The sequence below is a fragment of the Temnothorax americanus genome, unplaced genomic scaffold (genome assembly GCF_048541705.1).
Source record: "Temnothorax americanus isolate GAGA-0224 unplaced genomic scaffold, ASM4854170v1 Scaffold101, whole genome shotgun sequence".
NCBI classification, from domain to species: Eukaryota; Metazoa; Arthropoda; class Insecta; order Hymenoptera; family Formicidae; genus Temnothorax; species Temnothorax americanus.
In genome coordinates this window covers 282,116-423,453 of record NW_027509233.1, presented here as the reverse complement: position 1 = coordinate 423,453, position 141,338 = coordinate 282,116, and the positions used below count along the sequence as shown (strand labels likewise).

Below are 141,338 nucleotides of genomic sequence, written 5' to 3'. Positions count from 1 at the left end.
GAAGAAGAATTTGTAAAACCTGGGCGCTCTTTTTAGCAAAAAAAAGTGGAATTTGCGGGTTTTAAAAAAGCATACTGGAAAAAGTTTTTTTTCCCGTGTGAACGGGGCCCTTGTAGAACCGTACGTAAATACCCCGCGTAGTTTAAAAAGAGATAAAACAACAAAACTGAAATGAAAAGAAAAAAAAAAATCAAAAATTATGAAAAACGTCGTATATTAGCTTAATTTTGGTATATTAATTAAAAAACATTTTTTTACCAAATTTTGCTTTTATCAGTTATTTTTTTAAATTTTAAAGAGCGCGCATAAAAGTCAACCTGAGGGGTAAGATCTCAGACTTCCGCCATTATGCGCAATGGTTTACCTTTCTTCTTAAGGCCTTCACACATAAAATGCCGTAAGGACGTAAAACGTAAGCGTAAGAAAATCGATCAATCCTAATCGAGTATTTTCCCCTACTCGGATTACGGACAGTACAATACTCGATTGGGATTGGTCGATTTTCTTACGCTTACGTTTTACGTCCTTACGCGATTTTATGTGTGAAGGCCTTTACACCATGTACGCACCTATGTGCACCCGTACGCACCCACTGGCACCCATCCGACGCAGTCACAGTCCACCACGCAACGGCGTACTTTGGACGTGTAAAATGGCGGACCCTCAATTGGGTACATCGCCAAAAGCATATCGGCAATCCATTTATAAATATCAGTGGCTTAAACCAAAACTTGGACCAAGTTCTTGCATCGTATTGTATTGTATTATATCTCCGAGCGCTTCGTGCATTGTGTCTCGATCGTGTCCTTTAGCATCTTTAGTGCTTTATCATATATTATTACTACCTAACCGCGTGATTCACTTTGATTCTTAATTGATTAGTGAATCCTCAGTTCGTGCCTCGTAGCCGCGTCCAACGCAACGATTCCACTCGTTTTCGGCACGCATCGACCCTTCATTTTCTTTCGCTGACCGGCTATACATCTCACTTATTCCTGAAGATAACGATCTATAATGCAGGAGGCTTCGGCCTCTTGCGCGGACACCAAGGGGGGATTGCTCGGATTCCCCTCCTATCCTAACCCTAATCAATCCCCATTCAATCAAACTACCTTTCCTTTAGAACAATTCGAAAATTTTCTCTCCCAACATTCAAACGAAGGACACTACAACGCATGCCACCATCCCTCACTCTCATACAATATCCACATCCAATATCGTCGGAATCGGCGAAAAATATAAGAACAGCATAATCAGTAACCCATGCAACGATCCCCTGTCGATGGATGAGGACTCTATCCTTCCACTGGCAGCGGTTGTCACAAAACCTACGATATACACTTTCCTCATCTCTAGCATCAGGAAAGGATCGCAAAAGACCGCTATCTACCATAACAGGTAACACCCCCAAAATGTCAAAAAAAGGAATGGAAAATAATGAGGTATTGGATGATACACGTGCCGTACCGCCCGGTGAGTTCAAATATTCTCAATTAGATAAAGCGCCATTCGCGGTATTCGTACAATCCTCCAAAGAAGATGGCAACTCTACCCTACATTCTCTCATTGTCAGCAAACTAATCTCACAATTTGCATACAAGGATGTCATAGAGGTCCGCAAATCCGGCCGCGGCAGGGTAATAGTAGATTTTCGCAATCGTGAGGCAGCAAATAACCTAGTTAACAACCCAAAACTTACCGCTGCTAACCTCAAAGCGTACATTCCTTCATTCAAAGTGATGCGCGTCGGCATAATCAAAGACGTGCCTAAAGAGTTTGCCACAGAATCTCTCATGGATTTTGTTGAATCTCCGGTCAAAATCTTGAACATTGACAGATTGAATCGCAGAGTTAAAGTTGGTGAGGAATTTTCAATTTCTCCCCTTTCGATCTCTCAGGATTAAATTCGCAGGGCAAACCTTGCCGAACTCAGTCAGTCTTTTCAAGGTTAAGCATAAAGTCTACCCATTCGTTCCCAAAATACGCATCTGCTACTCTTGTTTTAGACCAGGTCATATTAGCAGTCAATGCAAAGGGCAATCGCGCTGTCTGCATTGCGGAAACGACAAACACGCCAATGACAACGAAGAATGCACAAGCAGAGGAGAGCCCCCAAAATGTATCAATTGCAGCGGTGAACATCTAGCCACTTCACCCAACAGTCCCCTAATTATTCAGCATAAGCAAGTAAATGCGCTCGCCGCAGCGGAAAATCCATCATACATAGAAGCAAGAAAAAAAGTCAAAAGCAACCAGTCGATCACTGATCCGAGGCTCGACTTCGTTAACTTCCCCAATCTCTGATCCCCCCTCTCCCCTGGCTCCCATAATGGATTATCCGAGGTCAATGCTAACTCAACCCTCTTACAAAACAGATTCAATCCCCTCACTAAGGACATTTCAGCGTTTATTTCTCAAGATCTCCCAAAAAGATCTCCTTCTTTTGCAAAAGTGGCGGCCAAGCCCGCAAGCTCTTTTTCTTTCTCATCACCGCCTTCAAGTAGCTCACTTCCTTCCTCACAATGCACACCTGAAGGGCGCAAGCCCAGGCCCAACACCTCTTCTTACAATTCCTAGCTTTCCTCTCAGCACTACAACATACTAATCTCCCCTAACAGTCGAACGCCAGCCAGCGACCACCCCGACCCCCCCACCCTCTCCTCCCTTCTTTCCCCCCGTCTATTATAAACATCACGCACGGAATCGAAAAAGATAGGGCTACGTCCATGTCTCAGCCTCTTATGAACTATTCTCTCAACCTTGCGCACGCCTTATCCCCGCTAATCCAAGAAATCGAAGTTTACTTTATAAACCACCTAACTAATATTTTTCCAGCTTAACGGACACTTCCACCCAAAATGCGTATTTGCATCTTCCTTCACAAAACAGGAGTGATAATCCATACATTCACTCCACCAAGGCATGATTCTTCGACTGCAATCAAAGTCCTGCAATGGAATTGCAGAGGCATACATAACAAGCTGCCAGAATTGCAATATCTCGCCGACAAATATGATATCTTCTGTTTACAAGAAACACTTTTGACCGAGGTGAGTAGAGTCAATGTTAACGGTTTCTCTTTTATAAGAATGGACATCAAAAATCCGGGAATGAGCGGTATATGTTTTCTGGTTAAAAACAACATCAGAATTTCTCAGATACAACTCCCTTTTATCCCACACCATTCCATGGAAATCGCGGCTATTATTACTCCCTTTCAGAACGAAGAAATGCTCATACTTAATATCTACAGGCCTCCCAACAAAGACACCCCGAAAGCTGCGCTAGATAACATATTTAATCTTGCGTCCAGCTATAAATATGTACTCATTGTCGGCGACTTTAATGCACATCATCGTCTCTGGGGAAGCAACCGGAACGATGGCATTGGAATCCACTTGGCCTCACGTATTGAATCTTATAACTATTGGATATTGAATGACTCATCTAATACACGCTACAATCCAAATAATAATAATAGCTCTATTATCGACCTAGCACTGGCGTCTCCGGATCTTGCTTGTGTGTCTGGCTCGATTACGCTTGACGACACACTGGCCAGCGACCACTACCCCATAGAGACGATCATCAATGGCCAATCCTCCAAAGTTATGCGCTATGCTTACAAACTAAAACTCAGCGACATACAACTTTGCGAACTCAACACCAGACTGGAAAAGGTTTGTCGTGAATCCCCTCCGACATCCACAGGAGATGAACTTGCCGACTACGATCAGCTAATCAAATGTATAAAAGAAACCACCATAAATATTTTAAGCGAGAATGGCAAGAAAGGCAAAACAGGCCCCCAAAAAATTACTCTCAAAAAATCATCCGCACCGTGGTGGAATGAAAAATGCACCAGCGCTGTAAACAGCCGCAAAGAAGCGTTAGATATATTCAAGCGAGATCCATCAAGAGATAACTATCTAATCCTCAATCAACAAAACAGAGAATGTAGACGAATACTTTTCAAACAAAAAAGGCTGGGATGGCGCACGTTCTGCACGAGTTTTAATTTTAAAACCCCCACTGCCGAAATGTGGCGCCTAATTAAAGCATTTAAAAAGAAGGACAATAACCATCCCGCGGATTACAAAATACTTGAGACATCACAACAAGCTGCTATCGACAAGTTATGCCCACCCTCTTGTTCTCCGCCTCCAATCGCTTCGCTGCTTTCCATGCAGCGCGAGGACACTAACACTTCCAACGTCCAATTATGGATGGACAGGGCATTCTCAATAGAAGAGCTCAAGATAGCATTGACCTCAGCCAAAACATCTTCTGCCCCGGGTTTGGATCAGATAGGTTACGCAATCATCAAGGCTCTCCCTGACAGTCTCTTATCGCATCTGCTGGACATCTATAACAAAATTTATGCTAAAGGCACCTTCCCGAGCAGCTGGACGAAATCACTTGTGGCCCTGATACCCAAACCAAACTCAAATGGTGTCCGTCCCATTTCGCTCCTGTCCTGTTTTCTAAAAATGTTGGAAAAATGCATTTACAACAGGTTGAGATGGCATTTTGAAGCCAACGATATTCTCTCGGACACCCAATTCGGTTTTCGCAATTTCAGATCCTGCAATGACAACCTGGTCATTCTTACCAACGTTATAAAGCTCGGCTTCATCAACGGCGAATTTACAGTCTGCGTCTTCTTGGATATAGCGGGAGCCTTCGATAATGTGGATCCCCAAATTCTTTTGGATGACCTTCAAAAAGCAGAAGTACGGGCGCAAATGCGTCACTTCATAGCCAATCTCCTACACCATAGGAAGATATATTTTACTCGCAATGGCAACATACAGGGCCCATACGACTCTTACAAAGGAGCGCCACAAGGATCCATCCTTATAGCCCTCCGCTCTATAATCTCTATGCCAAAGACACAAAGCGACAATTATTACCAGGAGTTAGAATATGCGGATGACACCGTTGTATACACGACCCATAAATCCATCAAAGAAGCCTTCCGTCTAATAGAGAATTCACTGAAACGGCTAAACCAGTTCCTTTACTCTAGAGGATTAGAGCTAGCCCCGAACAAATCGCGCTGCATCGTCTTCACCCGCAAGAAAACCAACATACTACCGAAACCAAATATACAAATTAACGGCGAACCAATTCCAATGGTTTCTGAGCACAGATTCCTCGGTATTGTCATCGATCACAGACTCAGTGGCAGACCTCAGCTGGAATACCTCATAAACAAGGGTAGAAGAATCTCTAGCATCATTAAGATGCTGGCGGGAACTAAATGGGGCTCACATCCATATCAGCTGTTAACTATTTACAGAGCGGTCTTCAGAGGAGCAATTGAATACGGAGCTGCCGTTTTCCAATTCAAGGGCAACAAGCAACTCTTCCTAACTCTTCAACGTCTCCAATGGAAGCTGATCCGTAACGCCATGGGATATCGCACCTCCACTCCCATTAATGTAATATTGGATGAAGCGAAGGAATAACTTCCCCTTAGTCAACGATTTTCTTACCTCATCCATAATTATCTTGTTAAGTGTTTCTCTTGTAGATTTAACCCAGTCATCGAAAGCCTCGAAAATATCCAACTCAACACAATGGGAGATTCAAAACGTCTGAAGGCTCGCCGTCTCATCCCGATTTTTGGTTCATTCCTAGCGGTTAAAAACATTCGAGGTGTCATGCATCGGTCATTGGCGCTACCGTTCTTTTCATTCCCCTTCTTCTCGCTTACCACCCAGCCCGAGTTATTACACTTCTTCCTGCCTAACCGACATTCCGCATCCGCGGAAGAAGCGAACCAGCATTTCATTAATCATTTTAGTACAATATCATGACTGACTGGATTTCTTTCTACACGGATGGTTCCAAACTTGACTCTGGCGCGGTGGGGGCAAGCGTGTTCTCACCCGACTTACCTATCGAAATAGGATGCAAATTACCCCCTGATGTCACCACCTTTTCAGCGGAAGCCTGGGCGATCTACGAAGCCCTATTCATTATTCACCAGTTACAGATTCCCTCCGCAATAATCTTCTCCGATTGCAAAAGTGTGCTACAGGCAATTACCTCACATAATATCACTCACAATAATTACATTATCTCTCTCATCCGTAACATGTTTTACCAAGCAACCACCGTAGGTGTAAAAAAAGGTAAAAAAAGGCGCCAAGTACACGTATAGTAGTGTATATGTTGTTACCAAACAAAAAAGAAAGTGGTAGTATTATACCTTGAAAAAACCTAAGTAACAAGTGGTAGATCTTTATATCTCGAAAAATCTCGAAAAAATCTAAGCAGTAGTATCTTTATTTCCGAAAAATTATAACCCAAGTGATACACGTCACAAAATTATGTTACCTTATCAAAAAGAAGAGTCGCGCTTCAAGTGATCTATTACAATTACAAAAAAGAAATGATATCTCTTTAAGTTAGAGCGCCAATTACAGAGAGAACATGTATATTGCCTCAAAAAATAATTGTTGCACTACATTGAAAAATCTTTACATTGTGTCAATTAGAAAAGAATGTATAATAACAATTTTATAAGATTAAAAAATTTTATTTAAATTTAACAAAAGGGAATACAAGATATTTAAATACAAAGTTATTTACATGTGTATTTTTTAATGGCCACAAAGAATTACAGAAGTAACAGTACAAAATAAAAATATTTTATTAAAATACATAAATTTTTCTTGTAAAAAAACTTGGCGCTGCTAGACCTCGAAATTTTAAATAAATAAAAACAACAATAAATAAAATAATTCAGAGAAGAATACAATGAAAGTAATATTAAATGATTATCAGCGTGGATGTGGGAGTGAGTGATATGGATGTGCGTGACTACGCGGACGGCGGATAATGCGGCTTATAATTAAGTAAGAATAAGTTTATTTATTTATTTAAAATTTCGAGGTCTAGCAGCGCCAAGTTTTTTTACAAGAAAAATTTATGTATTTTAATAAAATATTTTTATTTTGTACTGTTTTCTGTAATTCTTTGTGGCCATTAAAAAAATACACATGTAAATAACTTTGTATTTAAATATCTTGTATTCCCTTTTGTTAAATTTAAATAAAATTTTTTAATCTTATAAAATTGTTATTATACATTCTTTTCTAATTGACACAATGTAAAGATTTTTCAATGTAGTGCAACAATTATTTTTTGAGGCAATATACATGTTCTCTCTGTAATTGGCGCTCTAACTTAAAGAGATATCATTTCTTTTTTGTAATTGTAATAGATCACTTGAAGCGCGACTCTTCTTTTTGATAAGGTAACATAATTTTGTGACGTGTATCACTTGGGTTATAATTTTTCGGAAATAAAGATACTACTGCTTAGATTTTTTCGAGATTTTTCGAGATATAAAGATCTACCACTTGTTACTTAGGTTTTTTCAAGGTATAATACTACCACTTTCTTTTTTGTTTGGTAACAACATATACACTACTATACGTGTACTTGGCGCCTTTTTTTACCTTTGCGGATATCACGCCTTTTTGTAGTGTTACGCATCTTAATCTTATAAACAATATATTCTATAATCTCATAAACCGTATATAATACAAGGTATGAAGCTAAAAGTGTTACGGACTATTATTTCTAAAGAAAACAACAATTTAATATTTTGCTTAGTTTTTTAAAAATAATAATCTGTAACCCTTTTAGTTGTACACATTGTATATATTTTTCAATTTCAACATAAAACATAATCGCAATAAAGCATGATTAATGTTAATAAGTCGTTAACTGTAAAATTCTTTATTTATTTTTATTTGCGTGTCTTACTGAATGTTGTTCGCAACTGTATATGTACCGATATCTTCCAGGTATCGATATTTTTGATAATTATTTTTACGTCAGACATAATTTTAATTCATCCAATTTTTATTATGTCTAACATAATTTTTGTCCAATTTTTATTATGTCTAGACATAATTTTAATTCAGCGATTTTTATTATGTCATGACATAATTTTTAATTCATTTTTATAATCAAGCTTGAATTCAATGTTTAGGTGTCCCAGGTTGCCGATGACGAGGTCCACATAGCGCGCTCTATAGTTTTCGGTGTCCAGGTGTATTAATACCTTGAATTTGATGGCCACGTGTTCCAAGTTGCCGATGACGAGGTCCACATAGTGCGCTTCGTAGTTTTCGGTGTCTACATGTATTAATACCTCGAATTTGATATCTACGTGTCCTACATTGGGTGCGTTCAGCCGATTCGCTCGTTTCCTCTTTTTTGACTTACTGGATTAAAAAGAGAAGAAACGAGCAAAAACGAGCAACTGCTCACGATTGCTAGGCTAGCGGAGTATCGGCTGAACGCACCCATTCAGATTTAAAGTTATTAATACACCTAGACACCAAAAACTACAAAGCGCACTATGTGGACCTCGTCATCGGCAACCTGGGACACTTAGACATCACATTCAACGTACGATTACACCTGGACACCGGAAACTATGAAGCGCACTATCTGGATCCCGTCATCGGCAACCTGGGATACGTGGACATCGAATTCAAAATATTAATACACGTAGACACCGAAAACTACGGAGCGCACTATGTGGACCTTGTCATCGGCAACCTGGGACACCTAGACATCGAATTCAACGTATACAATTACACCTGGACACCGAAAACTATGAAGCGCACTATCTGGATCTCGTCATCGGCAACCTGGGACACGTGAACATCAAATTCGAGGTATTATTACACCTAGACACCGAAAACTACGGAGCGCGATATCTGGACCTCGTCATCGGCAACCTGGGATACGTGGACACCGAAAACTACGGAGCGCACTATGTGGACCTTGTCATCGGCAACCTGGGACACCTAGACATCGAATTCAACGTACGATTACACCTGGACACTGAAAACTATGAAGCGCATTATCTGGATCTTGTCATCGGCAACCTGGGATACGTGAACATCGAATTCAAGGTATTAATACACGTAGACACCGAAAACTACGGAGCGCACTGTGTGGACCTCGTCATCGGCAACCTGGGACACGTAGACATCAAATTCGAGGTATTATTACACCTAGACACCGAAAACTACGGAGCGCGCTATCTGGACCTTGTCTTTATGAACCTGGGACACCTAGATATCAATTTCAAGGTATTAATACACGTAAACACCGAAAATTACGGAGCGCACTATGTGGACTCGTCATCGGCAACCTGGGACACCTAGACATCAAATTCAAGGTATTAATACACGTAAACACCGAAAACTACGGAGCTCACTATCTAGACATCGTCATCGGCAACCTGGGACACCTAGACATCGCATTCAACGTATTATTACACCTGGACACCGAAAACTATGAAGCGCACTATCTGGATCCCGTCATCGGCAACCTGGGACACGTGAACATCGAATTCAAGGTATTAATACACGTAGACACCGAAAACTACGGAGCGCACTATGTGGACCTTGTCATCGGCAACCTGGGACACCTAGACATCGAATTCAACGTATTATTACACCTGGACACCGAAAACTATGAAGCGCATTATCTGGATCCCGTCATCGGCAACTTGGGACACGTGGACATCGAATTCAAGATATTAATACACGTAAACACCAAAAACTACGGAGTGCACTATGTGGACCTCGTCATCGGCAACCTGGGATACATAGACATCAAATTCAAGCTTGATTCATAAGAATCGACTTAAAAATTCCCTAGCGGCACTTTCTGCCAAGCGTAGAGAACCTTCTTTTCCGTTGACTCAATATTTATTATATATATATCTAATTTACCTAAATAGAAATCTTCCTCCTGACCGATAAGTCTATCGACCTAATTTCGAAATACGCGCGCGATATCGAAACTGGCGATACCTGCGCCGCCAGCGTCGAAAAAGTGAAAGGGACATTTCTCTGATAATCATAATAATATTGAATGAGAGCGTTAGGAGTATCTTAAAAATAAATTTTCACATTTGGACTTTGCGTCGCAATATCTCCGCTCGTAAGGCACGTAGCGGAATATTATGAGAGAAACCCCCCCCCTAATTGGACCCCAAGCTATCGATCAAGCCTACTTAGAACTTGATCCGTTCACTCGTTATCGAGATCTCAACATCTCGGGTACTCGCAACCCGTCGCGTCGCGTAAAAGAGTCACGGTCGGTCTCGCTCCGCGTGTACTTGGCGCGAGACACTACCGTGTCTCTTGATATTAGAATAGCATGGATCCCTTCACATAAGGGAATTATCGGTTAACGAGCGTGCGGACTCCCTAGCCAAGAAAGCTGCCGTCAGCGGCAGGAAATCCAACTGTAGCGTTCCTTATTCCGATCTATATCACAGATCCAAATCCATTCTGAAAAACAGATATAAATCATACTTAGAAAACGCAGCCTTCACAAAAGGAAGCTTTTATTACAATCGCTATCACTCTGATAGTAACAGCTATAGGCCTTGGTTCTTCCGCCTACCTCTAAATAGAGCACAGATCGTTACCATCAACCGTCTCCGTAGTAACCATTACAATCTAAACTTAAGCCTTTTCCGCAAGAACATCATCAATTCTCCCAGTTGCCCGTGCGGCGATTCTCGCCAAGATGCTAATCATGCTATCTTTAGATGCAGCCTAACTAGAAGGTCTAGAAGCAAAACGCCTCCGCTCTATAATTATTTACGTGAAAAATTCCCATTTCATCCCATGGACATTTTCCCTTTACTCAAAAATCCGCTATCCAAATTATGCCGCTTGATCCTCGCTTACTTTAACTCTTGCAAGCTATACATCTGAACTTTCCCGCCACTGTTCATCACATATATATGCAATCATGGCTGGCGCCCCCTGCTACGCACACTACCAGCAGAATTGAATAATGGCCGTTGCTGACCGGAAAGGAAACAGCTGCGCCAATAACTAGAAGAAGAAGAAGAATACCGGCCTATGAATACCGGCCTATGAATACCGACCATAGCCTATTTTCGAAATTTTGTATTGCTTCTTTATTAATTAGCTCGAGAACAAGATAGTCAATCGATATCAACTTTTTTTAGAAACATTGTGCTCAGTATTTTATTTACTCATAAAAAAAGTTTCAGAATATTGGCAATATAGTGCTTCTTTATAATTTTTATATAAGTGGGAATATATATATATATATATGTTGCTATTCCATAAGAATTGCAAAATTAAAAGTTAAATAACTCGTGAACTGGTTAGAGAAGGTTTATTTGCACACATGTTCAGATAATATAAATAGTTAGAAACAAGTAGAAACAAAATATATTACATTTCTAGGATATTTTGTCAATGTTAGAAAGTTAGCGCCAGTGTAGGCTCTTACGTCTATCGTAGTCATAAACGTAATAAAGCAAGGCAGCTGGCAGAAAAAACCGTATACGTTAACTACGTTCGTATCGTCACGTATTGACACGATAGCTTTACGTTTACCTTTTATTTGGCTTTATAGAAATGCAAAATTCATGTCTAGAATTAAAATACGCATCAAAATCTAGGTCATGGTGGTCGAATTTATATCGAAAACGAGAAAAAATTAATATTTTTGTTAATTTTTGGTATACGTGACGACAATATTTGCTTTGTACAAAAATTCCACAATAAATATCCACAAACTTAGACCGGCATGACCTAGGGACAACATTCAAGAACAATATCGTGCAATTAGATCTAAGATTGAAAGCCTAGAAAAAAAGATTAGTTTAAATAAACTTTTATATGTGCAAAAGCACATTCAGGTTGACATTGCGTGTAGCGAGAGATGGCGCAGCAATCGAAACAAGGACAGATGCCTCTCGTTAGACAAGGACAGATATAGATATCCCACGCACAGCACATAATATTGCAGAAATATTGCAGCAATATTATTTTTCCATTGCAATATTACAATGAAATATATCAGAAATATTGCAGTAATATTACTGATATATATCAGTAATATTAAAATGTCCGCGAAAATGAATATCAGTAATATTACTGATATATATATCAGTAATATATCTAATATATCAGTAATATATCAGTAATATATCAATAATATTACGGTAATATTACTATAATATTTGCGTAATATTTGTATAATATTGCTAGGAATTAAACCATTTTAATAATTTTTATTAAATTTTATTGAATTATTTGTAATAGTATTGTTACATATAATATACAAGACTTTTTGACTTGATATGGTCTCAAGAATATGCTATTGCAATATAATACCCTAATTTCTTTAAATATTTGTGTATACATTTTTTTGAAGCTTTCATGTGTACACAATTATTTAAAGAAATTAGAATACTATTGCAACAGTATATTCTTGAAACCAAATCAAGTAAAAAAGTCCTGTACCACTTTTCACTCCGACGAACATTTATTGACAAACATCTATTGTAAGGTGGTCCTTTCGTGAGAACAAGTATTAGATAAGTACCTAAATTTGATATATGTTAAATATACAGTAATAAGGGACATGTGTACAAAAAATCAAGTAAGGTTACCAACACTTTACAAGAAGTAAGTCATTCTAAATGTGCGTTCGCGGAGCGTGCCATTGTCATTCTATCCTTGTTTACATCTAATGAACGAGAAAGATAGAATGATGCAAATCGCCACGGCCGAGGTTTTCAACGAATAATACATGATAATACATTATTCATGTCTTAAAATATTCCCTGAAGTTTTCGGATTTCGTACATACCTTGAAAATAAAGGCTTGCCGAATGTTTTGCTCTGATATATAAGGTTAAATAAGTAGTGGATCCAATCGCATATTGCTTTACTCGTACTGTCATGCCTGACCTAACCTAAATCGAGTCCAACCGCACTACTATTGTGATATTTTTTTAATTAGTAAATAATTAAATACAATTAAATCGTGCGTGTAAAATCATGTTATATTATTATAATTATTGGGATGTTGTGTAATGTTTGTCACTATGTTTGTTTTCAATTACTTCATGATGGACTGTTACTTGACTAGCTGGGTCCGCGAAAGAACCACCTTGTAAGCTAAATATTGAAAAAAATACCAAGTTTTTCTTGAATATCTAAAAAATTATAAGGCAAATAAAAAAATGTTTCAGATAAAAGTTGTTCATATTAATTAGTAGAAAAAGATGATACCATAAAAAGGGGGTTTCTATTTAAATAATTTGACTTGGATCCTATTAGGCTTAACACAGGTCCCGGATTCAAAATCTAATAAAATTGTCTATTGGTCCTCCTTGAACTCTCCAACTTTTATCTGAAACATTTTTCCAATAAATTAATACTTTCTGAGATAATTATAGCGGAAATGATTGGCACACGAAATAAAAATCACCCTGTTTATTTTATACATAATTACATATTAAAACATAAAAGTACGGGGTTAAGTATGACGTGTTCCGATATTCACTGTCTATACTAAAAATCTATGGTTAATGTTATACATACACTTTAGATTTTCAGTACTGGATATTAAAATATTGGAACGCAGTTTATACCAAGTTTAAATTTTTCTTACTTATGTATCTAATAAATAAAGCTGTCGCTCAGAAGAGTTTGATAGAAATCAAACTGCTTGGTGCTGCTCTGCGTGAACTTCCACTGATGGAAAGCAACGTAACACTGCAACATAATACAAAAACAGTAATACATCTAATTATATATTTTAAACATAAAAGTAGGTTAAGTATGAATCTGTATTGTCATATTCACTATCCATATACTGAAAATCTGTAGTTGATGTTACACGTATACTTTGGATTTTCAGTATTGACGATTAAAATTGGAAAGTATGGTTTATATCAAATTTAACTTTTTCTTACTTACATATTTAATAAATAAATCTTTTGCTTTTTTATCAAACTGCTTGGTGCTCCTCTGGACTGCATGAACATCCACTGATGGAAAGCAATACTGTAACATATATGTATATAGCATAAGAACAATAATTATTATTAAATCATGTAAATGGTTAAATAATTATGGTTAAATCATTTAATTAATGATTAAACTGCTTTTTAGGAGATTTGGGATCGGCATATTTCTGTTACGTATCTCCAAATAAGGGCTCCAGTTGGATTAAACTGTTAAAAATTTTGAGGTTAAGTTAGCTTCAAGATTTAAGTATGAATCCTTTAATAAATAATTTCATTAGAGACTCGTTCAATAAGGTTATAAAGGCAAATATATATATTTTAAGATGATCATTGAAATGGTTTTTATGATATTAACGTGGTTTTTGCAGACCATTATGCCACGTAATCCTTATTTTTGGATTTAAAGACAAATCGCCAAATATATATGTACAATGTACATATTAATAATAATTATACAAAAATACTTTTAAAAATATTTGTGTGAACAATATTTATTAAATAAAGAAAAATTACCTGAAATTAACACGATTGTTTCTGTGCGGTGTCGTACACGTGATTGCGTGATCCCACGAAGCCATGCAAGAGACAGCGAGAGAAGATCGGGAATGGTGGGGGTCGGTGCTGCGACCAAGCGCATAGCCACACACACTAGCGTTCTTCCCTCCACTTACGCACTCAGAAACGTTCTGTTTATCTGTGTGACAAACTCGTAATTTGAAAAGTTTAATATTGATTATATAAAAAATATAAATTTTAAATTTTATCCATTTATTTTATTATCAATTTACTTACTGGCTCTTAATTAAAAATTAATTGTATATATAATTACCTTTTATTATTACAAAACAAATAACAAGTTTATAAAATTAAATACCACCAATTATAAAATTTATCTTAATCACTTTTATTCCCCAAAAGTACAAGTCAGTCTCTTTTGATTTCATCACATTTTTTTATTTAGATTTTTCTTTCTGTCAGTCCAAAATTCTTTAACTGGTATATATTATCTGTGCAATACGTATGATTGTGTGATACCTTAATAACGTCTTAATGACGTCAATAATAAGATGTCATTAAAATGTCATTTGACATTATTTTGCTACTTAAAGTATTATATTTCAACAATATATTGCAGCAATATTACTGTAATATTTCAATATTATTTAAAAACGTGTAATACATCAGTAATATTTTTTGAAATATTTCATTGTAATACGTAATATTGCCACAATATTGCAATATTACTGCAATATTTCTGCAATATTATGTGCTGTGTGGGATATGACATATAGAATAGAAAACAGGATTAGAAATGTTGACATTACCGACGTCGAGGAAGTTCAGCCTTCACTTTAGAATCCCCTTAAAGAAGAAGAAATGCCTGGTCAACTGTTCGCTTTTATTTCCTAATAGTTATGGAGGCTCCGTTTTCTTTCTAGTAATATTTGATAAAAAGTAGGAGATACGACCATTTTCACGAATTACCCAATTCTAATTAACGATTCATTTATTGGTTCGCTTCTTCCGTTCATAACCGGGTCTAATGATTGCGATTTTTATTTCCAGGAATTAATAAAAGTACAGATGCTAGCATAAAAATATGAGTATTTTTGTGGTATATTAACAAAATACAGAGAGAGTTTATAAGTACAAACGCCGAGATAGTTCTTACATCTAATCCCATTCTCCAATATACATAGCACGCGAGGTCGGAGGTATTACGCCTCTCGTCGGGATCGGTAACCTCCCATATATGTGATTATATGGCGACTCATTCCTATTGTCCGAATCTGGAAACATAGCACTAATTATTTACTAATAAACGTGATTATAAAGCAGCTTAATATGAAGCCGTCTACGGACCATCCCAATAATTACTTTTCTAATAACTTCTCTACATTAAAAAATCGCTTTCTATTTGCTTAAAAATAGGTGAAAAAATAGATGAAAAAGATTAATCTATAGTAATAAAAAGTAATAATAAATTAAATAAAAATGTGCAGAGAAACTTGCACATTGCTTCCTCATTATTACAGATCGCTACCATTGCTCCTATTTTATTTTACTCACAAAGCTCCTCTATGAGGAAGCTTGTATTTTATTTGACGCATAATTATTATATGTATTTATTAGTTTGGCTTTCTCACATAGAGGAAGCTTTATGAGCAAAATAAAATAGTAGCAATGGTATATAGCGATCTGTAATGATGAGGAAGCAAGGTGCAAGTTTCTAATTTGCATACTTTTTTTAATTTTAAATTTAACCTTTTTATGAATTAAAAGAGGGTCAGCTTTAGCTAGTAGCACAAGTGGAGTTTTACAATTGACGTAATGTCAAATCGATGTTGACTTTGGGAGTTCAGGCTACATGCTCCATATATGGACCTTTGATCGCGTATAAAGCTGGATCTAATCAACCAAATCTTAAAGAATTATATATAAAATAGGGGTAGAAAAGACTGAAGAATATAATAGAATTATAAATAGTCCGATATCTCAAAATTGGCGAAAGTTAGAGCAACCACGAACGTTTCTCAAAAAATTCAAAATTTTATAAAGAAAGAACCTTTTCACCGATTATCGCCAAATTCAATACCAACCTACCTTTAATGATACTCTATTCATAAAAAAAAATAAGCTCGATATCTCAAAATTTGCGGAAATTAGAGTAATCATGTAGATTTTTTTAGATAGAAATCGGTAACCCCTTTATTATTAACAATTTTTATTGATTCTATTATATCCTTCAGTTTTTTCTACCTCTATTTCATATATGATTCTTTAAGATTTGATTAATCAATTCTTGAGTTATAAAAATTTCGGTAAATTTGGCACACACACACATACTTACATACACACATACGGATATTTTTTTTAATTACGATTTTCCGACGTTTAGAACATTCTGAACACATTGGCATCAAAAACTAAAAAAACAATTTTTTCTTTTGTCTTTTCTACCGGCCCCTATTTCATATAATAATTCTTTAAAATTTAGTTTATTAGACCTAGCTTTATATGCGATCAAAAGTCCATATACGAAGTTTATGAAAACAAAGCTTCCTCTATGCGGAAGCAAAAAGTAACAAAAAATATTGATCTAAAATAATAAGTCACAGTTTACAAGTCATTTTACGTGGTAAAACTACTGCGCTGAACTAATACTGATACACATAATAGCGATTGTTTTTTAAGATAAATAAAAAATAATAATTACTCAAAATTGCTTCTTACCAAGTCCACTTTCGAAGCTTCTGGCGTGATACATAATGGGTGGTCGATGGGTCGGCAGATGCCCATATATTTGAGAAGATTGACTACTAGCGTAAGCGGCGCCCGCGTAAGACGGCGCCGGCTGTGTCCTGGGGTGTCCTCGAGGCGGGGGTGGGCCCACCTTGCCATGACCGTTTCTCGCCATTTTGACGAAATTAGGCACGCGTGCCCGTAAACCGCAGTAATAAGGATCGTCTAAAGCACGTAGTCACGAATTATGAGATGTAAAAATATATAACTCATAATATAAAAAAATATAAAAATAATATAAAATAAATATAAAAAATATGTAACTTAATAAACGAAATAAAACAATGTACAATAAATAAAACGTAATCATTATTTTTACAAACATAATACGTAAATATGGATGTCTTTCTTTGGAAAAAGCTCTAGATTCAACATATTTAATGTAATTAATATTGATACGCGCAATATTACAGAAATTTTAATATTGATCATGTATATTATATATTATAGAAACGGGACACGGATGACAAACGCGACTCACCGTATTTTTTCCTATCGTCATGTTTACTTCGCTTCTCTTCCATCATGGGGTGTTTCATCGCCCTGCCATAGTCGTCATCTATATCGTCGTAATCAGGCTGAAATAATAGACGTCAAGTAGCATAGTATTATATATTCAACTTAACAGCACAATAACTCTAAATCTAACGTGTCGTTTTTAATGTCTACCTTGGGGATGCCGTGGCCGTAGAGATTTTCTCTAGGCGGCAATTTCGGTGGTCTTTCTGCACGTCGATGCTGGTAACTTGTCGACTGCATGTAAATCTGTTCCCGTGAGTCCCTGTCCGTCATTATTTCGCTAGGACCTACGGACGACGACACGCCGGCCACGCTATAAGGATCCTCGTCAGGAATTGGTATTCTAGGTCTATTTTTTATATCCACCGGCCTCTGTAATGCTAAAACTAAAGAAAAAAATATATATATACACTTACTCACACGCACACACACACGCACGCACGCACGCACGCACGCACGCACGCACGCACGCACGCACGCACGCACGCACGCACGCACGCACGCACGCACGCACGCACGCACGCACGCACGCACGCACGCACGCACGCACGCACGCACGCACGCACGCACGCACGCACGCACGCACGCACGCACGCACGCACGCACGCACGCACGCACGCACGCACGCACGCACGCACGCACGCACGCACGCACGCACGCACGCACGCACGCACGCACGCACGCACGCACGCACGCACGCACGCACGCACGCACGCACGCACGCACGCACGCACGCACGCACGCACGCACGCACGCACGCACGCACGCACGCACGCACGCACGCACGCACGCACGCACGCACGCACGCACGCACGCACGCACGCACGCACGCACGCACGCACGCACGCACGCACGCACGCACGCACGCACGCACGCACGCACGCACGCACGCACGCACGCACGCACGCACGCACGCACGCACGCACGCACGCACGCACGCACGCACGCACGCACGCACGCACGCACGCACGCACGCACGCACGCACGCACGCACGCACGCACGCACGCACGCACGCACGCACGCACGCACGCACGCACGCACGCACGCACGCACGCACGCACGCACGCACGCACGCACGCACGCACGCACGCACGCACGCACGCACGCACACACACACACACACACACACATAATGAGAGATGATATAAATTACTCGAAGGCAGGGAACAGATATTATATCAAGACATAAATAAAAAACATCAATATTTAATTCTATCCAAAGATAGACCAAAAAATATGTCGATTGGATGTTTATTAGAATTGTTGGAAAATTAAAGAAATATATCTTGTCTCTTAACCCTAGGTATACACAGGGTGAGTCTCCGAGACTCCGGCCCAACTTTCTTAAGTTGACATTTTGAGAATTGGAAGGGTAAGGGTTCAGGATGTTGATGTAAAAAAAGGGTGCTTGGGATCCTCTCAGTAGGCAAACGCGTCGACCCGCGTCATTCGTCGCTAAACCACCGAGCAGTGAACATACGAAATGAGTTTGGGGTCTCCGAGATCCCACAGTGTATACAGTGTGTAACTTTTTCCAAGGTATTTTTTCTAATTTGCCTCGTTTTACGTTAATAATATTGTATATTCATTGAAAATAGTATTTATTTAATGTTTCTATGTTTTTTTTTCTAGCCGGAGATAGACTGGGAAAATAAAAATGTACGCAAATCAGTAACGTATTTTACAGTTGGAACATGGAGACGTATGCGAAAACAGTACAGAGAATAACAAACTTTCAAAAAGAGTTTGATTTTGTCCCCGGGATATGGGTTAAAAAACTCAATTAGCGTGTCCACGATGCCGAGTTCGAGATGCGAAGCGCACCGCTCTTTGTTATGCAGTCGCTGCACAGAGAAGATGTAAACATTTAAAATGTAATATTTTTGTATTTTTCATTAAAAAAATGAAGAATAAATAACTTACATTGCATATCGATTTTTGTAAGAATTTGTTTTATCTTTCTACCCGTATTTATATATATTATGATATAGTTTTTAAATGTTTTTATGTATCTACTACGTGTTACTACACATGTCAACGAACTAATAATATACATTAAAAGTCAAACAACATTAACTAAATTTTTAGGAGCAAAAATTAAATATTTCATACTATCTCGAAAAAAGCCTGAAAAATAAAAAATAGAAAATTCGTCATTTGTACCTCTTGTAATTTTGTTGAAAAAATTGGAATATTGGGACGCCAATTTTTTTTATAGTTTTAAGGAGGTCCTACAGATAATAGATGTATCTAAAAATTGGAAAAAAACTTCATGGACGTATAAATTGAGATGCGAGAAAAGTGCTTGAAAAATTTTAGCATCGGTTATCGTGTAAAAATTTGCAAAAATAAATTTTGAAATCACAGTTTTTAACATGAGCTAAATATGGCAGAGGGGCTCTTGGAGAGACAGGAAACGAGATATTAATTATATAAAGGCGACCTACCAGAGATTCAAAAAACGGAGAGATCTTAATCTAAGCTTTTCAGAAATATCGAGAAAAACAAGGGTTATCGCGTAAAATTTTGTGATATTGGCTATTGAAACAGGCCATATCACAGTTCACGTAGCGTGCTTCGAATAACAAGGGAGATTTGGCAATGTCGCAGCGACTGCACCCGCGCGAAAAGTGTACAGCCAGTACAGCACCACAGTATGACAGCACCTCAAACTTAAGCACCTAACGTTTACGAGCGCTTACGGAGAAGTACTCGCTCTAGAATTATGTGAAATTGTGAAATAACCACGGTCATATGAGCAGAACTGTCAAGTTCGCGACGTTACCACATTTTCTTCCATGTATAATAAGCCGCCAGAGTCAAAGGAGCACTTACACGATATTTTTAATTATTCCTCGCTTCGACTAATATGAGTATGATATAAGCTCTAACGTCATCAAAATTCACGAAAATATTTTATGAATACTTAGAATCGATGAATTTGAAGATTTTCTCTTCATCTCTCGACCGACTAGAGAGTACCTGTATATAGAACCTCCTTAAATAACGCCCTTTCACAGAATTTGCAAGAATTTTTTAAACCGGTCTATATATATATAAACAAAAGAGACTTTTTCGCGTTTCTAGAATTTTGTTTCTTTTTTTACCTGTAAAAATCTCGGAACTCTTTAATAGGATTGAAAACAAATTTTTTTTAACGGAATTTTAATCTATGTATATATGACTTTATGATACAAATTTTTTCCCCAATTTTTTTCTCAATTATTTAACGAGTTATGGCTTGTTAAATAATCGGACCCGCGAAGCTCTATTTAAATAACGCTCCAGAATGAACCGAAGCGGTTCGTGACGTAACGATGTGAGAGCCGAACATGGTCGAACCTCGTTATTGTAATCAGTATCATTTAATTAAAGCGTCAGTGTTTATAAGACAGCGGTTGCGAAAACATCGTGCACGAATGCGGGTCACATTAACCCGTAGCGTGACTAGCACTCGGACTAACACGTAATTTTAGTTTTAAAAAATCGGATTTTTTTATTGTGTTTAAAACAAGTGTCTGAACCGTAAGTGTGACTGTGGCACCTGCGACATATTTTTTTTTTCATTGTTTTTATAATAATAACGGTGTTATTATTATAAAACGGTTAAAACGGTTGCACTGACTAAATGACTTTTTTGTCGTTTTATAACGAAAAAACAATAATACTTGTGTTTTTGTGTGCTCAGGATATCCATAATAATAATAAAACACATTATTTTCTGATAAATTCACATTTTTTTCACTCCAAAATACCTTTTTTGAAACGCGCACCAGAGGACTATTTTCTTTCTTAAAGTGTCGTATCTTAGGAGTATAACTTGCAAATTTTATTTTAAAAAATTAAAAAATTAACAAGTTATGAGATTTTTTAAGTGAAAAAGCTACTTTTTTACGCATTTACTCGTTCACAATTTTTTTTTAACATATTGCATGTTGCCATTTGATCTCTCATAAAATCGCAGTTGTTTTATATTCTAGAATGTTCAAGGTATGTTCCAGAATTATTTGAACTCGATCGGACCGATATCATTAAAATGGCAACCATTCAAAATCGACTGGGTCCATATGACCCAGTATGACTAACACAGGATTCTACAGAAGTGTGACTACGAAGGGTTAAAAGTTAACCGACACTTGTGAAACTGGGCCTTAATCGTGCAGATCTGTCCGTCTCTTTGGCGACATACACATAACCTATCGCCTGATTCCCATAAATCCAATATCATGAACATATCAACTCATGGCAGATTACGTGCATCAGCTTTTACAAAGCCAGATTCAAGTTTATTTGCCATTTTTATGCTGATAATTATTCAAGAATCGGTTGTTGATCTGTTCATAAAGGGCACGTCTGAACGGACTCTCACATTATGACGTCACACCGATAGCGTGGCGTTTCAGATCACGTGACTATATTTGAAATTTTTATTGAACTTTGAAGCTCATTTTACAGGAAAAAATAGCATAAACAATTTTTTTCTTTTTGCAATAATTATTATTTATATCATGGTTGATAAAAATGACAATTTTTTTTAGAAATTTACTTTATAACCCTATTCTATCGACTTTTATACATTATGGGCTTGTTCCTTGATTGATTCTCTCGATCAATTGGAAAAAAAATAAACTGAAATATATCCATTTTACTGAAGTTACGATGACAAATGTGGACCCGAGACCCTACGGTGTATAATACGTAGACAAAATAAGATTGTGCAGTATACCTAGGGTTAAATTACTTTAACACGACTTCTAATCTAGGCCTCAATTAGACAAATGTCGAATATTGTTCATAAACATATATGAAAATTCTATATGGCGTTTAATGTATGTCACATGCTTTCCTCACAGCATACCTGGTGGCAGCTTCGACTTGAGCATGTCCAATCCTACCACGTTGACGATAAGCACCCACACGGGGCACTGAAGCAAGTCGGCTTCCGTTCTCACGAATATGATAGCGCTTAGACACTGCATCTCCAATCGCCGTCTGTCTGGGTAGGCCCTTCGCGTCTCTCGCGATAAATTCGTTTGGAATTTATTCATGTCGAACAACTGAAACGAGAAGCCGGTAATGTTCAACATCGCGTTCCACAATATTAAAGAGAAAGTTGGCGGTTGCGTCACCAACTATGGCATCAATCGGCTTCTCGACAGGGCGGGATACGTGTAACAAAAACGTATAAGGATATATATCTATCGACAAAGGAGCAAACTAATAAATGCGAACGAGAATCCTTAGTTTTAGATACAGGAAGAACGACCACCTCGGATTGCATTATGCGGCGGAACTATTCGCTCTCCTTTCGTACCGAGTGTGTGGCGTATGATTTCCTGACGATAAAGAGATTTAAACGCCTCTTATTATACGGCTCGCTTGCTCGTAGTTTTAATTAGAAAGCCGATGCGCGGTTTCTCTATCAACATGCATTCATATATAAGCATTGTGATAAAACCAACACGTGATCCCCTCGCGCGCGCAGCAAAGAAACTAAAGTCCCTGGAATACAGAGTCTGGCCAAAAACATAAAATGGCCGTGTGTCTGTATACGAGGGGTTTGTGCATAGTATGTATTACTGTGTTAGTGTCTAGCAATGTAGTTGTGTGTCTATGTACACTGTGATTGGTTACGCCATTGTGTGTTCTGACCAATGAAAAAAGGTCTAGGAGATTGCCAGACTCTGTATTCTAATAAAGGCCTCTAATGAAAACCAACACGTACATACGTGCCACGGCGCTTATTATTATTATTATTATTATTATTGTTGTTGTTGTTGTTGTTGTTGTTGTTGTTGTTGTTGTTGTTGTTGTTGTTGTTGTTGTTGTTGTTATTATTATTAATTGGAAGTAGGCGAGAGTAGTTGAAAACCCCACCCCTCACGCGATTAACCCATTTTGATGTTTTCGCCGATAAATATTTCACGAAAGAAATCCAACGTAGACAGTTTAGAAACTGCGAAACATTAATGTCGACCTACCTTTCCAGGTTTCTCGTGCTCGAGTGCACCCTGCGAATTACGTATAATCTCCGGACCGATCGCGTTGTCCTCCTGATTCGTCGATTTCACATATACGTTATTTTTACATAATCTCTTGATGAGAATGTTGCCCTGCTCGTCCATCTTTATTTTAACTCCCTGGTTTATGTGACGCTTGGCCTCCTCCGTTTTCGGGTCTCGCATAGGATTATCGAATCCGCAAAGTCCTATCCTGTAAATCAACCCGTGCAATGCTAAATGTTAACTTATGTAATATATTTATAACGTACATTATTTCAAAAAGTATTAGTATTTATTTTATTTTCGCCCTCTTTCGGTTAATAGATAATTAAATAAAGAGATTAAGAGAGTTGGATTATATACATCTTTTGATATGAAAAATCGTCAGCACTCTTATTAGAATAATTATATTATCGAGTATATTTCAACAAAAGATAATGTAAAATCAGTAAAATTTAATTAAACAAACTGTATTTTTATAGCACTTTTTTCTCATCTCAGACTTTATATTCATATTGGTATTGATATATATAATTAAAAAAAGCGCTCTGTATATTAAATTAATTAAATTACGAAAATCTTAGAAGACGCTGGCTAAGTAATTTGTATCTTAAAGTCGTTTGTACCTGAATCCGTCAAATCCGTCATTCGAACCATTTATCGTGAGGACAGGCGCTCTGGCATATGCTTTCGCAACCCGTCTATTTCTCTCAAAGACGATAACTTTCGCCCAAATTTCGTCGTCTATCTGATTCCATTTATCTAAGACCTCTTGTATGTGATCCTACAAATGTAAGATGAGCAAAAGACGAGTTAGTGCAGTAACAAGAAATTTGTACATGATGTGAACTATATTATATACGGAGTATTCTCGCTAAAATTTTCACATTTTTACTCTCATCTACTGCAATTTTTACAATTTTTTTCCGAGAAATATTCTGAAAAAGAAAAGACACGTATTTTTCAGTTTGGGTCTACGATCAATATTTCCGCCAGTGTAATTTTTGTAAAAATTGAATTTTTCGATATAACATATATATAATCTATTTTTGCTTCTTCATAAAAAAAGCTTTGTTTTCGTTAAAAAAAATTTTTTTTATTTTTGAAATTTCTATAACTCCAGAACTAATCAACCAAATCTTAACGAATTATACATGAAATAGGGGTAGAAAAAACTGAAGAATATAATAGAATTAATAAAAATTGCTAATAATCAAGGGGTTCTTTTTAAATAAAATTTTGAATTTTTGCAGAAATGTTTGTTTATACTTTAATTTCCGCAAATTTGGAGATATCGATCTATTTCTAATTTTATTATATTTTTCAGTCTTTTCTACCCCTATTTCATATATAATTCTTTAAGATTTGGTTGATTAGACTCAGCTTTATACGCGATCAAAAGTCCCTAATTTTTAGAACAATGTCTGTAATAGCTTTAACTTCTGTAAATTTTAAGATATCGGTCTATTTTTAATTTTGTTATCTTCTTCAATCTTCTCTATTTCTATTTTATATAATTCATTAAGGCCGGTATTCATAGTCGGGTCTTATATTCAAGATCGTCTTAAGTATAGTCTTAAAGCGTCATTAGCCAATCAGATGGCTGTATTACATCTTAAGACGTCACTTCCTCTATGAGGAAGTCAAGTGCAAATTTCTAATTTGCACCATTTTAATCTTGCTTCTCATTTGCCTCTTCCGCCTCTGTTTTTTAAAGAAGCGTAAGCCGCATAAGCTTCAACTCTGCTTTCCGGAACTCAGTTTCCATTTACGTGAAACAAAACTTGTGGCTTTTGCAGATTACGATCTTATCGTCTTTATTTAAATTTTGTATAAACTGTATATTTAAAACGTTAATATCATTGGAAATGTGTTCAATCCTATTGAAAAACGGCTCGGTTGAAATTTGTTCAGTTTAAAATAAATTACATGATGTATATATTCTTTTTAATTTTTGGACAGTCTAAAATTGTTATACGATATTAAAGAGGAAAAAATTATTTTTCAAAAAATTCGCCTTTTTTTTAAATTAAAATTAAAATTAAAAATGTATAAAAATTTTATTAGAAATTACAAATTTTTTAGACCTCTTGGAGCATGGCAAAATTTTTTTTCAAAAAGTGTTTCTACCTATATTGAAATTTTTGAATAACCTGAATTCGGCATTACTCGGACTAAAATAGTTAAAATGTATCCGTTAGTAGCAGATTAAAAACTTCAATTAGGTAGAACTTCTTGAAAACAAATCTTGCCATACTCTAAGACGTCTCAAAAATTTCGTAATTTACAATAAAATTTTTATAAATTTTGTTTTTAATGTAAAAAAATGGCGAACTTTTTACGAACAACAATTTTTTCCTCTAACATCGTATAACACAACATGTAATTCGTTTTAAACTGCACTTCATTGGAGTCATTTTTTGACAGGATTGAACATTTCCAAGATATTAAAGTAGTTTTAAAAAGTTTTAAAAAGTAGTCACCAAAATATTTAATTTTTACAAAAATCACATTGTTGTAAATATTGATCGTAGACGAAAAATAAAAAAATACGTAATTTCTCTCTTTCAGAATACTTCTCGGAAAAAAATTGTCAAAATTATTGCAGTAGGGTAAAAATGCAAAAATTTCAGCAAAAATGCTCCACGCGCGTACACACACACACACACACACACACACACACACACACACACACACACACACACACACACACTTGTTTGTTTGTTTGTTTGTTTGTTTGTTTGTTTGTTTGTTTGTTTGTTTGTTTGTTTGTTTGTTTGTTTGTTTGTTTGTTTGTTTGTTTGTTTGTTTGTTTGTTTGTTTGTTTATTTGTTTATTTATTTATTTATTTATTATATAACGTACAATGTGTACATATTAATGTCAAATTTTATTTTAGTATTGTTATTTTATAGGTTTGATAGAAATGCTTTGGGGAAAAAAATAAAGAACTTAATAATTTACTTGCGTTTTCTATATATTTAACCTGTATATTTACACATTTATTATATAATATATATATATATATATATATATATATATAATTTTTTTAATTTTTAATATATATAATCAAAAAATAAGACAAATAAAGATTACCTTGTACAATTTATCCAAGTTATACCATATGTCTTCTTCATCTTGCTCCTCGTACTGCGACTCCACGAGATTATCTCGCGAACGCGAAAGTATCTTCCGCCTCGATACCATTTTGCGTCCCGATAGTCAATCTGAAAACAGAGAAAGAAAAAAACGATTCTTACCGTATAATCTCTCTTAATTTCTCTTCCTATCGAACATTCGAGCATCACGGAATTTTCTCATTGGCAAAAGAAAGAAAGAAAACTTTTATTGTAATATTGAAGAACCTGAAGAGAAATTTGTTGGCAGATTTAAAGTCGTCAATTATACGCTCATCGGAGTTCTTGTCACTTCTCGCTTCTCTAAATACGCATAAAGAAATAATTTTCTCATTTGGAGAAAAAAATATATTATCGATCTTGTACGTTTTATTTCTCGTTGCATTAATTTAATAAGTCGTTTACAGTTCAAAAGTCGAAAGGGATGATCGGGAACTTTTGCATCAGCATTTCCAAAGTGCGCGATCAGACGCGAAAAGAGGAGAGACTATTCGATAAGTATATACAAATCTCTCTTTTTCCTTCCCCCTTTTTCTCTTTCTTTCTCTTGTTATTCACATCGTCTTCTTATTTTTTCACGAACAAACGCAACGGACTTTAGCGCAAAGGTACATTCGCGGCTGCCGTATATGGGCGTCGATATCAGGTGCTATCAGCCATGTTCCTTGCAGTGCGATGCGGATGACGCTTCAGTTGTGACAAAAAAAAAGAAAAGAAAAGGAATCATCGCCGCGATTTACGGGGCACGTGTGCGTGAGTGCCCGCACGACGGAACCTGTATCCGGCTTCGTGACGTGAGTCATTTCAGCTGATCCCCGCACTCGACATCGCGTCGCGTTTTGTTGTTCACCGCTCCGGCATTAAATCTCCTCAGTCTCTGAATAACAGACATTTTTTTACCCGCAGTTTATATGTGGCACGTTTTGAAAAAAGGGAGATACAACGCTCAAAGACACGCGAAAGGGTTACATTGTCCCACGTTGATCTCATCGTAAACTAGGGATACGACATAAGATTAATTTATTTAAGTACTTGTTGTAAATTGCGACCGTGATTTGCTAACCGATTGTTCTCACGAGAAGAACTTTCATTGAAATTTTTTAGTCGCGAGAGCCGTTTCTAGATCGCAAAAGAGAGTAAAAAAAAAATTCTTTTTGAATTCCCGAATTATGAAATAAATTCTTTTTCCGTACCATTTCTGCTCTGAAAAGAGTTCAAAAGGAATTTATTTCTTTGTTCAATTCTGAGTCCTTGTTCAGATATCAAAAGAATTCTTTTTTTACTCCATAAAAGTTCGCAATAAATGCGTAATTATGCTTAGATATTATTCCAATGGAGCTTTATCTAAGCGCTATTTTTATCTGAAGAAGAATAAGAAAGAATCCTTCACAATTTATCCAAAAAGGATTTAGCAAAAATCTTCTGATCCAGTTTCTGCATCAGAAAGAACATAAAATGTACTAGTCATCATGTATTTTACTAGTTAATGCATTTTGCTGTGTGATATCAGAGGTATTACTTAAGTTGATCTGCAGCGAAGAATATTAGAGTTAACTGTTTCACAGGCTCGCCTTTTATATCCTAGCGCGTCGCGCGTAAAAATTTTTGCTTACGAAAAGATACTGATGCATGATAGTCGCGTTGCGTTTATTAGCATTCGCAGTATTTTTGAAATATCAAAAAGGAATTCTTTTTGAGTTTATTTCGAGCAAATTACACGAGAATTCATATAAAGAATTTGAAAAGATAAATCCTCTTTTTGAGTTTATAACAATTACCCATGCTGAGTTGCGAAATTAAAAATAGTTGTACACACGCACACACACACGATTTTTTTTATAACAAAGTGACATTACTCTTTAACTTGCAATTTAACCGGGATATTCAATACTAGAAATATAACGAGTTGAAAGGAGAGGAAAAAATGGGACGCAATCAAGATGCCTCTGATAAAAAAAAGAACTCGTCGAGAGTCGAGAGATCGCGTGCGACTCACGAAGTACCGCGTGTACATTCGATTTGACCTAATTAATTTTGAAGATTATATCGCTGTAGAATCTCCTACTAGGAGGAAAAAGAAGAAAAGAATGTAAAAGTCAGGAAATGGGTTAAGGAAATCGCCCCGCCCTAGAATGCAAAAAGTTATACGAAAGTGGACGAATCAGATTCGACGGAGCGATAGCGCAGGTGGAATACGGTTGATTTACGATGAGCTCCGAGCATCGTGAAAGTGCTGTTATTAAACGTATCGCTTGGCTACGACTGGTGTCCGAATTGGCTTTCACGGCTACTCTTTCGAGCAAGATCTTTTATTTATAGCCATGCATTAATGAGGAAAAAATAGGCGGCGATTCTCTCTCGAGAAATTGGCCAGCGTAACACTTACGCGCGAAAACGTTCTGTGATTTACTTTTACATTTTATTTTACGCAAGATACATCTTTAATAAATATATATATATATATATATATATATATATATATATATATATATATATATATATATATATATATATATATACATATATATATGTATGTATATGTATGTACGCATGTATATGTGTTTATATATGTATACATACATATATAAAATACAAATTAAAATATTAACCTTCATATAGACTGTTCATGGTCATCATAATTTCTAATTAAAAATGAAATTATCTTATCCTCAATATTTTTTGACTTTCTATAACGTAATATAGTTTATTTTTAAAATTTAGATTTTTTTAAATGCTAAAATGTTCTTGCGATAAACTGCAGTCAAATTTAGATCCAAACAGCTTTAGCGTAAAGTTAATTTCATCAATAGCTTATAAGGGTCAATGTATTATTCAAATTCGATGTTAATATCTTACTTTATTATTTTATTTATACATATTAATATTTTAATATTAATATGTTATAAATATGTATATATATTACCGATTTAATATATAATACCGAAATTAATATTAATAAGCAATATAATTCTGCAATGCGTGCGTTTTCGTTAGGTATTAAAATCCATATTAAAATAAGAAGCTCATTGGCGAGCGCAGAGATTTTACGTAATTATTTAGTTTTGTGACTAACAATCTCCGTTTTTTAAGACTAAGGATTTAAGATATTCTTCTTTATAAAAAAAACTTGTTCCGCTTAAGATATTCGCTCTCTCTTCGCAGTAAATAATAATGATAAATTTAATTGTATACGCCTAAATACCACGGATGATTGTTCTGCAGATACTTGCGCGTCTAACTTGTCTCGCCCTGCTTGAAACTTATGTGAAGTTAGCACCCCATTTTTGAAATTTTAAAATTCGAAAAGTTGTTCCGTGTTGTTCTAGACTTGTTCTAAATTGTTCCAGAAGATCAAATTTTTAAAATAAAAGTGTTCGCGGAAAATTAATAAAAACAATTTTTTGACCTAGCACCCCATTTTCCGAAAATCGAACTTTTCAAGGTTGTTCCAGATTGTTCTAGTTGTTCTAAACATTATTCCAAAGTATTAGTTTTATTGGTCAAAAAAACTTTAAGAGATATTGAAAAAAGAAAAATTTTGGAAATAACAGTTTTTGGCCATTTATTCGTAAACAAAAAGACTTACAAAACTGTCAATTTAGAACACCATTTATAACCGCGTAGAACAACGCAGAACAAAATTTTTAAGACAGAACAAGAACCTAAAGGGCACTTTATTCTTCATCGGAAAAATTTATTTTTCAAATTTCTTGGTTAAAAAATTTGTCCTGAGTTGTTCTAGTGGAGAACACGATAGTTTTAAAACGGGGAGCCTGGGACAAGATTTTTAACCAAGAAAATCGAAAAATAATACTTGTTCTACGCTTCCTATATTAAAATTATCGTGTTCTCTACTAGAACAACTCAGAACAAAATTTTTAAGATCAAAACAAGAAACTAAAGAATACTTTACTCTTTATAGAAAATATTATTTTTCGATTTTCTTGGTTAAAAATCTTGTTCCAGGCTTCCTGTTTTAAAACTACCGTGTTCTTTACTAGACCAACTCAGGACAAACTTTTTAACCAAGAAATTCGAAAAATAAATTTTTCCGATGAAGAGTAAAGTGTCCTTCAGGTTCTTGTTCTGGTCTTACAAATTTTGTTCTACGCGGTTATAAATATGTCGAAATTGACAGTTTTGTAAGTGTTTTTGTTTACGAATAAATGGCCAAAAACTGTTATTTCCAAAATTTTTCTTTTTTCAATATCTCTTAAAGTTTTTTTGACCAATGAAACTAATACTTTGGAACAATGTTTAAAACAATTAGAACAACCTGGAATAATCTTGAAAAGTTCGATTTTCGAAAAATGGGGTGCTAGGTCAGAAAATTGTTTTTATTAATTTTCCGCTAACATTTTTATTTTAAAAATTTGATCTTCTGGAACAATTTAAAACAAGTCTAGAACAACCCGTAACAACTTTTAGAATTTCAAAATTTCAAAAATGGAATGCTAACTTCACACAGGTCTGCTCGAAGCTACTTTCCAATGTATAACATAAAGTCAATACTACTGCCACTTAATCGCAGCATTCGACGCGTAACGAAACGGAGCCTCATATGGCCTGAGGTACCGTAATGTCGATTAGGTAGTTACGCCACGCAGCGCGCCCGGGTCGATTCCCAGATTAAATCCCCGAAAGTGTCGCCACCGCCGTTGACGTCGCTTCGCGTCGCGTCGCGCCGGAGATTCGAATTCCGATCACCTGGCTCAAACCTGTGGAATTTCGCGCGCCAAGGCGACGATTGGTCGATGTCTCATCGGGAAGACGCGTGACGGAAATCGACGAAAAAAAAAGGAAAAGGAAAGAAAGCATGAAACCCCATACGATGCGACTCCGCGACTCGTGATGTCGCGATGAAATGGCAAGACTCGCTGGAAAGAAGTGATTTTGTGACGACGGAGATTTTCGCGTACCCCGAACGTATTTCGGATGTTAATTCAATGCGTTACTGCTTAAATGCAGAAGGAAACAATTTCTGCCGATAATTTTGAATTTAAGAATCATACTAATAAGCTAAACGATCCGACACCAGAGTTTTAAAGACGTCCTAGACAGCACGCATGTCCAAAATCGAAGCATAATGTTTTAAAAATATCTTTAAAACGTCTTACGATATGATATCTAAAAGACGTTTTAATGTTACAATAGCGTTCAAATGTTGACGCCAACTAGACTTTTAACGCAAGTTGTCAATTAAAAATTTCCTATCGCATTTAATGTGAATTATTTCCCCGTTACATCTTCAAATTATGACCTGTTCAGCTGTTTCTGATGGACCACCGTGTACACTGTGGTACATGCATATACGCCCTAATTACGGATAGATAATCATTTTCCGCGAGAGAGTGGCCGACTTCTAAAAACGCTTCTTGCGGCAATATCGAAGATAAGACAAAATAATTGATGTAATGATGCAACATTTACGTAACGAAATCGAACGGTCTTCGCGGTGACGATGGTGGGACCTTTGATTTATTACGAAAGAGTGTATTCTCCCTTATTCAAAGTGAGAATCCGGGACATTCCTAGACAGAGCAGAACCCACGAAATCTGACTCACGAGTGACACTCTTCTATTCCCCTTCGATGACGATTTTGCAACGTTCTCCACGTAGTAGGTTCTTCATGGCGTTTGTCCATTATCTCACCGCAAGGCACGGGATTGCGTCCGAGCTCGCCATCTGTTTCGCGCGTATGCACATACGTGCGCAAGTTTCCCTAGGGCGAAATCACAATGACGATTTCGTAATGAGCCCGATCTCGTGCGCCGATAATGAGGAAAAAGGGATCCCGGCCTGGATCTCGCGAGTCGTGAATTGCGCGGATCTCCGCTGCGCCGCGGAGGTGAAAGAAAAAGTCACACGGCCGACTCTGTCTTCGACGAACGAACCAACCTCGGAACCAACGAGCAAACGAGCGAGCGAACGCCCGGCCGCCACCAGAATTTCCCTGAAACTGCTTTCACTTCTTCGAAGAATGCGAAGGCTGTTGTATACGACCAGCGGCAGCGTCTAGCACGGCCTGGCTGGAGTACGCAGCGCACACACCGGCGCGGATCCCCACCTTCCTAGCTCGAGAGATTGGCGGTGTGGCAGCTACACTGTGGCTCACTATCCGTTCGCCGTGGTGTGCACTGTGAAGACACACGTACAACATAAATGCACGAACCACTATGCACACATACAGACCACGTATGCACACCCGCACACCCGTGCGAGGCGTACACGACCGTTCGCACGCTCTTTCTCTTCTTTTTGCCTCTCTCCACCTCTTTTTTTGACGGGTATTTCACCATGTCCTTCTCGTTTTTTCGCGATTTTCTTCACTCTTCAGCTTCTGTCGTCTCGTGCTTCTCCGTCTTTGTTACAGACTGAGTATATCTTCTCTCTCTCTCTCTCTCTCTCTCTCTCTCTCTCTCTCTCTCTCTCTCTCTCTCTCTCTCTCTCTCTCTCTCTCTCTCTCTCTCTCTCTCTTTCTCTCTCTCTCTCCTCGATTCTCTTCGTACTTCAGCTGCCCCCTTCGTAAATCTCTTCATCTCTACTATACATATTTCCACGAATTTGTGTTCTCTCCTTATCAATTTCGCTATCTTTCCCTTTTACTTATCGGTTCTCTTCGCTCAGCGCTATCTTTGTACATCTCCTTGTCTTTGTCAAAGTATCTTTTTTCTTCTCTGCTTTCGTACCTCTCTCGTTTCTTCAACTTTGAGAGACCGGCAGTCTGTCTCTGCTGTTTAATACCCAACTGTATCAAAATCCAGTTTTCTTAAATTGTTTCTTTCATATAGCTTCGCCATTATTCATATTCTCTCTGTAACTTTTCTTCGTCATCGCTAATTCACCGCGTCTCCTGTCATTTCTTCCAATTATTCCTGTCCACATTTCTTCTTCTTCCCGCCTGCCCCTCAGGCCTCTCTTTCTACCTTTTATCCGCCATTATACCACGCACCACCCACTCCTCACTCTTCTTCGCGCACATTCGCTCACTCTCTTTCTCGCTCGCAGACCCCTTCTTCTCTCTCTTTTTCTATCTTTCTCTCCCACCTTATTTCGCCAAGTCCCAGTCAACTCGCCAAGTGACTTCGATGAGTGCAACAGCGAGATTTCGAAGCAGTGGAAGGAAACTGGTTATACTCGGCCGCGCGGCAGCAGCCCAGATATTTTACGCACACACTTTTTCGCGGGGACAACCCCGGCGGGTCCGGTGCGAAATACTCCTATAAGCGATTGCAATGCAACGAAAGTAAATCGCGGGGCTGCAATTAAACGAAAGCGAGAATTAAAGCGAAGACGCGGGGACGCGTAAATCGCATGATTACTACGATCCGTGCAACGCGACGCAAACTCGCAACGATTATCCCTCTTTACGATATCGCCATAAGTAAATCTGCACGACTTACGACCGTAACATCGATAAGGCGCCGATATATCGCCATTTTAATTTGCGTGAGGCGATAAACTCGACGAAATTACCGACGAGGAGGATCGGCTCTTCTTCCTCGTGCGGTGAAAAGTAGTATGTATGTACAACGACCGACCGTCCGTGACTATACTTTCTTGCGAGGCACTCTCGAGGAAAATCGATGAATCGCTCGCAGCGAGCTCATATTTATGCCTATATTAATAAACAACAAGCGATGACATGAACCACCTCTAATATTTCACATTCATTCGACTACAGATTTTTTTTAATTCTCCGACTTTTCTCTCGATTATCACCAACTCCTATGAAACGAGATTTAGCCTTTCATAAAATCCAATCCGATTTAACCGTATTAAAAAAAATCCCGAACTAAAACTTTATAAAAACTGCCTCTATGGTGTTTTTTTGAAACAATGCGCCGCTTTCATCGAGGTAAGGTAAAAAATTGAAATTAAAAACTGTAAATATAATCATGTGTATCAATACTGGTCAATATCGATACTGGAAAATAGTTCTTAATACCACATGTATATGCACATACCAAATTTGAATAAAATATTTTTAAAACGTTTTCCAAATTTTTTCGAAATTTTCATTTTTTTTTAATAACTTTAACACTCTGTATTTTGAAAACAAAGCAGTTTAGAGCATATCACGGTCTTATACATGGGGCATATGTTTATAGAATTTTTTCTTCCTAAAATAAGCCACGGAAGCCCCTTCATTTTTTTGTACCTACTTGAGGAACACCCTGTATATAAAGCGTATCTGAGTATTTCTATCAATATTATTAAGAAAAAAAATTAAGGCTGTCTGCCTTAATAGAGGGCACTAGATTGATTATAGTGTTTTCGACCGGAAGTACGAGAGCTGAAATCCCGAGTGCAGAAAAAAGACGTGTCATTAGCCAGATTTCGGTTCCTGCTTCTAGCCGAAAACATCAATAAATCAACCTTCTAACGCGCATTTACGTCTGAATTCGATGGAGGCGAGCGGCCGTTCCGAATTGGCGTCGAACGCGCTCTTTTCCTTGGCCTATATAGTCAGCCGGAGCTGTGCGAGCAAAGAAATTGTGAGTACGATATCCGCCGTGTGCCACGGACAGGATAAACGTCCAGCGGCCGCGGAATACGTCAAGCGTGAAACGCGTTTCCATCGCGTTTAGAACAGACGTATCTCTTGGCGTTCGGCCGCTCGTTTCGTAGAAAGCGAGGAATTTGCTCGCCGCGGAAGCAAGCGAGCGCAGCTTGCGAGCTGCTTGCGGCTTTCACGATTATACTTGCCGCTTGCGCGAAAGTCAATCTCGCAATCATCGACTCGCGCGCGGCGCAATCGCGAGTCTCGTGTCTCGAAACGTGGTATGACGCCGCGGCGCCGACAAGATTAATTTCCGACAATTCCGATGAGTTTCCGACCTCGATTCGATTTCCGCGTGATGCGTCTTTCGGCGCGGGAACAAGATGACTTCGCGCTGACGATTCCCACGAACGAACGCGAGATATAATTATTGATATCGGTTGATATCCAAACTTGGCGTGAACTCAGCGAAATTATACCGGTTTTGTTCCGCTGCCGATACCTGTGGAACGCCCGCCGCGGAATTCCCCGGGGAGCGAATCCTTCACGTAGACGCGCCTTACCGAAACGTTAAACACGCATTTCTCGATCTCATTGACTCCCCGTCTGTTTTTGGAGGAGAAAGTTGGAGGTAGAGATTGGGGAATTAGTTGCGCATCAACTAATTGACTTTAATTACGTGTTTACGGACACGCATCGTATGAGCTAAACAAGCTATCACATTTCGTCATCTGTAGAAAAGATGCGTTTCCAACGTCTATTGTTATTTGGGAGACGGGGGCCACTTTGATCGCAATTTCAAGCCAGGTTTCAAACTTCCCTCGGGAACGTTGCCTCGCGCAGAGCGGTTGCCAAAGTGGAAAAGCGGAGCGTTATAGCGCGAGGGGGAGAGACATTGCGACATCGCGCTATCGGTCACGGGCCACGAAACGCCACGCTCTCGTATGATACGACGCGATACATGTGAGCAGCAGAATATCCGACTCGCATTCGCGAAAAACCTGCACGGGATGTGACTTTCCCGAGCGTTCGACGCTTGTAACGAATTGCATGTTGCATGACGGGACCTCCCGCGCTCTCACAACAGAGCGACGTCCGGCTGAACGTTCGCGTAGAACGCACGCGTAGAAAGAACCTAGATAGCACGCATGTCCAAAATTGGAACATAAGACGTCTTAAAGATGTCTTAATGACGTCTTTAAGACATCTTATGTCCCGATTTTGGACATGGTGCTCTTTGGGAAGAAAAAAAAGAAATCCCTGTTGATGTTGGAAACCACCTTGGAATCCACGACGAAGTCATGAAAAGGCTCGCGACTCGTTTACAGTTGACTTCGCGAATTGTATCGTCGTTCAGACGACGTAGCGTGCGAGCAGAACTCACTTTCACGTCGCTCCCTCGCCTGATCGTACTCCTTCCTCGTGCCTTCCAAGCCGAGAATGTATCGCACACTTCGCACATAAGTAAATGTCGCGCTTGCTTAATTCAACGACTACGATGACGATAATGATGATGATGATGATGAGAATGACGACGATGGCCATCTCGTTCACTCGGAACGGCATTTTTATCACCGTGGATCACGCATCGCGTATATGTTTTAAACGCACGTGCTTTGTGCACCCATATATGTATACTCCTATTTGTTATATATATGTATTTTAAATCTCAGGAAACCCCCCCCCCCGTATATTCCGCTGCTCCACTCTTCGATCTAGCCGCAGGATCCCCGCGAGGACCTCTTTTCCCGCCGTGACCGTTGTCCATATGTCGCGCTATCCCGCGGGTTCCTCTACGTACCTCTCGAGTAACAGCGCCTGGCGAGCACGTCGCCCCGCATACGCGGCCTCCGCCGTTCTCCACCGCCTACAATATGGTTCACAGACTAGTTCGAGATAGGCATTCGCGCTGCTCGTCGCCGCGCTCTCACCTATCCATAATCGGCGAAAGTCGCGCTGGATCGCGACGCGATGACGCGTCTTATCGCGATTATCGGGCGCCAATTATTCGCGAAATCTGAAAGTCCGAAGTTCGTGCGAAAATCCCCGGCGGGCACTATCGTCGACGGAAAGGACAAGCGCAGAGAAGATCCTCGCGACGGCCACGGCTGCCGACTACTCTTACGCGGCGGTCGCGCGAGCGAACGAGCAGACATATACTAAAAAGCAAGCGAGCGCGCGCGAAATAAACGCGCGAGGTAGCAGAAGGAGAAAGGGGAGAACGCGCGGGGTGCCTTGTTAAATAAAGCGCGCGCCTTTATTCGGCCGTGCCCGCGCGCCCAAGAACCTCCTTCGCGATCGCGGTGTACTGCCGTTCACTGCTCCGCTCACCGCTGCTGGTGGACCGCAGCAGGCCTTGCGCCTCCTCGGCACTCTTGGGCACCGCCGCGAGTGAGAGTCACCCAAGACGTTCACCATGTTGGTGAACAGTCACTCGCGCATGCGCGCGCACCACCCCCTTGCTCGCTGTCTACCTTCACCGTCGATGACGTCAAAAATAGGACAAGGAGCTGGTGGCCTTTGCTACAAGGTGCGGTGCGAGGAGGGTAGGGGGTCGGGGGAGGGGGAAGAGGGCCACTGAACTGTCCCTCGATGTCTTTTGTCTCGACCTCGCCTCTCTATCTCTTTGCCTCCCTCTTCTTCCCGCCGCCCCCATCGTCGGCATAGGTGCTCTAGGCCACAGTTCTGAGCCCCGCGGCAGGGCCGGAGATGGCTGGCGATTTACCGATGAGGGAGGAAAAGGGTACGCGTGGATTGTAGGAAGGATCGTAGGGACGCGTACGTAATAAAAATAGCCCAACACAATGCGAAAGACGTCTTATATTCTAATTTTGGACATTGTATTGTTTTGGAGGTGATTGGAGCAAACGAGTAGTGCGTAAACTTGCTTTATCTTTTTAAAAAAAGTTTCGAGGAAGATATCCTTGAAATTATATTCGGATGAAATCTACTATTTTGCACGCGTAACATATCGGACGTAACATATGGGACTCAATATCTCACGAGGGGACGGAGGGGATCAACGACGACGCTAGTCCTCGTGAGAGCTCGCCACCAGTTTCTTACCCTCTCCTACCTTTCTCTTTTTCTCTCTCACGGGACCTCGCTCCTTGTCTTGTTGGCCTACCACCTCGTGTCACGTATGTAGATGCTTGCATGTGCACGTACGCGTCGTCCGTCCGCATTACAAATTTTTGGTACTGTGCCGCGTATGGTGCGCGCGTATCCGCATCCGCGGCAGCGAGCAGTACCAAGTTAAAGGCCACTTCGACCAAACTCCGATTAACTTAATCGTTGAATAGTCCATTGGAAATGACCAATCGCATTTGCTCATTAAGCAGATTGACAAATGCGATTGGTCATTTCCAGTGGACTATTCAACGATTAATCGTTGTTTAGGAGTTCGGTCGAAGTGGCCTTAAATAAATTTGACTCCTTGCTTCCAGATCAAAGTCGCGAGGAGCGTCAGATCGTTAAAGCAAACCTGAGGAAGAGTGATTACTCTTGTTCTCTTTGTCAAACGATTCCTATGCCCTGCGATCTCTGGAATGCGAGGGACAACGTACCATGCGTTCGTTTCTCGATTAGACATGCGTCTACTTTTAGGCAGCTTCGCCAAGTGGAATGTCCGGTGGCATCGAATGAATATTAATTCAAAATTCGACATTCTTGCCGCGCGTAATATTTAGACAGAATGGATGGAAAAAAATTAAGATTCATCTGTTATGCATATAGCCCGGGAGGTAGCGACACAAAAGTGTCAGCGATTTGATTAGTCTTGGAACAAAGTAATTTCTCTTGTTTTAATAGTGTTGTTGATGAAATGCAGAGTCTGGCTGCGCTGTCTCGCTGGAATGGGCGTTGCGGCGCCTTTGATCTTGTCGAAAAAACACTTATGTTAGAAGAATTTGATTAGTGCTGAGCTTTTATATATTTATTGTTTTTTGTATAAAGAAATGTTTTAGAAGAGTCTGGCATGCAACTGACACTGGAAAATGAGTCTGGCATCCTCCCAAAGTCGTTGTAAAAAGTCAATTTGTAGAATCATTTGATTAAAGCTGTAACTTGTCAAGATGGTCGTTTAAATATATAAACTTAGAAAAAAATAAGTCTGGCTACTTGTACTGGCTGGAAAATTGGTCTGGCACTCCCTTTAAAGTCGTCTGCACGAGCGCGCCGGTAGCTCGTTGCCCGCCGTATCTCTAAATATTATTAACGCATTACTCATTGAAAAAGATTTTACTTGTCCAAAGGAAAAACGTAAACGATTTTGTGCTTATTAGTAGTGGAATGATGTGTAATTAATTATGTAATAATAAAAAATAAAGTAATTAAAAAAAACTATTTTAAAGTAGACAACATTATGCAACGCTTATAAAAAATTAATTAATTTTATTTATAAAAAATATTAATTTATTCATCTGGATAATCTGTAAATCAAACTTTCAATTTCTGATGAACTTTCATTTTCATCATCGGGGAGCTCGGTATTGTCGGTATATGTGACGCTCTCAAAAGTTGTATTTGATGCGTCATCTATACCTCCATGTCAATCCGAATTAAAGCAACAACTTTTTAAAGCAACAACTTTTGAGAGCGTCATGCATCGCAACCATTTGGAGAAACGCTTGTTTGCAGCAAATGACAAATTTGTCTCCGATTGAGAATGGCTAGAAAGAAGTTGACGAAAAGTATGAGTTTACTTGGTTCGAAGGAGTGCAACTGCCCCCGTTCGTGAGCGATATATATTACTTGAATCGAATGAGCAAGAAAATGAAGGTATAAAATTAATTTTGAATAAATAAACTAGTAATAAAGTTATAATAATGATGCAACTAATAATTTGAAATTAATAAAAATACTTATCATTATAATAACTAATTATTCATTTATAATATTATAATAGTTTATAAAAATATAAAGAATTTTGGTTTAAATAAATGTTAATAAATCTTTAATCATGACTTTAGAAATATGATTTTAAGATAATAATTATTTTTTTGCAAATAAAACGAGTTAATTAGTTTAGTTCGTAAGTTTTTGTTTTTATCGCAGCTTATTAAAATCGTGTAATTTTAATAATAAATTCAATTTTGAATTATTTTCAGATCATGGACGTACTCAATCAAAGGAAATCGAAGAAGAATCCGATGACGATACCGACAATACCGAGCTCCCCGATGATGAAAATGAAAGTTCATCAGAAATTGAAAGTTTGATTACAGATTATCCAGATGAATAAATTAATATTTTTTATAAATAAAATTAATTGATTTTTTATAAGCGTTGCATAATGTTGTCTACTTTAAAATAGTTTTTTTTAATTACTTTATTTTTTATTATTACATAATTAATTACACATCATTCCACTACTAATAAGCACAAAATCGTTTACGTTTTTCCTTTGGACAAGTAAAATCTTTTTCAATGAGTAATGCGTTAATAATATTTAGAGATACGGCGGGCAACGAGCTACCGGCGCGCTCGTGCAGACGACTTTAAAGGGAGTGCCAGACCAATTTTCCAGCCAGTACAAGTAGCCAGACTTATTTTTTTCTAATTTTATATATTTAAACTACCATCTTGACAAGTTACAGCTTTAATCAAATGATTCTACAAATCGACTTTTTACAACGACTTTGGGAGGATGCCAGACTCATTTTCCAGTGTCAGTTGCATGCCAGACTTCTAAAACATTTCTTTATACAAAAAACAATAAATATATAAAAGCTCAGCACTAATAAAATTCTTCCAACATAAGTGTTTTTTCGACAAGATCAAAGGCGCCGCAACGCCCATTCCAGCGAGACAGCGCAGCCAGACTCTGCATTTCATCAACAACACTATTAAAACAAAAGAAATTACTTTATTCCAAGACTAATCAAATCGCCGACACTTTTGTGTCGCTACCTCCCGGGCTAATACAAAAATAGAAGAAAGTATAAATTTAAGGCTCCTGGATGGTCAGCCGAGAACTCTGCGTTGACGGTGGCGACTGGCGACGTACCGTCGCGGCAGAAATCAGAACTCTCTCCTCTCACTCTCTCCAATGGAGAATTCTGTCTTGTGACATGTTGACAACCTATTTGTTGTGTGCGTGCTATTTCTTTATTATTCGCTCTGTGCTTGTGCTCTAACGTTTAACGTATTCGTGAAAGTCGTAAAATTGGCTGAAAAGTAAGATTTGCATGCGAAAGGAATGTTTTCACCTCCTTTCGATAGTCGTTAAACGGCTGTTTTACTTGTATGTTTAGGCTTCGTTTTATGGCTGTTTGTTTATTGTCAAGAGAAAAGGGTTTGTTTTCGGCCAATTTCGGAAGTGTTCTGAAACGATCTACAGTGATGTTTTATTGAAATGTCTTTTTATTTGAAAATGGCATGCACAACAAAATTGGGTGTTTTCCTCGCCTCGATAGTAAGAATCCAATATGGCCGCGATGACCATCCAGGAGCCTTAAAGTCAACCCCAAACATCGAAGAATTTTTGGCTTGGCAAGATTTCTATTAATTTTTTTTCTAATTTGCATACATTTTGCAAGGCTATTATGTTAATAAAACGCGATTTTAAATTATTTTCGAGTATCCGATAAGAAAAAAATGCGCGCTTATTCATAGATCCTTGATTAATTTTTAATTAATTATTGTGAAAGTCACAAAATGGTAGAGGACTTTTCTATTCAGTTTAATTTAATCTTCTCTACGAAAGGTATTATACCTATTATCAAACACGCTATATACGCATATATAACAGTGCTGTCCAAGGTTTGCAATTCTGGGCATTGATTCGATGTGTCGACATTTATGTCTATAGCCTATACCTTCCTTTTTCTATCTTTATTAAGAAAAAGGCAACATTCAAAAGCACATATCAAGCCAATGCCTAAAATTGCAAATTTTAGACAGCACTGATATATAACGTTAATAATTTGGTAGCATTAAAAAAACGGTAGTATTAGAAAAAAAATTATCATATTAGCGTATTCGTAGTATTAGAAAAAAATTAAATTAGTGTCTCCGGAGTTTATTAAAGCATAATATGTAAATACAATAAACAAAATCAGGCTACAAGAGCACTGGCTGTTGAACTCTCATATTTCCAATTAGGCGGCAGAGATCCCTTTGCTTTATAGTAACGTGCCAACCTGTGAATTCTCGACTCGACGAGAATCAAACGGAATTTGCTGTCTTTATCTTTGCGATTTCGCTCCAGATGCTTGCGCACGGCAACGGCCTTTTTGATCAAGTAGTACAGATCTTCTGGTAGATCGGGGGCCAGGCCCATACTCTTCACGATGCGCAGAATCTTGTTTCCTGTGCGGAATCGCACTTGCGCCACTCCGTGAGAGTCACGAAGGATGACACCTAAAAAAAATATATATATATACATACATACATAGATACATTATACACATATCTTTTTGCCACTTTAACAATTGTTAAATTTGATAATGTTCTACAAATGTCAGTGATGACCTATTGTGAAACGACGAGTTATCGTATTCACATCAAACACCGCTTTTTATCTTGCAAACGTGTTTGGTTAAGGAGATCAAATTAAAGATTCTAAGTTCTCCTGGACAGTTTGCTTTCAGATATACTAGTTCCTCTTAGCAAATTAACAGTTAAGGCTCTTGAGCTTTTTCCGCCATCATGTGAGATCGTGATGTTAGAGGCGAGAAATAACACACTGAGAATTCTTGCGTGCCATTTCTAAGTAAAAAGATATTTGCGTAAAATAACACTTCAGATCACTTAAAAAAATCACTTTAAATTACTTCAAAAATACTCCATAGACTATTATTTTCCCTTGACAGTTAACAAACAGCTGTAAAATGAATGTGATACAAAGCCTAGTCATGTGTCCGCACATAAGCCTGCATTCCTATTACATTCACTTTACGGCTGTTTATTAACTGTCAAGGAAAAGGGATAGATCTCGGAGTATTTTTGAAGTGTGTTGAAAGTGATCTAAGTTATTTTACGCAAATATCTTTTTATTTGGAAATTACACAAGAATTCTCAGCGTCTCATTTCTCGTCTATGACGTCACGATCTCACATGATAGCGAAAAACTCAGAAACCTTAATGTGACTTTTATCTTTTATCACAGTAAAAGCATAAATGGATTATTAAAATTACCAATTTGAGATGGTGTATGTCCTTTCTTGGCTAGTTTATAAATAAGTTCTTTGCAATCCTCCGGCGTCAACTTCAACCAAGTTGGTACGCTTCGTCGGTAGGGAAGTGCTGACTGGGATATACCCTTTCTAAAAGAGATAATCATTAAATAAATTATTTATAAATTTTTGAGTAATATATATCGTATACTCGCAACCCGTCGCGTCGCGTAAAAAAGTCACTGTGTACGCGTGTACTTGGCGCGAGACACTGCCGTGTCTCTTGATAATACTTAAATTCATATATATATATATATATATATATATATATATATATATATATTCTAAATGGTTTATTCTACATAAATTTATATAGAATAAACCATTTAATTATATTATTAGGTTAGGTTAGGTTAGAGGTTAGGTTTATATATAATTAAATTATATATATTATTATATATTATATTATTATTATTATTATTATATGTATATATTAAAAAATTAATATATACATATTATATATATAATTAAATGGTTTATTCTATATAAATTTATGTAGAATAAACCATTTTAGAATCGTGTTTTAAAAAATGATATAACATCTAAGAAATATTTAAAAAGTGGTTTCTCAAAAACACCATCTAGGCAGCAGAGTGACGTCAAATGACATATTAATAACGTCTCTAACGCCAATAAAACGTCATAAAGACGTCTTTAGACGTCATTCAGATACCTGGGCATAAATATTCTAGAAAAATGAATGATAATAAAAAATTAAGCTCTTTATTATCGAAGTGTTCCTCGGCATCTATGGGATGAATTTTTACGCCGTCATACAGTACTCCGCCGTCACAATTAAACCAAACATCTTTGGTGGAAGAGGGGAATATCTTCGCCTGGATGCGAGGAGTACAAGACATATTTAACTTTGGGGTTATCTAGCGCAATTTGCACCGCGTGCACGTGCTAGGTTATGTACTCGGAGAAGCGGTGTGCTCGACCGAGTTCAGACCGAGATCTACGGCGCATGTAAGATGCCAAATCATGAACAAAGTTTGACAGTTATACGCTATAAACTCGACAGATCGGAGGATAATTCATCATTCAAGCGGCAAGAACGGACAACGGAGCTGTAAACACATGGTTGCCGAACGGTCACGCCGTCGGAACATCTCGATTATTGAGAAATCTGGTATCGCGAAAATCGCGAGCATTGTTGCGAACGAAAGATCGCATCGATAATACTTTACAAATATTGTTACGTTACCCGTGCGAGTGCATACGGCCCATCTTGACGGATTTTCTTCAAACAGGAACGACGTGCGCGAAGAAAGGAAATGAAAGGAAACTGCGAGAGAGAGACAATGGCGTGGAATAGCGTCCCATGGAGCGGAATACGCGGAACGGAACGAGCGAACGAGTGTATCACCAATCACGGGATCATCTGATAGAACTCTGTCAAAGATTCCGTCGAAACGGTCCCGTGATTGGGGTGATACGCTCGTTCCGTTTCTGCGTTATCCGCTTCATGGGACGACAGCCTAAAGGCCATCGCACACAAAATTGCATAGGCTGCATGAGCATAGCATAAAACCGCTGGACCAATGAGCATCCAGCATAAAGTCGCCATATTGATTTACATAAGATGGTCATTGGTCCAGCGGTCTTATGCTACGCTTATGCTAAGCTATGCATTTTGTGTGCGATGGCCTTTAAGGGTGCATCCCGATGGAGAAGAAATAGCGGAACGGAACAGTAACGGAAAAGAGATATGGTGGGGGGTTAACCAATCAGAGTAGTTCCGTTTCAATTCCGTTCCGTTATTTAGTGAGTGGGTTCCCCATGGCACGGAGCTGTTACGGAACGGAAAAGAAACGGAAAAATTTCTAACCTATTCTGTCGAAAGTTCGCAAATAAGTGCAGTGGATCGATCGGTTTGCAACATTTTTATTTTTGCAAATAAAGAGCAATATGTCGTCATCGGTAGGTATTACATGTGAAAATAAAATATATATGTTAAAATCCTATGTTAATATGTTAATGCTAATTAATGTGATATATTTTATTAATTTCCAGAAATTCAAATGTGGATATTGTCGCTGGATTGTTTGGTTCGATGAAGACGGAAAACTTTCACATCCTTGCTTAGCAAATCATGCGAATTTAATAATGGATAAAGATCGAAATCTCTTTATAAATGGTACGTATATTTGTGTACAAGAGAGGCAATATATATTCAATATAACTAATGGTTAGAATATGTAAATGATATATAAATTTGTTGTAAAACTAAATCTGTTATTATTTAGATTCTTTAGAAACACACGTCGAGAGTGAGAATAACAGCAATAACGCCGGAGAGACTGGAGACAGTGACGTAGGATTGTCATTGATGATGGGAATAAGATCATCATCTACGTTGAGGTTGTCACTTGTTGATGTGGAAGGAATTAATGCTGTTGCTCTTTGAACAGGACGCTTTGAAAATATCCACATTTGAATTTCTGGAAATTAATGAAATATATCACATTCGGTTAATTAGCATTAACATATTAACATAGGATTTTAACATATATATTTTATTTTCACATGTAATACCTACCGATGACGACATATTGCTCTTTATTTGCAAAAATAAAAATGTTGCAAAGCAATCGATCCACTGCACTTATTTGCGAACTTTCGACAGAATAGGTTAGAAATTTTTCCGTTTCTTTTCCGTTCCGTAACAGCTCCGTGCCATGGGGAACCCACTCACTAAATAACAGAACAGAATTGAAACGGAACTACTCTGATTGGTTAACCCCCCACCATATCTCTTTTCCGTTACTGTTCCGTTCCGCTATTTCTTCTCCATCGGGATGCACCCTAAGGCCATCACACACAAAATTGCATAGGCTGCATAAGCATAGCATAAGACCACTGGACCAATGAGCATCTTATGTAAATCAATATGGCGACTTTATGCTGGATGCTCATTGGTCCAGCGGTCTTATGCTACGCTTATGCTAAGCTATGCATTTTGTGTGCGATGGCCTTAAAGCGGAGAACACACACTTCTACACAACGCATAATGCGTAAGCATAAGAAAACTGATTGGTCCATTTACATGTGCATAAGGAAATAGACCAATCAATTTTCGTATGCTTACGCATTATGCGTTGTGCAGAAGTGTGTGCTCCTCGCTTAAAGGCTGATTTATAGAGGCCGTAACCGTTCAATTAAACCGTAATTTTTAAGAAATTGACCAATCACAGTCGAATGTGAGAAGACTAATCGACTGTGATTGGTCAATTTCTTAAAAATTACGGTTTAAATGAACGGTTATGCTAAGACTCCATACATGCGGTGAGCTCCGGAAAATGCTGCGGTGACCAATCAGGAGCCAGGCGCAGGTCAAGTTCCGGCATGCCGCACCGTACTGCGTTGAGATCAAAATATTTTAATTTTTCCGCACTACCGCACGTCATTCGGCTAGAGTCGAGAACCGTCGGAGATTTTCGGAATTTGGTGAAAACCACTGAATGTTTATAGCTGACGTTGCAGGTTATGTCGTATGAAACCAGCTATCAACCATGGAATCGATCAACGATGAAAATTCGCCAAATGTGGAATATAATTCTGAGAACGTCAATGAACTTATTATTCATTACGTCAGAAGCCTCCCGCAGTTATGGGATTTAAAAAACAAAGAGTATAGAGACAACGTTTTAAAAAAAAAATTGTGGTGTCAGGTAGCTCAGGAACTTAATGTGACTGGTATGTATTGTTTAAAAACATTTCTAGTGTCCCTTAAAAAATGTATTATAAACTTCCTGATCCTTATCGAAGAACACTCATTTTAAAAATACAAATAGAATAAAGTTTTCTTGAGTTTTTATTATAAGTTAAGTCATATTCTTATGACCCAATGCCAGTATTTATCAAAAGAAAATAAAATTACTTCTAGAATTGAAATAATTTATAAATATGTTTTTAGGTATAAAAAAATTTATAATGTTAACAATAATAAAATTATGATAAATTTAAATAGATGAGTTTGTGAAGAACCGATGGAGACAGCTTCGAGATAGGTACCTAAAAGAGAAAAAGAAGTCCGTAACAAAAAGTGGGCAAGCAGCTCATCATTTTTTTCCATGGCCACTTATGGCAAGCTTAAGTTTTTTGTCGGATGTAGTGGAACCTCGCAAGTAAGTTTTACTTTTTTTAAATGTACCCTGGTAACACAATCTGATAGCTCAAATACGTCCCGAAGAAGTGCGCAAGAAAACAGTCCAAAATTGCGACAGAATCTGATGATATCTGTGATTGAACGAGTACTTACTGTACTATTACAGCAGACTGGTGCAATAGTACAGTAAGTACTCGTTCAATCACAGATATTATGCACTTCTGTCACAATTTTGGACTGTTTTCTTGCGCACTTCTTTGGGACGTATCTGAGCTATCAGATTGTGTTACCAGGGTAAAGTTATAATGATTTTGATGTGGTTGATAGCATAACAAAATTCATGACGTTAGTGTCATCCCAGTGAGCAAGAAACATTTCAACTATATTGCAGCAACTTACAACGTTACTGCAATGTAGTTGAAATGTTTCTTGATATTTCTTGCTTACTGGAATTATTATTTGAATGACGATTGTAATTGTCAATTCCTCATTTTCATAAATAGTATGCTTTTACATAAACTAATATAATTTTTGTTTTATAATTTCTTAATTAGAACTGTAACAAACTGCCAAAGTTTTGTCATTGAACGTCCATCATCCATTGATACGTCATCGTCAGCACCATTGGAGACATTTGAAACAGAAGGATATATGCAAAATGACACAGAAGAGTTTCAAGGTAAATTGAACAAAACATATTTGTGTAAATATATATATATATATAATTATAAAGTAATTGTGTATATATACACAATAAAATGTTAACTAAAGTATGTACTACATGAAAAAAAATTTTTTGTAGAAAGTATTTTATGCGTATTATAGTTTTAAACAAGACTTTTATACAACATTTTAAACATTATTTTACAGTGGACTATATGCAGGATACTAATACGAGGCAGGCAGGACAAACACAATTCTGTCCACCGCGTCCGTTAAGTATACTGTCTTGTCGTAATAGTGCCTCGCCTCGTCCTAATAGTGCCTTGTCTCGTCCTAATAGTGCCTTGTCTCGTCCTAATAGTATCTCGCCTAGTCCTAATAGTGCCTCGCCTCGTTCTAATAGTGCCTCGCCTCGTCCTAATAGTGCCTCGCCTCGTCCTAATAGTGCCTCGCCTCGTCCTAATAGTGCCTCGCCTTGTCCGTATAGTGTATCGCTTAATAGTGCTTTGACTCGTCCTCCAAGAGCTCAATCTCGACCTCCGAGCATGTCGCCTCATTCTGAGAGCTATTCTGATAGCCATTCTCAACAAAATCAGACCCAACCTGCAAAACGAGGTAAATTTATTGTATCTCTTTATTTGAAAATAAATCACATTTAAATTATTTAATTAAGTATTTTAAAAAACAGTTTGTGCAGTGCTTCTATCTTACAACTGATTTACTTGAATATCTTATTTATACAATGCATTAGTAAAAAGAGAATAGTTGATTAATGTGCCAAATTTTACTTCACTATGAAATAATAAAGATTATGTATCACATAATTGCGAAAATTTGATATAAATAATAGATATGATATTAATATTTAACTTTTTTTTTTTTAGGAAAAAGGCAATTGACTGAAACGCGTACAGATGCGGTCGATCAGGCAATTTTAAACTTTGTGGAAAAACGAACTTCAACCGACACCATGAATTCAGACGATCTTTTCTATTTGTCTATATCGCGGGATTCACAGCATCTAAACGTAAATGCGAAATTACGTTTAAAGACACTTGTATTACAAGCGCTTTCTCAAGTTGTGGCAGAGGAACAAAATATAACTTGATCGATTGCATTTTTTAAAAATTATGTGTTTTAATCAATTTACCTTATGCCTGTTGCATATACGCTTCCCGTTGAAAGTCAGGTAGCTTATTCCACTGCCAAAGTACGTGACCTTCCTTCATAAAATAGTCTGTGTAGATATTTCGAATTATTTTGGCGTCATTTGCAGAGTTTCTTGATACATTTGGTGCAAAACCTTGAAGTGCACCAAGTGGTTCTCCGTTTCGCCATTGACCAGCTTGTACATTTCCATAGTGATCTTCTACATCTATAAATCCTACTGGAACATATCTTCTCTGACCAGGCAAAACTTTCAGCTCCGCATCTCGAAGCCAATTGTGCAGCACCACACAACTTTTAACTATGCTATCTACAGTTGAAAGTGACGCAACAATTGGTCGTCGAAATATTCTCCACCTGGCTGACATTACCCCAAATGTATTTTCGATTACACGTCTTGCTCTGCTCAAGCGATAATTAAAAATAATTTTTTCTGGACTCAAGTTAGCACCAGGGTATGGTCGCATCAAATTCTTCAATAACGGGAACGCTGCATCACCAACAAATACTGCGGGAAGGCAAGTATTTGTACCCGGTAAGACTTTAGGTGGAGGTAATGGCAGTGTTTCTGTTTCGATGCATCTTCCAAAATCTAGACTTTGAAAAATACCTCCGTCGCTTTCTCTACCAGCAGAACCGATGCTAACATATGTAAAGCGAAGATCAGCATCACAAACTCCCATTAAAACAGTACTGTATGTGCCTTTGTAATTGTAAAAAGCTGATCCCGTATTTTTGAAACATTGTGCAGTAACATGTTTTCCATCAATTGCTCCGATACAATTTGGAAAATTCCATTTATTTTCAAAATCTTCTGCAATTTTAGCCCATGTTTGTACAGTTGGTGGAGGAAGTACTTGAGGCTGTAGTGTCAGCCAAAGCGCTTCCGTTGTTTCGACAATTATTTTTGGCACAGTAGATTTACCTATGCGGTACAGATAATGTAGACTCGCCATACTATCTCCAGATGCAAGGTATCGCAACGTTAATGATAATCGCAGTCCTGGATGCAACGGTTCTCTTGTGCAGTGTACTTTTGTAATAATAGGTTCTACCATTGCTAATAATTGATCAAATTGAAGAGGTGACATGCGATGAAAATTGAAAAAACGCTCTGTGTCAAGTCGAAGTTCAAGCACAAGGTTATTGTAAGCACCTTGAAAATATCGTTCCTCTATTATAGGATGAACCCACCATCGAGGTGTTCTCCGATTAATTTGTTGCCTTTCTTGTCGTCTTCGCCTTCTTCGTAGCAACAATAGCAAGACAAGTTTGTCATTGCAATTCATTTTGATTTTATTATTTATTTTGATTATATTTTTTTATTACTTATTCCAACTTTATTATTTTATTTCAACTATTGTCACTCAAAGTAAATGTTTATAAATAAGATCAATCGTTTATTTCAAAAAGGAAAAATATTGTGTATCCGTTTATTTTAGGTTATACAACTGTCGTTTTTATAGATGTATACACGCAGTATGGTTATTTTATCTGAAAACATCCGCATCTTCGATTTCCGTACGTGGCATGGCGCTAGGCTCTACCGCGTACATGGAGTCGCCTTCCGCATGCGTTTGCCGGAGCTCACCGCATGTATGGAGTCTTAGCATTACGGTCTCTATAAATCAGCCTTAAGACCGCTAAATCAATGAGCATCCAGCATAAAGTCGCCATCAAGAGACACGGTAGTGTCTCGCGCCAAGTACACGCGGAGCGAGACCGACCGTGACTCTTTTACGCGACGCGACGGGTTGCGAGTAGTCGAGATGTTGAGATCTCGATAACGAGTGAACGGATCAAGTTCTAAGTAGGCTTGATCGATAGCTTGGGGTCCAATTAGGGGGGGGGTTTCTCTCATAATATTCCGCTACGTGCCCTACGAGCGGAGGTATTGCGACGCAAAGTCCAAATGTGAAAATTTATTTTTAAGATACGTATACTCCTACTTCTAACGCCGACGTCTGATATGATGACGTCATAATCAGAAACGTTACTTTCACTTTTTCGACGCTGGCGGCGCAGGCATTAAAAAATACACATGTAAACTTTGTATTTAAATATCTTGTATTCCCTTGTTAAATTTAAATAAAATTTTTTAATCTTATAAAATTGTTATCATACATTCTTTTCTAATTGACACAATGTAAAGATTTTTCAAAGTAGTGCAACATTTATTTTTTGAGGCAATATACATGTTCTCTCTGTAATTGGCGCTCTAATTTAAAGAGATATCATTTCTTTTTTGTAATTGTAATAGATCACTTGAAGCGCTACTCTTCTTTTTGATAAGGTAACATAATTTTGTGACGTGTATCACTTGGGTTATAATTTTTCGGAAATAAAGTTACTACTGCTTAGATTTTTTCGAGATTTTTCGAGATATAAAGATCTACCACTTGTTACTTAGGTTTTTTCGAGGTATAATACTACCACTTTCTTTTTTTTAGGTAACAACATATACACTACTATACGTGTACTTGGCGCCTTTTTTTACCTTTTTTTAAAAATATTAATTTACATAAAGCCCCTTGCACAATATGCTAGGCAATAGGCAATAAGAACAGGAAATAGAATTCGGAAATCACCCTAAGGGCCAATTTCACCAACCACAGTTAGCTTAACCGATGGTTAAAGTAGGCAGAATTGACCAATAGAAATGAATTCACCCTGCTTTCTATTGGTCAATCCTGCTAACTTTAACCGTCGGTTAAGCTAACTGTAGTTGGTGAAATTGGCTCTAAAGAGCACAGTTGACGGAAAGTCGACTTCTAAATAGTCGACTTCTAAAAATGGCGGAAAGTCGACTAGTAAAAATCGACTTCTAAATAGTCGACTATAAAAAGACGGAAAATAGTCAAGCGGCGCGTCATGTATTATCAAAATATGGCGGCAAATCTCGAGGAGGCTGGAGGAGCAAATTAAAAGTTTACGCGAGTGCAAGGAATACATGCCGCGAGATAGGACACGATAAGACGTCGTAAAGCGCCGCGCTATCAACCACCGCCACGAAACGTCGTCGTCGTCGTCATCATTGTCTTCCCGTTGACTTCCTCGATTAGATCAGAATGAATTTGACTGTATGTATGTACATATGTTGCAATATGTTTGAAACGGTTGTCTACAACAAGAATTGTTACAGAATGCCGTTACTAACCGACATGGAAGCGAAATTGCTGCGCCAGATAGTTCCCCTGGTAACCATATCCGATAAAAAACGATTAAAAACGGCTATATCTGTATCGTTTTTAATCGTATCTTATCGGTTCTATCGTTGCATATTTAGAAGACAGATAAAACATTAATCGAATCGAATCGGTTTCTATCGTTTTAAGTCCGAATAAGAAAATAACTATACATAATTTTATAGTTATGAATCGTTTTCTATATGTACAATTATTGCCCATCTGAATCAATCGTATATACACGATATAATATGTATCGTTATTTATGGTAATAATTTTACCGTATGCATTAATATGGATATATAAGAATAAAATGATAGACATTTTATCGATATTTATATGACTTAACCGAACCGATACATCTATCGTTTCTTATCAGGATTTTCTGACATACAACTTATCATCTTCTTTATGGCAACAAATCGGTTCGTTTTCTATCGTATATTAATGATATAAATTGAATCGTTTGAAAACCTTCTACTTTGTATATGTTTGTATAAAGTTAAAACGATAGACATCTCGTCGATATTTATACGATTTAACCGAACCGATACATCTATCGTTTCTTATCAGGATTTTCCGACATACAACTTATCATTTTCTGTACGGCAGCAAATCGGTTCGTTTTCTATCGTATATTTATGATATAAATTGAATCGTTTGAAAACCTTCTACTTTGCATATGTTTTTATAAGGTTAAAACGATAGACATCTCGTCGATATATTTATACGACTTAACCGAACCGACACATCTATCGTTTCTTATCAGGATTTTCCGACATACAACTTATCATCTTCTGTACGGCAGCAAATCGGTTTGTTTTCTATCGTATATTAATGATATAGATTGAATCGTTTGAAAACCTTCTACTTTGCATATGTTTTTATAAGGTTAAAACGATAGACATCTCGTCGATATTTATACGACTTAACCGAACCGACACATCTATCGTTTCTTATCAGGATTTTCCGACATACAACTTATCATCTTCGAAAACAAAGTTCGTCAAAGTATTTTTATGTGTGTGTGTGTGTGTGTGTGTGTGAGATTTGTTATTAAGATTAAAATAATAAAATATTTTATTTGTATTTTAGTGCAATTTTAAATAAGACGTTTCTAATGTAAATGTTGTTTTTATTTCTCTAATAAACGTGAAAATTTTGGCCCTTGGCTTCCTGGTGCTGTTGTCGCAAAGGTGGAAGCTTAATTATTTCCCAAAAAAAATGCAGTTCTTTCTTTATCATAGAAAGATCTCTGATACGGTTTATTTTTCTTTTACACGGTTATAATCCGGTGGCATGCAGAGTAGCAAACATCTAAAGATGTTCTGACTGATTTGATATATAGCTGAGAAATTTCAAATTTTTCCAATTTTTTTCTGACAGGGCATCGTAAATAAACGGTTCACTATTAACCATATTAAAAAGACAATTATAGCTACTTTAATACCATTAAAAATTATAGAAACCGATGCACCACTAATAAGAAATTTAGGATGCAAGCCCATGTGTATTGTATCGAGAATTTCTTATAGAGTATCGTGAATAAACGAAACTTCAATTATGTTAAAAACTGATTAAGACCGATATAAAGGTAATAAGAAATTTCCGATAAAATCCCAAGTATTTTGCAACGTGAGTTTCTGATAAAATACCGTAAATAAATGATTCACTAATTATATTAAAAACAATAGAAACTGATATATAGCTGATAAGATATTTACAATAGGATTCCAAGTATTTTGTAACGTGAGTTTCTGATAGAGTACCGTAAATAAACGATTCACTGACCATATTAAAAACGATAGAAACTGATGTGCAGCTGAGAAGACATTTACGATAAGATTCCAAGTATTTTGTAACGTGAGTTTCTGATAGAATACCGTAAATAAACGATTCACTAACCATATTAAAAAAGATAAAAACTGATGTATAGCTGATAAGACATTTACGATAGGATCCCAAGTATTTTGTAACGTGAGTTTCTGATAGAGTACCGTAAATAAACGATTCACTAACCGTATTAAAAACGATAAGAAATTTTTTTATCGTTTTCTATCGGAGATGGTTACCAGGGTCTTGCAGGTATGGCGGATCTAAAAGAAGATCAGGATAAGGCCAAGTGGAAACATGCTTACAGGTTAGGTATGGTGTGTTATTAATTATCATCGATAATTAAGACCTATTGAATGCGACCTCTCCATTCTGAACCATCTTTCAGAACACCATCAGAAATGGAGGAACCTGTGTTCATGCATTCTTCGTGCGTTCTACGGAAAATAAGTTCGGAATAGGTGGTTTATAAAAAGGTGTACGAAACGAATAAGATATATGCGAGGTGTCATGGCGATAAAACCCAAATGATTGCCGAAATTCGCTTCCACGCTATGCCATCTTAGTGAACCATTGGTTGATCCACTGTGATCCACCGCCAAGGTATTTTTATCACATTTGTTGCTTTATAATGTTTTTCCTATTTATTTATAAAGATATTAATCTTCATTATGATAGAATATTATTGTCATTTGTAGATATAATCAAGGAACCGGGAAGATCATTTGCCGCGTGTCTGGTATACGTACATTTGGAAAGGCCGGATAGGCACTACCATCGATGGATATAGAGCATCTGTGGATGGTGTGAAGTGGTTCGCGTATTTCTTCTTGGAGGGTCAAGTGTACCCTAAGCTGAAACGATTTGTTCCATCGCTGCTGACGACACTTGGGAGCATCACCATGGGCTAGGTAAATCGTTATTCTATCTCCTTTCGATTTCACGTTGATTCATCGAATAGATTACATCAATTCAATACGATTTTTTCAAGTTGATACCACGCACTCAAGCAATAGTACAAACGCTGCAGTCGTAGGGAGTCGTGTCCAAATACAAACTGCTATAAATCTGGGGTTTGGATGAAAAATGTGAGATTTTAATTTATAAAATAATATTTAGATATTATCATAGAGTAGACTTCTATACAATACTAGACCGCTGACAGGCATCTCAGCCGTGATGCTTGCCGCCATGTTAGTTTTAGTCAAGATATGCTATACTACAGATTCTATACAAGTGGTTTTTGGAATGTGGCGGGGTTAACAAATAAAGATAAAGTTTTGGAAAAGGCTGGGGGATTGGGACGTAATGGTGTTATGCGAAACGTGGGTGAACGGTAAGGGGTGGGAAAGGATAAAAGAAAAGATGCCGAGAGGTTACGTATGGGAAGTGCAGAAAGCAGGGAGGAAGAGCCGGAAGGGAAAAGCGGTAGGAGGAATGATGGTAGGGGTGAGGGTAGGGATCAAAATGGAAAGAGAAAAGACAAAAAAAGATAAAGAAGGGATAGTATCGATAAAAGTGAAACTTGGAAAAGAGTGGTGGAGGGTAGTAGGAGTATATATAAATAAGGATATGGACGGGAAGTTGGAAGACCTGAAAGAATGGGTGGAGGAGATTGAGATGGGAGTGAGAGTGCTGATAGGGGGAGATTTTAACGCAAGGACCGGAAAGGAAGGGGGATTCGTGGAAGAAAGAGAAGAAGAGAGGGGGGAAGGAGAAAGGAGATCGAAGGATGGCAAGATAAATGGGGAGGGAAAAAAGTTGTGTAGATTTTTGGGGGAACATGGGTGGGCGATTTTTAACGGGGAATTAGAGGAGATGAGGAAGGAGAATGGACGTATACAGGGGGAAGAGAGAAGTCGGTGATTGACTACGTGTTAGGGGACAGGAGGACAAGGGAAAGGGTAGAACGGGTGGTGGTAGAAGAGAAGGTCGATTCAGACCATCAGCCAGTGACGGCGTGGGTGGAAGGGTGGGAGGAAGGTATGGGTAATGGAAAAGGGGGAAGGAGCGGAAGTGGAAGAGGAGACTGGTCAGAAGAGGGCAGGGAAAAATTTAGAGAGTTAATGGGGGACAGGCAAGCTCAGGGAGGGGGAGTGGAGGAGGAGTGGCAGGGGCTGAAGAAAAGGATAAGGGAGGGAAAAGGATAAGGGAAGTGAATGGGAGGGGCAAAAAAAGCGGAGGAAGGGGCTGGTGGAATGAAGAATGTAGGGAGGGGAAAAGGAAAGTTGGCAACATGTTAAGGAAATGGAGAAGGGAAGGGGGAGAGGGGGACAGTTACAAGGAGGAAAAACAGCGATACAAGAAGCTATGTTAAAAGAAGAAAAGAAGAGAAGTGGAGAAATAAGAAGCGGAAGTAAAAGAGATCAGGACGGAGGGGCAGGTATGGAAGGTGGTAAACAGGGAGAGAAAGAGGAGAAGGAGGGTGAATGAGAGAATTAGTATGCAAGAATGGGATAGGTACTTCAAAGAGCTGTTGGGAGGAGTGAAAGGGAGGGTGGTAATGGGAACAAAAAGAAGAGTAGGGAGGGAGGAGGAGGAGGAGGAGGAGGAGGAGGAGGAGAAGATAAGGAGAGAAGAGGTGTGGGAGGTAATGAAGAAGCTTAGAGAGAAAAAAGCGATGGGAAGTGATGGAATTCCAAATGAGGTTTGAAAGTTTGGAGGGAAGGTAGTGAAAGAATGGCTATGGGAAGTGTGCAATAGAGTGTGGAAAGGAGAGGGTTGGCCGGAAGATTGGAGGGAAGAAATTATAGTGCCTATAGGAAAAAAAGGGGAAGGGGAGAGAGTGGGGGACTACAGAGGGGTGACGTTAGCACAAACGGCATACAAGGTATATGCTGCAGTGTTGGCGGAAAGGTTGAGGAAGGAGGTTGAAGAGAAGGGCTTGCTGCCACCGAGTCAGACAGGGTTCAGAAGAGGGGTTGGGACCACGGACAACATTTACGTACTAAATTACCTGATAAACAGGCAAGTAAATGGGAAGAAAGAAAAAATGGTGGTAATGTTCGTGGACTTAAAAGCAGCTTTTAACTCGGTGGACAGGAGGATTCTGGTGGAAGCCATGAGGAAAAAAGGAGTAAGGGAGGGCTTGGTGGTGAGGTGTAAAGAACTGTTGGGGGAGACGATATGCAGAGTAAGGGTGGGAGAGGAGATGGGAGAGAGATTTTGGACAGGAAGGAGAGTCAGACAAGGGTGTCCGTTAAGTCCAATTCTGTTCACCTTGCTGCTGGCAGACATTGACGATGAACTGAAAAGAGGGGGCTGGGGTGGAATAAAGCTGGGAAGGAGAAAGATATATACACTGGCTTATGCGTATGATATAGCGATGTTGGCGGAGAGTGAGGAAGATATGAAAAGAATGATGGGAAAACTGGAGGGGTATTTGGACAGAAAGGAACTGGTATTGAACAGTGAAAAAACGAAAGTAATGAGATGCAAAAAAGGGGGAAGAAGATGGAAAAAGATGAGTTGGAGGTAGAAGGGTAGGATAATTGAAGAGGTCAGAAAATTCTGCTACTTGGGATATGTAGTAAAATGTAATGGGAGGCAGGACGAACATGTAAAAGAGAGGACGAAGAGAGGGGCGGCGTTGCTGGGACAAGTATGGGGGATCGGAAAGAGGAGATTTGGGGGGAATTGGGGTAGGAGAATATGGTTGTTTGATAAATTTATATGGACGGTGATAAGTTACGGAGTGGAAATATGGGGGTGGAGGAAAAGAGGAGAAATAGAGAGATTGCAGGAAAGATATTTAAGGTGGGTGTTGGGAGTGGAAAGATGTATACCGGGATATATGATTAGGGAAGAGTTACAAAGGGAGAAACTAAAAGGAAGGGCGGTTATGAGAGCATGGGGGTATGAGAAAAAATTGGAGAAGGGAAAAGGAGGGGAGCTGACAAGGGAGTGCTGGGAGGAGGTAAAGAGAAGGGCGAAAAGAGGAGAGAGCAGGGGGGGATGGAAGGAAGAAAGAAAAGAAACGGCGGAGATCAGGGGCTGGAGGATAGAGGAGGTGGAGGAGCTGAGGGAGGAGGGAATGTGGAGGGGAGAAGAAGCTTGGGAAAGAAAGAAGGAAGCAAAGAGAGGAGAGGTGGAAGGAGATAGGAAAGGCAAAATTTAACAAGTGGTATGGCATGATAAAAGGAGAGGGGATACCGGAGTACTTAAAAAAGAACTGGGAAGAAAGCAGGTGGCAAAGGGTAGCTAGATACAGGCTGGGGGGTGGTATGAAGGAGGTGAAATACTGGATGGCGGAGGAGAGAAAAGTGTGCAGGGTGTGTGGAGGGGGGGACGAGACGTGGGAACATGTGTGGGAAAATTGTGCAGATTGGGGGGGAGGGAGATCGTGGCAAGAAGCGGTAGGGGAGGTATTGGGAGAAGAGGGAGAGGGGGAGAGATGGCTGAGAAAATTAGAGAGAGTAAGGAAAGGAGGAGATGACGGAGAGGAGTGGGAAGTAGGGGAGGGTAGGGGTGAATGAGAAAGAGAGGAGGAGTGAGGAGTTTGTAAACGGAAACGGAAGTCCGCAGAGCAAGGGAACATATGAGAACGTGTGTGTGTGTGTGTAAAGATAGGCAGGGCAATTAGTATGTAAGGTTAAGTGTAAGATAGGCTAAGGTTGGTTAAGAGTAGGTTAAGAGAACGTATAAAATTGTAAAGGGTTGGGAACGTCCCTGCAAAACGCCTTGCAACCCTGAAAGGAGTCAATAAATATATCTATCTATCAATATGATTTTTTCAGATTAATACTACGCACTCAAGCAATAATACAAACGCTGCAGTCGCAGGGAGTCGTGTCCAAATACAAACTGCTAGAAATCTGGGGTTCGGATAAAAAATGTGAGATTTTAATTTATAAAATAATATTTAGATATTATCATAGACTTCTGTACAATACTAGACCGCTGACAGGCATCTCGGCCGTGATGCTTGCCGCCATGGTGATTTTAGTCAAGATATACTATACTACAGATTCTATACAAGTGGTTTTATACAAGATTTCTATACAATAGTCTGGCATATACAAAATGTCCAGAAAAAAGTGTTTAATACTACAGGAATAGTGGTTCGATTTCGGCATCCAAGTACGCTACACGTCGAAGGCATTACTTACAAACTTATTGATAACATGTACCAATATTTAACACAAAAACATTCGCCTGCTTCGTTATGTACTGTAATAACGAATGCAGATAAACGCATCATGAGCAACTGAACACCCGATAGTGACTTAATTCCATATGGCCGCATCCTTCATTACCACTTGCACCTCGCACTCGCATCAGTTTTTCGGCAGTGCGTCCATATAAGATGTTAGTGGTCTAGTATAAAAGTCTGTAGATGTTATATATTTATAATAATATTGTTATATATATATATATATATATATATATATATATATATAATAGAATGTCTGTGTATGTATACGTATGTATGTATGTTCTTTATACACTGTTAAACTATTCGACCGAATTTTTACCAAAAGTATAAAACAACCTGACTTCGAAGCGCGAATCTAGCTCGCGGTGAGCCTGGGTTCAAAGGAGGTGCGGAGAAGCAGACGGGTGGCGAGATTAGCGAAATGAAGGCGTGTCTCGGTTAACAGACAATAGTAACGTTTATTCTTTCACAATATACACTCGCGGCATTTGCAAAAGGTCGATACGCGTGTACCGCTTAGGCTGGGGTTCGCTTGCGTGTGTCCGCGCGGTTTTCGACGGTTGGGCGTGCGTGTGAGGCGTCGTTGGTTCGGCCGCGGGTGGCGCGGGAAAACCCGCGGTATGTGCGGGGCGGAGCCGGCGCTTTTCGTTCGTCGCGTGGGCCGGATCGCGTGGTGGTAGGTACCGGTCCGGGTGGTGCCGGTTTCCCGGTCGGCGTGGTCCGAAGCGCGAAAAAATGGCGCGAGGCGCGGCGGCGATATGGATCGCGAAGCGTGGGTAACGCGGTTGAAGCGGGTCGCCGGCCGAGACACACTCGGCGAAGACAGAGAATGCCGGAAGCGCTCTATCTTCTTGTCCGGACAGGCTTCGTGTGATTCGGATAACTGCGCAAAGCTGGTCGTTTAGCCGAGACACACTCGGCAAAGACAGAGAACGCCAGAGGCGCTTTACCTTACGTTCGGACTGGCTTAGTGCAGGAATCCAGGATGCTTTGGATAATAGAGAGAAGCTGGTCCTTTGCCGAGACACACTCGGCGAAGACAGAGAATGCCAGAGGCGCTCTACCTTACGTTCGGACTGACTTAGGGCAGGAATTCAGGATCGGTGTTGTCGGAAAGACGGCGGGTGATCGGAAATCGCGTTCTGTGCCAGCGATGCCGGGCTTATATACGCGTCGCGGCGGCGTCGCTGCGGCGTCGCGGCGTGGTGGGGGTAGCGACGGCGATCGCGAGCGCCGGGACGGTGCGGCGGAACGATCGGTGATTACGGCGTCCCGACGCTGCGATCGCGTTCGGCGGTGTTCGGCCGCTTTCGGCACCGCTCGGCGCGGTGAGGCGGTTGCCGCGTTAAGACCGTTCGCGAACTTCCTAACATTACATGTTCAAACGATTAAAAATATGGTCACACCGTGCCCGGTCTTCACCCCGCGGGTGGTCGGCGGGGTGAGTTCGGCGAGGTGTTTGCGCCGGAACGATGCATGTTCGGGGGTGCATCGTCACAGGTATATAAAAAATAGGGGTAAATTTTTTCGGGGAGTGCTATAGAGTGTATAGTTTTTTGTTACCGATCTTTTTGGGAACCGCGGTATCCAAAATTTCTCCAATTTTTCGGAAAATAATTGACCAAATTTTAAAGAATTGTATATAAAACAGGGGTAGAATTTCCCAGGGAGTGCTACAAACTGTATAGTTTTTCGTTACCGATTTTTTTTTAAACCGCTATCCGAAACTTTTCTAATTTTTCGGGAAATAATTGACTGAATCTTAAAGAATTGTATTTAAAACAGGAGTAGAATTTCTCGGGGAGTGCCATAAAATGTACAATTTTTTGTTATCGATTTTTTTAGAAACCGGCATCAGAAATTTTTCCAATTTTTCTGGAACTAATTGACCGAGTAGAAAAAGATTGGTTACGACATGTTTAATCCATGAACACTCCTTATGTTTGTTCACAATAAGGATATTGAAACATAAATAAAGTTGTTCAAATAATGTTGTCCTTTGATCCCTTTTCTCCTTCCCCCCTCTCTTCTCCCTTTTCCACGAACCCCCCTTCCTTTCCGGTCCTTGCGTTAAAATCCCCCTCTATCAGCACTCTCACTCCCATCTCAATTTTCTCTACCCATTCTTTCTGGTCTTCCAACTTTCCGTCCATATCCTTATTTATATATACTCCCACTACCCTTCACCACTTTTTTCCAAGTTTTACTTTTATCGATACTATCCCTTCTTTATCTTTTTTCGTCTTCTCTCTTTCCATTTTGATCCCTACCCTCACCCCTACTATCATTCCTCCTACCGCTTTTCCCTTCCGGCTCTTCCTCCCTGCTTTCTGCACTTCCCATACGTAACCTCTCGGCATCTTTTCTTTTATCCTTTCCCACCCCTTACCGTTCACCCACGTTTCGCATAACACCATTACGTCCCAATCCCCCAGCCTTTTCCAAAACTTTATCTTTATTTGTTAACCCCGCCACATTCCAAAAACCACTTGTATAGAATCTGTAGTATAGCATATCTTGACTAAAACTAACATGGCGGCAAGCATCACGGCTGAGATGCCTGTCAGCGGTCTAGTATTGTATAGAAGTCTACTCTATGATAATATCTAAATATTATTTTATAAATTAAAATCTCACATTTTTCATCCAAACCCCAGATTTATAGCAGTTTGTATTTGGACACGACTCCCTACGACTGCAGCGTTTGTACTATTGCTTGAGTGCGTGGTATCAACTTGAAAAAATCGTATTGAATTGATGTAATCTATTCGATGAATCAACGTGAAATCGAAAGGAGATAGAATAACGATTTACCTGGCCCATGACTTGGTGATGCTCCCAGGTGTCGTCAGCAGCGACGGAACAAATCGTTTCAGCTTAGGGTACACTTGACCCTCCAAGAAGAAATACGCGAACCACTTCACACCATCCACAGATGCTCTATATCCATCGATGGTAGTGCCTATCCGGCCTTTCCAAATGTACGTATACCAGACACGCGGCAAATGATCTTCCCGGTTCCTTGATTATATCTACAAATGACAATAATATTCTATCATAATGAAGATTAATATCTTTATAAATAAATAGGAAAAACATTATAAAGCAACAAATGTGATAAAAATACCTTGGCGGTGGATCACAGTGGATCAACCAATGGTTCACTAAGATGGCATAGCGTGGAAGCGAATTTCGGCAATCATTTGGGTTTTATCGCCATGACACCTCGCATATATCTTATTCGTTTCGTACACCTTTTTATAAACCACCTATTCCGAACTTATTTTCCGTAGAACGCACGAAGAATGCATGAACACTCCTTATGTTTGTTCACAATAATGATATTGAAACATAAATGAAGTTGTTTTAAGAAAAACGACTCCCGGGCGAAGCCCGGGTAACCAGCTAGTATATACAGTGTGCCCCAGAATTCTTGATACTTTTCTCATATTTAGAAAGAGCGAGCCAAACTGAGTCGAAAAGTCATGTACCATTTTGCAATTTTCGTAATAGTTGACGAGTTATTAATGATTAAAAATCGTCGTATTAGCCCGCCCTCCGCCAAATCCAAGCGCGCGGCGAGATGCGGCCGCCCCGCGGTCGGCGCGCGGGCAGTTGTTTACTACAAGCGGCGATGATTACCTCATTATTCCAAGATACACAATCGACCCTTTGCTGGAAGGCTAAAACTGATGCATTTCGATTTTTTTTTCATATATAAAATAATTTAATTATCTAAAAAACTGTATAATTACAATCCTAATGTTTTATTCTTAATTACAAAGGCGGCCACTGCGTGCCGTCATATCTGTGCCACTTCTGCGTGCGCGGATTCCGGCAGCCACTTCTTGTAAGCTGACAACAGAACTAAAATTATAAATATATAATATCCACAGACTTTTATACTAGACCATTAACATATATGGACGCACTGCCGAAAAGCTGATGCGAGTGCGAGGTGCAAGTGTTAGTGAAGGGTGCGGCCATATTGAATTAACAATAAGTCACTATCGGGTGTTCAGTTGCTCATGATGTGCGTTTATCTGCATTCGTTATTACAGTACATAACGAAGCAGGCGAATGTTTTTGTGTTAAATATTGGTACATGTTATCAATAAGTTTGTAAGTCATGCCTTCAACGTGTAGCGTACTTGAATGCCGAAATCGAACCACGACTCCTGTAGTATTAAACCCTTTCTTTTGGACATTCTGTATATGCCAGACTATTGTATAGAAATCTTGTATAAAACCACTTGTATAGAATCTGTAGTATAGCATATCTTGCTAAAATCAACATGGCGGCAAGCATCACGGCCGAGATGCCTGTCAGCGGTCTAGTATTGTATAGAAGTCTACTTTATGATAATATCTAAATATTATTTTATAAATTAAATTCTCACATTTTTCATCCAAACCCCAGATTTCTAGCAGTTTGTATTTGGACACGACTCCCTGCGACTGCAGCGTTTGTATTATTGCTTGAGTGCGTGGTATCAACCTGAAAAAATCGTATTGAATTGATGTAATCTATTCGATGAATCAACGTGAAATTGAAAAGAGATAGAATAACGATTTACCTGGCCCATGACTTGGTGATGCTCCCAGGTGTCGTCAGCAACGACGGAACAAATCGTTTCAGCTTAGGGCACACTTACTACTAGCTCTGACATGCTGATTCAAATGGCAAGAAGTACTTCTCAGCGGTAATGACATTTGAGTCGCTCAATTGGGTTGTGGCAGGGCGTTTGAGATAACCTCTTTACCCTGCACAGCTGGTACATCTTTGATCTCGTTACGGAGGTCCTCTGCAAGACAGAATATTAGTCACAAACTTAATTAGCAACTATCGCTTATAATTACAGGCTTATTAGTCTGTATATTTATTTATTTCACTATAAAATAATTTTTAAAACGTTTATATTAATTCTGATTGCAGACGGACCTTCGGGAACACTAGCGCTTTCTTCTTTTAACATAAATAACTAAAAATCTATATTTCGGCTAATTACCGAGTTTATAAATATTTAGTTAAAATTATCTGGGTGACTCTCACAAACCTTTTTAATCACACTTCATAACTCTTCATACAAAATACAAACGATTCCGTATAAAAACTTTTATTAATTTATCTATTTCGGCTAAATGCATGGTGTAAAAATAATTAATTAATTACAATTAAACGAATGACTCACAAACATTTTCAATTGCACTTCAAAAGTCTTCATACGAAATACAAACGATTTCATATGGTAGATTCTTTCCCGGATATTCATTTCCGGTCAAATACATACGAATTGATTACTTTTCTCCGACTGCGACAAAAATGCTTGGAAATCGTCTCTTAATTCTTCATAATTAGGCGGAACGGGGGACGGGGGATCGTCCCCTGCCGACATGTCGGCTAAGAGTGAGGTTAGCCGCCCCACTCACGAAGGAAAGATTTCTCACACGCAGTAAACAGGAAAAGCCCTGGAAATAATGACTCCCGGAAAACAGCGGATGCGCCTGTACACGCAGAGCGCACAAAATAAATCCAATAATCCACTATTCGAGCACACGCAACAATTATAATGCGAGCGAAAACTCGTCACCGTGCGCACGCCACGGTGGCGGAACCGGAAGTCCAGATAGGCTTTTATAAAAAGAAGGAACAGTCAAGCGGCGCGTAATGCATCATTAATATGGCGGCGAATCTCAAGGAGGTTGGAGGAGCAGAGCTTACGCAAGTACGAAGAATACGTGCCGCGAGACAGGACACGATAAAGGCCATTGCACGTAACAAAGTTTGTATGTACAAAGTATGGCGGATCCAGTCGCGAAAAAGGTTTCGCCCGACGAGGTAAAAGAGGATCAGGATAAGGCCAAGTGGAAACATGCTTACAGGTTAGGTATGGTGTGTTATTAATTGTCATCGATAATTAAAACCTATTGAATGCGACAGCTCTCCATTCTGAACTATCTTTCAGAATACCAGAAATGGAGGAACCTGTGTACATGCATTCTTCGTGCGTTCACGGAAAATCAGTCCAGAATAGGTGGTTTATAAAGGAGGTATACGAAACGAATAAAATGTACATGCGAGGTATCACGGCGATAGAACCCGAATGATTGTCGAAATTTGCTCCCATATGCTATATGCCATCTTAGTGAACCATTGGTTAATCCACCCCAAGGTATTTTATTATTTTTATCACAATTGTTGCTTTAATAATGTTTTTCCTACTTATTTATAAAGATATTAATCTTCATTATGATCGAATATTATTCTCATTTATAGATATAATCAAGGAACTGGGAAGATCATTTGCCGCATATCTGGTACATTCGGAAAGGCCGGATGGGCACTACCATCGATGGATATAAAACATCCGAGGACAGTGTCAAGTGGTTCGCGTATTTCTTTTTGGAGGGTCAACTACGGATTGTGGTGACACAGCACTGGACTGCCTGCAGAAGTTAATCGCATATAGCCATCTCACTGGCAATGTGCCTGATTCAACGGAGCCTAACAAGCTGCTGATTGTGCGCATTGTCGAGACAATCTGTGGTTGCTTCACCGGTCCACAGACCGATGAGGGTGTGCAGCTGCAGATTATTAAAGCTCTGCTGACTGTAATGACAAGCCAGCGGAGGTGTGGAGGTACACGAGAGTACGGTACTGTTAAACAATTCGTACTGTTTACAACGTTTACTTGGCGTCGCGCAACCTGGTGAATCAAACAACAGCCCGTGCGACTCTCACGCAGATGATCAACGTGATCTTCGCGCGAATGGAGACTCAGGCGGAGGAAGAGATCGTGAGGCTTGATGGGGAACATCAGCAGGAGGGTTCTGTCATAGCAAACGGCGAAACTGAAGCCAAGCTTAGTCCAGAGAATGCTCCTAGTAATGATAACATTGATTCTCAAACAATTGTCAAGAGTATTCTTGATGATGTAGTAAAATCCATGGTGCCATTGGAAGAGGAAGTCAGTTTGGAGAACGGTAGTCCGGAGAACAACGGTGACGAGGCAGCCGCTGAGAATGACAACATGGTAACTGCAAAATTCATCCATGTGCTGCAAAATGATGCAGTCCTGGTGTTTCGCGCTCTCTGCAAGCTCTCTATGAAACCGCTGCCGGACGGCACTCCCGATCCAATATCGCACGAGCTCCGTTCCAAGATCTTGTCGCTTCAGTTACTTCTGGGAATCTTGCAGAATGCCGGTCCAATATTGCGCTCTAACGAGATGTTTGTTATCGCCATTAAACAGCAGTACTTGTGTGTCGTGCTGTCGAAGAATGGCGTGTCTTTGGTGCCGGAAGTGTTCGAGCTGTCGTTAGCGCTGTTCCTGGCGCTGCTCGCCCGTTTCAAGATGCACCTCAAGATGCAGATTGAGGTGTTCTTTAAGGAGATCTTTATGAACATCCTCGAGACCTGTAGCAGCTCTTTTGAGCACAAGTGGATGGTCATACATGCGCTTACGAGGATCTGTGCGGATGCCCAGAGCGTCGTCGACATCTACGTTAACTACGATTGCGATCTCAGCAGCGAATCTCTTCGAGAAGCTCGTCAATGATCTCTCTAAGATTGCTCAAGGTTGTCAAGCTCTGGAGCTAGGTGCATCGCCAAATCAGGTGCGTTATAAGAAAGAGGATGACAGGATAGGTGTATTGTTTGGAACAGAGAATGTTCTTCGAAACAAGCAATATAAAGTTTTGTTTGTAATATTAGTGTCTTGCTCTTTCAGGAGAAATCCATGCGCATTCGTGGTCTCGAGTGCCTCGTGTCTATTCTGAAATGCATGGTGGAGTGGAGTCGGGATCTTTACGTAAATCCCAGCGTGCCAGCGGATCAGCAACCATTGTCACATCCACCGGATACGATGCCGGAGACCCCGCTACCGCGTTACGGCAGCGCTGGCAGCCTCTCGTCGGCCAACTCCAGTCTCCAGTCTGACTGGCAACAAGGAGGTGCCGGAATCGCCAGAGCAGTATGAAGTACAGAAACAAAGGGAGGTATGGGAGGCCGATATCAAGATCTTTAGTTGGAAGCCCGACAAGGGTGTGCAGTACTTGCAGGAGCAAGGACTGCTCGGTACTTCGCCGGAGGACGTGGCCAGGTGGCTGCACCACAATGCGCTCTATCTAAATGAAGATGGAGATGTATATAGGGACCAGCTTTTTCACGGTCACATCAAAAAGTTGGCAAAGGTCGTAACTCATCCAAATCACAAGGACCTACACATTTTAAAAGTTCATCATTACGAATGCCATTGGTCATGGGCGCAGGCTGAATTGGCTGTGATATCGGCGTATAAGACTCCTAGGGATAAGTTGCAGTGTGTATTTCGTTGCGCGACTACCATCATGAATCTCCTCTCCATGGCGTCGGAGAAAGGCATACCTGCTGCCGACGATCTGACTCCCGTGCTGGTCTATGTCATAATCAAGGTATGCAATTAAAAAGAGAATTGTGATTTTAGTAAGAAGAGTGATTGTTAACGTGTGCTTAATTTCAGACTAATCCGCCATCGTTGTATCGACTGTTCAATATGTAGACAGCTTTTACGGGAATCGATTGGAGGGAGAGGAACAACATTGGTGGACGCAGTTCTGCGCCGCGATCGAGTTAAGACAATGGATTAACAGTTTCTCAAGAGTATCACGATAAATAAGATTAGATTCGATGCTGGTGATAATGTAAAAATGTATCATAATCATAATTTGACGATTTCATAAAGAAGAAGACCAATATCTTTGTGTAAAGCTAGCTGAACAGTTTTATGCTTTCAGTATCTTAATTAAAATTTTTAAATAGCCTCTTAAATAGTCTAACTGTTAGTTCTTTCGCACGTTATTATGTAACATTTGCAAAGACTGTTTCATATTAAACATAAACTGTGGCTTTATGTTTATTTGTAACTCTATTGTACAAATTCACAGGACATCGAAAAAAAAAAAGAAACGTTTAGATATTCTATAATTTATGTGTAAACAATAAAGAACTTATAGAGATTGATAACCATTTTAGCAGGATAAACTGTGTTGGCGTACTCTTTCTACATGCGTACCTTCCCCAAGAGCCGAGACTCAAACCAGATCCGTGAAAAATATCGCCACTTTCGTAGAGTTTTTGTACAGTTTTACTCTAGGAATATCGCGAGAGAAAGAAAGACTTCGGAGATTTTTATCTGAATCGATCGACATAAAGAGAGAGCATAGTAAAGAAGCTAGCTTTCGAGAATTTGAACGCATAATACTTTGTTATAATACTATGAGCGAATTAGTTTACGTCACTCTGTCAAGTTTTAATATTAAATTACTAATAATATATCGATATCGGTAGTTTAATAATAATAATACATTAAAAGTGCTCAAATTAAAAGTAGGGCAATCCTAATAAACGACTGTAAAAAAAATTCAAGGTGCAGGAACTCAATGGACAATTCGGTTGCTCTGACATGCTAACTTAAATGGCAAGAAAAACCTTTTCAATTGCACTTCAAAAGTCTTCATACGAAATACAAACGATTTCATATGGTAGATTCTTTCCCGGACATTCATTTCCGGTCAAATACATACGAATAAGTAATCAGGCTATAACAGAGAATGTCATGGATATTGTTGAGGAAACGAGAAAGCGTCCCCTTCCCATTTCTTCCACCGAAGATGAGAAGGCTACCGAATCTATCTCGAATGTTAAAAGCAACAAGAAGAGGCAGGGCAACCCTATTACATCCGGTTCTTCCCCGAGGAAAACAGGAAAACAATCTCAGGCTACACCGGTACAACCAAAAATGAAGACAGATAATAAGAGAAATTCTAACCTGCCAAATAGTAATCAGAGGGCAATAAGCCTGGTGCAAGTGAGATTCCAGCTATATATGGTGCTTATACAAAAAGCTCCTTTCATTGTTCTTTTTCGTATGCCTACGGCAAAGGACCAGCCCAGAAGACGCACCTCTATTCTTACAATGGCAAAGAAACTTATGTCAGCAAACGTGAAATATGAGAGTGTCGCGCCTTTCTCTTTTAATACATGGAAAGTTACATTTCCGTCAAAAGCTGCGGCTAATGCAGCTCTCAAGAATAAGTATATTAAAGAAACTGGATTTTAACTTATATCCCAAAATATAAGTTAACTCAACAATTTGTGATTAGAAGTATTCCCCTTGATTTCTCTCTGACTGATTTAAAATATACAATTAAGGATGAGAATCAAGACATTGTGATTCTGGATCTCTTTAGACTAAAAAGAAGGGATTTTACTACTGGTATATGGTCAGACTCGCAAGCGGTCTGCATTCAGAAGATGGAAGAGGATCTTCCGGATCACATCAAAATCTTCAAGACAATAATTCATACGTCACCATTTCAAAGGTCGGTACGGCTGTGCTTTAACTGCGGCCTTTTTGGACACTTGTCAAAATTTTGTTAAAAAAATCCTAGATGTCTGCAATGCGGAAGCGAGGATCACACAAATTCTAAAGAGGCTCCCTGCACTAAGCCAAAGAAGTGTATAAACTGCGAGGAGGAGCATGCTACCAGTGACAGGAAATGTCCCAAATATTTGAAGAATCTCGAGATCTCAAAGGTAATGGCTGTTGACAACTTGCCCTTCATGGAGGCAAGGGCTCTAGTACAGAAGAGGGAAAAAGGCTGTCCGTTCGTCGATGATCGGCGACCACCAGTTTTTTCTTCGAAGAATTTTCCTCCACTTCCTTTGAAGGGAAAGATCCAGATGTCAAACATTCCGGCTAGTCTTCAGTTTAGTCCAAGAAGAATGTCGTTTGCTGCAAGTCTTATGCATTGTGCTCCGGAAATCTCATCCAGGCTTCTGGAAATTATGAAAAAGGCGTCTGCCATGAAGCACGAGATTCCCACTGTCCCTATCTACTATCTAGCGAAACCACTGCCAAGGGAACGGGCTTGGAAAAATTAGCGGGGAAAGAAGACCCTGTTGAGCTTGACTCTAGTCTGGCACTGTAAGGAGACATGAGAGGTGTAGCATAAGTGGGAGATGGCAACATCGCCGGTGAAATACCACTACTTTCATCGTTTCCTTACTTACTCGGTTAGGCGGAGCGCGTGCCCCGGCGGTCACGGTGTTCCAGAGCCAAGCGTGTCAGAGTGGCGTGAGGCCTCGCGGCCGATCGCCTTTAATACTCCCGCGTGATCCGATTCGAGGACACTGCCAGGCGGGGAGTTTGACTGGGGCGGTACATCTGTTATCGACATCGAGGAAGTTCGGCCGTCACTCCAGCAGCCCCTTAAGTTAGTTTTAAAATTTTGAAAATTATTATTTTAAGCATAATTTGATTTTACATATACATCATTTGTATCAATGCACAATAAGTACTGTCCTATTTTAAATTCCTTAATTGCTGTATTTTGATGACATTTAGAGCAATATACAACTTTATTACTAATGTATTTAATTATTTCATTCTCCAGATTTTTATAACCATTTTCTCAAATTGAGTTCAGTGATAGCACAGGTATTACTGGGTTTTTTATCACCTTATTGTTTGCACATTAACTTCGGATGGATAATGTTGGATAATGTTTCATTAAAATCCGTAGTTTTCGGTGTCTAGGTGTAATAATACCTCGAATTTGATGTCTACGTGTCCCAGGTTGCCGATGACGAGGTCCACACAGTGCGCTCCGTAGTTTTCGGTGTCTACGTGTATTAATACCTTGAATTCGATGTTCACGTATCCCAGGTTGCCGATGACAAGATCCAGATAATGCGCTTCATAGTTTTCAGTGTCCAGGTGTAATCGTACGTTGAATTCGATGTCTAGGTGTCCCAGGTTGCCGATGACAAGGTCCACATAGTGCGCTCCGTAGTTTTCGGTGTCCACGTATCCCAGGTTGCCGATGACGAGGTCCAGATATCGCGCTCCGTAGTTTTCGGTGTCTAGGTGTAATAATACCTCGAATTTGATGTTCACGTGTCCCAGGTTGCCGATGACGAGATCCAGATAGTGCGCTTCATAGTTTTCGGTGTCCAGGTGTAATTGTATACGTTGAATTCGATGTCTAGGTGTCCCAGGTTGCCGATGACAAGGTCCACATAGTGCGCTCCGTAGTTTTCGGTGTCTACGTGTATTAATATTTTGAATTCGATGTCCACGTATCCCAGGTTGCCGATGACGGGATCCAGATAGTGCGCTTCATAGTTTCCGGTGTCCAGGTGTAATCGTACGTTGAATGTGATGTCTAAGTGTCCCAGGTTGCCGATGACGAGGTCCACATAGTGCGCTTTGTAGTTTTTGGTGTCTAGGTGTATTAATAACTTTAAATCTGAATGGGTGCGTTCAGCCGATACTCCGCTAGCCTAGCAATCGTGAGCAGTTGCTCGTTTTTGCTCGTTTCTTCTCTTTTTAATCCAGTAAGTCAAAAAAGAGGAAACGAGCGAATCGGCTGAACGCACCCAATGTAGGACACGTAGATATCAAATTCGAGGTATTAATACATGTAGACACCGAAAACTACAAAGCGCACTATGTGGACCTCGTCATCGGCAACTTGGAACACGTGGCCATCAAATTCAAGGTATTAATACACCTGGACACCGAAAACTATAGAGCGCGCTATGTGGACCTCGTCATCGGCAACCTGGGACACCTAAACATTGAATTCAAGCTTGATTATAAAAATCGACTTAAAATTTCCCTAGCGGCAGAATTAAAATTATGTCATGACATAATAAAAATCGCTGAATTAAAATTATGTCTAGACATAATAAAAATTGGACAAAAATTATGTTTAGACATAATAAAAATTGGATGAATTAAAATTATGTCTGACGTAAAAATAATTATCAAAAATATCGATACCTGGAAGATATCGGTACATATACAGTTGCGAACAACATTCAGTAAAACACGCAAATAAAAATAAATAAAGAATTTTACAGTTAACGACTTATTAACATTAATCATGCTTTATTGCGATTATGTTTTATGTTGAAATTGAAAAATATATACAAGGTGTACAACTAAAAGGGTTACAGATTATTATTTTTAAAAAACTAAGCAAAATATTAAATTGTTGTTTTCTTTAGAAATAATAGTCCGTAACAATTTTAGCTTCATACCTTGTATTATATACTGTTTATAAGATTATAAGATATATTGTTTATAAGATTAAGATGCGTAACACTACAAAAAGGCGTGATATCCGTACAAAATTACCTTTTAAAAAAAAAGGTAAAAAAGAGCGCCAAGTACACGCATAGTAGTGTATATGTATTATGTTGTTACCCTGTTATGTTGTTACCTCGAAAAAAACAAAGTGGTAGTATTATACCTCCAAATAGCTTTATCCTGTACATACTGTTTATAAAATGCGTAATATACTACAAAAAGGCGTGATATCCGCACAAAATTACCTTTTTTAAAAAAGGTAAAAAAAGGCGCCAAGTACACGTATAGTAGTGTATATGTTGTTACCTAAAAAAAAATGAAAGTGATAGTATTATACCTCGAAAAAACTTAAGTAACAAGTGGTAGACTTTTATATCTCGAAAAATCTCGAAAAAATTTAAGCAGTAGTATCTTTATTTCCGAAAAATTATAACTCAAGTGATACACGTCACAAAATTATGTTTCCTTATCAAAAAGAAAAGTCGCGCTTCAAGTGATCTATTACAATTACAAAAAAGAAATGATATCTCTTTAAATTAGAGCGCCAATTACAGAGAGAACATGTATATTGCCTCCAAAAATAATTGTTGCACTACTTTGAAAAATCTTTACATTGTGTCAATTAGAAAAAAATGTATGATAACAATTTATAAGATTAAAAAATTTTTTTTAAATTTAACAAGGAAATACAAGATATTTAAATACAAAGTTTACATGTGTATTTTTGAATGGTCACAAATAATTACAGAGGTCACAGTACAAAATACAAATATTTTATTAAAATATTTAATCCAACGAGGGAATACAATTTGTATTTAAATATAAATTTTATATATGTATTTTTCAATAGAATAAAATATTTAATCACAAAGAATTACAAAGGTAACAGTACAAAATAAAAATATTTTATTAAAATACATAAATTTTTCTTGTAAAAAAACTTGGCGCTGTTAGACCTCGAAATTTTAAATAAATAAATAAATTTATTCTATACTTAATTATAAGCCGCATTATCCGTCGTCCGCGTCGTCACGCACACCCATATCATTCACTCCCACATCCACGCTGATAATCATTTAATATTACTCCCATCGCATTCTTCTCTGAATTATTTTTATTTATTGTTGTCTTTATTTATTTAAAATTTCGAGGTCTAACAGCGCCAAGTTTTTTTACAAGAAAAATTTATGTATTTTAATAAAATATTTTTATTTTGTACTGTTACCTTTGTAATTCTTTGTGATTAAATATTTTATTCTATTGAAAAATACATATATAAAATTTATATTTAAATACAAATAGTATTCCCTCGTTGGATTAAATATTTTAATAAAATATTTGTATTTTGTACTGTTACCTCTGTAATTCTTTGTGACCATTAAAAAATACACATGTAAACTTTGTATTTAAATATCTTGTATTCCCTTGTTAAATTTAAATAAAATTTTTTAATCTTATAAATTGTTATCATACATTTTTTTCTAATTGACACAATGTAAAGATTATTCAAAGTAGTGCAACAATTATTTTTTGAGGCAATATACATGTTCTCTCTGTAATTGGCGCTCTAATTTAAAGAGATATCATTTCTTTTTTGTAATTGTAATAGATCACTTGAAGCGCGACTTTTCTTTTTGATAAGGAAACATAATTTTGTGACGTGTATCACTTGAGTTATAATTTTTCGGAAATAAAGATACTACTGCTTAGATTTTTTCGAGATTTTTCGAGATATAAAAGTCTACCACTTGTTACTTAATTTTTTTCGAGGTATAATACTACCACTTTCATTTTTTTTTAGGTAATAACATATACACTACTATACGTGTACTTGGCGCCTTTTTTTACCTTTTTTAAAAAAGGTATTGATATCTTGATAGGGTTTGAGGAGAAGAGAGCTATTCCCGCTGCGTTTCTAGATGTAAAATCAGCCTATGATTCGGTTCTTCCAAATATTCTTATTGATAAATTGGCCTCTCTTGGCCTTCCCTCCTTTAGTAAGGCATTTATTTATAATTCTGTCTCTTTTAGGAAGGTTTCATGCTGTTTCCATGAGGTGGATGAAAAAATATTAGCCTATCGGGGTTTTCCGCAGGGTAGCGTTATGAGCCCCATATTATACACTTTATATGTTAGTCATATAGAAAGGTTGATACAGAATGATGTGCACATACTTCAATACGCGGACGATATTTGCCTTTACTCATCTTCCCCATCGGTGACAATCGGTATCAGAAATCTGGAACTTGCTCAAATCCTTAGCTTTGGGCTTCTTTTTTAGAGCTTGGTCCAATGCAACACACCCTCTCATTGAAAAATTGACATACCTCAATGATATCCGTTCCATCCTACACGGGAAGCGTATAAGTAACCCCTTTTCTGAGGCATTGTCCTCCTTCCAGGAATATGTGAATCATGTTCCTCAGAGAGAATATCCGATATGTTATCCTAGAAATTTTGAGACTCTTTTCTCGTTTGGAGGTGGATGAGGTTTCCGGATATGTAATTAAAAGAGATATCTCTTTATCTGACAAGTTTAACGAGTTATTCGGTCAGGCCTTGCTTTCGAGTAGGGCTATATTTACAGACGGTTCTATTATAAAAAGGGAGGGCGGGGACTCTGCTGGTTTCTCCGTTGTCCGAGATTCCGGTACCATACTCTTTAGGTCGTCTGCTCTTGGTTTCTTGTCCTCCTTTACAGTGGAATCAATGGCTATCTTAAAAGCTCTTTAGATCTGTGAGGAGCAGGAGTAGTCTGAAGCTTTTATTTTCTCCGACTCGTTGTCCAACCTACTTGCTATCTCTTCTAGTTATAAACCCTCTCGGGCCTCTTTTTTGATCTTAGAAATAAGAAATCATCTGGTTGAATTCAAAAGGAAAAATTGAAATATAAATTTAGTTTGGATTCCCTCGCATAGAGATATAAAAAGAAACGAGCTTGCAGATAGGATTGCCAAGGCGGCCTGTGCCACGATCCCCGGGGTGACTTTAGTGAAATCCCTCATAGAGAATTAAAGCGGTTATGAAAAAATGAAACCTTCAAAGAGTCAATCGAGTGGGGTTATGAGGAAAGAATCTTCAGAGGGTCCAGATTTTTCTCAGTCTTTTATGATCACGATAACTTCAACTGTAGGACGACGTGGTTTGATGGGGTGATTATGAAAAGAAGAGCATTCACAACTATTAATCGATTGAGATGCGGTCATACATCTCTCCGGGACAGTTTGTTTAGGTTCCTCATCGTGGACTCCCCGGACTGTCCATATTGTGGGAAACTGGAGACCCCTGAGCACGTTTTTTGGTCTTGTTTTCAGTATGACGAGCAACGCGAGATTTTGGTAAAGGCCCTATCTAAGTTGTTTGGATACGGCCCCTTCTTATTGGAGTTTTTACTTCAAATCCCCTCACCGAAGGTGGCATTCATTCTGGAGGAGTTCATATGCTCATTGCCGATTTTCATTTGATACAAATCCTCATTTCTTACGATTTGTTAGGTAGCTCTATACCCAGTTTATGGTCTGTTAATTATGCGCCGTCGATTTCCGTTATCTGGATAAAATTATCTAGATATTCATCTAAATACAATTAATGTTTATCTTATCTTTTATCTATATAATTTCAGTATGTGTCATCTTTATCTGTATCTCAGATAAGAAAATATTATCTATTTATCTAAAACATCTAAGATAATCAATGCGCATTGAGTGCAATTTTTCTGGAAATATATATGAATATAGTGATGTATAAATGTATATGTCCTGAAAAATGTTTCGTAAGTGAAATAATATCGTTAAATAATAAAGAATCAATTGATAGTAATCACAAATGATATAATGTCAAAAGAAAAAAAATTGTTTGGTAATTATTTTTATTTTTATTATTTTTATTTTTAGCGCAGGTACAATATATGTTAAGGGGATCCTAAAGCCGTCTGTAATACCGGCTTTTTTTCTTAGCACTAATCTTTTAATTGGCTTTATAGAAATGCAAAATTCTTGTCTAGAATTAAAGTACGCATCAAAATCTAGGTCATGGTGGTCGAATTTATATCAAAAACGAGAAAAAATTAATATTTTTGTTAATTTTTGGTATACGTGACGACAATATTTGCTTTGTACAAAAATTCCACAATAAATATCCACAAAATTAGACTGGCATGACCTAGGGACAACATTTAAGAACAATATCTTGCAATTAGATCTAAGATTGAAAGCCTAGAAAAAAAGATTAGTTAAAATAAACTTTTATATGTGCAAAAGCACATTCAGGTTGACATTGCGTGTAGCGAGAGATGGCGCAGCAATCGAAACAAGGACAGATTCTCTCGTTAGACAAGGACAGATATAAATATATGACATAGAAAACAGGATTAGAAATGTTGACATTACCGACGTCGAGGAAGTTCAGCCTTCACTTTAGGATCCCCTTAATATGTAAAATAAAATGACTTGGAAACCTTGCCATAAAAATTTTTCTTCTTTTTTTGGTGCTATCAAAGCAGTTAAGAACACTGCAACTTGGCATATTTATACCTACAAAATTAATTATTTAAAATTTAAATAATAAGAGAAAACACGACTGATACAATCAAATACGAATAACACTCTTGTACCAAAAAATCAGTTAATTCTTAAGACTTTGGTGTCATGAAAGGAATACCTTAACGATATTATTTCACTTATAAAACATTTTTCAGGACATACATTTATACATCCCTATATTCATATATATTTCCATCATTATTTATACATCATTCATCGGCGATAGCATTATACATTCAGAGTGCAAGCGTATTTCAATTTCAATCTAATTTTTATGCCCGTTCACGCTCGGTGAGCAGCGTTCCTTATTGGCGCTGTTATTTTTGGGTCCAAGTCACGTGCACCAATCACGCGGAATCCTCGAATGGCTAGTCTCTAGTAAAGAGTCTCTAACGTAAACAGACGTTCCGTGGAGGGAAATTTATGCGAAACAGACGAGTTTTCGTCCGATCTAACCACAATCTCCAGCCAAAACTCGGAAACTCGTAATACCAGTAATACATCAATACGTGCAGCACAAGTTTAGAGTTTGTGCATATATAATCGCATTGATCGATTTGACAATTTAAAGTGTCAAAGTGTCGAAGTCATCAATACTGAAAAATCACACGGATTTACGGTCTCATGGATGCAATCGTATGTATTATAAATTATAACTATTATCTATTTATCTATATTAATTAAAATTATATTGCCGTAACCGTATAAGATGTTACGAATGTACGGTGCAGACATAACCTTTCTAGTAGATGAAGTAGATCTGTCTCTTTCTTCTGGCGTTCTCTCTCTCTCTCTCTCTCTCTCTCTCTCTCTCTCTCTCTTCTCTCTCTCTCTCTCTCTCTCAGAAGAAAGAGACATATCTACTAGAAAGGTTCCGTCTGCACCGTATATGTTAATGTTGCCACGCTGCCTCTTACGGCAGGGGCCAGTCTATGGCTACGGTCAACGTGACGCTATAAATGCTTCTCTTTCTTTCTTCGTTGAAAGAAAAGAGAAGAAGAATGCTTCGAAGCATTTGTAGCGTCATGTTGACCGTAGACCGTAGCCTATATATTATAAGTCTGTGTCAGTCTGTGAGTTAATCGGTACCGACGGTACCGTTAATGGATATTATTGATTTATTGCAATTTGTAATAATAATAATTGTTTCCTTTCTATTTGTTTCTCAATCTGACAGCTCCCACACCCACGAAAACCGTACAAGTGAAAATAACACCTGCTTAACGCTCTACGATACTGCCACACAGGCTACACTGAATGACTGAAAACATATTTTGTGAAGTCTTCCAGTGTTCCAATAAGCATTTTTTTTAGTATACATTTTTATTAAGAGAATATTACTATTAATATTAATAATAGTATAATAAATATATCACAACGACGTTTCGACCACTAATTTGGGTCCTTTTCAAGTTAATTATAATATTGCCTCATATCTGCACAACATTCTGAATAAAGCAGTTGTGAAGCCGTCTTCCCATGTTAAAGATAGTTGGTCGTTCGTGGAGAGTATGAAGCAACACAGCATTCCCCCTGACCACGTTCTGGTCTCTCTCGATGTCGTTGCGTTGTTCACGAACATACCCATAGAACTTGTTCTGACTGGAATCGAAAAAAGATGGGACGCGATATCGGGAGAGACCCGGATGAATCTGGACCAATTTCTACACGCTATCAGAATGATTCTTAACTCCACTAGTTTTTCCTTTGACGGTGAGTTCTACGAACAGATTTTTGGTAGTCCAATGGGTTCCCCCCTCTCGCCTATTTTAGCCGATATCGTTATGGACGATTTAGAGACTTGCTGCCTTCAATCCTTTGATTTTCATATCGAGATTTTTCTCCGTTATGTCGATGACATTTTTATGTGCATTCTGCATTCGAAACTTAATGAGGTTGTCTGAAATTAACAAATTGTATAAAGAAAAAAATGTAGACTAAAAGCATTATTGGAAAAACAAAATTATGTATGTTTAACTTCTGACATTTGGTCATGTAGAAACAAAAGTTATTTAGGAATGACGATTTATTTTATTTCAGAAACTTTAGAAAGAAAATCATATACTTTGGCTTGTAAGAGAATTTTATATAACCATACTTATGACAATATTGCTTTGCATCACATATTGAAAGAATTCTCTTTAGATGTAGCTAAAGTTACTCACATAGTAACCGATAATGCCTCAAATTTTGGCAAAGTTTTCAGATGTTTTGGTGTTACAAGATTTGAAAGCTCTGATCAAATTCAACTTAATGTAGAAGAAAATGAAGATATTTTAAATGATATAGAAGAATCAGATTCAGATGTTGAGATTAACGAAATTTCACCAAATAATGACATTCATGATCATGACAATGCTCTTACTGATGAATTAGGTGATGAAATTATTTTACCTCTACAATTAACTTGTAGTAGTCCTATATACCTTAAACCTTATTGCTACAACGGATTGCAAAAAAATATTAGATAATCCTGATAATGCTGCTCTTAAAAAAGTTTATCGTTCTGCGTTTGCAAAAGTAAGTGCTTGGAACCTATTGAGTCGTAGTACTCTAGCATCTAACATATGCTTTAAGGAATGCGGTTGTAAATTTCTTGTACCAGTCATTATACGATGGAATTCGCAATTCAATGCGATACAAAAACTCCTAACTCGTAAAACTAAACTCATTGTACTATTTGAACAACTTAAGCTCCAAAAATTAAAAGTGCATGAAATTGAATTTTTAGAAGAATTTGTCATGCATGATTATGTGTCCGTCAGCAACTAGCCTTGATATTCTGCAAGGAGAAAAAATGTGTTTTTTAGGAATGATAGCGCCTACAATTATTATATTGAAACAAAAGCTTTCAAATTTTACTCATTTGTCATATTGCAAGCCATTGGTAGATGGAATGATAGTAGCTTTAGAGAAGCGATTTAAACATATTTATGATTTCGACTCTCCTGATAGTAAAATAATATATATTATATCTGCTATCAGTTTACCTCGCTTTAAGTTAAATTGGGTGCCAGAATGTCACACGGAGACATGTAAAGAATTATTTTTGAAAAAAGTAGATACTTTTCATGCAAAAAATAGTTCTCTTGTTGTAAACAAATCAACATCTAGTAGTAGTGGAGAGGACGATTTTTTTTAATGATTTCGACAAAAAAAAGGAAATGCGTTGTTCGGTGCAGCCAATACTTAGTAGTAACATTGAGGCGCTGTCATATTTAGAATCTAAAACCAAAGATTTAAATTCTTTCAATCATTATCCTAATGTGAAAAACATTTTTTTGAAGTATAACACAACATTACCATCTTCCGCGGCAGTGGAGCGCCTTTTCAGTTGCGGGCAACAGATATTTGTACCTCGAAGAAATCGTTTATCCGACAGTACATTTGAAAAACTATTATTTTTAAAAAACAAAAACTTATAATTTTATTGTATATGTTGTGACGTTGCGGCTCGTCGCCGTCACAAGGCGCGGAATTTCGCGCCCAGGGACGGACCAGGGAGGCAACGACGAGATCTCCAGGGGTCGTATATAATAATCGCGTTTCCGCATTCTGATTACCTTCTTTTGCTTTTTTTTTGCAATGTAATACGCGCGGCACCTCACCCACACCACGGCAAACTTTCGAGGGAGTACTTGGCGAAAAAAATCAAGGACGATCGATAACCAAGGAGAGGTGGCAAACACGGAAGCAGCAGAGATCGCGGGCTGGCGAGAGCAACGCGGCAGGCGTGCGGCAAGTGCGGAAGCGACGGACAAGGCCGCCGACAGCGGGGCCCCAAGCGCTTGGGTAAACACCCGGCTTCAGCAAATGATCTCCATAAAACACCGACCCACGGAGTGGCTGGCCACCGCCCCAGGGTCAAACCGGAGGCACACCGGCACGAGCGAAGTTCCGTCCGCCGCTAAGGACAAAATTTGAGGAGTCGTACGCCGCCGATGGACCGTTGCCCGCTCCCGAAGGACCTCGTATCGACAGCACTGCGCCGGGACACCGCGGGCTTGCAAGCTCGCGCCCGATTGGCTCGCGCGCCCCTCAGGAAGGGGTACCGTATCGATTCCGCAATCGAGCGGGTTTAGCGTTTCACTCTCTGGTCGTCCGTCGGCGAGATAATACGTTTTGCTAAGATACGCGATAGCCACCCCGAGTCGGGCATTTCGATCTTTATCTGGCGGATCGAGGATCGTTGGTGGAAGGTGACGGCGAGGAGCCCAGGAGGAGGCGTATCACCGGTGAGGTTGCCCGTAAATCGCGAGATGTAAAGCCACGATACCGCCCTCCGGTGCACGCTCTCGCTCGGGATAACGCATGTTAAGATCGAGTGTAATTGTATCGTGGCCGCGGAACCGTGGTACAAGCGTTATGGCAAATCCCTGGAGGTCGCGATAGGCGTTAATAAGTTCGATATCGCGAGCATATTGCGTTGTCCTCGCGACCTTGGTGTACGGCCGCATACGGGCCGGTACTTCGTTAATTGCGTTACCGTTTCTTCGCGTCGAGAAATTCTTGTGTTCGAGCATCGGGGTTAGCATGTCGATGTGTGTTCGTATCTCGTTATTACGGGTCGATCGCGTAAGGTTTGCTCTCGCGTTGAGAACTTTGCGTCCGGTATTACTTGCGTTACGTCCTATGGCGTCCCTGCTCGCGATCACCTCGAATTTTGCGTTGGGATATCGATGGCATTGTTAATCGCGGTCGAATGTCGTTCCCGCCGATTGATTAATTATGTTAGACTTGTACTCTTGTTAAGAAATTACCGGCGTTCACACGCTTCGTGCGTTTAGATGTTACTTGCGTAGTTCTTCATGGCGTTCCGTGGCTATTAGCGATATCGCGACTCTAGTATTTCGCGTTGACCGGTATTCCGCATTATTGGAGAACCGCATTAATCCAGTATTTTGCGTTAGTTATCGTATTCTTTGCCTGGTTAAATGACTCGGCGCCTCCCCGTTGCGCCCGAGCAGAATCACTCGCGTCAGGTTAAGATATCGTGGCGACAGAGTTTTCGTACGGTTCCGGGCGTGGTTTTCACGCAATCCAAGCGTGACGTACCATTATTTTGCGACATTTTACGTTGAACCTCACTCTTATTAGTGATATTAAGAGTAGTATTCTTGCGTATTATAACTTTGACTCGAATTATTAATCGGTTGAGAATAGCGCCTTCAGCGTGTTTATTAGAGACTCAATTAATACTCCGTGGGTGTCTTGCGTCCGCTTTAATATTATTTCTGTTAGATGAATCCAGACACTCCGCCACCGGCTATTCTTGATTTATTTATGGAATGTACTTTGTTTTTGATCGAAGCCGGATGGATAAACGTTGTTATATTCTCGACAACCAGTACTTAATAAATGTTATTTTCTTTGTCATCTGACTGAGTATGAAATTAGCGTGTCACCCCGCCGAATCTCGCGCCGCCCTTCATTAACCCCGCCCGAGATTAGGTCAAGCTAGCCGATTCCACGCACCTCCCCACTTCGCTTTGTGTCTCGTTTAGGTTTTCGCGATTTCGTGGACGCGAAGTTACGCGTCTGGCGCCCAACATTCGGAACATTTTGTGGAGTATCGGAGGTGCGAGGAAATCACTGGAGAGGCCAACCATCCCGCTCTCTTAAATCCTTTTGATCCGGCCCACGTCCCGGAGCGGTTCGGGAGTGCAAAAAGTCGTGACAATATATATATATATATATATATATATATATATTATATATATAACTATTGTAAACCTCTATTAACCTATCTCTATATATAACACTACTTTTTTAAGTTTTTAAGAAATGACTTTGTTTTTTTTTCTAATATTTTTACATATTATAGATTATTAAGATATCATAAAAATTAGGTAATAAGGTCTTCAGCTATCAGCGAGCTGATATATCTTGATATAAAATACTTGATATAAAAATAACTTATAAAAAGTATTCACCCGATATAAATAAAATAAATTGAACTCTTTTATATGCCTAAGAGTTAGGCAGCCTAACTAAGAGAAAGTTTAATTGTAAAAAATATTATTTTTTTAAATAAAATCACAAAATTATTAGTCTTCAAAATATCGTTATTTCTTCTAATAAAAAATACATGTAAAAACATTTTCTCGAGTATATTATTTTTATATATCTTAAATAGTTTTTAATATTATCTTAAAAGTATAGATAAAACACTTAACTAATTCATCTTTTATCTAGATATACTCAAACCGGAATTATCTTTATCTTATCTAAGATACATGCGCATACGTTTTATCTAATCTGTATCTAGATTATTTTAAGTTATCTAAGCGCAACACTGCCGTCGAGGTGTGCTCTGCTTAACTTGAGTTGATGTACAAGCGGTCAAATATTTAGTCGTATATTTTAGTTCGTAGATATGAATATAAATAATTCGTGCAACTGCAAAAAATGTTTTTAGAAATGTTTTTATAATTCTTTCTTTTATTTTTATTTGTATTTTTTTCAAGTTATAATTTTTAGTCTTTTAACTTTTTTAAAATGTTTAAAATTTTTATATCTAGATGTACCTTAGTTTTTAGTGTTTTAACAGTTATCATATTCTTAAGTGTATTTTAATAGATCCTAAATTCTTAAGCTTAGTTAATAGTTGCGGGCTGTGATGTGATGTTTAGGATTTTCTGTTTAAACAAGGAGGGGACTTCCTTCCAATTTTTTAGGGGCTGTGCACGCAGATGCGTGGATGTCTCGCCCCCTTTGGGTCGACATTCCTTTGTGAAATAGTTATTTTATTATATGCTCCATTTTTAGTTAAATGTGAATTGTGATTGAGACGCCTTTATTGAGGCATTCATGTAAATGACCTTAATGTATGGAGCTGCGTTACAACTAGTTCCGCTTCATGTATGTAGACCATATGGGCTTTCCCCATGGTCCTTTTATCTGGGGAAAAAAAATGTTAATGGTCTAGTATAAAAGTCTGTGGATATTATATATTTATAATTTTAGTTCTGTTGTCAGCTTACAAGAAGTGGCTGCCGGAATTTGCGCACGCAAAAGTGGCACAGATATGACGGCACACAATGACCGCCTTTGTAATTAAGATTAAGAATAAAACATTAGGATTGTAATTATACAGTTTTTTAGATAATTATTAGCAGTACAAATAAGTTTCCGCCGTTTTTTATTAAAAAAAAATCATTCCCAACGATTTTAAACGATGTGAAATTGCTTGTTGAGTCACTCCTAATGTAAGTGCAAGTTTTTTTTTGCGTTTGACACGAATCTTCCTCCAATAATGCTTCCAATTCCGTGTCTTCGTACACTTTCGGCCTTCCGCTACGTTCTTTGTCCTCGACGTCAAAATCACCGTTCTTAAACTTTTGAAACCACTCACGACAACTTCTATGCTTCTACAAGCAATCGATGCGCCTCAGCTGCAGATTTCTTTAAATTAAAGAAATAAATCAAAAGTTCCCGCAAATGACGCTTATTCGACTCAAAATTCGACATTTTCGCACGAAAAGAATTATGTGATGCCGATACAGTCTGATACTATGTCTATGGTGTTGCCAGATGTCCAACCTTACGATATAACACTTTACATCTGACAATTTCAACCATAACCTCCTGGTGGGGCTATCTATTGTAAAACGGCGGAGACTTATTTGTACAAATTATTTTATATATGAAAAAAAAATCGAAATGCATCAGCTTTAGCCTTTCAGCAAAGGGTCGATTGTGTATCTTGAAATAATGAGGTAAAAATTACAAAAGTGAGAAAATTTATTAGCGTTTCTACGATTTTATTTATCAAAATCTAATAAAATCTGTTAACTTTTGTCATTTTCACCTCACTTCAAGATACACAAGAAGTCGACTTTTAGTCGGCGTTTTTTGAGACATTCGCCGACTTCAAGTCGACTTCAAGTCGACTTTCGTCCTTAAAAAAGTCGATATTTCTGCCAAGTCAGTTTCGGTAGAAGTCGACTTCAAGTCGACTTAAAGTTGACTTTTTGCTCTTAGGGAACTTGGTCCAAGTTTTGGTTTAAGCCAATGAAACTACTACTTTTCTGTAAGAGCTGTTTGATTGGCTTAAATCGAAACTTGGACACAGTTCTTGCATCGTGGACACCGGGCTTAACTCACTTTTCAAGCGCGAGGAGAATAATCGACTGTGATTGGTCAATTCTTACGACTCACGACTTTACGACTCGCATTGTAGACCTAGCCTAATTTACTTCTACGGTTACAGACGGCCGAATCGAGCAACGCGATTGATCGAAACCTTACTGTTACGTTCTACGGAAAAGTGTGTGTGCCCTGCTTTAAGCTGGCCACACACACTTTCCGTAGAACGTAACATAGGATTTCGACCAATCGCGTTGCTCGATTCGAAAACGTACGCCCGTACGTTCCCGAATCGAGTAACACGATTGGTCGAAATCCTACTGTTACTGTTACGAAAAAGTGTGGGGCCTTAGGGCCGGGACACACACTTCCCTATAAGAGCACAGTTGACGGAAAGTCGATGGCAAGTTGACTTTTATAAGCCGACTTCTACTAGTCGACTTTTAAAAATGACGGAAAGTCGACTAATAGCGTTTTCGATTGGGAAAAAGTTAGTGCGCACCAGTGCGCACTCAGTTCACATGAACACTGGACAAGTTCCATGGGTTGCACTGAATAGTACAGGTGAAAAAGAACACGCCGAAATTTTCAGTGCCACTTGAGTTGACTAGATCACGGGAAGAACGAAAAAGTATAAACCTCGGCATCTCGTGTTCAGTTAAGTAATGATTTTTACTATATGTAATTAAATAATATAAAAGATGATCAAGAATATCACGTATTTATCAATAATTATACACATTTACATGCAATAAATTATTACATGCAATGGCACAAATAAAAAAATTTTAATTTAATCTCTGAGTTTTTACTAATATTTGATATTCATTTAGGATTGAAAGCATTTTCATAATGGAAAAAATAAATGTCGCGTGCAGTTTCTGTGGAATTGTTGGATCATATAAGACTATATTGAATCATATTAATAATGATCATCCCGATCCAGAAACTAACAATTGTGAATCCCAGGCTGGATGTAGCAATGTTCAGGAATCGCAAGAAAATTCAGAAGTAGACGAGACTGATAATAGCAAAAATAATATATTTGTTTTTTGTGGAAATTATGAACAAATAATATTTTTTACTGTGCTGCTTATGGCCAATTTTCTTACCTCTAGATAACTTTATTTAACAGATAACTTGGTGATTATTGGTAAATAAATTGTAATAGACATTTATCAATGCAATGAAGGTCTAATAATACAAATTTTTTAAGATTTGGCAGAATGGAATGAAGGTGAAACGAAATTTCTCCTAGATAAATATGGTCAATACATGGTCCGATGAAACAATTTAAAACAAAGAAAACTATGTGGGAGAAAATCCCTGCTAAAAATGACCGATTGAATCCGATTAAAAATTTTGAATCCGCATGAATCTGGATTCTTGATTCGGAAATCACGGATTTATAACGATTACACCGACTGAAAACGATTGAAACGGATTGGTATTCAAGGAGGTAATTTTAATCGGATTTTATCTATTTGAATTGTTATGATTTTATAACGATTACACTGATTGAAAACGATTGGAACGGATTGGTATTTAAAGATGTAATTTCAATCGGTTCCTATCGGTTTAAATTGTTATGATAAAAAAAATTATTTATCTTAAAATTTTATTATTATTTTTTAACTAAATTTGTTTCTTAAGATGCAATCTATGATTATAAATATTTTCTCGTATTTGAAAAACACTTACCTTGGTGGGATTCGAACTCGGGACCTCTGCATCGTGAGCTAACTGCCTTACGTGGTAGACTATTTCTTAATTTGATGTAAGCGTTATATATAGTCTACATATATCACAACCCCAGACCCCAGCGCAAATATATAATTTTTCAAAAATCATCTTAAAAAACAAATTCAGTTTAAAAAGAGTAATAAATTGAATTGGATATATAATATAATAGAATTTCTTAATGTCGGGTGAATGTCAAAAACCAGTGCTGGATCATTATGAAATTTTGTGTTCGTAAATATATTCGTAAATAATCGGGGCCTTATGTTATGTAAGGCCATCTCTAATAAATTTCTACACGGGAACAACTAAACACGCAGGAAGCGGGAAGAGGGAAGGCGATTTTACTTCAAGTTCAGTGCAGTTTGGAGTGACAACTTCACTCTAACGACTTCACTTTAAAAATAAGAGTGAAACTCTACTCTTTTTACCTTAGAGTGAATAAATTTACTCTATTGGAGCGAATATTCACTCTTTTTGAGTGAACTGGTCAGTAACTCCATGATTAGAGTGAAAATTTCACTCCAAAAAATTTAGAGTATTCAACAATGTAATTTTAATCGGTTTCTATCGGTTTGAATCGTTATATAACGATTAAACCGATTGGAAACGATTGAAACGGATTCGTACTCAAGGATGTAAATGCACTCGTTTTCTATCGGTTTGAATCAGTCTTAGTCAATCGTTTAAATTGTTATTATGATTTCGTGAACCCTGAAATCACGAAATTATAATGATTTAAACGGATTGACTGACCGATTCAAACTGATAAAATCCGTGAATTCCGGATATATAAACAGGATTATTTACTACTTTATTATAATTCCATTCTTTGTACTACAAATTTATTACAATGTGCAGTATTTATTTAACCCTTTGAGAAAACACCTTTTTTTTCATTCACGGAGAACACTCTAAGTCAATCTGACCCTATAACATACACACTTTGATCGTCCACCATTTTAAATTGACGAGTGCTATTAGCTTGAAAAAATTCCCAGATGTACTTGGAACATTGTTAAATCAGTTGATATAAATTTTTATAAATAAAAAGTGTTATTGGAATTATTTACATATTTTAAAAAATTCAAAAACAATTTAAAAAAATATGTTTTTTTTTTAATTTTTTAAAATATGTAAATAATTTCAACGGCATTTTTTATTTATATCAATTGATTTAACAATGTTTCATGTACATCTGAGAATTTTTTCAAGCTGATCGCACTCGTCAATTTAAAATGGTGGACGATCAAAGTGTGTGTGTAGAGTCAAATTGACCCAGTGTGTTCTTTTAAAGAAAAAAAAGTTTTTTACAAAAAAATTTTATTTTTTTATGTTTAATATTTTTGACTAAAATGTTTTCTGACAAAAAAAAATACAAAAAAGGGTCAAATTGACCCTGTGTGTTCTCGAAGGGTTAAATAAAAACATTTTACAGTTTTGCAAATATAGAACTCATGATTTTATCAAAAGAAAATCCTGTAGTAAGAACTTTATTACGTAAAAATTATGTGTTATATACAATTTTAATGATTAAAGCGGATTTAATCCGATTCACATAGCTACTTTCCCCAATTTAAATGGATTAAGCGCAGATACGATTAAACCCGATTGAGTAGAATTCAGATGAATCCGGAAATATCGCATTAAATCCGATTCCGGTGTTGTATTAAAATTTCACAATTGATGCGGATTCAATACGATTCATGTGGTCATTTTATTTACCCGATTAAAATGGATTAGGATTAATACGATTGAAACCGATTCAGTCGGATTCAGATAAATCCGGAAATATCGCTTTAAATCCGATTTTGGTGTTGTATTAAAATTTTACGATTGATGCGGATTCAATATTGTTAGAATAAGGTTTTATTTAATATGGTACACCGTTTCGAGAACGTACATAACTTATGGAACGCGCGACTTGAACGTGTTAACGTGTTAACGTTACGACGACTATATAAAACTGAAAACAAAACTATACTAGACGCGCGCGCTGCAACAGGCAACAGCCAAGCGGAGACAGAGAGAGATAGCATGTGTTGCCAACCTAGACATTACAAAACTTCTAGTCATTCTACAGGCAGGGCGGACAACTTACAATTTAAAGCGTTTTTCCGTTCTATCTCAACACTTCCCCTAAAAACTTTAAATTAAAAAAAAATAATCGCAACAACTAAACATTAGCTCGTATAAACCTAATATATAAGAACTCTGTACTTAGTGTCCAGTATCCACAATGCCTAACATTTCACGTAGACGCTCATATTGCACACGCGGAATCGGCTTGGTTAAAATGTCAGCTACCTGATTGCTACCAGACACATGTTCAATATTTAGTTGTTTCTTTTGATAACATTCGCGTACAAAGTGAAAACGCACTTCTATATGTTTAGAACGCCTGTGAAAAATAGGATTCTTTGCAAGCTTTATAGCACTAGCATTATCAACTAAAAGTACAGGCTCCTTTTTCAAGGGCGAAATCTCATTAAATAACCGTGTTAACCATACAGTGTCCTTTGCTGCTTCACTAGAAGCAATATATTCCGCTTCAGTGGTTGAAAGGGATACACAGTCTTGTCGTCTACTCGCCCAAACAATTGCTCCTCCACTGTATTTGAGAACGATTCCGCTGACCGATCTTCGAGTTGTTGTGTCACTAGCAAAGTCTGCATCACTATATGCCTCAAGCTCACCAGTCTTCCCGGCGACGTTGTAACGGATTCCTAGACCAACTGTACCTTTGATGTATTTAAAGATTCGTTTGGTCATCTCCCAATGCTTCAGTCTCGGGTTTTCCATATACTGTGATACATGATTCACAGCGTATGCAATATCAGGTCGGGTTGCGACAGCCAGATACAGTAGACATCCTACGGCTTCTCTATATGGAACATCAGTTAACTCATCACCAGCTTCCTCTGTCAGCTGACACTTTTCTATTGGTATGGAAACAGGGTTTGCATTTTCCATGTTGAACCTTCTAATTATCGATGCTGCATACGCCTTTTGGTTGATAAAAATAGAGCCATTTTCCTGACGACTGATCATCATGTTCAGAAATGAACCAAGGGGTTCTATAGTTATCTTAAATATGCCTTCCAGATTGCTTAGAAGTTCACTGATGATAGTTTTACTTGTTGCAGCCACCAGTCCGTCATCAACATATAAGACAAGAATTATCTTCTCATTACCAGATTGTTTGTAGAACATACATGGATCAGCTGAACTTTGCTTAAATCCAAATTTGGTCATGGCTTCCTTGAATCGATCGTTCCAACGTCTGGGTGACTGTTTCAAACCGTACAAGCTTTTAAGAAGCTTGCAGACACGATCAGTACCGTCTTCATAACCTTCGGGCTGATCCATATAGATGTCTTCCTCAATCTCACCATTCAAGAATGCAGTCTTTACGTCGAATTGTGCTAGATCCAAGTTTTCATTAGCCGCAATACTTAGCACTGTTCGAATCGTATCAAACCGGGCAACAGGACTAAACGTTTCGTTATAGTCGATTCCTTCCCGTTGACTAAAGCCTCTAACAACGAGCCTAGCCTTATAGCGACTAATTTTTCCTTCAGCGTTGTGCTTGACACGGTAAATCCATCGATTTGAAATCGTTTTACGACCAGCCGGCAATTCAACCAATGACCAAGTTGAATTTTCTTCCAACGAAGCCATTTCCTCTTCCATGGCCTTCTTCCAGTGTTGCTTATCTGAGGAGTTAAGAGCTTGCACAAAGTTTTCAGGTTCATCTATTTCAGCGAGCATTGACTCAACCAGTCGACGAGGTGGTTTCAACGTAGCTCTATCACGTAGCTCACGCTGAATCAGCTTCGGAGTTTCCACTGGTTTATCCTTTTCATGAAGGTCTTCAGATGATGTATCTTCAGTTGAAGAGTTCGATGATGCGCCTTTTTCATCTTTTATCTCTTCACTTGTAGAATTTTGTTGATCTGAGATCCAAGCAAGTGTCTTTCCTGGATGTTCCGGTTCAAATACAACATCCCTACTGCGAATAATTTGATTGATGGACTTCAACCAAATTCTATAACCTTCAATATTATCCGAATAGCCAACTAAAATGCCAGGCTGAGATTTTGAGTCCCACTTCTTACGTCGTTCCTTCGGCACATGAACATAACATGGCGTTCCAAAAACGTGAAGATTTTTCAAGTGTACACTCTTTCCTGTAAACAGTTCATATGGGGTCTTGTCCTGAACACGACTCGGTCCGGTTCGATTGAGGATGTACACGGCTACGTTGACAGCTTCCGCCCATAAGAACTTCGGCAAATCCTTGGATAATAGCATCGTACGAGCGAGTTCAACCACAGTTCGATTGGTACGCTCAGCACACCCATTTTGTTCTGGGGTATAAGGGTTTGAGATTGCTTGTGTGACGCCACTCGATTTTAACAGCTTCCGGACTGCTTCATTGTCAAATTCCAAGCCTCCGTCGCATTGAAAGGTTTTCACTGATCTTCCGCATTGATTCCTCACGACTTGCAACATTTCATTGATCTTTTCAACAGTTTCAGACTTCTTTTTCAGGAAGTAAACGATGCGTAGCCTTGAATAGTCACACGTAAAACACACAAAGTATCTTGACCCACCAAGTGACGCTGTTTCCATGGGACCACATAGATCGGCATGAATAACTTCACCAGGTAATTCAGCACGCTGTTGACGTAGTTGAAAACTGTTTCGATGTTGCTTCCCCTCAATGCAGGAACCACAAAACTGATTATCGTCGTAAAAGTCAATCTGATTTTTCACGAGAAACTTCTTTACATGATTTTTATTCTGATGACCGAGGCGTTCGTGCCATATGTGTAGAGAGTCTTTTGATGTCAAGTTAACCTCTTTTATGCATGCCTTTTCAGGCAGTCTCACACGAATTACCATCTTGAACAACTGGCTGACACGCACTCCTCGAGCTTTAATAATACCGTCTTTTACGAACTCACAACCGTCCTTCGAAGAATTGAACTTCATGCCCTTGTCCAAAACTGAGATTACCGAAAATAGATTTCGACGAGCAGCTGGCACAAACAACACATTTTCCATTTGTCCTGGCAACCACTTTCCGTCAACTAGAGTTTCAATCTTGATTGTTCCTTTTCCTAGGGCATCCATTGTAGTTTTATTTCCAATGTAGATCTTCGCTGGTGTATTAAAATAGTCAAACGATGCAAACAAGTCACTTCTGTTTGTCACGTGATCCGTTGCACCGGAATCCACTATCCACGAATCATTGTCGAGCTCAGCTGTCAAGGTTTCGCAAACAAAAGCTTCTTCTTTAGAATCACTATCTTGCGTTTTCTTTTGTTTCCTAGGGCAGTTCTGACGAAAGTGCCCCTTCTCTCCGCAATTGTAGCACTTATAATTCTGCTTGCTTTTCTCTTTATCATTTGGCTTTGACTCACTTGATTGTTGTGACTGTCCTTTCTTAGCGTTACCACTATTATTTCCGCGATTGTGTCTTTTAGATTTGCTTGCCACCAGTGCAGCCATTTGTTCCTGCTTTCCGACTCGAATCTTCCGGCGTGCGTCGTCAGAGGTTAATACTTCGAGTAAATTACCGAACGTTTGCTGATTCTCTGCTCTTGCCCACCATGCCTGACGAAGACTCTCATATTCCTCTGGCAATGTATCCAGCAACTTAACCGTTAGCGATAATTCATCCGGCTTTACATTTAATTGCTGCATGCGTAGAATTAGTCCCTCGAATTTGGCAATGTGAGTCACCATGTCATTCGACGGATCCATATTGAAATTGAAAAATTCCGATTGGACAGTATGCGAGGCTTGTTTCGTCTGTTGTTCATAAATTGTGTGTAACTTCAGCCACATATCCCGCGCAGTCACACATGAAACCAGAAGCGCCATTACTTTCGTATCCAGCGTCTTGACTATAATTTGACTCGCGGCACGATCGGCTTTGTCCCACGTTTTGAGACCTTCTCGATACTGATCCTGTTGCTGAGTTGTCGCGTCCGCCGACAGCAGATTCGGTTTTAGAATTTCACCGATGCATACTTCGTATGCATTTTCCGTTCCACGTAGTAAATTCCGCACAGCGAACTTCCAGACGTTCCAATTATCCGCACCACGCAGCTTCTCGATTCCTTGATATTCCATCTTCCGGTCGTTTCCTCACAGGACACAGAGACAATGTCAATGCGTTCTTCCCGCGTTCACGCCCGTACACGAGATCCGCGCTCACGAGACAACGCCCACGGTAGACCACGTTTTTGGCAACTACGTACTCGGTAACCACGTTCACGGCGAACCACGCTCACGGCGAACCACGCTCACGGCGAACCACGCTCACGGCGAACCACGCTCTGCTACCATGTTAGAATAAGGTTTTATTTAATATGGTACACCGTTTCGAGAACGTACATAACTTATGGAACGCGCGACTTGAACGTGTTAACGTGTTAACGTTACGACGACTATATAAAACTGAAAACAAAACTATACTAGACGCGCGCGCTGCAACAGGCAACAGCCAAGCGGAGACAGAGAGAGATAGCATGTGTTGCCAACCTAGACATTACAAAACTTCTAGTCATTCTACAGGCAGGGCGGACAACTTACAATTTAAAGCGTTTTTCCGTTCTATCTCAACAAATATGATTCATGTAGTCACTTTATTCACCTGATTAAAATAGATTGGCATTAATACGATTGAAACCGATTTAGTCGGATTCAGATGAATCCGGAAATATCGCATTAAATCCGATTTCGGTGTTGTATTAAAATTTTACGATTGATGCGGATTCAACACGATTCATGCTCACTTTATTCATCCGATTAAAATGGATGTGCATTAATACGATTGAAACTGATAACGACGGATTCAGATCAATCCGGAAATGCCGAATTAAAAACGATTCCGATTGATTTGTTATTAGAACCGATTCACTTCCAATCGGGCATTCGATTAACCGGATTGAAAATGCATTTATTCCGATTCAATTTCACCAAATTTAATACGGAACCAATCGGATTTAATCGGTCATTTTCAGCAGGGATAGCAATGGACTTAAAAAAGACTCTCAGCGAGGACTCTCAGCGAGGACAGAAACCTCGCGTAGAGCAAAAGGGCAAAAGCTGGCTTGATTTCGATGTTCAGTACGCATAGAGACTGCGAAAGCATGGCTTATCGATCCTTTTGATTTGAAGAGTTTTCAGCAAGAGGTGTCAGAAAAGTTACCACAGGGATAACTGGCTTGTGGCGGCCAAGCGTTCATAGCGACGTCGCTTTTTTGATCCTTCGATGTCGGCTTTTCCTATCATTGCGAAGCAGAATTCGCCAAGCGTCGGATTGTTCACCCGCCAACAGGGAACGTGCGCTGGGAATAGACCGTCGTGAGACAGGTTTATCTTACCCTACTGATGCCCAGTCATTGCGATAGTAATCCTGCTCAGTGCGAGAGGAACCGCAGGTTCGAACATTTGGTTCACGCACTTGGTTGAGCGACCGGTGGTGCGAAGCTACCATCCGTGGGATTATGCCTGAACGCCTCTAAGGCCGTATCCTCTCTAGTCATGGATATAACATTCAGTCAATAATATAACATTCCTAACACTTTCAACGAATAAGTTATATACATTTATATATATGTAAACCCCTTCAGGGTTAGCCGAGTAAACGGCATTACTTCCAAATATTGTACCAAAGTATTTGCATTATTTCCAAATATTCTACCAAACTTAATATTGTGTCATGTTTTGTGTTCATTATTATTTTTTATTTTATTTTAATTTAAAGACTGTTACACTGTTATGTAGTTCATAGGTTCGCGCCATATTGTTTTCGTTTCCGCCTATACGGGAAGTAGAGGGCCCATGAACGCGAGTGCTAGCGTATATCTAGATATATAGTCGTTGCCTCACGGTGAATCTCTCTCTTCCGTCTCGACCGTCCGACAACACAGAGCGTAGTATTTTGTATAGCGAGTAGAAATAAACCGAGGTAGAAATACTGAAGTGCTGGAGTCCTTGTCTCTTTCCCGATACACAACAGAGAATTGGCGACGAGGATGGGATCGCCGCTTAACGGGTAACGGTGACTGCACGAGGAAAAGCAATACTTGTGTGTGCGCCAAGTGCCCTGTGTAACGTGAGCTAACGGCGATCTTACTACAAAAAGGGGAAGATACCAGACGGGACAGTACATGGCTCTACGGAGTGAATTACGCATTTCAAGACTACAATACACTAGTACGATATACGTTACAGAAATCGGTACGTGGAACAATCTAGAATCCAGTACGAAAGTACAAAATGGCGGAGATCGTGTTACACGGTAGCTTCAGCATCGATACGTTCGATCCAGCAACCACGGATTGGAACCGGTGGTTACAAGTTACAAAGGTTCACGGCTGCGGCGAAAATTTTCAAAGTGTCGGACGAGCAGAAGGTTATGTACTTGTTACATTTCATTGGATCTACAGCATTCGACGTTATATGCAACAAACTGGCACCAACAGATCCATATACAGTTTCTTTTAATACGTTGGTCGATAACCTCACGGAATTCTAGGCACCAGTACCCCTGGAAATTGCCGAAAATTTCCGTTTTTATCAACGGAAGCAAAGTGACGCAGAGAGCATCAAAGACTTCGTTGCCGCGCTACACAAGTTGAGTGTCCATTGCAATTTCGGGACATATTTGAAAACGGCCCTACGCAACCAATTCGTGTTCGGGCTAGCGAGTCATCGAGCCCAGTCCCGGCTGCTGGAGATGAAGGACCTGACGTTCGACAAGACTGTGCAGGTGGCTACAGCCATGGAGTTATCTGAGAAGGATGCTCAGCAACTGCAATCAGGATCGACGGCGCCGGCGGTCAACTACATGGGGGCCAAGGACAAAAAGCCAGAGAAGAAATTTCAGCCCAAGCGAAAACCTTTTACGAAACCTACGAAGGCAGAGAATAAGGCAGTTCAATTCAATAATAATAAATCTCGCGTAAATACCATGTCTAATGTATCTTGTTTCAGGTGTGGTGGCAAACATTTAGCGAATAAATGTACCCTAGATAGGAATATTAAATGTAACAATTGCGGTACGCCAGGCCACTTACAAAAAGTATGCATGAGTGCGAAGCGAGCAACAACTAACCAGATCGAGGAAGTGCTACTCCTAGAACACTCCGAATTTCGAGACAAGTTTTTTGCGACACTTATGGTGGACGGTCGCCCCCTGCGTTTTGAAATCGATAGCGGTGCAGCGGTTACAATCGTGAGTACCCGAACGCTGCGGGAACAATTTCGAAATCGACGTCCGTGTCCAACGTCCTTACAGTTAATTACGTTTTGCAAAACGCCGATTCAAATCGTTGGGGTCGTACCCGTGACGGTTACGTTGCGCGGAAAAACTGTTAAACTTAACCTGTACATTTCAAATGTCGATCGTGAGCCACTTTTAGGGTGTGAGTGGATACGACAGTTACAAATACAACTAACGGAATCAATAAATAATGTACAATTACGCGATAATACACAAGAGACAATTGCGCGATTATTACAACAGTATCGAAATGGGTTAGATCCACACTCTACAAAAATAAAAGGGTTACAAGCTAGTCTGACATTAAAGGAAAATGTTAAACCGGTATTCTTAAAAGCACGTACAATTCCTTTTAAGTTATTACCACTCGTTGAGGAGGAGCTGCAGTCGCTAGTTCAAGCCGGTATTTTAGAGAAGGTAAATGCATCCAGATGGGCTACGCCTATTGTACCCGTTCTTAAACGTGATAACACGGTTCGTATTTGCGGGGATTTCAAGGTTACGATAAACCCACATTTAGTGGTTGACGAACATCCACTGCCAACGACAGACGAATTATTCTCGTCGATGGCAGGCGGAGAAAAATTCTCGAAAATAGATCTAAAACAAGCATATTTGCAGCTTAAGGTTCGTGTCGAAGATCGCGAATTACTTACACTTAGTACGCATAAGGGATTATATCGAAGCACAAGATTGATGTACGGTACGGCTTCGGCGCCAGCAATCTGGCAGCGCGAGATAGAAGATATTCTAGGGGATATACCCGGAGTATCAGTCTTTCTGGATGACATTAGAATAACCGGTCCAAATGATAAGGTTCATTTGCAGCGACTTGAGATGGTACTGCAGCGCCTCGCGAAAGCCAATATCAGAATCAATGAAAGTAAGTGCGAATTTTTCCAAAATAGCATAGATTATTGTGGATATAAGATAGACAAAAATGGATTACATAAAACTACAGAGAAGATACAAGCTATTGATCAAATGCCAAGACCGAAAAATGTTATGGAATTACGCTCATTTCTTGGCATGGTGAATTATTACGGTCGGTTCATTAAGAATTTGAGTACGATATTAGCACCGTTACATAAACTACTACAGAAAAATGTTTGTTTTAAATGGTCGCGTAGTTGTGAACAGGCTTTTCAAACTGCGAAAAATAATTTTAAGAGCGATACAGTGCTTGCACATTTTGACACAAAACTTCCATTGATTCTGGCTACGGATGCTAGTCCTTACGGCGTGGGTGCGGTTTTGTCACACCGCTATCCGGACGGTACAGAGCGAGTATTACAGTACGCGTCCCAGTCTCTGTCAGAGACCCAAAAGCGATACACGCAAATTGATAAAGAGGCATATGCGATCATTTTTGGTGTGAAGAAATTTCATAAATATCTCTATGGGAACAAATTTACGTTGTATACTGATCACAGGCCCCTAGTGCAAATATTTTCTCCGATCAAAGCGCTGCCTGCGTACACAGCGATGCGAATGCAGCATTACGCGGTATTTTTACAGGGTTTTTCGTTTGATATTAAGTATAAGAATACGAAATTACATTCTAACGCGGATTGTCTATCACGACTACCGTTGCCGATGTCAACAACAGCGGAACGCGATGTAATAGAAGTCTATGAAATTGATAAAGAAAAAAACTTGCCCATTACAGTGGAGGAATTAGCACGCGCTAAGGCAAATGATGTATAGTTAAGTAATATCCTTAAAGTTATACATGAAAAAAAAGAAAAACCGGTAAAATTACGATTCAATATAAATCAAGCAGCTTTTAGTATTCAACAAGGTGTCCTCCTTTGTAATGGGAAAGCCGTAGTCCCTAGTCAATTACGACAACGTTTTCTGCGAGAATTACATAAAAGTCATTTTGGCGTAGTGAGGATGAAGACATTAGCGAGAAATGCTTTCTGGTGGCCTGGCGTGGACAAAGCAATTGAGAGATTAGCAAGTAATTGTAATACATGTAATGAAGTGCGTAACGACCCACCGAAGGTCGAAGTACATGAGTGGGAGCCAGCAGAAGCCCCCTTCGAACGTGTACATGTGGACTATGCGGAACCATTTATGAACCATTACTTTTTCGTAGTTATGGATGCATATTCGAAGTGGCCTTTTGTTCGGATAGTTAAGAATATCACCGCGAAAACCACAATTAACGAATGCAAAGAGATGTTCACTAACTTCGGTTATCCAAAAATAATGGTAATGAATAACGGTAGCAATTTCCGTTCCACGGAATTTTTACAATTCTTAAAGTCAAAAGGAATTACACCGAAATTTACTGCTCCGTATCATCCGTCAACAAACGGATTGGCAGAAAGGTTCGTACAAACGGTAAAAAACTCTTTGCGAAAGATGCTTGCGGATCCTAGAAATAAGGGACTAACGTTAGAAGATGCGGTACAAGACTTTTTAGTACAATATCGAGTAACTCCCCATTGTATTACGGGCATAGCTCCATGCGATCGAATTTTTAAAGGAAGAATGCGTACAAACTTAACGGTATGTTTACCGGACGAGCCAAAGAAATGTACAAATACAAATACGTTCAAGACATGTAGAATATTTGAGGTGGGAGAGAGAGTACAATGTAGAGACTACAGGAATAGAGTTAAATGGCGTGTTGGTAAAGTCATTTGTCGTACCGGAAAGTTACATTATACGATCGCGTTAGATGATGGTCGAATCTGGGAGCGGCACATAGACCAGATTCGCAAGACAGGAGATGATGAGAACCCAAGACAAGACTGGTACTCAGGTGGGGAATCATACGATGAGAAGCCACCTGATGAGGAAGCTGGAGATAATCCAGAGGAACCGGAGCCACTAAATGACTCAGGGAACTCGGGCGATAATGTGCAAAACGAAGAAGTAGCACAAGAGCAAGAACCAAGGGTAGTGCAACCACCTCTAGAAAGGCGGAACCAAAGAGAGCCGTCAACTCGAAACAGAAGAGTACCAGCGAGATTCGCGGATTTCCATACGAAGTTTAGGTAGAAGGTAGTTTTCCTTCACGAGGGGAGAGGTGTTATGTAGTTCATAGGTTCGCGCCATATTGTTTTTGTTTCCGCCTATACGGGAAGTAGAGGGCCCATAAACGCGAGTGCTAGCGTATATCTAGATATATAGTCGTTGCCTCACGGTGAATCTCTCTCTTCCGTCTCGACCGTCCGACAACACAGAAGCGTAGTATTTTGTATAGCGAGTAGAAATAAACCGAGGTAGAAATACTGAAGTGCTGGAGTCCTTGTCTCTTTCCCGATACACAACATACACAAATTAAGGCATTAATAATAGAATAAGAATTTTATTTTATTTTTGTTATTTAGAATAAGAATGTAAGTGCAATGGAAAAAATAGATATAATGAGATGCAAGAACTATAAACATTAAAACATTTAACAAGTAATAGATATTGTTTCATTTTTATTCATGTTTTTTAATAAAATGTACATATATATATGATCCAAAAACCTTTAAATTTAAAACTATTACCTATTTACTATTAACTATTATCAAATGATTCTCGCATATTTCATTTCTCTTCTGCTCTCCTCTTCTTTTTGCTTCTATTTTTCCCAAAACTTGGGGATCATTGATATTAAATATTTCATCATTATTGGGCTCGTTTATTAATTCTATATCGAATGAATCCTTTTCAAATCAATACACAAATTATGCAATACGCAACATGCCATTATAAATTTTGACATTTTTTTGACATCGTGAAATTGTAATTCTATTAGCTGACGAAATCGCGACTTTAACAAGCCAAATGCATTTTCGATAAACACTCTAGTTCCACAAAGCTTTTTGTTATATATTCTTTGTGATCGAATAAGATTTCCATAATCTTTATTAAGGTGTTAAAAGATATTCCCTTATTGGGTAAGCACTATTGCCTAACAAGTGATTAAAAAAAGGTAAAAAAAGGCGCCAAGTACACGTATAGTAGTGTATATGTTGTTACCTAAAAAAAAAGAAAGTGGTAGTATTATACCTCAAAAAAACCTAAGTAACAAGTGGTAGATCTTTATATCTCGAAAAATCTCGAAAAAATCTAAGCAGTAGTATCTTTATTTCCGAAAAATTATAACCCAAGTGATACACGTCACAAAATTATGTTACCTTATCAAAAAGAAGAGTCGCGTTTCAAGTGATCTATTACAATTACAAAAAAGAAATGATATCTCTTTAAGTTAGAGCGCCAATTACAGAGAGAACATGTATATTGCCTCAAAAAATAATTGTTGCACTACATTGAAAAATCTTTACATTGTGTCAATTAGAAAAGAATGTATAATAACAATTTTATAAGATTAAAAAATTTTATTTAAATTTAACAAGGGAATACAAGATATTTAAATACAAAGTTATTTACATGTGTATTTTTTAATGGCCACAAAGAATTACAGAAGTAACAGTACAAAATAAAAATATTTTATTAAAATACATAAATTTTTCTTGTAAAAAAACTTGGCGCTGCTAGACCTCGAAATTTTAAATAAATAAAAACAACAATAAATAAAAATAATTCAGAGAAGAATACAATGAAAGTAATATTAAATGATTATCAGCGTGGATGTGGGAGTGAGTGATATGGATGTGCGTGACTACGCGGACGGCGGATAATGCGGCTTATAATTAAGTATAGAATAAGTTTATTTATTTATTTAAAATTTCGAGGTCTAGCAGCGCCAAGTTTTTTTACAAGAAAAATTTATGTATTTTAATAAAATATTTTTATTTTGTACTGTTACTTCTGTAATTCTTTGTGGCCATTAAAAAATACACATGTAAATAACTTTGTATTTAAATATCTTGTATTCCCTTGTTAAATTTAAATAAAATTTTTTAATCTTATAAAATTGTTATTATACATTCTTTTCTAATTGACACAATGTAAAGATTTTTCAATGTAGTGCAACAATTATTTTTTGAGGCAATATACATGTTCTCTCTGTAATTGGCGCTCTAACTTAAAGAGATATCATTTCTTTTTTGTAATTGTAATAGATCACTTGAAACGCGACTCTTCTTTTTGATAAGGTAACATAATTTTGTGACGTGTATCACTTGGGTTATAATTTTTCGGAAATAAAGATACTACTGCTTAGATTTTTTCGAGATTTTTCGAGATATAAAGATCTACCACTTGTTACTTAGGTTTTTTTGAGGTATAATACTACCACTTTCTTTTTTTTTAGGTAACAACATATACACTACTATACGTGTACTTGGCGCCTTTTTTTACCTTTTTTTAAAAAAGGTAATTTTGTGCGGATATCACGCCTTTTTGTAGTATATTACGCATTGTATAAACAGTATGTACAGGATAAAGCTATTTGGAGGTATAATACTACCACTTTGTTTTTTTCGAGGTAACAACATAACAGGGTAACAACATAATACATATACACTATTATGCGTTTTTGGCGCTCATTTTACCTTTTTTTTAAAAAGGTAATTTTGTACGGATATCACGCCTTTTTGTAGTGTTACGCAACTTAATCTTATAAACAATATATCTTATAATTTCATAAACCGTATATAATACAAGGTATGAAGCTAAAAGTGTTACGGACTATTATTTCTAAAGAAAACAACAATTTAATATTTTGCTCAGTTTTTTAAAAATAATAATCTGTAACCCTTTTAGTTGTACACCTTGTATATATTTTTCAATTTTAACATAAAACATAATCGCAATAAAACATGATTAATGTTAATAAGTCGTTAACTGTAAAATTCTTTATTTATTTTTATTTGCGTGTCTTACTGAATGTTGTTCGCAACTGTATATGTACCGATATCTTCAGGTATCGATATTTTTGATAATTATTTTTACGTCAGACATAATTTTAATTCATCCAATTTTTATTATGTCTAAACATAATTTTTGTCCAATTTTTATTATGTCTAGACATAATTTTAATTCAGCGATTTTTATTATGTCATGACATAATTTTAATTCTGCCGCTAGGGAAATTTTAAGTCGATTTTTATGAATCAAGCTTGAATTCAATGTTTAGGTGTCCCAGGTTGCCGATGACGAGGTCCACATAGCGCGCTCTATAGTTTTCGGTGTCCAGGTGTATTAATACCTTGAATTTGATGGCCACGTGTTCCAAGTTGCCGATGACGAGGTCCACATAGTGCGCTTCGTAGTTTTCGGTGTCTACATGTATTAATACCTCGAATTCGATATCTACGTGTCCTACATTGGGTGCGTTCAGCCGATACTTTGCTAGCCTAGCAATCGTGAGCAGTCGCTCGTTTTCGCTCGTTTCCTCTTTTTTGACTTACTGGATTAAAAAAAGAAGAAACGAGCAAAAACGAGCAACTGCTCACGATTGCTAGGCTAGCGGAGTATCGGCTGAACGCACCCATTCAGATTTAAAGTTATTAATACACCTAGACACCAAAAATTATGAAGCGCATTATGTGGACCTCGTCATCAGCAACCTGGGACACCTAGACATCAATTTCAAGGTATTAATACACGTAGACACCGAAAACTACGAAGCGCAATATGTGGACCTTGTCATCGGCAACCTGGGACACCTAAACATTGAATTCAACATATTATTACACCTGGACACCGAAAACTACGAAGCGCACTATGTGGACCTCGTCATCGGCAACCTGGGACACGTAGACATCAAATTCAACGTACGATTACACCTGGACACCGGAAACTATGAAGCGCACTATCTGGATCCCGTCATCGGCAACCTGGGATACGTGGACATCGAATTCAAAATATTAATACACGTAGACACCGAAAACTACGGAGCGCATTATCTGGATCCCGTCATCGGCAACCTGGGACTCGTGGACATCAAATTCAAGATATTAATACACGTAGACACCAAAAACTACGGAGCGCACTATGTAGACCTCGTCATCGGCAACCTGGGACACGTAGACATCGAATTCAACGTACAATTACACCTGGACACCGAAATCTATGAAGCGCATTATCTGGATCCCGTCATCGGCAACCTGAGACACGTGGACATCGAATTCAAGATATTAATACACGTAGACACCAAAAACTACGGAGCGCACTGTGTGGACCTCGTCATCGGCAACCTGGGACACCTAGACATCGCATTCAACGTACGATTACACCTGGACACCAAAAACTATGAAGCGCATTATCTGGATCCCGTCATCGGCAACCTGGGACACGTGGACATCGAATTCAAGATATTAATACACGTAGACACCAAAAACTACGGAGCGCACTATGTGGACCTCGTCATCGGCAACCTGGGACACGTAGACATCGCATTCAACATATTATTACACCTGGACACCGAAAACTACGAAACGCACTGTGTGAATATTCCCTTATTGGGTAAGCACTATTGCCTAACAAGTGATACTTTCCATTTTGACATATACCACTAATATTTTTGCTTATGAAGGATAATGTGAATGTCCTGCTATCATGAAGTTTGCCAGCCACTCCAGTGAAGGCGTCAATAAATCTCTTCTTATCATCACAAATTCCTTGTAATACAAGACTCGTTTTGTCATGTCGATTAGCGTAAGTAGATCTTATTTTATACTTAGGAGTTCGAATGTTTATATACGATCCATCAATACATCCTAATACATTTGGAAAACCTGATATCTGAAAAAAAATAATTATTTATTATTTTAATTTATAACAATTCAATAATAATTAAAAGTAATTTTTTTTATTTAAGTAACTTTTTATGTAACCTTTGAAAAACGATAAGCCAGCTCATCTTTTTCTTCGTCATTATTAGGAAACTTTATAACATCTTTCGCTATGCTTAAAAGATATAATTCATAACCCTTGATAAAATCGTTTCGCAGGTTGAAATAGCTGTATCGAATCGATCTGCTACGTCTCGCATCGATGATTTGTTTTCTGCAAACCTATAAAATATATTATATCAATTTTTACACAATTATAATTATTAAAAGGAACTGTTTTCTGCTGTACTAACCACAAAAAAGATAAAATATGCTTTTCAGCAGAAACTGCTGATCTACCACCATGCATTTCATTTTTTGGAAAGAAATCTGATTGCTGAAAACCATCTATTAATTGCACACATGTTTCTGGACACATTCTGAAGTGTTTACAGAACTATGACAAATATAAAAATTATTATTATTCAGTATAAAAATGCTATTATATTACATTAAATACATTAATTATATTTTAAAAAAGGGTATAGGTTCAATGTTTATATAAAAAAATATAACACTTACGGTGTCATTATCCATTTTTTTTACACATTCTACATAATTTACAGTTTTTGGAATTATTCTTCTAATTCGAAGAGTTGTAATTATTTCTTCTTTCTCGCTTGAACTAAAAGAAAATTCCAAAAATGTCTCCAAAATATTAAAGAGAGCCAAATCCGAATTGCTCATTATGAATTTTCGTTCGATATTATTCAAAAAAATGCCCTACTGCTTGCATGCATCCAGTGCACTGAACTGGCACCGTCAAAATATTTCGTGCCACTTAAGTGCGCACTGAGTGCGCACTATGCGAGTGTCGTGCGTTCAAACGAACACGCAACACCTAAGGGTGCGTTCCACTTATCGCTCGCAACGCTCGTGGAATCATTTCATCCTTCTTGTTTGTCAAATGTTAAACAAGGACGAAATGATGCTCGCGAGCGTTGTGAGCGATAAGTGGAACCCAGCCCTAGTCAAGTGTGCATTGGCACTGCCAATAGTGCCAATCGTACACGCGCCTGACACTCAGTGCAGCCAGTGCACCCCAATCGAAAACGCTATCAGAGAGAAACCTGAGAGAGGCCATCCCGGCATTTTTCGTCAATTTTTCTGTGTCACATTTTCCGACGCGCACCCTGATAAAGTGCGTATCAACTACGTCGTTTCGCTCGGTAACCGCACATGGTTTGCGTCCGTGCTAATGGTTCGTGTCCGAACTAACCAGTTAGTGGGGATATGCTGCGGCCTCGCTCGGCCACGCTCGGCCGCGCTCGGCCGCGCTCGGCCGGCCCGGCGCCTCGGCAAGCTTCGAGCGAGGAGAGAAGGACAGACATACGATTTACGATTTACTGTCTCCGTCTATGACTGCTAGCTGCCTTGGCACGCGCCGGCTATGCGACGTTGCCACGATGCCACGCATTTCGGATATTGCGTACGGTGTCTCGCCGAGTGCCGAATCTCGAGTTGTTAAATATATATATATATATATATATATATATATATATATATATATATATAATTTATTAACATAAAAATTAAAATTTGTTAACGTAATACTATTTTTGTTAAGTAAGGAAGGAAAGGATTTTTAGAAGTCAGAGGAACAGCTACGCATAAATAAAATATATCACCTATATGTATATTAATATTGTTATTTTATTTCAAAGTAAATTAAAAGAAGTACGATATAAAAGTATGATATAAAAGTTATATATTATTTCTCATAGTAATGAATTTGGATTCCGGTAATTTATTTATCTTCTCCAGCTTCGCCGCGCCCTCTGCCTCTTCCTCCACCTCGTCCTCTGCCACTGCCTCTGCCTCTGCCTCTGCCTCTGCCTCTGCCTCTGCCTCTGCCTCTGCCTCTCCCTCGCATCGCGTTGTATACCGCCCGCACCAACGAGCTTAACGTTTCAGGCTGTAACAAAAAATAAATATTTTAAGTAAAATGACATTTTCGTGTATATATATATACGTAAATAAATTTCATTATTAACACTTTGTCGAACGCTGTCACGTATGCGTCACATGTGATATGTGCGACTGTCATTGCAAAGTGTTAATAATCATTATCAATAATGATAAGAAATTATCCCATTATTTCAACACTTACGTTTAATACGATCGGCTGAGTCGCCGTCGGAGCCGTTGCTGTGGTCGACATCGTCGCCGTGGCCATGGGCGCCGTTACGACCGCCGGGGTCGTCGTTGACGTCGTGGCTCTAGAGGCCGTCGCGGCCGCCGTCGGCATCGTGATCGTGAGGGCCGTCACGGGCCTCGGGGTCGTCGTTGCTGTCGTCGGCATCGTGGCCGTAGGAGCCGTCGCGGCCGTCGTCGGCATCGTGGCCGTGGGGGCCGTCACGATCACGATGCCGACGGCGGCCGCGACGGCCTCTAGAGCCACGACGTCAACGACGACCCTGGCGGTCGTAACGGCGCCCATGGCCACGGCGACGATGTCGACCACAGCAACGGCTCCGACGGCGACTCAGCCGATCGTATTAAACGTAAGTGTTGAAATAATGGGATAATTTCTTATCATTATTGATAATGATTATTAACACTTTGCAATGACAGTCGCACATATCACATGTGACGCATACGTGACAGCGTTCGACAAAGTGTTAATAATGAAATTTATTTACGTATATATATATACACGAAAATGTCATTTTACTTAAAATATTTATTTTTTGTTACAGCCTGAAACGTTAAGCTCGTTGGTGCGGGCGGTATACAACGCGATGCGAGGGAGAGGCAGAGGCAGAGGCAGAGGCAGAGGCAGAGGCAGAGGCAGAGGCAGAGGCAGTGGCAGAGGACGAGGTGGAGGAAGAGGCAGAGGGCGCGGCGAAGCTGGAGAAGATAAATAAATTACCGGAATCCAAATTCATTACTATGAGAAATAATATATAACTTTTATATCATACTTTTATATCGTACTTCTTTTAATTTACTTTGAAATAAAATAACAATATTAATATACATATAGGTGATATATTTTATTTATGCGTAGCTGTTCCTCTGACTTCTAAAAATCCTTTCCTTCCTTACTTAACAAAAATAGTATTACGTTAACAAATTTTAATTTTTATGTTAATAAATTATATATATATATATATATATATATTTAACAACTCGAGATTCGGCACTCGGCGAGACACCGTACGCGATATCCGAAGTGCGTGGCATCGTGGCAACGTCGCATAGCCGGCGCGTGCCAAGGCAGCTAGCAGTCATAGACGGAGACAGTAAATCGTAAATCGTATGTCTGTCCTTCTCTCCTCGCTCGAAGCTTGCCGAGGCGCCGGGCCGGCCGAGCGCGGCCGAGCGCGGCCGAACGTGGCCGAGCGAGGCCGCAGCATATCCCCACTAACTGGCTAGTTCGGACACGAACCATTAGCACGGACGCAAACCATGTGCGGTTACCGAGCGAAACGACGTAGTTGATACGCACTTTATCAGGGTGCGCGTCGGAAAATGTGACACAGAAAAATTGACGAAAAATGCCGGGATGGCCTCTCTCAGGTTTCTCTCTGACGCTATAAAAGTCGACTTTTAAATAGTCGACTTATAGAAGTCGACTAAAAGTCAACTTCTAAATAGTCGACTTACTTATAGAAGTCGACGGAAAGTCGACTTCTAAGGGTGCCATTACATGGAGCGCGGAAACGCGGAAACGCGGAAGCGTGGAACAGAATAGTAACTAGATTCCGCGTTTCCGCGAGTTGAGTCCCGCACGTTTGAACGGAAAAGCGGAATCCGCTATTATCGTGTATGTATGTATGGCTGCGTTTCGATATTCACTGCCAGTACTTAACGCAGCCTATGTATGTACCCTGGCTTGCATATAAGATATACTTCATAATAACCATCAACATGATGTTTCGATCTATAATATTATACTGCCACTTTTATTAAATAATAAAGTAATCGAAGAGTATGTGTAAAAGCTTTTTTTTCAATGTGATTAAACAGCTCCGAAATTTGATTGAGTATACTGTATCCGCGTTGACAACGGATTTTGACGCGTTCGTTCCGCGAGTTTGTTTCTCCTTATATTACATGGAGCACAATTTGCGCGGAAAAGCGGAACAGTATAGTGACAAATAGACATTTGTATTCATTTCTTAAAATTGTGTTCACTTAATTCATTGCAATTTTTATTAATATGCTTATCTTTTCAGCTTATCTATTGAATACAAGCATTTTAATCAATAAATACCGTTAAAAATTAATATTTTATAATTCTCCGTTCCGCTTTTCCGCTCAAAATATGCTCCATGTAATATTAAGGCATTCAAAACAGACGGAACGGATCGACGGAAATCTAGTAAATTTTGTCTTCCGCGCTTCCGCGTTTCCGCGTTTCCGCGTTTCCGCGCTCCATGTAATGGCACCCTAAGGCTGCGTTCGGGGAGCGCGCTATTAACGCTATTGCATTGCATTAGGGTGCATCCCGATGGAGAAAAAATAGCGGAACGGAACAGTAACGGAAAAGAGATATGGTGGGGGGTTAACCAATCAGAGTAGTTCCGTTTCAATTCTGTTCCGTTATTTAGTGAGTGGGTTCCCCATGGCACGGAGCTGTTACGGAACGGAAAAGAAACGGAAAAATTTCTAACCTATTCTGTCGAAAGTTCGCAAATAAGTGCAGTGGATCGATTGCTTTGCAACATTTTTATTTTTGCAAATAAAGAGCAATATGTCGTCATCGGTAGGTATTACATGTGAAAATAAAATATATATGTTAAAATCCTATGTTAATATGTTAATGCTAATTAACCGAATGTGATATATTTCATTAATTTCCAGAAATTCAAATGTGGATATTTTCAAAGCGTCCTGTTCAAAGAGCAACAGCATTAATTCCTTCCACATCAACAAGTGACAACCTCAACGTAGATGATGATCTTATTCCCATCATCAATGACAATCCTACGTCACTGTCGACTCCAGTCTCTCCGGCGTTATTGCTGTTATTCTCACTCTCGACGTGTGTTTCTAAAGAATCTAAATAATAACAGATTTAGTTTTACAACAAATTTATATATCATTTACATATTCTCTAACCATTAGTTATATTGAATATATATATTGCCTCTCTTGTACACAAATATACGTACCATTTATAAAGAGATTTCGATCTTTATCCATTATTAAATTCGCATGATTTGCTAAGCAAGGATGTGAAAGTTTTCCGTCTTCATCGAACCAAACAATCCAGCGACAATATCCACATTTAAATTTCTGGAAATTAATAAAATATATCACATTAATTAGCATTAACATATTAATAACATAGGATTTTAACATATATATTTTATTTTTACATGTAATACCTACCGATGACGACATATTGCTCTTTATTTGCAAAAATAAAAATGTTGCAAACCGATCGATCCACTGCACTTATTTGCGAACTTTCGACAGAATAGGTTAGAAATTTTTCCGTTTCTTTTCCGTTCCGTAACAGCTCCGTGCCATGGGGAACCCACTCACTAAATAACGGAACGGAATTGAAACGGAACTACTCTGATTGGTTAACCCCCCACCATATCTCTTTTCCGTTACTGTTCCGTTCCGCTATTTCTTCTCCATCGGGATGCACCCTTGCTGCGTTTTCACTTGACGCTTGACGCTGGATGACGCTAGCGTCTGTTGACGTCAAAACGGCTAAAGGAGCGTTAAACAGTGCACTGGAATTGCGCAGTTCAAAAATGTCATTCAATCAAAGATATTACGAATGGCAAAGGAAGTGTTTTAAAATAATAAGAAGAGAGAAGAATAAAAAACGTTTAATGGTTTGTGTGGCAATAATAAATGAGTTGGAAAAAATACAGAGAAGAAAATATACCAAAAAACGTTATTGGGTTGCACCATTATTTGAAAATAGAAAATTTCATGGTTTTTATCATGCAATATTTCCCAATATTATCTTGGAAGACAGCACGTTTAAAAATTATTTTCGAATGACTGCTACACAGTTCGAAGATTTGCTACAAATAGTAGGGCCTTCGTTGAGTAGACAGAACACTTCCCAGCAAACGAAAAAAGATTGAAAAGAATTAAAACAGGATTGCCAGGAATTCAATTAAGGACTTTCCGAATTCCATTCTGTCCAAAAAAGGGATTGAAATAGTTTCAATATCATGGAATTCCTTATTTTGGAAAGAATTTGTCTTTTTTGAATCCCATCCAATTCCAACACAAAAATATTATACCACTGAATGCCAGGTTAGGGATTGGAAAGTTTCGTGATGAATTCCATTGAATACCATTGATTCCGTTAACGAAATGAGTACCACTGAATGCCAGGTTAGGGATTGGAAAGTTTCTTGATGAACTCCATTGAATACCATTGATTCCGTTAACGAAATGAATACCATTGAACGCCAAACTAGGAATTAAAAATTTCCGTATTGAATTCCATTGAATTTCGTCTATTCTGACAATAAAATGAATACCATTGAATGCCAGGATAGGGATTAAAAAGTGTCCGTGTTGAACTCTGTGGCGGTACGCGCCAATAATAGTACACGCCCGCGCGGTATCTGCATTACCGGCAATTCGCGTCGACGCCGCTAGGCGTCGCATCGCCGGGGCATCTTCTCGAGTTCAAAGTTTCGTCTCGACCGCTATGTAAAGGGACCCCCTACGGTGCCTGACAGATCTTACAAATCTCATTTTCGGGCTAATTGCCCGTCGGCAGTAGTGCGTGTAATGCCCTTAGGCATACACAAAAGCTTACCGACGAACAACGGCGCTTGGTCGCCCAACGGAAGCGCGAGACGTTTCGTAAACCATCTAATGCCATGCAATTCCATAACCTTTACGGATTCCATAGGAGTGGATGGAATTTAAAATTTCTTTTTTGGATTCCATGGGATTGGACCATCTCATTTCGAATCCCATCTAATTTCATCTAATTCCGCCAAAAAAGGGATTCAAAGGTATTAAAAAATTTTAATACCTTTTAATCCTTTTGCGTTTGCTGGGTTTCTTTCGTGAGTCAATATCTGCTCCTGAACGACTGTGTTTGACATTAAGGTTTGTTTTTATTCTTTGTACTATTACTATATATATTACAACACATTGAATGTGTTAATCTGTTTAATATTACTTGCCTTTTAAACATATTACACTTTATAGATATTTAGCTGCTGGTGATTCTATGAGATCAATTTCATATCAGTATCTAATTGGAGTAACAACAGTTTGTAACATCATTACCGATACATGTAACGCTATTTGGTCTTGCATTCATGAGGAAGTCCTTCCAAGTACCTTGAATGAAGGAGATTGGTCGCGCATAGCGGAAGAATTTTATGAGAAATGGAATTTTCCGCATTGCGTAGGTGCTATTGACGGAAAGCACATACAAATACAAGTAAAATCAGTAAACACCTTACTTTTTAACATTTTTAATTGATGACATAATAATTATTTACGATAGTTCTTTCAGTGTCCTAATAATGCAGGTTCTTCATATTACAATTACAAGAATTCTCACAGCATAGTACTTCTGGCAATATGTGATGCAAATTACAAATTTACTTTTGTGGACATTGGAGCATATGGTCGACGTAGTGATGGTGGCATTTTTCGATCTTCTCTAATGGGACAAAAGTTTCATAATAAGGAAATGAATTTACCAGAACCACAACCTATCACAGCTGATGGAGTATCTCTATCATACGTGCTTGTAGGTGACGAAGCTTTTCCACTAACAGAATATTTACTTCGACCGTATCCTGGAAGAGGAGGTTTAAGTAACGAACGAATTATATACAACTATCGGCTGAGTAGAGCAAGAAGAATGATTGAAAGTTGCTTTGGAATTTTATGTAGCCAATGGCGGATATTAAGGCGTCCCATTGATACTACAGTTGACACGTGTATGAAAATTGTTCAAGCCATTATCTGTTTACACAATTGGCTTCGAGTTGCAGATATTGGCCATGATGAATATATACCATCCAATCTAGTTGATACAGATAATTCACACGATTTCATACCTGGCACTTGGAGATCAGATGTAACTGATGAAGGTGCTTTGGGGGATATAAGTCAATGTGGTTCTAACTTAGGTTCACGTAAATCCATGATGATACGAGATCAATTTTGCCACTATTTTAATAGCGAAGGAGCAGTTCCCTGGCAATTTGAGCACTGTTAACGGTAGATATCCTTCACAGTGAGTAAAATTTCTTCAAATATATTAAAATTATGACGTCGGTTTATTACTACAAGCATGTACGCTAAAAATTTTATATTGGTTTAATGAGATTTTATATTCTTTGATAAATTGATATTCTTCAACAGATTTGGCAGTGCGGTGGTACGCTAGGTGGTACGCTATATTATAATAAAGAAGGAAACGGGTAAAGATTGCTATTCAAGAATTAGTTGATGCCCAATAGAAATCTTTAAGGAAATAATTTTGTTAATTGATAAGATTTGTTGGAATGTAAATAAGAATAACTTGAAATTACATTTTGTCGGGATAATATTTGCATAAATGATATCATAATTTTGTTGTAGAATTGTTCGTATATGCATTTCTATGTTATGTTTCTATGTTAAGTAACCGAGCACTATTTTACATTTGTATTGTACAGCAGTCTTTCTCTATTTATTATAACTTAATATATTTAAGGTAGCCGAAGCATTGTATCGCCGAATATTTTTATATATTGCGAGAGTATTTTTTTACACGACGAATGTAGTTATAATTAGCATTACTATGTATTTATAGCGTAATTTTAACGCATTTATTATAAACCGCCTGATAGGGAATGGACTAACGCGAACATACAGCATTTGTGAAATTTCGAAACAATCGTTCTTAAGAAAAGTATCGTGCGCGATTACTTTTTTTCCAACAACTTATCAAATTCGGACATTCGATATCTTAAAAACTAAGTCTTAAATTGAAATTTTGTACAGGTACAAAAACGAAAGTAAAATACACTTTACATTAAACGAGTAATATTCCATAATTTTTTTGCGTATCTAAAACTTAACTTACTACGGGGCAGGAAGCCCTTCCCTAAGAGCACAGTTGACGGAAAGTCGACGGTAAGTCGACTTTTATAAGTCGACTTCTAGTCGGCTTCTAAAAATGGCAGAAAGTCGACTGAAAGTCGACTTCTAAATAGTCGACTTCTAAAAATGGCGGAAAGTCGACTAAAAGTCGACTTCTAAATAGTCGACTTATAAAAGTCAACGGAAAGTTGACTTTTATAAGTCGACTTCTAGTCGACTTCTAAAAATGGCGGAAAGTCGACTGAAAGTCGACTTCTAAATAGTCGACTTATAAAAGTCAATTTTTCGTCGACTATTTATAAGTCGACTTCTAGTCGACTTCTAAAAATGGCGGAAAGTCGACTGAAAGTCGACTTCTAAATAGTCGACTTATAAAAGTCAATTTTCCGTCGACTTTTATAAGTCGACTTCTAGTCGACTTCTAAGAATGGCGGAAAGTCGACTAAAAGTCGACTTCTAGCAGTCATTTTTTTAATTGAAGCGCCGCCCGCGTACGGCGCGCCGTGCATATCAATATGGCGGCGAATCTCGATCTTGATCGAGGACGTGAGTGTGCGTGAGTGCGAGGAATGTGCCGCGAGCCACGAGGTAAATGTATAATTAATCCAACAAATCCTGAAAGACTATATGGCTGCGTTTCGATATTCACTGCCAGTACTGCAAATCTATATTGTTTATGTCACATACACTATATAGATTTTTAGTACTAGCAGCTGAATAACACTGAACGCAGCCTATACATATAGTGCAACTGTGCGTGGGCCGGCCCCAGGAGTCCGAGGACCCGATCTCCTTCCTACGGGAGTACTATACTTCCATAAGTTAGAAAAGGTACGTAAAATCTTAAATTGCGACTGCGATTAACCTGACCCTGGCTACGGGAGAGAGAGAGAGAGAGAGAGGAACAAGAGATCCTGGCTATGGTCCACTTAATACTACAAATGGTTCGAAGCATTCCTCTTCTTCTTTCTTTCAGTGAAGAAAGAAGAAAAAGAAGAACGCTTCAAAGCATTTGTAGTATCAAATGGACTGCAGCCTCTGTGCTATATAACCTAAAGGTGAGGTTAATGACACAACAAACTCTCTTCACCCGAGGGGAAAACAAAAAAAAAAGGCATTATCGAATTGAATTCGACTGTTTGATCCTCTCAGCATGTATTGTAAACAAACTTATTTTACAATTGCAGTTGTATCAAAAGATGTCGAGTGATACATTTTATGTTGTGGTCACTGAGAAGTGGGCTGCTGCAGTGCCATCAACGTGGGTACTCCCTGACGTAATGACAGTGTGGTGGCCCAAGGGAGAAGCAGTAACATTGGCTGCATCTAAAAAGCAAAAGCCTGAAAGCTCTTGGAGTAAAACAACGTACCAGTATTTGGTAGGACCTTTTGGTATGTATATTTTTTGTACACTTCAACTATGTATTAATACCCAGATAGAAAAATTCCAGTTATACGTTTGCTGCATGTCTCAGAGAACTATTCAAGAACTATTCTCTATAATGGCTCGCCAAAAGTTGTCTACATTAAGGGAACTCGTGTCATTCGAATAAAAAATGAGGAAGGATTGATGACTGATTCCTCTTAATAAGAAAGTCGTAATCCGGATAAAGGTCAAAGTTTTATGATGGAGCGATTCGCTAGCGTTTGTATACCGTTATCTTTATTGATACAGTTCCCTAAATGTATGCATCACTCTGCCGAGGAAAATATACATCCAAACTGGTCGCTTTCACTGTCGACATTTTTGGCTATCTGGGTAACTGTTATTGAATCGGTTTCTTGAAATTATTATTTGTTTCAGATACATATATCGAAGCCCGGAAGATGGAGAAAAGAGCTATTTGCATCAGCACGGATGATGATACCGAAGCATTATTAAGCAAATTTCCGTCAGACAGAAGCAAAAGGGAAAAAAAGGACAATAAACAGGATGATTTTCTGTAAGCACACTCAACATGAAACACGGTTTTAGTATTATATATATATATGTATTGTATAAACATTTCGCGTAAAGACTACAAGAACGTTTGTAAAAATAACGTTAAGACGATTAGAAGTATATAATAGGCGATTTGCACAACCATCTCTTTGTCTTGCCCAACATTTAAAAAAGAATTTTCTAAGATTCCAAGTCTGTGGTTCGATTCCGGCTCGGCTTTCGTTCCATTACATATATCTCGTTTAAGAGCTGGAATGCTCATTTAATGGAGTTTTGGAAAATCGATCGTGTTTAATTAGATAATTTATGTCCCGAGCGGTATACGCGTCCAGCACATTTACACGCGATTACATTGTAACGTTTATAACACGAAAGCGTGCTCATTGAGTTCCGTCGAGCGGCCGATGCAAAATAATTAATGTATAATAAAATGTATGTATAATAAAACAAAATAAAATTAAGTTTTTTTTCATCTTAAATCAGAATTAAATACATTTTCATTAAATACATTTACATCGCAGTCAGCACTACCTTCGGATGATTCACAATTATCATATTCATTATTGTCACTGCTATCAACTTCTGATTCATCATCAGTCTCTAGAGGCATTAACGATGCATCGGGAACAGAAACGTCCATATCATGAACCGCAGATGGCCCAGGAAGAATGTCACCACCACTATCATCATTATTTATTGAAACAGGAGGTTCAAAATTATTACGCGTACGATTATAAAGCAGCAAAATACGTCGATCCTTTTGACGTTTGGATAATTCACGAAAACTCTTTCTCATATTTTAGGACGAGTTACCCGCCAGCAAACACAATGCAACATGTAACGTACAGTCATAAAAAAACATTTGTCATACCCATAACCTTAAAAATATACTTTCCATTATTTATTCAATTCTAGAAACCTGACGTTAAAAGTTGACGGGAAGTCGACTTTTCATCATGACGGGAAGTCGACTTGAAGTCGACTTCTACCGAAACTGACTTGGCAGAGAAGTCGACTTTTTTAAGGACGAAAGTCGACTTGAAGTCGACTTGAAGTCGGCGAATGTCTCAAAAAACGCCGACTAAAAGTCGACTTTCCGTCATGACAAGAAGTCGACTTTCCGTCGTGACGAAAAGTCGACTTGAAGTCGACTTCTACCGAAACTGACTTGGCAGAGAAGTCGACTTTTTTAAGGACGAAAGTCTACTTGAAGTCGACTTGAAGTCGGCGAATGTCTCAAAAAACGCCGACTAAAAGTCGACTTTCCGTCATGACAAGAAGTCGACTTTTCGTCATGACGGAAAGTCGACTTTTCGTCATGACGGAAAGTCGACTTTTAGTCGGCGTTTTTTGAGACATTCGCCGACTTCAAGTCGACTTCAAGTCGACTTTCGTCCTTAAAAAAGTCGACTTTCTGCCAAGTCAGTATCGGTAGAAGTCGACTTCAAGTCGACAAGTCGACTTTTTGCTCTTAGGGTTGTTAACAAAAATTATCTCGAAATTTCACAAGGATTAAAGCTATGCCAAGCTTTTGCCAATCCCAGAAAACAATCAAATAAAATTAATTTTTCAAAATAAATCACACAATATCCGAATAATGCACGTTGAAATCATGTCACTATAAAAACAATTTGATGGTTTACGAGTGAATAAGAGACATTATTACTACAAGCAGTGCGGTGGTACGCTAGAAATCATTCCTTGACCTACCAGAACCACAACCTATCACAGCTGATGGAGTATCTCTACCATACGTGCTTAATAAAAAATATATATTATTAATATGTTTAAAATGCAAGTGCTACCAAACAAATTAACACGTTGAATGCCGAGTGGCTCATGTAAATCCATGATGACACGAGATCAATTTTGCCACTATTTTAATAGCGAAGGAGCAGTTTCCTGGCAATTTGAGCACTGTTAAGAAACAAGCCAACATATAACTTGGTATTTGCTAGGATTATTTTTTGTAATATTACTAGAGCCACCCGGCATTCGACGTGTTAATTTGTTACGTGTTAGTAGTACTTGCATTTTATATATATATATATATATATATATTTTTTTTTTTTTCGAAATTGAACGATGCTGTTTGCGCGACCAGCGAATAATTTCGGACGAGCTTTAAACTAACTAAAAACCGATACGTTAAATGAGAGAAATATATGAATATATAAATAAACATTGAAAGAAGAAAATATAATTAGCATGAAATTTGCTTGCAAATGCAACGTATGATTCCTATGTCCAGTGTTTTATATATTTTCTTTCAGCATATCATACGATAGTTGCAAAAGTTTTTGAAATGCTTCTTGCTTTTGCGCTTCGGATAAACGACGAATTCGGGATCCCAGCAAATTTAAAAACAAGTCGACGTCGTCAGGCTGAGGTGGCGGCGGTAAAACAATGTCATCATTGTTGGAAGCATCGCAGAAAGCATTAGCAATTCTTTCAATGGCACTTTTTTCGTTGAGATTGCCTGATTTTTTTGCTGAAATATAATAAAAAATAATAATTATAACATATCTATATGTAAGAAAAATGTATATAATGTTATATATAATGTAATTAATGTTATATACCTGATCGAATATTCGCAGTTACTTCTAATGACTGGTCCGATTCTTCTAATGTATCTGCACTTCTGAAAATATTTGATGCTGTGCTGAAATGTAATTATAAATAATTATAAACATATGTGTAACCTATAATAAAAAAACATCTGTACAAAAAACACCTGTTTTTAATTTCATGATTCTTTAATTATCTAACATTTAAAACATTTAACATTTATCAAACTTACGTTTTGACCAAGCACGAGTCACGTAAAAATTCCATATTGTTATAATGGTGCCACAATCGAGTGGTACGTGCCCTTGCAGATCCACTCGCCTTTTGTTCGGATTGAATAATTTTCCTGTAGGTATCGTGCAAAGATTTAAATTTGCTCTTGGCCGTTTCTGGACTAATTATACCTTTAAAAAATGTCATTATGAAAAAATAATGTTGCTGAAAGAAAGGAGCAACAGTTTCTTTAAAAAATTCTTATTTTTACCATCCAATGCATTGGAAACTTCCTGCCACAGTTTTCTAGTCGCTTTCGCACTTCTTTGCCTGACATCTGATTGGAAATTCCATAGTGGTTCCCGTTTTTGCACTTCCAGAATCAAAAGTTCCTCTTCGTCGAATGACATACATGTTTTCAATTTTTTTTCCTTGTAGAATATTCGATCTTGTTGGGAGGTTCCTTTTTAAATGTTGATTCTCTGCAAAAAATAATTATATATTTATTACATCATATTATGTAACGAATGTATTTGCATTCTTAAGCGGGGAACACAGACTTTTGCATAACGCATAATACGTAAGCACAAGAAAACTGATTGGTCTATTTCTTTATGCACATGTGTATAGACCAATCAATTTTCTTATGCTTATGCATTATGCGTTGTGCAGAAAATGTGTGCTCTCCGCTTTAGGTGGGACGCGATTGACCACGTTGCGATTCACCACAGCCAAAACTCACAGAGCTGATTCAGTGGAAAAACTCTAGACACCGAGGGCTGTGAGTGGCTGTGGTAAATTGCAACGTGGTCAAACAAGACATTCTCTGTATTTTTTTTACCAGCCAAATTTTCCTTATTAATGGGATTCAGTGTTAACTCGTTGTTTCCAGTCATGTTTTTCGTAATGATATTTTGCTCGTCATCTGTAATAAAGTATTATACATAGGCATTATATACAGTTTGTATAATTCTTAGGCATTTTATAAAATGTCTGTTTAGTGTTTTCACTCTTGTCATGCTACCTTACGTCTGGAATATAATTATCAGAGTTATACTGTGTGTTGTACATACCTGTAATTGGATAAAAATATAATGTGGCATCATCAACATAATATTTGGTATAGCCTTTCAAACAGGCATGATTGACTATGTCTATCTCATTCCTGAAAATTATCATTTCACAGAGTCCACATGTCTGGACCATATCTAATTCCTATAAAATATTAAAATAACGTATATATGTTATTTTATACACTTTTATTATATAAATCACAATATACATGTTGTGTGCACGTGTATGTGCACGTGTATGTATGTGCACGTGATGTGCACGTGTATGTGCACGTGTATGTGCACGTGTATGTATGTATGTATGTGCACGTGTATATGCACGTTGCGTAATGTGAACAATTAAATTAATAAATTAATTTTTCTACATAATTTACACGACTAGATTAAGTCAAACATCTTCACAAAAATATCTGTGGCTTAAATTAAACCATTATAAATAATAATTATTATTTAATTTTTATGATTCACATAAAAGTACTTCACATCAGAGACAATTACATATTTCTTACATGAAAAACAGTAAAAAATAAGGATGCATTTTCCGTTGCTGTTTACTCATTTTCGTTAACATGGTTATGTCGAGAAGCCACAGATACTTTCATGCAAGTTTAATTATTATTATTAAAGTACAACTGTGTAATTATTATAATAACAATATTACTTACTTCCCTGTCTTCTTTAAACATTTTTTCCTTTCCAATGTTTCAATATGTCGCTCGATTTCTTCGCGCCCACGGATGACGACAACAAACTTGAACAAACTCTTGACGCGCCTTGAAGCAGTTGAAGCTGAACAAATCCAGCTTTCTTTTCTTGACGCTAGCGTCGAAAAAGAGGTCACGTGACTGACTAGACGCTAGCGTCAGATTAGTAGTGAAATTGCAGCCTTAAGGTGCCTTTTCATGCTGACGCTCGACGCTCATTTTCAGCGGCAAGAAGGTCGCATGACCACACGTGACGTCGGCGTCAATTGAAATTCATGAAAAGGAAAACAGCGTCAAAATTTCGGCGTCTTTGCGCTGCTTTGGCTTTGACGCTAAAGCTGAGAAAATCCAGCTTTCTTTGCTTGACGCTAGCGTCAGCGCGAAATCACGTGATTTCGCGATACACTGAGGGTGCCATTACATGGAGCGCGGAAACGCGGAAACGCGGAAGCGCGGAACAGAATAGTAACTAGATTCCGCGTTTCCGCGAGTTGAGTCCCGCACGTTTGAACGGAAAAGCGGAATCCGCTATTATCGTGTATGTATGTATGTACATATGGCTGCGTTTCGATATTCACTGCCAGTACTTAACGCAGCCTATGTATGTACCCTGGCTTGCATATAAGATATACTTCATAATAACCATCAACATGATGTTTGAATCTATAATATTATACTGCCACTTTTATTAAATAATAAAGTAATCGAAGAGTATGTGTAAAAGCTTTTTTTTCAATGTGATTAAACAGCTCCGAAATTTGATGGAGTATACTGTATCCGCGTTGACAACGGATTTTGACGCGTTCGTTCCGCGAGTTTGTTTCTCCTTATATTACATGGAGCACAATTTGCGCGGAAAAGCGGAACAGTATAGTGACAAATAGACATTTGTATTCATTTCTTAAAATTGTGTTCACTTAATTCATTGCAATTTTTATTAATATGCTTATCTTTTCAGCTTATCTATTGAATACAAGCATTTTAATCAATAAATACCGTTAAAAATTAATATTTTATAATTCTCCGTTCCGATTTTCCGCTCAAAATATGCTCCATGTAATATTAAGGCATTCAAAACAGACGGAACGGATCGACGGAAATCTAGTAAATTTTGTCTTCCGCGCTTCCGCGTTTCCGCGTTTCCGCGCTCCATGTAATGGCACCCTGAAACGAGCGTCCCATGAATTCGCACCTTTATTCCTTTATCTTATTCTATATTTTTCTCATTGTGACTGAGCCCTTACGGAACGGAAAAGAAACGAAAAAATGTCTAACCTATTCTGTCGAAAGTTCGCAAATAAGTGCAGTGGATCGATCGCTTTGCAACATTTTTATTTTTGCAAATAAAGAGCAATATGTCGTCATCGGTAGGTATTACATGTGAAAATAAAATATATATGTTAATATCCTATGTTAATATGTTAATGCTAATTAACTGAATGTGATATATTTTATTAATTTCCAGAAATTCGAATGTGGATATTGCCGGCTGGATTGTTTGGTTCGGTGAAGACGGAAAACTTTCACATCCCGGTGTCTACGATGCAAGAACTTGGTCCAAGGCTGGTATTCATAATCAGATCTTATTTCAAGACCGTCTTAAGTAATATCTTAAGATGCTAATACTACGTTTACGCGAGCGTTACTTCTGTAGTAACTTACAATATATCACTCGTTTACGCGGAGTAAATTATCGTAAGTTACTACAAAATCCCGTTTACGCGAAGGAAAATCCTGTTTACGCGAAGAAATTATCGTAAGTTACTACAGAAGTAACGCTCGCGTAAACGTAGTATATAAATACCGGCCTAAGTTTTGGTTTAAGCCAATCAAATTGCAGCTCTTGCAGAAAAGCAGCAGTTTCATTGGCTTAAACCAAAACTTGGACCAAGTTCTTGCATCGTGGACACCGGGCTTTAATCTAAGGTTAATAGTTAACCGACACTTGTGAAACTGGGCCTCAGAGGATCGGAAGAAAAGAGAAGCGGATTCTCGAGCGAACAGAAGCGAGTCTCCGGGAAATTTACACCCCGTCCACCGAAGTTTATGATAAATTCGCGCTTGCTCGTTCAAATCGCTCGACCGCGCGCTCATTTCCGGTCAGTCAGGTATAAATGTATACGCTGTCTACGCTCGACATTTGCCGATTTGCCGCTTTGCTCCCGGCCGTGGCCGCGTCGCCGCGTTGCGGGCGCCCGTCCACACACGAAATCGAAATTTTTGAGTACGCGGACGGCGTGCTCTCGGTACCGCGTTCGCGTCCTCATCCGTTGATCGTCGCGCGAGGCCGGAAGTGATGTCATGACGTCGTCCATATACACACCATGGCACGGCAATTGGCAATCACGGCACACCAGCACACCTAGGCGTCCGCGATCCAAGATCCAAGATGTCTGCATGATGTCTGCAGTCTCGCGATAGAACGCATATCTTTTTGACGAGCTCTGTTACGGGAGAAGTCGTGCGAGGGGCTAATTTCCGGAAGCGAACGGGCTGCTCGGAGCCGTTCCGTCCGTCTGAGGGCCGAGGGATCGGCGCCGCGCGACCACGATCCATCGGCGTGCGACGCTGAATTCGCGCGAGGAATCGGGAGCGACGTCGAGAGTGAGAAAACGAGGACAGAGTGAGTGAGAGAAAGAGAGAGAGAGAGAGAGAGAGAGAGTGTGTGTGAGCGCGGAGCGGGACGGAAATCGAGAAGCGTCAACCGTCAACTCCGAGGTGCATCAGTACGTTCGCGTTCCATTCGTTAGACACTCGTTCGCACTCGTTCGCGAGCCCACCTCAGCGGCACCGAGGTGGATCGGTAGCGTCGCCTCGAACTTTGCCGTCGCGAGCCGTCGTCGTCGACGGGCTTGTTCGCCGCGACGCCAACGTCCACCTGCACAGTTCGACGGCGAGACCGAATCGAGACAGCGACGCTCCCCAATGTCGGTCGCCAGCGTGGGGGACGACTCGGCCACGATCCACGTCTGAGTCCCGGAACGGGACACGAACGCTGCCGCGAGAGTGCCGCGCAGTGCAGCAGAATCAAGTAATTCCTCCATTCAAATGCTTCGTTTAGGGATTAGGGTAATGCGGGATTCCTCGCCCGTGAGCTGAACGCAGAGTATTCAGATGCTCGTGACGTTAAGATCTCAAGTGAAAGAGCGATATTTTCGGTGTAATAATTTAAAGACTGCATGATTTGTTTGCTACTTTAATTAGAGACCACGGTGAACGTAAATTGAGATAACGTCGGAAATTTTTGTTTACAGATCTGTAGGAGAATTTCAGTGGGTATGAATTTTAGCGATAGTCAAGATGTCAAGTGACAGCGATACTTTGTTCGATACTTGTTCGATACGCCATCATACTCACAAACGCAAAAAAATTGTCATAAGTGACAGTGATAGCAGCGATGAATCTGTTATTGTACAAACTCGAAGAAAGAAGAGAATACTTGTACGTGTGAAAGTGCTTGGTCTAATTATATTGTAATATTTTTCAGATAAAATTAAATTTTTTACCTAATGGCATAGTATTTATAAAATAATCTATTGATACGCTTATTTTAGCCTTTCTTGGTGATTCCTTGCCTTTCATAATCTTATTTTACATTTTGAGTGAGAAAATTGTTTATTTATTACACTTTTAAATTATAATTGCATTTATTGCTGTTTCAGAGAGTCGTTAGCGAAGGAGAAAGTAGTAGTGATGATAGTGATGTACCTAAGCCTGTGATTAGACGACAAAACCATGTAAGTCCTCAGAAATATTTAGCTAAATTTTTAACAGATACATATCTTTATTAAATGTTATTTTGTTGCAGAGAGTTATTAGTGAAGATGAATCTAATTATGATAGTAGCGCAGAAGGAAGCAAATCTACTCAGAGCGGTTAGCATATTTATTATTGACATCTTGAAATATTAGCGTGCTCACTATAAGTCATTAATGTCATGTGTATTACAGATAGCAGTAGCACATCCGAATGGCAAAGTAACTGGTCTAGTTCCGACGAATTAGATGAGGATATCAAGAAATATAATACTAAGCGTAAAGTTTTATCTAAAACTAAGAATGAGAATACCGATAAACCTGGTTCTTCTTCGTCAACCAATGTCAACGCCAACTCCGATAGCAGCGATGATCAATCAGAAAAGTGTTCTATATGTCTGCTACCATTCAGAAAACAACAAGTTGGTACTCCGTCTGTATGCGATCATTGCTTTTGCTTGGAATGTTTATTGGAATGGAGTAAGAACATTAATACTTGTCCCGTGGATCGTATATCCTTCACTACGATCGTTGTTAAAGATCATTTTGATGGCAAGGTAATATTGTTTTTTACATTAATATATTTTTTCTTATTTTGTTATTTATTATAACGTCTTGATTCAAAAATATTACCATAATAGTGGAAAAAATATTGCCAAATAGTGGAAACTTTCAAAAATGTTTTACCAGTTTATAGAGAAATAGGGTAAAAAATTTATATCTCGCTTTTAATACCCCTCTTTTACTTATCGTAGGTCATAAATCATTTACCAGTAGAAACTGTGCCACGTATTGAAAATCAAGTGTTGGATGATCCAACATTTTGCGAAATATGTCATCAAAGTGACAGAGAAGATCGAATGTTACTTTGCGATGACTGTGATCGTGGCTATCATATGGAATGTTTAACACCTCCAATAACGACAGTTCCCATTGAAGAATGGTATTGTCCGGGGTGTACTCAAAGCAGTTCGACTAGAAGAACGGTAACAGTTCTTGTATTCAATATTTGAGGCCAAGTTATACGTTATATCGAACTTTTCCATATAGCTTAACTGACATCTCTTTCATATAAAGGAATTCTAAGTACGCATTAATTATAGATCAAGGTTAATTTTTTTTATATTAAATACTGATTTTTCAAGAGTTTGACACGTATTATCTCTCATATTACTTGCGATACTCATGATCACTTGTTATTATGTGATACATATTTATGCATATATTTACTCATAAATTTAGATTTTTGCAATATATAAGAGATTTTTGTTAGAGATATATAAGAAATTAATTTAAAAAAATTGCAAAACTACAAGGATGTATACTCCGTCCAACAAAAGATCATGGTTGGCTCGGATGAAAACTCGTCCGTTTTGCGCAGATCTCCGCCCACAGAACATATCTATTTACATATATGGTGCTCCACGCTCTAGGGACTTTACCCCTACTTTTCTCACCTATGCGCAGAACCAACCATGATCTCGTTGGATGGAGTGTAGATAGATTTTATTTAACTTCAGCTTAAAAAGCCCAAGACTTGGACTTGGTTTACAATTTACACACTTAACACACTCGTACACATTCATACTTATTCTTGTTACTACCTAATCCTTTTTGCACCAATAATCTCTCTTTCTCTCTCTCTCTCTCTCTCTCTCTCTCTCTCTCTCTCTCTCTCTCTCTCTCTCTCTCTCTCTCTCTCTCTCTCTCTCTCTCTTTTTCTTTCTCTCTCTCTCTCTCTCTCTCTCTCTCTCTCTCTCTCTCTCTCTTTCTCTCATCCACCCTTTCCACAGCGCGCAACCGTAACATTATCCTCTTTATCATTTCATACACTCCAATATTTACCAATATATACTTTCCTCTCAATTCTATCCTTCAACCACAGATACATAATCAGAGATATATGGGGATACAAAAACGAATGTAAATTGTCTATATTAGGATGAAAATTTGGTTTATGTAACATTTCCATGTAATTAAAGGTCAAGCTCGTGTGTGTCAAATAATAAATAGGTTGCCGGCCAATAACGAGCAATGTTAGACGTTAAAATTCAAAATTTATTAATTTAACATTACAAATGGTACGTTTCGGCAACACTGTGCCTTCCTCAGCCAATTTTAACAATTAATTGAAATGCCACGAATCATGTGTCAAGAGTAACAAATTTCCACATCGAAATTTACATACAGATAACATTGAAATCTAAATTATTACATACTGATGAAGTCCTTAAAGTATTGATAAGGTGTATACTTGCTGAACAAAAATTCGGAATCGTTGTGTATCAATCTTAATTAAACGTCGAATGATAAAATCCATGATTAATTCCTCAGTCGGCAGTGAGAACGAATCGAGTCAATCTGTGATTTTTTGTCCGTCACAAACAAGAGTCGATAATTACGATGAAAGTGTAAATGAGACCATAGCAATTCGAGTTAGTAAAGTTTTCAGAAAGAACTGTATCGTGTCGAATCCTGTGTGTGACTCAACAATTTTGGAATCGATTAGTTTCAATTTGCCGTTCTATTTTCGTTATGTTGATGACATAATTATGTCGATTCCACGTGACAAGGCTCAATACATCCTAGATAAATTTAATAATTACCATGATAGGCTGAAGTTTACAATCGAATATGAAAATGACCGTACGTTGAGTTTTTTAGATCTAAAATTACATATTATTAATGACACTATCCACATAGATTGGTATCACAAAGATACATTCTCTGGTAGATATCTATCCTACTATTCGAACCATCCAGAGTGTCATAAAATTGGCACGATATACAGTTTAGTGGACAGGTCCATACTATTGTCCCACCCTATATTCCAAGCAAAGAACATAAAATTGTGTATTAACATACTAATGAACAACGGTTATCCTATAGATTTGATCTTTAAGAGAATTAACATAAGATTAAGGACATTATTCGATGGTAAACTTAAGCAGAACAAAAATGCGAATAGAGTTGACACTAATGTTAATGTTGATAATGACTCGGAAGAAAATAGAAGGAAAATTATTGTTATTCCGTTCATTAACAACATCTCTGAAAAAACAGCACACCTTTTCGATAAAAAAGAACATATAATAGGGTATAGAGTCCTCAACAAATTGGACAAGTTTATCAAAACACATAAAGATACCAATGCATTATGCTCGAACAACAATGTAATTTATAAAATCAAATGTAATGATTGCGACGCCTCTTACGTGGGGCAAACAAAGCGACAACTGAAAACAAGAATCAACGAACACAAAAACAATTATAAATTGGACCCATCCAGACATTCAGTCATTACAGAACATATACTTAATTTGAATCATAGTTTTAATTGGAACAACCCGGAGATTTTAGATTTCGAAACGAATTACTACAAGAGACTAATATCAGAGATGATACACATCAAAGAACAAAAAAATGGTATTAATTCCAATAAAGACACTGAATTGCTGGATGGTTCTTATTTTAACATCCTAAACGAACTTAGTAACAACTCATAGGGAGTTAAACATTGGTTTATTTACATCATTGTTGTCAACCGATTCCGACACGGAACGAAAATGCTCAGTCACACACAGGATTCGACACGATACAGTTCTTTCTGAAAACTTTACTAACTCGAATTGCTATGGTCTCATTTACACTTTCATCGTAATTATCGACTCTTGTTTGTGACGGACAAAAAATCACAGATTGACTCGATTCGTTCTCACTGCCGACTGAGGAATTAATCATGGATTTTATCATTCGACGTTTAATTAAGATTGATACACAACGATTCCGAATTTTTGTTCAGCAAGTATACACCTTATCAATACTTTAAGGACTTCATCAGTATGTAATAATTTAGATTTCAATGTTATCTGTATGTAAATTTCGATGTGGAAATTTGTTACTCTTGACACATGATTCGTGGCATTTCAATTAATTGTTAAAATTGGCTGAGGAAGGCACAGTGTTGCCGAAACGTACCATTTGTAATGTTAAATTAATAAATTTTGAATTTTAACGTCTAACATTGCTCGTTATTGGCCGGCAACCTATTTATTATTTCCATGTAAGTTTTCACATGTAAATTGTCATTTTTATATGTGAAATATTTTATAATTCTACTTGAAGAAACTTCTTTTTATGAAAACCATATGTAATGAACAAAAGTATACTAATTCCTTCTTTTTTTTTATCTTTGCAGTATTTGTCGAGCTTTGTGCCAACTCTTATAACGGGAAGAAACCCTAGTCGGTTTCTCTGTGAAATAAGAAGGAACTTAAACATATTCCGTAATATACTTCCTCATGTCAATGATCGTACGTACGTACCTGCCAGTCGCACCCGCAGAGTGCGCGATCACGATCCAACAAACAGTATCGAGCAATTTGTCGACCCGAATCAGCCGTCTACTTCATCCGGCCTCGACTCGATTGGTGACAACAGTCGAAGTCGTTCGCCGAACACTAGCTTAGAAGGTAATGTTTCTTCCACGCGTTCGAATACAAAGTCCAAGACTAAAACGACGAAAAGGAAGAAGAAAAAACTTCCGAAGAATTCGAAGAAAAGCGGCAGTAATTTAGTTCGAGAAGTACGAATCAAAGAATTCAATCATGATGGCGAAGAGGAAGAAATAGTGACGTATGTCAAAGTCGCATCGTCCACGTCGAAGAGGAAGTGTAAGAAAAGAACAAAGAAAACGCGCAAGGTATAACGTTAATTTCTCCTCAAATGTAGCATAATAGTTTAACACGTAACATTGCTCGTCGCATTGCCAGATGTGTATATATGAAATGATTTTAAACGTTGACATACCTTAATATTTTATGACGGGACGAACATATGTTCTGTCGATATTGTTTAATTGATTAATAAATAAAAGTTTTCATATTCACGCATTCTTGTGCTACTTTTATTAAGATATATATATATATATATATATATATATATATATATATATATATATAATATAATTTCTCAAATCTCTCTCTCACCTTGGATTGTACCGTCTGGTAATGCCAGCGTGTCTCATTAAGTGTTCATCATCTCGGACTATCCGATCATTGCTGTATTCCCCAATTATACTTATGCCACCTTCGTAACACAATCCAATTGAATTAGACTTTTCGATTGTAACTCATTGTTCTTAATTTATATAAATAAAACGATTTTCTCACACTAGATGCACTTGGTTTTTTTTCTTAATTTTGCTTAAATGACTTTATTATATTCATATGCTAAATCTTATAAACATCAACAGTGTCAATCATTTAACTTTAAGATTAAAATCATGAGCGATTATTTTCTTAATAATGTGATCTTTCTTATTTTGTAATATATATTGTGATATGATCCGTGACATAAAGCATAAGAATATAAATATTATAAATAAGTTAAAGATAAGAATACACTTTTTTATAACTGTAAACATTAAAAATACACAGAGCTTACCCTGAGCATTGTCATCAAGAGCAATGCATCTACTTATCGAGAGTAATATAAGCCAAAACTTAAAGAACAATGAATTTACAAATTGATTTAATACCTATATTTCAATGAGACTTAATTATCTCGCTTTCAAAATAATTATAACTTGTATATTAATTAAACTTGTATATATTTTCTAAAAAATTACATTCTATTCAATAAAATCTATTAATTACTTACCTCGCTAACTTACTCTAACTTATTTTTTTCTTCAAAGATTTTTTGACAAAAATTAGATATTAAAGAGAATTCTTTTTTGCAACGCCTCCTCACGCTGCTTACAGTATTTTATTTTCTATATACAATTTTTGTTATTAAATATATACATTGCCTATCTCTCGTATTTTTTATCGTCTTCATAAAAGCACACACTCTCACACACACACACACACACATATGAGGTTACTATACTCTACTATCTCCAGAGGAGAAAATACAAACGACGTGCGCGCAACGAATCGTCCGTGCTGACTAGTACGCGAACAGTAAAACGAAGATTGGCCTCTACACTCGGTATGGAGAAGCCGAAGGTGCCGCTGCTTGTACCTACCATGAAAAATAACATCTCTATTCCTGAGAAAACTGTTCTCACGAACGCCAGATACAGCGCCGGTATACCTCAAGTCAGTCTCTTTGGAAATAATCTGGGATTAGATTACAGTCCACCTGGGTGAGCGATTGATCTTATTTATTCACTTCTACGCATATTATCCTTGATTAACCCGTCACTCAGTCTACGTAATTTCTTTATTGTACGCATAGATATGTAAAGATATAATATATTTTATTTTAGTAACGCGGTATTGGATTGCACACCGTTTTTTTAATTCTATGTAAGATATACACCTATATGAGATTATAGCAATAGCTCTATAATATGTGATCTTAATGTTTAATCGTTCAGACGATTTTTGGTGGATTTCAAGAAATATAATGAAAATAAAAATAAGAAAGTAATATTTCAGTGAAATATTTTAATGTAAAATGATTCTTTCCAATTAGGTCGGATGATGACGATGAATATTCCATTGGGATTGGAAATGGTCCAATAATAACCGTACGACAACGACGATCGGCAGTACCGACGATCAGACGTCGCGCCGTTTTAAAAACTATCGTCGATCCGATCAACGAAGCGGATAGTATTGGCATAACAGATCTACTGAGTAGCATAATGAGCAGTCAGGAGCTGTGGCACTCGACCAAGAAGAAGGAAAATGTGATCTTGAAGGCTAACGGTACGCTGATGGTAAATAATCCTGAAAAGAAAAACAAGCACAGTATCAATAACAACGAGAGCCCGAAGAAGGAGAAGCAGGATGAGGAGGAGGTTACGCGACGTGAGGAAGCAATCCTGGAGGAAGTAGACACACCGTTGGATGTGTCCAACATTAATTCCAACGATATCACGCAAGCGCCAATGTACAACAATCCCTGCGGCGGAGGTGGCGGTGGCGGTGGCGGAGGTGGTAACCGAGGCAACTTCCGGGGCAGTTATGGCCGTGACAACGGCCGACACGGTGGCCACGGGGGACAGACTTACAGTGGTGGCCGGGATTCATTACCGCCAAGCGGTGGTGGTAGACACAGTTATGGCAGCGGGACTGGCAGCGGCGGTCCGCGGGACAACTTCGGGAATCGTGACTTTGGTCCGCCGCCGTTCTACAATCCAAATTTTGAGCACTGCGGCGGACTACCCATGTTCGGCGCCCACGCGCCGCCGCCGCCGTTCCGCAGCCGCAATCCCCAGCACTTTCGCAACGAGCGGCTGCGTTTCCCGCCGCCTCCACCGCCCGCCGAGCGACCGTTTAACTACATGGACGGCAGTGTCAGCTTCGAACAGAGGCCGCCGTTTCCGCACGTGACTGACAGATTCCCTCGGCCTAGACCACCTCCATTGAACATTCTGCCTTCCAGTGGTTCTTCTGTCGCGCCGCCAAATGCATCGGATCCCATGAACATGCAGCAGCCGGTGCACATGCACAACAGTCTACCTCCGGTCAACCTGTCAGAGGATATGACGCGAAACTACCAACCTCCTGAGCACAACGACCGTATCGTGAGGCCGGATTTCGTGGCCGTGTCGCCTGCAATCGCGTCACCTGCAATCGCGTCACCTGCGGCTGCGTCGCCTACTACACGACAGGACAATGATGACTGCGATATCTACTGCGATATCGAGCCACCGACCAAGCCCGATTGCGATGCACAGGAAGATCTTCACAATAATGGCTCGATGATTTTGTTGCCGCCACCGGAGCCGCCGTCCGGTTTGTTGGATTTCGAGGAGAACTCTAGAAGCGACAAGGATGACAGCGAGCAGGAATTGGTGATCGACGACAGCCACAAGGAGGAAATGCCAAGAGATTTACCGGCAAGCGGCGACAAGTACGATCCGTTCGCGGCCGACAGTGATAGCAACGACGATTCCGCTCCGATGAAAGCAGCGCTGGAGAAGGCAGCAGGATCGCGGAACAGCTTGGACAGTTGTAACATACCTATGCCAATTACGCCGCCGCTGGTGTCCGCGACTTATCCTGCAATGCCAGTGACTGCCACAACAACGATTCAAGGCAGGGAGCGCCCGCAGGAGCCCATTCGGCTCACCGCGTACGATGATGAAGATGACAATGACTCGCAGTCGGACTGCCCTAATTTTTCCATCTACTCATCGCAGACCATGGACGTGGCTAGGCATACAGAACAGGAGTTGTCACAGCAGCTTGGACCACTACAACCGCCACCGATACCGCCCAACATCCCTGATGACGATGATATCATCGTAGGAGACGTTCAAGCCTGCGATCTACCAGATGTGCCACCTGAACCGGCCGACCCGTATCTTGAGGCGTTACAGAAGGAGCGACAAACTCTGAGTAAGATACCACCGAAAAAAATCTCGCACGACTCGCATCGCGGCAAGATCACCTTCAAGATCGGCAACAAACTGAGGCTTAACAATCGGTTGAGTGGCCTGCACTCAGACGATTATTCGCAGAACACGAGTTTTCTTCAGAAAAGAATGATGACGGCACCGATCGATACGCAGCAACAAGAACGAGATAGCAACAAGGGTGTCAGTTCGTCAAAGTCAGCAATAGAATCTACAACCATACGATCAATAGCGTTGAACCAATTCATGAAAATTGGGCCACGATTTGCCGGAGAAGAAGAAGAGGGAGAAGAAGGAGCAGAAGAAAAGAACACGGAGCCCATTCCAGTGAGCCCACAGAAGAAAGAGCCGCTCAAACTGGCTAGTCGGGACGAAAGCAAGGAGTTTTGTTCAGAGAGCTCATCGGATGAAGAAACTACAAAGGTGGACGAAAAACCGAAACATGTCGACGCGTCACCTAGTATGAAGGAAGAGGAGGACAGCGAAGGGGAAGTGTTACGATTGGCGGTGGCGAGCATGACGTCGCCCGAGAATGTCGCGGTTGCGGAAAGCACAGTTTCATCCTCTCTCGATGTATCCCGGCTGTCGCCGAGGAAATTGGACGGCAGCGAGCTGAGCGTGGAGTGCAGTTCGGAGGACTTGGAAGACGGTAGCACGGCGAGCAAGACCGCGTTGTCGCGCTCGAAGACTAGATTGCGAGGCGAGGCAGATGCGAACAACGACTCGCGAGAATCGAGTAGCGACGACGATGACGACGAGCGTTTGCTGAGTGGCCATAAACTTGCCACGGCGGATCGCGACGACAAAGACGACGATAAAGCGTCGAACGACAACGAGGATCCAAATTCGTCGGACCAGCGGCATGAGAAGGAGAGCTTCTCGACGGTGGACGACGAAGCAGAGCAGTTCCCGATTGAGAAGGACAAGCTGGACGAACCGCCTGTGCCTGCCACTTCCATCGATAACAATTGGGACTCGGACGGTGCTTATACACCCTGCAAGGACGAGTTGCCTGTGAGGGACGAGAATATGCTGGAGCGATGTACAGCGCCGTTTGAAGCCGGCTTGGAGCCTATCACCCCGACGAAGGACAAGACGAATGACGATCTGGATGACTGCAGGTCACCGGGTGGTTATGCCGAGCTGGGCACTGAGGCTATCTCCGAAACCGATGAAGCGATAAATTTCGAGGAGGAATTGAACGCCTTGTTGTTACGGAAAGAGAAAGAGATGGAAGACGGTGAGATATTAGATGAGAGCAAACTGGACACGAAGGAGCGTGAAAAATTAAAGGATGAGAAAGAAGACGATAGTAAGAAGAAGAGGAAGAAGGACAAGAAGGAAAAGAGCAAGGAGAGCACGGACAAAAATAAGGAGAACATTTTGTCAGATAATCTGGTTGCGTGGAAGAAACTTTCAAAGAGCACGAAGGAGAGGTCATACCGCGATAAAGACAAACGATCCAAGTCGAAAGAGAAGGAGAAAGAAAAAGATAAGGATAAGTCTTCTAGAAAGAAGACAAAGGAAATTGGGAAGAAGAAAGAGAAAAGGAAAGAGTTGCCGCGATATGACGTGAGAAAGATCGTGGCCGACAAACCGAGAAAGGATGAGTACGGCAGAGATATCAGGGAGAAATCACGAAGCAAATCCAGAAGTCGGTCGTCAAACAAGATTCAGTCAGGCTCAAAGGATCGACGGAGTCGATCGTATTCGAAGGGACGGTCGAAGAGCAGATCCCGCCTCCGATTGTCCTGGTCGAGAGATCGCGGCCAATCGTACTCCAAATCGTGCCGTTCCAATTCGCGCAGGAGATCGTCGTCGCGTACCAGGCGCAAGTCGCGAAGGCGATCTATGTCACGTAGACGATCTCTGTCGAGGCGGCATTCCATCTCTCGCAGGCGATCGCGTTCGCGATCACTGTCGCGCAAGCGGCGATCGCTATCGCCTAGGAGACGGACCAGGCGATCCTTGTCGAGATCGCGCGACAAGCGAAAGGACAAAACAAAGAAGTACAAGTCGCGCAGTCGCTCGAGGAACCGCAAGAGATCGCGCAGCAAATCGCCAAAGAGGATGTCGTCCAAGACGCGCGAGAAGAAGCACGGCAAGAGAAAGGCGCACAGTCGGTCGCGGTCGAAGGGCAGATCGATCTCACGAGAGCGGGATCGCAACAGAAACTGGGATCAGCTGAACGAGAAGAGCGTGGAGCAGGAGCAGCAGTTCCCACGTGAGCGCGAGGAGCACGAGCGTTCGTGGAGCGCACAATGGACGCCGTCTTGGTCGCGTTCGAGATCGAAGACCCCACCGCACATCCAGCAAGAACCGATCGGCTCGCGGAATTGGTCCCCGCCATCCGTGCTGGACAGTGTATCGCCAAAGAATCTGACTGTTATATTGACAAACAAAGAGGCGATAAAGAAGAAGAAGAAGGAACGCCGAAAAGAGAGCCGGAAGTCCAAGGAGGCGGAGAAACGGCGGAAGAGCAAGCGCAACAGGACTCCGCCACCGTCGAAGGAGGTGTTTGCCAGTGGTGATAATATATTAGTTAGCGTATGTTTCAATAAAGACAACGAGATAAATCCCCCGGCTACACCGGAATTACCCCCAACTATTCCGTTGTCACCACCGATAAAACGTCGACGAAGAGAGTCCGTTCAGACGGAAACGGCGCCTTCCGCGAAACGATCGAAGAAGGAGAAAACGAAGGACAAGCGGTCCAAATCGCCGAAGGTGAAGAAGGACAAAAAGAAGAAGTCCAAGGCGGCGGAGATCGCAGCGACGAAGAAGCCCGTAGCTGTGATCGACCTGGATCAGTCGCCGTTCCGCGAGCAAACTCCATCGCCCCGTGACGTTATAGTCCTGAGCGACGACGATGACAAGCAGGCGCAGGAGGCGCTCGCCGTGTCGCCGGAGCAATGTCCACCGTCGCAGACATCGCCGCCGCGCGAGCAGTTTGTTTCGCAGGGCCCGAAGACCCCGCCAGAGCCGCAGATCAAATTCTCTATAAATAAGCAACCCAGCAATCTCAGACCGTCTCTGATAAATCCACTGTTGGAGGAGGAAGAAGAGGAAGAGGAGGAGGAGATGATGGATGAGCGGGCAGAGGAGGAGCTGGAGATGCGGGCTCAGGAGGAGCTGGAGCTGCGTCTCAAGATTGGTCCCAACACTCCTCCCGAACCGCCAACGTCTCCGCCAACCTCGCCGGACGCTTACGATCCCTTCGATCCGACTAAGTCCCGTTCTCCAACGCCGGATGCTAGCCAGGAAGCCACGCCAAACGACGAGCGTGATCGAGTGCAGCGCAGCTCGCCTAGAAAACACGACGGACCTGCAGACCCTCCGTTGTCGTTGGACGAGCCCAGTCAACAGCAGGAACAACCCAGTCAGGAGAAGCCGATAGAAAAGCCAAAGATAATATCGATGGTGACTATCAAGAGACCGTCGCCGCAGAGAGACGTTTCCGTGTCTCCCGCACCGGAGAGCCAGACCGACATAGCCCAGTCGTGCGGCAGCAGTCCGCCCAAGACCCAGCAGAATCCGCAAAACGTGCAATCAACCGCCAATCCGTTTAGCACCATTAATCCTGTGCTGGCGACAGTGGCGGCCGCGGTGCAAAGAAGCTTCAACGCCAGCACGCCTAACACCACGCAAAGGACCCTGTTGCAGGTATCCGCGATCTGTCATTTAAATTTCAAATTTAATTTTATTCATTTATTATGACTATGACGAATTACCAAGTAAAATCTTCTATTTCGATCGGTATGGCACTTGGTCTTCTTGCAGCCCAATCGCATTTCGCCGAGCAATCAGATAAAGCAACGTACAAACGACAGACCGCAGCTTCCTAATGTATTTACGAACTCTGCGAAATCGTCCACCATGGCACGATCTTCCAAATCCATCCAGAGTAAGAACAGCTCGACGGTAGGGCAGAACGGTAACGATGCGACCATAGATATGACGAACGACAATGTCGTGGACATGTCGTCTCCTTATTCACCGGGATCGACCTTGAGCGATGGCCTGTTCGATCCGCCTAGTCCCGCAAACTTTAATAACTCGCCCGTTGCAAACGCACCACCGCCTGCTGCTGCTAAAACTAGCACGCCGAAAGTTAACAAAAGCACAGAAAAGAAAGACGCGTTTGACGCGCTGTTCGGTGGAATACTGCCGCCCATTAAGACTGCCACCAAAAGCAGAAGTAAAAAGGTCGCCAAGGAGAAGACGAAGAAGTGTATGTATTTAAATTTGGCGTTTCAAAACATATCGAAACAATACAGAGAGGTCTTTTATTTGTAATTGTAATTATTATGTGTAATAATTATTATACGAACAATGTAACTATAAGTTCAAAAGATGTCCTTTACAAGCTTTAACATTTTTCTTAATATTAGCGGATATATGTATTTCGGTACTTATGTAAATGATATATTTTATAGCTACCAATCCTAAGGTTGGCGTACGCATGGACGAAAATCAGCTTCAAATCTTGGACGATCTTCCTAGCTCTGCTGTAGAAATGCAAGTTAAAGACAAGGTATATGAATGGCGTTAACATAATCTGTATTGTTACATATGCATATATAAAATTTGTTTTTGCCTGTGCTGTTACAGTTTCTTAAGAAATTAAATCGACAAGAGAGAGTTGTAGAGGAAGTGAAATTAGTTCTCAAACCCCATTATACCAAAAAGCACATCACAAAAGAGGAATACAAAGATATCATGCGCAAAGCAGTACCTAAGGTAAATACATTAAACTTATAGTTTCTATCAATTAAAAACAATATCGAATTAAATGCGTGTAATCTGATAAAACAAATAACAAAAACATCTTACAATTATTAAAATATCTCAATTATGTAATTACAGATATGCCATAATAAAACTGGCGAGATTAATCCTAAAAAGATAGCCCATCTAATAGAAGCGTATGTAAAGAAATGTCGAAACAACAAGAAGAAGACTTCTGCTCCCAAGATAACAAAACCTGCGTAAGTAAAGTATAAGTGCAACCGCATTAAGTAGTTTTCACATGATAAATTGAAATCTAGGGCGCGCTTAACGCATCAATATCAATAATACACGTACACGTGTCTTCAATCTCGTGAACGAAATTAACTTGTATCTTTTCACACAACCGCATTTAATGAAACTTGCAGGAAGACTCTATGGAGTTGATCACGTGTTGGCAATCCTAACGCATTAGAAACTTCTTCAACATTAGGCCTCTCTTTAGACCACGCGTAAAACACATTCTATCTTCTGGATGGTAAGTGAATGAGAAGTATGCATACATATATATAAATGTGTGTGCGTGCATGTGTGCGTGCGTGCGTGTGTGCGCATATATCTATACATATACATCTATCAATGAACGAAACATGTATTGTGTGTACATACATAATTCATTAATTGTATAAGCGTAATATTTTTATTTATCTAATTATTCAAATACGAAAGAATAAGAGTTCGTGATTGCTATTATTATTCACAAATATTAACGTCTAGGCACGTTCGCGCGTACACATTTAAGCGCGTATTCGCGAAGGCGCTCGACAATGTACGGCTTCTGTTCGAAATATACGTCCGTACATTATTGCGAGGCTCCTTAAAACGAGTTCGGATCACGATCAACGATTCTCTGCTAAGCTAACTAGCAAATATACTGTACGATAATATAACATTAGAGTGATTGTCTAATTAAAAAAAAAGAAATGGATGACAAAAGAACGCTCAAGTAATTCGAGTCGCTATGAGGGAGAAATTAGATCGCAGCAGGTGTATTTTCCCTGCAACTTGTGCTGTAAGATCAGTAGAGATCTTTAAATTAGATTAGTAGATTCTTAAACCTTTATATAAACGAAAATGGCCTGCGAGATCTTTTTCATACAAATACATTTCCATAATAAGCAGGATTCGCAGTACTTTGTTTTACTCTATTCATACATAAAACAGAGGATAAAACGGCACACACACACACACACACACATTTCTGATCGATCAGCGACTTCAGATGTAAATAAATCATGTATAAAATTGCCGAACATTGTCCCTGTATGTGAAATTGATTTAAGTTTGCGTTTTATTATGAGTTTGCTTATGACTCTGTGTCTGTACGCCTGATATACAAAACAGGTTTTTACATCCCGATGCCATGAGAGAACATCAATTTTTATTCACAATCCGTTCCGCACTTATGGCGTTTTCAGAAAAAAAGGAATACTCACTGTCTTATGAATATCGTAACTCGTATTCATGTCTCGCCTTTAGCGCTAAATACGGCTCATAATTCACACATGATATGCTTCTGTTGTGTATGTGTATATACATACATATATGTATATGATATATAATTGCATTATATGTGATCTTGATATTTTGTTTGGGATGATAATAATACAGAATTAGATGATCTCGTAGAATAGAGGATAAGCGAGACGTGGATGTATGTTACTTGTAAGAAGGCAGGACGATCGTTGCGGAAATAAGTTTCATTTTTCCAGAGGTACTCAATGTTCCAAAGTGCAGAATGTATAACGTGTCGAAACAACAGTGTATAATCAATTTACGCAGTGTAATCACAAGTGCAAGTGAGTCACATCTGCAATGAAATAATCGTAAACAACTTTTGCATACCTAGGATACAAGCGTGTTCGTTTTAAGCGTCAGCACATAGGTATTTTTTCAACCGTTAAGAGCATGACAGAAAATTAATGCTGAAACAATATCCCAAGGATAACGTTCGTCTGACTTCATATTTCTAATGGCACGCTGTGGAAATTCTAATTTCGGGATATATTGTTCATATAAATACATACGTATTTATATGAACGTCTGCAACTAATAAGTGAATATTGTAGCTGCCATATAAAATTCTGTTGTACATTTTACGATCAGACATTGTAACGCTCACATCGTACGGAAATACACTAAGTGTGGATAGGTTTTATACTTTTTACGCATGATAGCTGAAATTACATCCTCTTTGGAACGTATACAGATACTTATACATATATATCGAAAACGTACGGCACTGGCTGAGGTGAATGTAAGCAAAACACGTGACGATCCGTATCATAAAGTATATCATCAGTGATCACATCGATATTTATAATGTAATGATTGCATCGATTATCATTTACGCCAGTAAAATGATGTTAAATCCATCGTTAATTGAACTGTCGTTAATTCTTGTGTGCATGAACTCTCTTTTGTACTAAATAGCAATGTACATAAACACGAAAGGAGAATAAAGAGTTTAATATTATCGAACTTGCTCATTCTCTTCTCACTGTCGAATCGATGCCCTGCGAGATTAATCTACTTATGGATTATCATTATCAGATATTGCAATTAATGTTATAACATTATTATAGTCCAAACTCTAAACTCTTCTATTATTAAACAATTTAATTTCTTACAATTATGTTTCAATACTTACAATTAATGTTCTGAATGATGCTTTCTAAGTGTATATTCATATGAATTTATCTCTCTCTACAAAAGATAAGAGATTAAGAAAAATCTACAATATCTCAGGAGAATATGCATTCACATTAGACAAAAAATGTAGCAAACTAAATCCTATATTTAAATTTCGCAACTTTGAGGAAATTATAATTTGAAGAAAGTAAGAAAACTGAAATATATAAATTGTATACAAATTGCCAATTCGAATATATATTTTCTTTTACTTCTATTACTTTGTTAACTTTGTGTGCATGTGTGTGTAATCTTCTATGTAAATTTATAAATAAAATTATATGAATTTATTACATAATTGTATTATAATTATATTTGATTAAAATTTATATAAATTATTTAAATTATATTTTGTATCATATAAATTTTATTATACAATTCTATTATAATTTAATTCATGTTTATATAAGTTATTTAACTTATATATATATATATATATATATATATATATGTATTCTTTGTATTATATAAATTAATATTCTCTTAATTTTTATATCTATATTCTTTCTGTGTAACTTTGGCCCATATTCTGAATGCATTTATCGATAAAAGTGCGTTTGGAATATGAATCTTTGCAAATCGCATAAATATAAATACATTTTGCGTGACACGCATATACGCACGCACACACACGTGCACGCGCACGAACGAAAGAAAAATAAAAAGCATTGCCTGCATAGCGGACATGGAAATAAGGTGAGGCAATCCTCGTGACGAGTTTCGTTCTGTTCTGCGCAGCCCAGGCACGGTGGGGGATCCGCACAGTTTCCGCCATCTTTTTTCGCTAACACGTGGTTACACCACATAACCACAGTATATACAGTAGCGCAACTCCTCTGATTTCGTGTTGGCCAAAACGGATTGCGCATGCGCGAAATAAAGCACTACCTCTGTCTCTTTTCTTCTTACTCTCTTTCCTTTTCTAACGGATTTAGAGGCACATTTAAATGCTAAGGCGTTAAAGTGCTATAGACAGCTATAGATTGACTTGATAAAAGTCGGAAAAAAAATTGTGTAAAGTGTGTGATTGTAAAGTGTGTGATTGTGAAGAGATTTGTGAAGATATTTGTGAAGTGATTGTGAAGTGATTTGTGTATTGGAAGTATAGGAAGAAAAGTTAACCTGTGTAAATTTTATACAGGTTTTCTTTTCTTTGAGAGCACTTTGATCTTAGCTTTGTTTCAGATTTTTTGCTACAAGAAGGAATTAGAAAATGGAAAAAACCATTAAAAACTTTAAAAAAGAAAGTCATTGGTGTGCAGTGACAGGATGTATGAGCACCATAAATGTGGAAAAACGACATTTCTTCCTTTTTCCAAAAAAACATGATAGGACAAATACTATTTTAATAATTGTTTACATTATTATTTCATTATTTGCGTAATTTAATTAATTATTCTGACATATATAGGTGGACTTATTTTACATTTATTCCTGACTTATTTTATATAATATATATTTATAATATATATTTATAATATATATATATATATATATATGGTATTTATTTAGAATAGCTACTGCACCTCAAATATCGATGAAATTAGGCTTAATCGATTCGTTTTTGCATAAAACGAAAGAATCTGGCAGAAAAATGCGGCGGTCTGCCCTGCGAAGCGAGATATTTAGCGTTAAAGTTGACGACTATCAGGTTATGAAACCTGTCATACCGACGCGATGTAACGATTGTGGTAACGACAGAAACATGCCCCGCGGCCACATGCGCATGCTCCGTGTCCGCACGCGCATGCAAAAGTGCGCGAATTTGAAACGTATGCATACTTATAATGCATAAATATAAATATGTACTTTTTATATACGAACTTTTCTCTGCTTTAACAAATTATTTGTTAAATAATTTGTTAAAGCAGAGAATAGTTGGTATATGGAAAGTACATATTTATATTTACAATGAATAGTTGGTATATAAATATGTACTTTTCATATACCAACTATTCTCTGCTTTAACAAATTATTTAACAAATAGTTTGTTAAAGCAGAGAATAGTTCGTATATAAAAAG

General features: G+C 38.7%; 5 protein-coding genes, 6 long non-coding RNA genes and 2 pseudogenes across 25 annotated transcripts; 6 read left to right on the top strand and 7 right to left on the bottom strand.

The window, feature by feature from the left end:
* Nucleotides 1-13,301: 13,301 nt before the first annotated feature.
* On the bottom strand, nt 13,302-38,661 carry Exp (expansion). Of its 6 annotated transcripts, none has more exons than XM_077415091.1 (11): nt 38,395-38,661; nt 26,774-26,904; nt 24,304-24,461; nt 23,657-23,888; nt 22,534-22,732; nt 17,825-18,060; nt 17,637-17,733; nt 17,087-17,320; nt 14,366-15,642; nt 13,803-13,889; nt 13,302-13,598 (listed from the first exon to the last, which is right to left on the bottom strand). In XM_077415091.1, exons 2-9 carry the CDS (start codon nt 26,882-26,884, stop codon nt 15,527-15,529), a joined length of 1,383 nt encoding a protein of 460 aa, XP_077271217.1. In that variant the 5' UTR covers nt 26,885-26,904; nt 38,395-38,661; the 3' UTR covers nt 13,302-13,598; nt 13,803-13,889; nt 14,366-15,526. The 6 variants fall into 6 exon arrangements, with proteins under 6 accessions (XP_077271217.1, XP_077271208.1, XP_077271225.1 ...); XM_077415082.1 differs by lacking the exon at nt 38,395-38,661 and adding an exon at nt 37,650-37,671; XM_077415099.1 differs by lacking the exon at nt 38,395-38,661 and adding an exon at nt 37,120-37,639 and having other exon boundaries at nt 14,366-15,629.
* Nucleotides 38,662-42,323: 3,662 nt separating this feature from the next.
* On the bottom strand, nt 42,324-44,864 carry Rps13 (ribosomal protein S13). The gene is made up of 3 exons (XM_077414896.1): nt 44,703-44,864; nt 43,458-43,585; nt 42,324-42,680 (listed from the first exon to the last, which is right to left on the bottom strand). Exons 1-3 carry the CDS (start codon nt 44,723-44,725, stop codon nt 42,376-42,378), a joined length of 456 nt encoding a protein of 151 aa, XP_077271022.1. The 5' UTR covers nt 44,726-44,864; the 3' UTR covers nt 42,324-42,375.
* Nucleotides 44,865-45,188: 324 nt separating this feature from the next.
* Nucleotides 45,189-46,093, top strand: LOC143902202 (uncharacterized). Its single transcript, XR_013258293.1, has 3 exons — nt 45,189-45,418; nt 45,512-45,635; nt 45,745-46,093. It is a non-coding gene; the product is annotated as an uncharacterized LOC143902202 (long non-coding RNA).
* A 702-nt stretch (nt 46,094-46,795) lies between these two features.
* On the top strand, nt 46,796-49,397 carry LOC143902126 (uncharacterized). The gene is made up of 5 exons (XM_077414830.1): nt 46,796-47,194; nt 47,469-47,625; nt 48,161-48,285; nt 48,477-48,884; nt 49,154-49,397. Exons 1-5 carry the CDS (start codon nt 47,011-47,013, stop codon nt 49,375-49,377), a joined length of 1,098 nt encoding a protein of 365 aa, XP_077270956.1. The 5' UTR covers nt 46,796-47,010; the 3' UTR covers nt 49,378-49,397.
* A 2,864-nt stretch (nt 49,398-52,261) lies between these two features.
* On the top strand, nt 52,262-54,914 carry LOC143902180 (uncharacterized). 2 transcript variants are annotated; one of them, XR_013258292.1, is made up of 4 exons: nt 52,262-52,516; nt 52,579-52,624; nt 54,697-54,766; nt 54,843-54,914. It is a non-coding gene; the product is annotated as an uncharacterized LOC143902180 (long non-coding RNA). The 2 variants fall into 2 exon arrangements; XR_013258291.1 differs by having other exon boundaries at nt 52,509-52,520.
* Nucleotides 54,915-62,263: 7,349 nt separating this feature from the next.
* On the bottom strand, nt 62,264-62,929 carry LOC143902319 (uncharacterized). 2 transcript variants are annotated; one of them, XR_013258330.1, is made up of 3 exons: nt 62,737-62,895; nt 62,424-62,641; nt 62,264-62,343 (listed from the first exon to the last, which is right to left on the bottom strand). It is a non-coding gene; the product is annotated as an uncharacterized LOC143902319 (long non-coding RNA). The 2 variants fall into 2 exon arrangements; XR_013258329.1 differs by having other exon boundaries at nt 62,264-62,641; nt 62,737-62,929.
* Nucleotides 62,930-63,312: 383 nt separating this feature from the next.
* LOC143902152 (uncharacterized) lies at nt 63,313-140,989 on the bottom strand. Of its 6 annotated transcripts, none has more exons than XR_013258278.1 (3): nt 140,843-140,989; nt 64,187-64,414; nt 63,313-64,107 (listed from the first exon to the last, which is right to left on the bottom strand). It is a non-coding gene; the product is annotated as an uncharacterized LOC143902152 (long non-coding RNA). The 6 variants fall into 6 exon arrangements; XR_013258272.1 differs by lacking the exon at nt 140,843-140,989 and adding an exon at nt 64,912-65,255; XR_013258284.1 differs by lacking the exon at nt 140,843-140,989 and adding an exon at nt 64,901-64,915.
* Nucleotides 65,897-67,477, top strand: LOC143902134 (brefeldin A-inhibited guanine nucleotide-exchange protein 2 pseudogene; annotated as a pseudogene). The gene is made up of 2 exons (XR_013258267.1): nt 65,897-67,226; nt 67,340-67,477. The product of XR_013258267.1 is annotated as a brefeldin A-inhibited guanine nucleotide-exchange protein 2 pseudogene (transcript).
* LOC143902407 (uncharacterized) lies at nt 103,982-105,131 on the bottom strand. Its single transcript, XR_013258360.1, has 4 exons — nt 104,686-105,131; nt 104,418-104,560; nt 104,167-104,346; nt 103,982-104,074 (listed from the first exon to the last, which is right to left on the bottom strand). It is a non-coding gene; the product is annotated as an uncharacterized LOC143902407 (long non-coding RNA).
* On the top strand, nt 106,256-107,144 carry LOC143902487 (uncharacterized). Its single transcript, XM_077415446.1, has 2 exons — nt 106,256-106,667; nt 106,863-107,144. Exons 1-2 carry the CDS (start codon nt 106,338-106,340, stop codon nt 107,028-107,030), a joined length of 498 nt encoding a protein of 165 aa, XP_077271572.1. The 5' UTR covers nt 106,256-106,337; the 3' UTR covers nt 107,031-107,144.
* Nucleotides 108,819-109,641, bottom strand: LOC143902498 (uncharacterized). Its single transcript, XR_013258392.1, has 3 exons — nt 109,504-109,641; nt 109,284-109,407; nt 108,819-109,170 (listed from the first exon to the last, which is right to left on the bottom strand). It is a non-coding gene; the product is annotated as an uncharacterized LOC143902498 (long non-coding RNA).
* Nucleotides 115,720-120,864, bottom strand: LOC143902480 (uncharacterized; annotated as a pseudogene). Its single transcript, XR_013258384.1, has 7 exons — nt 119,670-120,864; nt 119,005-119,146; nt 118,773-118,856; nt 118,203-118,413; nt 117,951-118,122; nt 117,730-117,812; nt 115,720-117,638 (listed from the first exon to the last, which is right to left on the bottom strand). The product of XR_013258384.1 is annotated as an uncharacterized LOC143902480 (transcript).
* Nucleotides 121,395-139,106, top strand: Phrf1 (PHD and ring finger domains 1). Its single transcript, XM_077415388.1, has 14 exons — nt 121,395-122,739; nt 122,963-123,149; nt 123,371-123,445; nt 123,517-123,583; nt 123,659-124,020; nt 124,219-124,449; nt 127,662-128,165; nt 129,370-129,614; nt 129,947-135,500; nt 135,618-136,068; nt 136,274-136,371; nt 136,449-136,577; nt 136,704-136,825; nt 136,994-139,106. Exons 2-14 carry the CDS (start codon nt 123,009-123,011, stop codon nt 137,010-137,012), a joined length of 7,998 nt encoding a protein of 2,665 aa, XP_077271514.1. The 5' UTR covers nt 121,395-122,739; nt 122,963-123,008; the 3' UTR covers nt 137,013-139,106.
* Nucleotides 140,990-141,338: the final 349 nt, after the last annotated feature.

Excerpts from the sequence above, each read along its gene's own strand:
- Exp (XM_077415091.1), bottom strand. The coding sequence starts at position 26,884 with ATGGTATCGAGGCGGAAGATACTTTCGCGTTCGCGAGATAATCTCGTG. Across the intron at positions 23,889-24,303 it reads GACGGATTTGACGGATTCAG|GATAGGACTTTGCGGATTCG; the intron begins GTACAAACGACT and ends GTTGATTTACAG. Across the intron at positions 17,321-17,636 it reads TGACGATAGGAAAAAATACG|ACGATCCTTATTACTGCGGT; the intron begins GTGAGTCGCGTT and ends TACGTGCTTTAG.
- LOC143902487 (XM_077415446.1), top strand. The coding sequence starts at position 106,338 with ATGGGCGCCGTTACGACCGCCGGGGTCGTCGTTGACGTCGTGGCTCTA. Across the intron at positions 106,668-106,862 it reads CTCAGCCGATCGTATTAAAC|CCTGAAACGTTAAGCTCGTT; the intron begins GTAAGTGTTGAA and ends TTTTTGTTACAG.
- Rps13 (XM_077414896.1), bottom strand. The coding sequence starts at position 44,725 with ATGGGCCGTATGCACTCGCACGG. Across the intron at positions 43,586-44,702 it reads GGCCGTATGCACTCGCACGG|AAAGGGTATATCCCAGTCAG; the intron begins GTAACGTAACAA and ends TATCTCTTTTAG. Across the intron at positions 42,681-43,457 it reads ACATACACCATCTCAAATTG|GTGTCATCCTTCGTGACTCT; the intron begins GTAATTTTAATA and ends TATTTTTTTTAG.
- LOC143902126 (XM_077414830.1), top strand. The coding sequence starts at position 47,011 with ATGGAATCGATCAACGATGAAAATTCGCCAAATGTGGAATATAATTCT. Across the intron at positions 47,195-47,468 it reads TCAGGAACTTAATGTGACTG|ATGAGTTTGTGAAGAACCGA; the intron begins GTATGTATTGTT and ends AAATTTAAATAG. Across the intron at positions 48,286-48,476 it reads TGACACAGAAGAGTTTCAAG|TGGACTATATGCAGGATACT; the intron begins GTAAATTGAACA and ends ATTATTTTACAG.
- Phrf1 (XM_077415388.1), top strand. The coding sequence starts at position 123,009 with ATGTCAAGTGACAGCGATACTTTGTTCGATACTTGTTCGATACGCCAT. Across the intron at positions 123,150-123,370 it reads GAAGAAAGAAGAGAATACTT|AGAGTCGTTAGCGAAGGAGA; the intron begins GTACGTGTGAAA and ends TTGCTGTTTCAG. Across the intron at positions 124,021-124,218 it reads AAGATCATTTTGATGGCAAG|GTCATAAATCATTTACCAGT; the intron begins GTAATATTGTTT and ends TACTTATCGTAG.